The sequence below is a fragment of the Oryzias latipes genome, chromosome 10 (genome assembly GCF_053564925.1).
Source record: "Oryzias latipes strain Hd-rR chromosome 10, Olatipes_Hd-rR_3.1".
Taxonomy (NCBI): domain Eukaryota; kingdom Metazoa; phylum Chordata; class Actinopteri; order Beloniformes; family Adrianichthyidae; genus Oryzias; species Oryzias latipes.
Window position 1 is genome coordinate 30,672,934 of NC_136246.1, and position 122,520 is coordinate 30,795,453.

At 40.9% G+C, this 122,520-nt stretch overlaps 10 protein-coding genes and 1 non-coding gene across 16 annotated transcripts; 7 read left to right on the forward strand and 4 right to left on the reverse strand.

Annotated features, from left to right (window-relative positions):
• Positions 1–534: 534 nt before the first annotated feature.
• cab39l1 (calcium binding protein 39, like 1) lies at positions 535–10,237 on the reverse strand. The gene is made up of 9 exons (XM_004073572.5): positions 9,861–10,237; positions 8,089–8,225; positions 7,837–8,001; positions 7,639–7,757; positions 5,181–5,349; positions 5,039–5,098; positions 4,897–4,962; positions 4,663–4,806; positions 535–2,550 (listed from the first exon to the last, which is right to left on the reverse strand). The coding sequence occupies exons 2-9, from the start codon at positions 8,203–8,205 to the stop codon at positions 2,359–2,361; spliced, it is 1,032 nt and encodes a 343-aa protein (XP_004073620.1). The 5' UTR covers positions 8,206–8,225; positions 9,861–10,237; the 3' UTR covers positions 535–2,358.
• Positions 10,238–11,335: 1,098 nt separating this feature from the next.
• On the forward strand, positions 11,336–21,453 carry phf6 (PHD finger protein 6). 2 transcript variants are annotated; one of them, XM_023959367.2, is made up of 11 exons: positions 11,336–11,502; positions 12,960–13,122; positions 14,843–14,944; positions 16,029–16,162; positions 16,253–16,299; positions 17,461–17,624; positions 17,697–17,840; positions 17,915–18,019; positions 18,092–18,225; positions 20,417–20,546; positions 20,622–21,453. In XM_023959367.2, exons 2-10 carry the CDS (start codon positions 12,991–12,993, stop codon positions 20,544–20,546), a joined length of 1,092 nt encoding a protein of 363 aa, XP_023815135.1. In that variant the 5' UTR covers positions 11,336–11,502; positions 12,960–12,990; the 3' UTR covers positions 20,622–21,453. The 2 variants fall into 2 exon arrangements, 1 of the variants encoding a protein (XP_023815135.1); XR_013658659.1 differs by having other exon boundaries at positions 11,360–11,502; positions 18,092–18,242.
• A 2,310-nt stretch (positions 21,454–23,763) lies between these two features.
• hprt1 (hypoxanthine phosphoribosyltransferase 1) lies at positions 23,764–31,644 on the forward strand. Its single transcript, XM_004073573.5, has 9 exons — positions 23,764–24,047; positions 26,515–26,621; positions 27,055–27,238; positions 28,067–28,132; positions 30,208–30,225; positions 30,307–30,389; positions 30,470–30,516; positions 30,616–30,692; positions 30,787–31,644. The coding sequence occupies exons 1-9, from the start codon at positions 24,021–24,023 to the stop codon at positions 30,832–30,834; spliced, it is 657 nt and encodes a 218-aa protein (XP_004073621.1). The 5' UTR covers positions 23,764–24,020; the 3' UTR covers positions 30,835–31,644.
• A 1,365-nt stretch (positions 31,645–33,009) lies between these two features.
• Positions 33,010–43,848, forward strand: pabir2 (PABIR family member 2). Of its 2 annotated transcripts, none has more exons than XM_023959369.2 (10): positions 33,010–33,978; positions 34,068–34,146; positions 34,220–34,273; positions 34,501–34,544; positions 34,619–34,673; positions 34,930–35,031; positions 35,817–35,902; positions 39,655–39,719; positions 40,488–40,584; positions 42,054–43,848. In XM_023959369.2, exons 1-10 carry the CDS (start codon positions 33,854–33,856, stop codon positions 42,190–42,192), a joined length of 846 nt encoding a protein of 281 aa, XP_023815137.1. In that variant the 5' UTR covers positions 33,010–33,853; the 3' UTR covers positions 42,193–43,848. The 2 variants fall into 2 exon arrangements, with proteins under 2 accessions (XP_023815137.1, XP_023815138.1); XM_023959370.2 differs by having other exon boundaries at positions 33,016–33,978; positions 39,658–39,719.
• Positions 34,721–34,870, forward strand: LOC111948085 (small nucleolar RNA U109). Its single transcript, XR_002874069.1, has one exon. It is a non-coding gene; the product is annotated as a small nucleolar RNA U109 (small nucleolar RNA).
• A 4,497-nt stretch (positions 43,849–48,345) lies between the features above and the next one.
• On the reverse strand, positions 48,346–56,896 carry mospd1 (motile sperm domain containing 1). Of its 4 annotated transcripts, none has more exons than XM_004073575.5 (6): positions 56,722–56,896; positions 52,613–52,916; positions 52,463–52,538; positions 52,151–52,383; positions 49,871–50,032; positions 48,346–48,804 (listed from the first exon to the last, which is right to left on the reverse strand). In XM_004073575.5, exons 2-6 carry the CDS (start codon positions 52,764–52,766, stop codon positions 48,773–48,775), a joined length of 657 nt encoding a protein of 218 aa, XP_004073623.1. In that variant the 5' UTR covers positions 52,767–52,916; positions 56,722–56,896; the 3' UTR covers positions 48,346–48,772. The 4 variants fall into 4 exon arrangements, with proteins under 4 accessions (XP_004073623.1, XP_011478819.1, XP_078810507.1 ...); XM_011480517.4 differs by having other exon boundaries at positions 49,871–50,035; XM_078954381.1 differs by having other exon boundaries at positions 56,727–56,866.
• Positions 56,897–60,085: 3,189 nt separating this feature from the next.
• ints6l (integrator complex subunit 6 like) lies at positions 60,086–73,821 on the forward strand. Its single transcript, XM_011480519.4, has 18 exons — positions 60,086–60,409; positions 60,533–60,610; positions 63,554–63,703; positions 64,395–64,484; positions 65,162–65,345; positions 65,421–65,546; positions 66,072–66,235; positions 67,548–67,700; positions 67,771–67,903; positions 67,981–68,075; positions 68,151–68,261; positions 69,936–70,151; positions 70,220–70,346; positions 70,411–70,553; positions 70,635–70,863; positions 70,956–71,342; positions 71,423–71,516; positions 72,179–73,821. Exons 1-18 carry the CDS (start codon positions 60,299–60,301, stop codon positions 72,279–72,281), a joined length of 2,694 nt encoding a protein of 897 aa, XP_011478821.1. The 5' UTR covers positions 60,086–60,298; the 3' UTR covers positions 72,282–73,821.
• Positions 73,822–77,218: 3,397 nt separating this feature from the next.
• On the reverse strand, positions 77,219–80,133 carry mmgt1 (membrane magnesium transporter 1). The gene is made up of 4 exons (XM_004073576.4): positions 79,976–80,133; positions 79,649–79,701; positions 79,461–79,564; positions 77,219–77,956 (listed from the first exon to the last, which is right to left on the reverse strand). Exons 1-4 carry the CDS (start codon positions 80,052–80,054, stop codon positions 77,800–77,802), a joined length of 393 nt encoding a protein of 130 aa, XP_004073624.1. The 5' UTR covers positions 80,055–80,133; the 3' UTR covers positions 77,219–77,799.
• Positions 80,134–81,512: 1,379 nt separating this feature from the next.
• pfdn6 (prefoldin subunit 6) lies at positions 81,513–84,777 on the forward strand. The gene is made up of 4 exons (XM_004073577.4): positions 81,513–81,712; positions 81,869–81,939; positions 82,028–82,152; positions 84,552–84,777. The coding sequence occupies exons 1-4, from the start codon at positions 81,649–81,651 to the stop codon at positions 84,670–84,672; spliced, it is 381 nt and encodes a 126-aa protein (XP_004073625.1). The 5' UTR covers positions 81,513–81,648; the 3' UTR covers positions 84,673–84,777.
• A 5,062-nt stretch (positions 84,778–89,839) lies between these two features.
• Positions 89,840–90,585, reverse strand: her5 (hairy-related 5). The gene is made up of 3 exons (NM_001104798.1): positions 90,535–90,585; positions 90,362–90,457; positions 89,840–90,271 (listed from the first exon to the last, which is right to left on the reverse strand). The coding sequence occupies exons 1-3, from the start codon at positions 90,583–90,585 to the stop codon at positions 89,840–89,842; spliced, it is 579 nt and encodes a 192-aa protein (NP_001098268.1).
• Positions 90,586–93,574: 2,989 nt separating this feature from the next.
• On the forward strand, positions 93,575–95,593 carry her11 (hairy-related 11). The gene is given in 5 exon segments (NM_001104797.1): positions 93,575–93,622; positions 94,623–94,718; positions 94,811–94,904; positions 95,023–95,528; positions 95,531–95,593. Coding segments are annotated over 5 exon segments (807 nt in total).
• The last annotated feature ends 26,927 nt before the right edge of the window (positions 95,594–122,520 follow it).

Sequence of the window (122,520 nt, forward strand, 5' to 3'; positions counted from 1 at the left end):
ACCCTGCTGCTGCCTTTTTTTAACTAACAAAACGTTCTGTCATGCATGAACATTGTAGGCGCATCTTCTTCTTCTTCTTGTCTCATTTTGGGGGTGGGGGACAGACGCAAATCCTCTGGTTCCGTCCACAAAAAGTCCTCTGACTGCGCGCGCGCGCGCGGAACTTTTGGAGAAACATCTTTGCATTAAAAACGGGTTTTGGTTAATTCATCTGGACCCGACGTAAAGCTGCAGCCTCGAGCGGATCAGGGAAGGAAGAGCACGAGGGTTTGGGACCTGAAACCCCCCCACCACCAGCAGCGGAACTCTGCGACCCTGCCCCCACTGAGCAGTCTGCTGGGGTCCTGACCAGCTTAACGCACGCAGCGCGTGGAGACCGCCACGCAGATAATGGAGAAGACTCAAGTCACTCAAGTCATTGAAATCTGGTTCAATCAATATCAGCCTTCAATTTTAAATCAAATAAAAAGAAATATTTTTTTTTTCCTGGAAATGCATCAAACAAAACAAAAACAAAAATAACTTCACACAAAATAGTTGCAATAACATTTTATTTCCAAGAATTCTTTCACACTTTAATTATCCTTTTTTTTATTTAAAGCTATGTACACTTTAAATCGCTCCTATGGTCAATAAAACATCCAGTGTGAAAAGAATAAAGGCGGGGGAGGGGGCGGGGGGGGGGCAGCAAAGTAGAAAAATAAAGAAGTAAAACTAAAATACTGAAAACTTGAATAACTGTGAAGTATAATGACGTCAACCAATCCTTGTGTCTGTATAATAACGTGTGGGATTCATGTTCTCCTTAAGAGTTAAGGCTTCAAGAAAGCAGTTTCTTGTGCAACTAATTCAAGGTGCCATTTGCTGACAACAGCGCCCCCTGGTGGGTCGACTGTGAACAACGTGTCGTCACCAAAGTGCATGTCAGGACTGACCTCAAATTCCACATTAGTACAGATATTTACATCCCAAATGCAATTTAAAAAAAATAAAAATAAGATTTAAAACCAAAGTTTTTTTTTAATCTCACATCTGTCAAAGGCTTTTGACTAAACCCACTTACCATTCGCAGTTTGTTAGGAATGTTTATTATAACATTTAACGAAACATAAAATTGTGAAATCAGGTCACAAATTTGCTATTATTTTATCAAATACATTTAACTAACTGATGGCATGATGAAAGACTGATTCTGACCCATGTATTGAAAACATGTCACAGTCTAAAAGTCAGTCAATTAAAAAAATAAAACCGATAAACCACTTATTTTCATTTCGACTTTGGTTTAATAACAAATTATGATTATCCGTTAAATCGCTTTAAATAAATTACCATTATTACAACCTGCTACACTTGAATTCATAGCACATTTAACCTAAAAAAAAAGCATTGGCTTTATTTTGTTAAAAAAAAAAAAAAAAAAAAAGAGGCTGCACTTCCTGTTCAAGTCCAAACGTGTCACATTTGAGTCTGCACAGAAGCCGCCCGTGTCCTGCAGTTTTAAAAACAACTAATAAAATGTTCCGCACGAGAGAGCAGGTATGAAAAAGAGGACACGGCTTTTGCAAACTCCATGAGGTATACCCTTAAAGACTGTACATTTAAACGCCCACTTTTTTAGGCGTTTGTTTGGGTGACGAAAGCAGAGGGGAAGCGCTTCAGCCGAGGCACCCGAACGCATCACAACCAGCACAACGATCGAGCTCACTTCCGCTTTAAGGTCTGCTTTCCGAGTCAAAAGGTTAGTGGGCGTGTAACAAATGTTTTTGAGAGCGTCGCCGCTCTACTGTTCGTTATGTAACCCTGATGCTCAGTGATGCTCGTCCAGTCAGATCAATCGACCGGCTGCTCACGAATCGATTCTCTCCCTCGCCGTTTCAGTCATTTAAGCGGCACGAAGGAAGGCCGCTCAAGTCCCCGCCCACAAAAAACAAACAACAAAAGGCAAATAATAGAGCAAACTAAGCATTCAGGTAAGGTAAAGCAGTTTACCAGGAAAATATAATAGAAAAATAATATATTTAACTCTCAACAGCATTTCAATCTCTACAATATGGAGACGGCTTTCATGTCAGAGGCTGTTTTTAATGGAAGTGGGTTTCCACCAGCATCAAAACGGGTGGAAAAGTAACAGTTTAAGGTCCGAGAACGGAGGAAAGGAATCTCACTTGTATGAAATAAGAAGCTCGGAGGATTAAATAACAAGATCTTGGCCCATTGGGTTGATGGTTGAATCACCTCTGCATCAAACCAGAGAGTCAAGAGACTAACCTTAACATGTTTCCCTATATCTTATACTTTATTTCAAAACTTAATGCGTGTTCTTGGACTCACTTTGACCCATGGGGGAATGTTATTTTAAGGCTCCTCGGGGGCGGTGGGTCGCTTTAGATCCCGGATCTGCTTGATCAGGTAGTTTTTCTCGTCGCAGAACTGCTCGTCCTCGGATCTGTCCGTCTGGAAGTGGCTCAGGAAGTCCACCAGCTTGGTCTGGTTCTTGAGCAGGATGTCCAGCACGGGCTGAGTCTTGTTGGGGTTGGCGACAAAAACCTGCATGTGACAGAAGGGGGGGGGGGGGGGGGGGGGATTTCAGATGGGAGGGAATAATATGTGTAAAAGTTGAAAGATCCACTGATGAACATGGCGTTTTTAACATGTTCTTGTGGCGTTTTTCTCATGATGGAGGACATTTTTACAGACAATCAAGCTTAAAAATTGTATTTCTGAGTATTTCTTTATTCAAATTGATTCAAGTGAATCGGGAGCAGACGAAAAGATGAGCGCTTTAAAATAGAGTGTGGCGAGTCACAAGCTATCAGTTCTGCTCCATTCTGATGCATCCACTCATAGACGACTAGATCCACGTACGACTTCGTTTTTCCTCGTCTGAGCTGACGCCTTGATGGCTCAAATATTGCCCACCATTTTTGCCCCGTAAACAGAGAGTTTGTTTATGGGTGATGGGAAGGGGGGCCTGGATTGACATGAGAACTTGGACAGAGTGGGCGCGACTTCACCCATAGAGAATGTCTGACTTTCAGCTCAAAGGAAGTCTATTTTTTTTTTCCCCGCAATACAGACGCCGCCATGATGGATGCTGTCAATAAGCAGCGATTGGTCTGAGTCACCGTTTCTATGGCAACCTCTCAAATCTGTCAGGAGTGAGGTGAGGTTTTTCGGAAGGCCGTACCCCCCTTCACTTGAAAGCGGGCTCTGGAAATCTGTCAACCAAACGTTCAATACGAGACGACATTCTCGTGTTGAGGCATCTGATTGGCCGGTTGAGTAGTTGCACTACAGAACACATTTTTTTGGAATGGTTCAGAACTTGTTTAAAAAAATAAATGAATAAATAAAAAAAAGGTAGCAGAGCAAGATGGGTTGTTGTGACAAAAAGAATGACTGAGCCGCTCATTTTTCAATAGAAGTCTATGGGAGTTTGGCTTCTTGGAGCCAGCGTGTACTAGAGATGGCGCTTTGGCTCACGTGTCCAGCTCTTACAGTGAAACCCCGTTTCGGTGCGTGGATCACTCCCGGAGAAGTCACATGATCAATACAGCCACTGTGTCGGTGCGTCACAGAGGAGCCAAACAAGGAAGCGCGTCTACCAGCAGTGCTGCCAGAGTCTGCGGTTTCCCATCCAGTTGGGTGGGTTTGATTTTGAGGAGAAGTTTAGATTTGGGCGGTTTTCGCGGCAATTTGGCGGGTTTTAGTTTGTTTTATTATGAGTCTAAGCTAGCTTTTATTTTGAAAGATATTTTATTTTGAAAAAAAATTACCGGCTCTTCTCGGTTACATTACCGTCACTTGGGTGCTAAATCAGTCCAGCGGTGAGTTTAACAGAGCAGGGTGAAAAAAATACTTTTTTTGATGCCTCGGATGCGCACAGCTTCCAGCTGTTGAACGATTCTCGCGCTCCCCCCCCCCCCCCCCCGTTTTCCCCGCCCACCTGTGTTCAATGTTTTATTTTACTGAGTCTTTACTTAAGATGTTGAATGTGGCGTTTTAATGAGATTGGTGGAATTATTTCATAGTTTTAATAGTGTTTTTGGCCTTTTTGTTGCTCCTGTTCCTCTCCGCTTCCACTAGCAGAATATAATTCCATTTCAAACGGACTCTTATTTGAAATGAACCATTACATGTTTTGGAGGTTAAATGTGGCATTTGTTCAGCAGAACTGTCAAACTTAAAAGCACTTCCCCAATGCTGGGGAATTATAGAGCGAGACAAGGGAGTGAGGAAGTATGACGACAAATATTGTGTTTAGATTAAATGTAATCAGTATATCAGTGGAGTTTCTTAACTTGGTCGCCTGCAATGACGTGTTTGGTCCAGCAGGAGTCAGTATTGAGTCACGCAGTAACGACACAGGATCAGTACAGTTTGGGCAATGTGCCGAAACGCTTCACGAGGCCTCATCTACCCATCACTAACGTGTACTCCCTGTTTGGAATGGGAGGGGAGGGGCCACTCAGTCAAGTTCTCATATACAATCAATGGCACCAAGGTGCCTTTTTAATGAACCACTGCCGCTCTGCAGAGACTATGTCCTTGAAAATGTTTGGGTTTTTTTGGGCTGAAAACAGAATAACCGTAGTTAAGAGACCACTGGGAACACTTTGAAGACTGGATTTTTCTAGAGGTGTCGGGTTCCACGCTCACCTTGAAGACGTGAAAGGCTTCAAACTGGATGTTTCGGCTGTTGTCTCTCAGCATGTTCATCATCAGCTTCAGGTTCTCCGACCGGCTGATGTACTTGGTCATAACAGTGAAGTTGTGTCTGTCCAGGAGAAGTTCTCCGAGAAGCTTCCAGAAAAAGCAAATGTTGAATAAAAAAAAATGAACGGACAAAATGTAAAAACTGTGGCTTTGATGGAGCGGAGCAGGAGGGAGTACCTTCAGAGACTGCCGCTTGGTGACGTAGTTGTCAGAGTGCAGAAGCTTTTCGTAATCTGTAAACACCTGAGAGATTTGAGAGGAACAGTGAGCGCCAGCAGAATCATCTGTTTGGAAACCAACAGTAGGAAAAAAAACTCACTCGGTCGTAATTCTTCTCCAGGAAATCTGCACACATAATCTTGTGTCTTGTGAGAAGATCCTGATTAGAAATGGAGTCCGGTGAGCTGTGATGTCTTCGTTTTATGGGATGGGGGGTGGGGGGTTTGCAGTAAAAACTGTACCTTAAACGAGGCGAAGGCATCCGAGGCGATGTCAAAGGTCGAGAGCTCCACGTAACGGAAGAAGCAGAAGAAGTCCTCGGAGTAGAGCACCGTCCTGGCCAGAGGCTCGTGGCGCAGGCACTCTCTCAGCATCATGCCGCAGTTCAGAGCCACCTCCGCGTTCTCGTATCTGCACGGGTTCAGACACGTCAGGTCCAGGTGGAGAAACACGCATCATTAGGCATCAGCGCACACCCACTATGAAAGAGTTAGCAATAAACAGCCACTAAAAAGTCATTACAAGCACTTAATCTCAGGATTATCTGGAGGAGGAGGTATTTTGTGGTTTCTGAGGGAAAGGCGATTCTCCTCACGCAGCAAGGAAGTACATTAGTGACGGAGTAATCCGCCACACGAGCGTTAAATGTCAGGGTTTTGAAGTTCGCCTCAGACAATCGAGCCGAAAGGTCGTCTTTGTAGATGTGACATTTTCGGATTTCGGTTCAAAAACAGAAGCAGCAGAACCCCGTCAGCCCGCCGCGGCGACAGGCTGAGGCTGCGTTTCATCCACCGGCAGAACGGTCAACACGAACGCCGTGTCGCCAAGACACAGAGCGGCTGCACGTGGGCAATGAAGGCTGTGGATTTTTTTTTTTTTTTTAAAGCGGTGAAACCTGCTCCCTACTATCTCTGAGCTCATCGACAGAGGCAAGAGCAACAAGTTCCTGCGTGTTCCTCTCAGAGGGTTTGAGGCGTACACAGGTGGAGGAACAGACAGTTTTACAAACCCCATTAGGTCTTAATAAAACAGTTTCAGGATTTTCTGCAAATCCAGGAAAGGAGGAAGCAGACAAAATCTTTACAAGCGCTTTGTTGTTAGTGTTGGCTCATATTAAAACCCCCTAAAATGTTTTTGTTTTTCAGTTTTTAACCATTCAAGCCGCTCCACAGAGGTCACAGACGCCACGCACGCAGTGTCCCGGGATATGAAATAAATGGAGAAGGGCACCATTCAAACTCAGTGGAAGTAAAATCCTGAGTGGAGCTGAACTAATGAGAAGCTTTGTGTGGAGCTAGTCGACTGTTGCAGTCATTTGGTTTTGCTCACTCCAACATTTGGAGCGAAAGAAAATGTTTAAAACTGCAAAAAGCTGTTTATTAGCTGCCACCATTATTAAAATAAGCACTGAAAACAAAAACACAGCAATTTCCCCTTTTCATTACGGTGCACTGAAACTATGAGATGTTTTCTCATTTTTCTTTGATTTAAACTTCCTTTGGACCCTTACCAGCTGTTTTTTTTATTGTTTCTACTTGTCGTGTTTACATTCACCTCATTCAAAGTTTTTTTTGTTTTTGTTTTTTTGGACAGAGAGCTCTCTGTTTACACTCTCTCCCGCTAGCTTACAGCCCCAACACCCCCCCAACTGAACATTAAAGGTGCAACAAAGATTTGAGCTCTCCAGCCGCACAGTTTTGATTCAGATGCCAACGCAGACGAGGAAAACAAAGACGTGGATGCATGGGAATGGAGCGGAGCAGGGACGAGCTGTGGGCCCCCCAGCGTGTTCTCTACGTTACAAATACGATCCTTTTCAAACCGCTTTTTTTCCTCTGCTCCTGATGTACAACGGTTTGAATAAAGAAATACTCAGATATTCTATTTTAGGCCTAATTTGTTGATATCTAAGAATAGGACTAAGAAATTGTCTTTTCTGGGCGCCTTTCTCTGCACTCAAAGAGATAAAACACTTGTAACGAAAGCAGAACAGTTAAAAAAGGTCGTTTTAAAAGTTTAAATACATTTTTATCCATCTTCTCTAAGCTTAAATTAGATGTCGTCATCAGAAAAAGGTGCTAAAAGCAGTATTTGGGTCTTCATCACTTCTCCACTACAGTGTTCCCTCACCATAAAGCAGTTCACCTTTTGCAGGTTCGCTGATTGTTTTTGGTTTTTTATTATTTAGCGTTCTGCCTCCTGGTGGGCTGTAAACTATTGTTATTCAACCTCCACCGTGTCTCCTGTACTGTAAAATGTACATAAATCTCAGATTTTTGTGTCATTCTATGATATTTCTCTACAAAAGTTTTGAACTTTGAAAAGAGAGAAGTGGAAATGTTCATGTCTGAGAAAAGTGAATAAAGTGCAGCCGGTAGTTTTACAGCCTTAAAACGCCGATCATTAAAATAAATTTAAGCTGATTACGTCTGGATTTTCCAAATCGTGCTCAGCATGCAGCACCCATCCTTAACGAGCAGCCACTGTTTAAAGACGTTTTCATCCAATTCTTAAAAAAAACAAAAGTGTGACCCACGCCAACCATGAGACAAGTTACGGTTTCAAACTCTCTACTTTATTTGAACAAAGACTTTAAATCTTAGCCGACTGCTCGAGTCATTTAAATAGAGACCTGTGTGAACCGGCGGCTCAGTCAGGTCGGTTTATGACGACAGCGTATCAAATTCCTGCACTACTTACCCTTTCAGAAGCATGAAGAGGATCTCTGGGTGCGTGGAGATGTATTCAACTGTGGGTGTGCGAGTGCCGATCTGGCGCCTCACGATGTTGCTGAACAACTGAACCACATCCTTCTTTCCCTAGAGAAGAAAAAAGAGATGACGATCAGAGCAAAAAAACGGCAGTAAAGCCTTCCTGGAGCCAGTGGAGAAAGCTCACCTCAAAGTCGATCTTCTGGAGGTTTGCTATGAGAGCGATCAGCAGGTTGGTGTTGTACAGCTCCTGTGCCAGCTGAGCCACGGCTTCGGTTTGGGGTTCCTTGTCGCCGGTTCCACATAACACCTCCTTCAGGGAAGCCAGGTTCTTGGAAGCTTCCTCTGCAATCTTGAAAGCCCACAAGAACGGATTTATTCAGAAAAGGTGGCGCTGACATATTTTTTCACATGATGGAAGGAGAGAGGGATTCCTGACCTTTTCGCTCTTTTTGCCGTCCCCAGCATCCAGTTTTTCCAGGGCGGCGACATTCTCCTTCAACGTCCTCACTATTTCAGCGGGGCTCTTCTGAGACTTTCCGAAGGGAAAAGGCATGACTGGGATCGATCAAAGCACTGCAACACAAAAGATCACCTGTTCAACCGCGTCAGGAAAACACAGCAAATGCTCTCACATGAAGAGCAGCACACATCTACCAGTTAAATAAAGTTTTATTGAAAAACTCAATCAACCAACAATTTCACAAGTCACAAAACAACAGCAGCGCGGCTAAATTGTTCAACGCTAAGCAGTAATCCAGCTTAATGACCACAGGAGGCCTTGAAAAATGTGTAAAATGCATCTCAAAGGGTGGAACTGTTGCTCCCCTGGCAGCCCAAAAGCTGTTAGTCCAGCTGCCTCACCGAAATTCCTCTCTGATTCTCCAAACCGACCCCGATTCTTAACACCGAGACTACAGGCGAGACAACAGGCTCAGCAGTGCTTCTCATTGCCACATTTAAAGGAAGGAAACAAACGAAAACTAAGCTTTAATGAACTTAAATGCTATAAAAGTCAAGATTATGCTGGAACTAAGAATAAACATGCATCCAAAAAACAAAAGTTGATTAAAAAAAAACACTAATTTCACTGATAAAAGACAGTTGGTGATAAACTTCTAATGATAGAATATGGTTAAAATTCTGATTTGGTGAATAAAAATGATTAATGAAGTAAAAAAAAGACATTTACTATTGGATATAAAGGGCTGGTTGTCGCTGCCAAAATACTTCAAATATTCAGTTTTGATTGACAATTTCATCATTTCACACATTTATATCAAATGTTGATTGTTATTACTTCTATTTCACATATTAGTTTCTGTGTGCTCTAAAAACCAGTTTACACTACAAATTTAATAAATGAACACCAATAATACATGAATAGTTGTACAAAAAGAATTTGCATCTTATCAGAATTTTTTTTACTTAAAAAAAAGTTAAATATGCATTTGATAGATCAATTTGGCATTAAGTGAAGATTGATCCATTTTCTAAACCTATTTGATGCTAAATCTGACCAATTGTGCAAAAAAAACTGTTTTAGAAAAAAAATGGTAACAACCATTTTTTTAAAGGGGGGGGGGGGTGAAAAGAAAAGAACAACATAACCTTGAAATAGTGCTTAAAAAAACGACAAAAAAGCACGCCAACTACACAGAGGGAAATGAAACGACCAGAAGTTGTTTGTGTCACTTTCACTTTAGCTATAAAAACCACTGGGATGAGTGGAAAGGGGGCCCCTAAACACCCGTGTTCGTGGATGCACTCACATTGGATCCGTCCGTGGCAACATCGCTTCTGAAGCTTTATAAAAAATGAAAATAAAATAAAAAAAATTTGAAGGACTAACATCCCAAATGTCACGAATAAAAGTCGTCTACAGTCATTAGCGACATATGGTTAGCATTTAACCAGAAGCGTTAGCGCGAATGTAGCGATACTTTAATAAGTTCACGATGTTTTTTTTTTTATTCTTAATCGTTTTTTTATCTAAAAAAAAATAAAATATAAAACACTTAAAGTGTAGTTCAAACGTCAATTACTGCTCTTTAAATATCATTTCAAAGCTATCTGGAAAGTTAAGCTAGCTTATGACCTAGTTAGCAGCGGCGAGAAACGGGCAAACTAAATGACAGATCCCAGTTTGACGTTGAGGGCCACAGAAAGTACAGCCAACTAAAAAAGCTAGCTCACGCTCGTGACACTCACCGAATAGAGACCAGCTCGGAAGTGAACGAAGCCTTGGTAGTTGTTCGAGGTTAGTTAGCAGAGTAGCAAGTTTTTCTCCACTTTCTTGATTCAGCGTAACGTTACTGTAAAAAGTATGTAACGTTATCGGAGACCGGTCCGACATTAACTAACTAATGGTAACCATAGCGATTATATCCCGTTTTATTTGTAGTTGGGCTTTTTTTTTTTTTACACTTGACGCTTCAGTAAGCTGCCTGGTTTAGCAGAAAGAGTTACTATGCTAGCTCGTCGGACAACTTCATTTCCCTGTTCTTCTCTTTTTCTATCGATACACCCGTCCTCTCATCCAGGGGACGCTGGGCGGGCATGTTATGCCGGACTGATTGATTGACAGCGGATTCAGCCAATTGCGTCAAACAGAACATAAAAAACCGGGAACGCCCTCTGTGGATTTGGTGCGCATGTTTTTAGACTTTACCTTTTTTCGTGTGGGTGGAAACTCACAAAGCCGCCGTCATGGACCTAAAACGGACTGCCCCGCAGCACAAATCAAACAAATATTGAAAAGTGAAGAAATACACGAGCGACTGGATCATGAATTAGAAATTAAACATTAAAAGAAGAAGAATATTACATGTTGATTATGATTATTGTTGCTACTTTTGTTATGTCAGAATTCTAAGAATTATTATAAAAGTGAAATAAAGACCTAATTCTGCCCCAAATAGGGACATTTATTTTTTTTAAATGACATGAAACTAAGAAAATATAATGTTTCCTTCATGCAAATCAACTAAACATAATTGACTAATGTGCAAAGCATCAAATGGAACAAAACTACGGATGCATTTAGCAAAGAAACTTGTGTTGGTTTGCAGAAAACATTTTTCCATCACTTTCAAGACAGCCAGAGAGGAAGTGGATAAAATAAAGTTTAACCGGAACCTTAAAAGAACCCATGTGCTCTAGCATTGGCTACAACTATTTTCTATTTTGTTGTTGTTTTTTTGTTATACAAATAGATATGGTTGTTTAGGGCTAAAATGACCCATTTGTTTTCAACTAATGGACTTAAATCACAAAATAGACCTCAATATTTTAATTCTCTTTGCCTCTATTTTTGTGTTTAAGATTCGTCAATAAAATCTAAAAGAAATAGACTACTACGTTGTTTTGTTGGGTTTTTTTTAAAAAAAAATACTGAATCATTTTTTTTATTTTAACTTTTATTTTTTGCCCAGAATTTATGTTGGCAGACTAAAGTTTTATAATTGCTTCCCATCCATTCTTCTTTGCTCATTCAGAAGTGGGTTTGCAGAGGCAGCAGTCTAAGCAAAGATGCCAAGAATTTCCTTTCAATTTCAAATTTCAAATGCTCAAGACACCAATGATATTTGGCTTATCATTGCAGTGAAATGTGATGTCATTTAAGATTTTCTGAAGAAGGAAAAAAAAAAACATTGCATAACGCCTTTGTCAGGGCGGCTTTTATTGTGAAGGCCTTTGCCGGAAGTGATGCCATGTCTCCGAGCGGCTAGCTTACCGATCGTAGCTACAGAACACAATCACTTCTGAAGGACGGAAAGAGAAACGTAGTCGTTGTCCGGAACAGTTTTCTTCCTTTTGTGTCTTTTTTAGCGCCACAAGGTTGAGCTAGCAGGTAAGAAGCGAGGCACGCGCTCGTGTAGGGACACTAGCGGAGCGGGTTAGTGGCCTGTAGTCCGATCCAGGCCGTCTTTTTTCTTCTGTCGTAGAAGAAGCCAAGCGGCTCTGTTTCCCCACAGAGCTAACTCGCGTATGGCGCTCTTTGCTTCGAAACGGTTTGCAAGACCCGCGCCTGTCACGATAATTCCCCGCACTTAAAGGGAAATAATCGCAGCTCGGGGGCTTAAATTTGGCAGCCAGAAGCAACATCCTCCGTGGGGCTTTTTTTATTCTTCATTTTCCAACACCACGATGAGGCCTTAGGAGAAGATTCGGGGCTTAGAGATGCTCGTTTTGAGAGCAGTTTTCAGCCAAAGAGTAGTTTGGTGGAGAAAGTGACGCGCACACCCCCTTTAATTCAAAACTTTGACGGGGAAAGGCGTCAGTTCGTCCTTTTCACAAACCAAACTTGAGGCAGATATTTGTGGCGATGGGCTGTAAAAGAGAGCCCCCCCCCCCCCTTTAGTAGGTTTGAATGTGTAGTTTTTTTTATCATTATTATTATTGTAGTTGTATGGGGCAGCATCGCGTATTTTACGCACGCCGAGGCGCTGCAGTGAAATCCTGGCCCTGCTATCCGTGCTAAACGGCTCTCAGCGAAAATACGTCGCAGCACACAGCGATTGTGCTTCTATTTTATGTTATTTTTGAACAAAAGCATCCACTTTCACTGTCTGGACAAGCAAGGATCGAGCTAATCTGCAATAGATCCTCATGATCCAAAATAAACCTGGCTGGGAGGGTTATGGGGGAGGGATTGTCTGCGCATTTTTGCAGGTTTCTGCTGCTCATCATCTTCTATAAATGCTTATGTTTCGCTGATTTTAGAGCACAGATTTGATCTGATTTCCATTTGTGCGCATATTTAAGGAGCAAAAGCAGTTGTTTTTTTTTGGGAGGGGGGCTCACTTTTGTCCTGGTGAAGCTGTCCCTGCACCAGGAAAATGAGGCACATCATTCCAAATGAGCAGAGAGGCTTGTTTCCCCCCCCTCAAGTGTATTCATTAGCAGCTAAAGATTAGAACAAAAACAAGTAAATGTTGACATGGGACGGGAGCATTTGAAATGAATCCATAAACCCAACAAGAAGAGATTCAGCTGTGAACATTTGGAGTAAAAGCTGGACGTGTGGGACTCTTGTAAAGAGTTGTAGACAGAGCTGCTTTCTGAGAACTTTCCCAACTGGAGTTTGAAAATATTCAGAGTTGGCTGTCGTTCTTTGGATTTATAATAGCTTAAAAATTACTTCTTTGCTGTTCTCCCAGGAAAAGACTGACTTCAATTAGCTATTTTTCTGTAGATAAACTGTCGAGTCGATGAAACTTTTCGATTTGTGTGTAACCTGGATTAAAATTCACACCAGTGGGACTCGGTGATTCTTAACTAAATGTGTATTTTTCTGTTTTTACGCAGACTGAGAGCGCAGGCAGGAGAGCCTTTGGTCATGTCCGGGCAGAAGAAAGGCGTTGTGACGCGGCAACAGAAGTGTGCCTTCTGCAGAGCCAACCGGGACAAGGAGTGCGGCCAGCTCCTGGTGTCCGACAGCCAGAAGGTGGCAGCCCACCACAAGTGCATGGTGAGGAATACCGGCCCTTTCTCTCTGCACGCTTCCCTCGTGCACGATTGCATGCAGCCTTTGCTCCACAAGCACCAAAAACCTCTTTTTAGGTTTTATTTATGACTGAATTCTGTATTCCATGTGGAGGAAACATGATTTATAGCGATCCATCACAGCCCGGCAGGACTCAACTAAAGGTCAAGGTCATCACAACATTGAAAAAAAACGCTTTTAATGAAGTTGAAAATGTCAAATTTTGTTTGGAATGCCGCAATTCTTAGTTTTACACCATTGAACTGAATCGGGGGCAATCTTTGCATCCCTACTGCATATGTTTAGGTTGAAAGTGTGGCAGGGCTCGACGTAGCCATTTGTCCGCTGGCCCAGTCCAGCTCGCTCGAGCAGTACGGACCACAAGACTTTATTTTTCACTTGTCCGCTCGGGCCACTAAACTATCTAACGGTTGATATATTTTTCACCTTTTTCAATAAAGTATATTGTGCGAAAACGTGTAGATTTACCTCGTCTTCATGGCTTTGAAAGTTTGATGTCCGCCATGATTGTTTTGGTCACGTGGTGCGCACCGTGCGCAACAGCGAACAGTGTTCACTCTCCGCATCCGTCGGAGCAACTTAATGGCGCGAAAATAGAAATGGAAGGAGTGGATGGGGAGGCTACTGAAGATGCTGAAGAGAGACTGAAGCATGTCAGAGATGTGGAAGACATGGCAGGAATAGATAGGAATATGTTAGATGGAGTAATGGGTGGAATTAGTAGTATGGACAGCAAGATGTTTAATGAATGCATTGAAGATGAAACTGTGCACTAAGCTTTAAGCTGAACGTCACAGAATCAAAGGCAACTCCAAATACCTGAATCTCAGACTCAAATGCAGTATAATGTCAAAGTACACTGTAAGCAGTAAGTATTTCTAGTCAAAAGCCGAATGATCTCAGTCATTTAATTTTATTTAATCTTTCAATTATTTAATTATAATTAAGTAACTAAAAAGTAAATGTAACTTTGCAACTTTAAACAAGTAACTCTGCCAATATGAACAACATAACAGTTATTAAGGATCTAAAAAGTAACTGTAACTTTGCAACAGTAACAAAAAGCAGAACTTCAAGGCAGCCGGAGCAAAAAAGTCAATAAAACTTCTTAACTATTGATTAGGAACAAATGTGAAATAGCAGTGATTAGAAGCAGCATGAAAACTTCTTAACTAGTGTTAACTACTACACTGCAGTGCTCTCTTCAAAAAACCTGAAACAGACTAGAGCAGATTTAAGTTTGATATGCTCCATTTTCAATCATTGATAAGTGTATTGCACCATATTAAAATTTGCCGGGGGGACATGCCCCCGGACCCCCCTAAAGTTAGGGGTGCTTGCGGCGTCCGTCGCCTGGGTGCCGCCTGCGGGCGGCGGGTCGCCCTGTGCGCGGTGTCGGGCCGGTGTGGGCCCTACGGGCCAGTGCAAATTTCTGGGCTATGTCAACCCCTGGTGAGTTAAATTGAATATGTTCAATATTCTTTTATTACAGCAGACTTTCCATCATTGTTACTTGCTTAATAGCATATTAAATACAGGATTTTTCTGATTTGTTGTTGTTGTTTTGTTAGACACAAATCGTAAATCGAACCAAAACGGCACAAAATTCAGGTTTGAACGGAATCGCGGGGAAGATAAATACTTTCATCCCTAATCTTTGTGCGTTTGTTTGGTTTTTGTGCAGCTTTTTTCATCAGCTCTGGTCACGTCGCACGCAGACGGCGACACCATCGGAGGCTTTTCCATCGAGGACGTAAAAAAAGAGATCAAAAGGGGAAATAAATTGGTGAGTTTGCCGTTACCTGTTTCTTATCCACACCCGTGTTTGATGTCATTTTCTTTCAGTAAGTGATACCTGTTGATCGGATAGCATCTCTAGTGTTTTTCCTGTGAAGAGTTTGTATTGAAACGTCCATGAAATGCAGTGAAACATTCACTGAGGTCGAAACTGGTGTCTTGTTTTATGCTTTCAGTGTTGATTCATTTTGTTTTGCTTATCTGGATGCATCTGTAAGAAGTTAACCAAAAAAAAAAATCCCTAGATTTTAATTAGAAATAGACCAAAAAAAAGTCAAATGATGAACATAAATGTTATAGACCAAAAGATTAGTGAGCATTTCTTCATTTTTCACTTTTAGTACCTGGGAAAAAAACAAATTTGTGTGTTACTTTTCCCAATCTTTCATGTTTAAAGTTACTTTTTAAATTTCTTCTACCAGTGAAGCCTCAATTAAAAAAAAACTTTTTATTTACTTTTTCTAGATAAACATTAATCCAAATCTTTCATGTTATGCTTTATATCCTTACTATGTATTTAAGTTATAACTTCATTTAGTTACATTTAGACAAGAGTGAACTTAAAAGTTCAAGTTACAATAAAATACTTGTGTATTGTAGCATTAATATAATTACTGTTGGTGTGATCAGAGATATTTGCTTCACCTACAATGGTTATGTTTTATTTCTATCTTCTTGATTGATTGATTGGATTTTAGCAATAAAAATACAAAAACAAGGAAAAAAGCAATAAAAGAAAATACAGAAATATCAAATCTATTTAAGATCTTCACTCATAACTTGATTCAAAAACAAATAAAATAAAACGTTTCTATCTTCTCTGCATTATAATGACCCACATGCATTTATGCACACAACACATTAATTCAGTTTTTCTCTCTAGAGTAAGTAAAATGTAGAAATGGCATTTTTAGGGCTTTTTTTTTTCATAAAATGAACACTTTTTAAGGCTGCGCTCGATGATAATGACGTTTTTTTCTCTTTAAATCCATCATTAAATGAAATCACGAGTGGAAGCTTTTCTATAAAAGTGCTTCTGCTTTTATTTCCCCCGTGTCCTCTCCCTCCGTCAGATGTGTTCTTCGTGTCACCGACCGGGCGCGACCATCGGCTGCGACGTCAAAACGTGCAGAAGGACGTATCACTACTATTGCGCCGTGAAGGACAAAGCCCAGGTCAAGGAGAATCCCTCCCAGGGGATTTACCTGTAAGGAAAACATGTGATCTGCTGAAAAACCTGCAGGTTTTTCCTGAACCTGTTCATAAATGAAGCTTCTGGGTTCTTTCGTCTGTTTAGTGTTTACTGTCGCAAACATCGCGATGCTGCTCTGGACGACGTTGAAGGTGAGACGCCTTGTTTCTGTGCAGCTGCCTTCCACCTTTTACTAACTAAAATAACCGAGTTAACTAGTTTGATTTTTAAATATTGGACTAAATTTAGAATTTAAAGTCCCTCTTTGATCGTTTAATTATTGCGTTTTTCTGGGACATAGTTGCTGCAGAGCAGCAGGAGTTCATCAGAAATGTGCCTCTTGGGTTGTGGGGGCAGAGTAGTCCTTCCTCCACTTCCCATCATCCATCTATTTCTGCTAGCTTACAGCTGCTCACATTCCCAACCTAACAACAAAAATGGCGAGCAGTATTGGAGCCATCCAGCTTTACAGTTTTGAGGCAGATTCCAGCTGATCCAAATTCAAATGTTCTGCATCACAAATGTGCTTTTTTTTCCCAACATCATATTTTTTTTTCCGTCTGCTCCTGATTTCCAATTATTTGAACACAGAAATGCTCTGAAATGCACGTTTAAGCATCTTTATAAATGTCCCTCTCTATCAGAAAAATACGGTGGCTGAGAGGTGCAAGACACGTTTAAGATGCAACAACAAATCCCAGTACAAACACTGAAACACAACAGCAAATCACGGAGCACTTTACAGAGTCCTGAAACACGGTTGCAAATTACCAAATACCGAAAAACAGAAACAATCCCGCTACAAATCCAGAAACGCAACAAAGAAAGCGGCTTCTAACAGAAAGGGACGCAATATAAAACCAATCGTATATGATTTTTTTTTAAGTTACTTATTACTGTTTTTTTTTTTTATGTGGACATTATAAATATATGAAACAGTCCAAGAGCATTTTTTTAAGTGTATTAATACAGTAAAAAATGACCACAGTGGGTTTAGCGAGGTAAAGTTTTTGCATTGTGTCCGGTATGAAGGGTATTCTTCCCTTTCCTTTAGCAGCTGCTCGCTTTGCTTCATTTGTTTCTCCGTCTTCTGCTGTCGTGTTTTACCAGCCTGTTGTGTTTCGGCATTTGTTTATTGGTACTAGGTTTTGTTGTTGTTGTAACTTAAATGGAGACGTGTCTTGCACCACTCGGCCACCTTAGAAACAAGGACTTGTTAAAAACGTCAAAGATTTCCATCGAGTGGGTCTTTAAATATTGGGAAGATCCTGCAGCAACGGGTCCGACTCTCAAACTGTTGGTTTCCTCTTCAGACGAAGAAGAAGGAGACGTGGCCAACGACTCGGACTCCTCGCCTCCACAAAGCCGAGGCAGAGGGAGGTTGGAGAAGGCCCGGGCCAAGGTCGGATCTCGTGGCCAGTCGGAAGAAAGTCGCTCCGCCTCCTCGCAGGCTGCAGATGAGGACGGCTCCTCGCATGTAAGAGAACGCCGTTTGAGTTCCTTTCGCCGTGCCAGAGTCTCGTCTGTTGACGTCTGAATGGCGTTTCAGCGGGACAGGTCCCCTCTCCGAAGCAGCCCGGCGGACAGCGGCCAGCGCTGCGGGTTCTGCCACGCCGGCGAGGAGGAGAACGAAACCAGAGGCCTGCTGCACACCGACAACTCCAAGAAAGTGGCCGCGCACTACAAGTGCATGGTGGGACGTTTAGCCCGAACGTTTCTCCCAATGCCGCCGGCTGTTATTTTCCGGTAACCTGCCGTTTCTTCCAGCTCTTTTCTTCTGGGACGGTGCAGCTGACCACAACATCACGAGCCGAATTCGGTAACTTCGACGTGAAAACGGTCATCCAGGAAATCAAAAGGGGCAAAAGAATGGTGAGGAGGACGCCGCCGCGTCAGACGAGCGGGCGTTCGGCCTGCGTTGACCTTCCCGCTCTCTGTTTCCAGAAGTGCACGTTGTGCGGTCAGTTGGGCGCCACCATTGGCTGTGAAATCAAGGCGTGTGTGAAGACCTACCACTATCACTGCGGCCTACAGGACAAAGCCAAGTACATCGAGAACATGGCCCGCGGCATCTACAAGTGAGCACCTGTCCAGAGTAAAAACCCCATTTTTTACTTGAAGGAAGAGGTGTAGCGTTCCTTTGCTGAATCCCGCTTCGCTTTATCCCGTGCAAATTTGCATTTTTTTAAACATTTTTTAATAAGTAAATTGTGTTCTGCATCCTGATTGGCTGTTGACTTTGTCAATCAGTCATGTCTGCTGTGCAGAATGTGCTCAGTTTGCCGAAGTCGCATAAATCTTCCATCGGAGTCGGATCTTTGATTCAGTTTAATAAAACTTGACTTATTTTTCAACGAAGTTTTGTACTTTGAGAGTTTAAACAAGAGAGAAAAATGTGAAAAAGGTTCCCGTCTTTCTGAGAAAGGTGTATAAAGTGTGTAGTGAGGAGTTTTACCGCCTTAAAACATCTATTATTATCATTATTAACCTTTATTTAACCAGGTAAGCTCTCATTTGGTAAGGGTGACCTGGCCAAGACGTCATCAGCACACGCCACAAAACAGGATAAAATAGAACAAAACAATTGGAATAAATAAGATGCTATGAAATAGTCGTACAGTATGACGGTGTTAAAGTGCAGGAGATGCAAGCTGCACTAGTGGACAGTAACAAAAACACTGACGGATGGACTCTCTTTCTCTGTTACACAGGAGCAAAAAAAATCAAAGTGAAGCAAGTTTGGACAATTTTAGTTCTATCTATGATCTTATTTGAGGATTTTATTACGAGGTATTTTTAGTACGCAACTCCCATAGTAAATGAGGCAACACTATATTGTATTTTTTTGTCTATGCTGGATTTTCTTTTAGTTAAAAACATTCTTTTTAAGACTATTCCCTACCCCCTAATAGACTATATAGTGCAGGACTACCCAGTGTCCTGGATTTTAACGCAATTAAATATAATTTAATATAATTTTCTTTTTTAAACAGCAATATGAAGTAAAAACCTAATAAATGTGAACATTTCACAAAGACTATTTATGAATCCACTCTGCTCTCAACGTGAAAACTAAGGAAATTTAAAAGAAATGAACTTGCATGCATTTTTATTTCAAGCGGAAAGAATGGTTCAAACGCAATGCATTGTGGTCTATATTCACCCATCTAGTCTACACTGTATTTTTGCAAAGACTTCTGGGGAAATTTTCAGGGCATCCCCCCCTCCAAAAAAATGGGCCTATATAGTGCATTAACCTGGTGAGCAGTGAGGGAATTTGCAGAAGTTGGCGGTGTTGTTGCCATGGTAACATGACCTAACATAACCCATGAGCATACATTTTTTTCTCTCCCAAAAGGTCAGACAGAGAAACTCAGTTATAGCTTTCCTGATGGGGAGATGCTGGTTTAAAAATGTATTTAAAAAAAAACCTTATGTGCTCAGTTGATCTTTATTTTTACTAAAAGAAAAGTGTTTGTTTTAATAGAAACTTTTCGTTTCAGAGTTTCAGAATGATGCTCTGGTGGAACTATGGTGTCTGGCGTGTTTTGATTGAGCTTCGTCGCGGTGTGTGGGAACGACGCGTCTCTGAAACGAAGTTGCAAAACACACTTTGGACAGACCCTCGGCTTCGCCTTTCTGCTGCACATGAAAAGATGGCGGGGCTGTAGGGCTCGATAGGCGCGTGAGCTGAAGGTTTTCCCTCCAACCGCTGGAACATCTGCGTGGTGAACATGTTTGATAGAAAACCAAAGGAATTCAGGAGGGGCGTTGGATTGTATATAAGAACTGGACCGAGCGACCGTGACGCCATCCGTAGAAAACGGCGTACTTATGGATCCAACCAAATGAGGTCCATTCAGTCGCCATTTTGTGGCGTTACAGACGCCACCATGTTGGAGCCAGACGACGTCAGTAAGCAGTCCACCGTACATTTTGATAACGATTTACTGCATGAAACCCTTGCTCGTGCTGAACCCTCCGTTGCCAAGAAAATCCAAAAATTTACTGTAGTCAATTCTTATAAAAGTTACATTGGCTCGTTCGTCACTCTAAGGCGACCAAAAAATGAAATGGTTGCTATGGAGATAAAACCAACGGACAGGTGTTTTTGTTGCATTTGTTGCACAGCTCTGACCAGGCAGAGGCAGAAGGGGAGAGTGCGGACAAGTCAAAAGGGGGGCAGGAAACGCCTGCAGGCCGGCTCAAGAGCGGATTTGTTGACAATCTGGATATCTTACATATATCTTTTATTCCCTCCCCTTTAAGACTTTACTGTAAGAACCACAGCGGCAACGAGGAGCGGGACGAAGAGGACGAGGAACGGGAGAACCGCAGTCGAGAGAGGGCAGCGATCGATCACGGAGGAACGCCGTCCACACTCGCGAACGGCAACTAGGTGCGTCGGCGGAAACCAGACGGCTGAAGGTTTCCCTCTGCACCACCCTGGTAACGCCGTGATCCGTCTCTGCAGGTGCGGTCCAAGACGGCTGATGGGGAGGAAAACGGAAGACGACAGGAGAGATATTTTTTTATACCAAATCTTAGCCTTCTCACGTGGTTTAGGAGCTCCCTCGAAAAGACTTTTCTTCCAGTGGTTGGACGTCATGTTCCAATGTCCACCAGATGTTGTCTTTCTATGAAACCCCACTTTAAAGCTTTTCACAGACCAGTGCTTCTGTCGGGCCCCCGGAGGGCCTCAGCCTCATGGAAACCCACCTCTAACCCCTCCAGATCGGGTTAGGGGCGCGGATAAGCGATGGACCCATCTCTGTAACTCCTCACTGCCCCTCAGATTACAGGAACCGCAGCTGCTGAAGGCTGAAGCTCTCTGGAGGACGGCCATTTGTTCCTAGTCTCTATGAAGTCGTGCAGTTTGATTACCTTGTTTCTGTAATCGTGTCTTAACGCGCTTTCATGTTAGCCACTCTTTTTTTATTTGACATCTTTTTGCTGCGACGTTATCTTCATGAGAACTTCTGAAGATCCTGAGCAGGTCACGAGTTTTGGCCGGCGTGCGTCTGGATTTGTTCCCCCGGCCCGCGGAGGAGGCGGAGTTTTTCATTTGGCGCCCGACGGGGGAAACGCCGAAGCCTTTAGGGGGACGGCCGGCTCCACTCTGTTCCCTGCAAATGTATTCATGAATGATTTGAATAGAAAATATTTTTATTTTACACATCGATGAGTGAATTCTCTGTTTTTCTAAGTGCATTCAGAAGAGATTTGAGGCAGTGACTTTTTTTATATCTTTTTTTTTTTTTTACATTTCTGGTGACAAAAATTAAACTTCCGCATCAAAAACCACATTTATTGAAAATTTGCTCTACCTATTGTTTGTGTTTATCAATGATACAAACATAAGTGACTGGAGGAGGAAGAAGATGAAGAGGATTCGCTAAAGGGAGAAGCTGACAGACGAAGAAGAAAAACATTGACTTGACATTCGAAAGGGATGAGAAGTAACTTATTTTCTTTTTCATGGAAGATAATATCCAGGTTTTTGATAAAAGTAATCAGTATAAATGAGAAATTAGGTGACATTTGTTTCAAACATGTTAATAAAATGTCAGAATATGGTGGATAATAATAATAAAGCAGTTTGAAAGGAAGCAGGCAGAAGCTTAGCTCTTTAAAGCCTGCCCCTTAAAAATTATGGATACTTTAATCATAATTTAACAGGCAGTCATTTGGCTCTTCAATATGCACCAAAAATGACAAATGATAGCTGCTATAGATGAGGATGAGATGAATTCATCTCAAGTATGTAGAAAGATGTCAGGTTTGAGCCTTCTTTATGTTTCTTATCTGAGCTTATGGCGCCCAAAATTTGAATTATTTTAAGTGGTCTTAAATATTTATTGATTAATAATTTTTTGTAAGACGTATAAAGTTTTACAGTGGAATAATAGAGATCGACATAATTATAGATATTGAATAAATAAAGCCCATTTTATTGACATACACTGAATATATTCTTTATTGTTGGGTATTATTAAAGCCCTAAATCCGTTTCATGAGCATTTAACAATTAAAATGTATGTTGTTTCTACGGAGTTGATACCAAAATACAAAACTAAAATAATAAAGTGAAAGTTGTTGGCACGACAATAAGAAATGATGCAAGAACATTATTATTTTAAAGGGACTTAAAATGCTATTAACCACTGCAGACAAAGTTACAATAAATCCTCTTGTGTCAACAAATAATGTTTTTAAAGTGGTTTTGTCTAAAAAGTAAACAGTCTTAACCATTAGTGTGTGTTTACAGTTTTATTCGTTTGAATATTTACAGAGTAGCTTTCAACTAGCATTTGAGAAAGCTTAGCGCTGGACGCTGTCAATTCCGGTTGGGCGAGCACCAATCAGGAAAACGTCTGCAGAACGCGCAGATGTGGAGACGAGGGGAGGAACAGATGAAGAAGAAGAAGGGTAACTGCTTTTAGGGATTATGTGAATGTGGAAAAGATTTGTTCAAATGTGGAAAAGATGCAGAAAACACACAAGAAGATCCTTGAATGACCGACTTTCAAGAGTTTGGGGGAACCTGGAGTTTGCGTGTTGTCCTCGTGTGTGCGTAGGTTGTCTCCATACACTCTGGTTTCCTCCAAAACGTCCCAAATAACCAGGCAGAAAATAAGAATTTAACCAAAAGAAGACCTTGCAGATCTGCTACTTCTTTTATTTATTTATTTTTAATTTTGTCTCTGGTGTTCACCTCCACAGCAGTCACTCAGTTACAGGGCCGTCGCTGTGGATCTCCTGAAAGTCCGTGTTGTTTAGCAACATCCCAGCTCTTGAGAAGATCTGCAAGGAAGAATGGACCTAAATGGGTCCTAGAGTATGTGAAAACCTAGTGAAGACTGCGGGAAACCTTTGACCTGGGAAGTGAAGTTTTGTTTTTGACCACTTGTTTTCTGTTACAAATAAATTATTTAATAATTGTAATATTCTGGATTGTTTTTTACTTTCTCTCTCACAGATTAAGTCCATTTAAGATGAACTTTACAGACAAACGTTTTTTTTATCTGTAATAACGGATTATTAGAGAAACGCCACAGTAATTATCAAAAATAAAGGGTGTTTTCAGGACATAAACAAGCAGAAAATCCCCCTGACGCCGAAATCCACATATGGACGGACCAACTCATATGCAAATTGTATTATTTAGATAGTAAAAACCTCTTGTTATGATGAGCCTCTGGGTTTCTTAAACTTACACAGCTGTTCCCTTTGCATTGTCCCTGTGAAAATATTCTAAACTTCCTCTTGAAAATAAAAAGGTTTTAAAATGATTATGTTTTAAGTTTTAATGACAATGAGTTGGACAGTTCTAAATCTGGAGCATCTTTTTAAAAAACGAGAAGCTTTTCAAAGTTCCAGTTATTGCTTCCTCATAATTTGCCTGCTGAAGAAGTATCATAATAATCCCTGCGGTTTTGCTGCTACCAATCTGCTTTTTTTGTGTGTATTACCATGGCAACCCATCCAATAAATGTGAAAACACACCATATGGCTCCAATAATACGGTTTATTGGATTTAACGGAATACAAATCAGAGGGGATATTAATAAAGGTGACAATGAAGATTGCTGTGTCGGGCTCTATGAGACGACATCTCATCCACAAGAAGGGGGAGGGGCCAAAGAACCCGACACACAAACACTGCGCACGCGCAGAAGAGGCGGCAGTACCCACAGCAACACCGACTACATTTCCGTCAGCAGTGTGACCGCTAGCAAAGGCGGAGCCGTACATCCCTTCTGTGTGTTCTGTCACGAGCCCACTTTTATACCGCAGAACACTGACGGTGCACCCGCCGTCCACAAGCACAGGACTACCCGAGAACCCCCCTCGTTTGAAGTGGGAAACCAACATGGCGACGTCCAGCTCCTGTGTTGTGGTGAGTTCAGAGCGGAGTGGAAAGCTCATCGGTAGCGAGACTGTTTTGGCATCAACATGCCCTATCAGACCCTTTAAACGGACTTGGGTCGTCTCTGCGGCCGGCCGCGGAGGGACAGGGTGTTCAAGGGCGCGCGCGCGCGCGTTGCGTTTTCAACTGTTACATTCCACAGTTGCGGGGTCTGTTCCTCATCTCGGTGAAACGTTTGTTAGCGTGCTCTAAGCGTGGCCGGCGGAAGACGGGGGGGGGGGGGGGGGGGTGACGTCAGAGAGGACGGGGCCAACTGTAGTTTTTCGCGCCACTCCGAACGCTGCGGACGGGAGGCGCGGTTTCGCGCGGCCACCGTTCAAAGAGCTCATCAGAAGTGCAAAATAAAAGCAAGTTTCTGTAAAATCGAAGCACGAATTTCTCAATTTTGTCCTGTACGCGCACCGTATTTTATTTTGAAAAGAAACTAAACTTATGAACAAAATCGTACATTTTCCTAACAATCAAATTAACAAATAAAATAAAGTCCTGCTTCACACAATTGAGAAATACTGACATTTCATGGAATTTCAAAGTTAAAATCGTTATTTTCTCCTAAAAGTTTATCTGATATTGCTTTTTTTATTTTATTTTTTTTAACTTGATGTCAAACTCTGCCACCTGAAAAACTAATTATTTTTTTAATCATTACTTTGTAGAGATGCGTGTAAGGGACGTCACTTTCAAGCATATTTAAAAAATACATTTTAAGTTTAAGAGATAAAAACAAATACCCGTAGTAACATTTTTTTTTCTAAAGTATCCTTTATATTTATTTATTACTGTATCTAGAATCACCTTATGATATAAAGTGTGATCTTTTGACATTTAAATAATGACTAAAATATCAAATTCCCTGCAGGATCAGAGCGCATGATCTTGCCCTTTGGAACATGTGAGCATTTTGTAATATTTGATATACAGTAAAAAAAAAAAACAAAAGCTGGGCTGACACGGCCTCTTGCCCGGGATAAGTAAATAAATAACTAGTACTGTGTGTTCCCAGAAGTACAGGCGAAGTCTGATGCGTTAATGAAAGCTGCTTTGCACAGGTCTGCAGCAAACTTTTAGCTTCAAGTGTCATTTCTCTGTTAAAGAGTACTTGGTGTGTTTATGAACAGAACCAGGTCTTTATTTTGCTTTCCACCTGGGATCACTGAAAGTTCTTCACGTGTCACTGCTGGTTTTTTCCACTGCGCTCACAGCCTCCCCGCCGTCACATGCTGAGAGTCATGCTGGCTGTGTTTTTGCGGCTCCCTGTTTGACCTGCAGCAGGAAATTTGATTTAGTACAACATTGTAACCCGGGCTGGCAGAATTGCAAAGGACACCTTTCATCCCGGACATTGCCTTTACAGCCTTCTCCGGTCAGGGCGGCGCTTTAGGACTATGGACAGCTTCTTCCCCCGAGCTGCCACTAATGAACTCCTGACCTCTCAAGAACATGGAACAAAACCACAGAAACTGTCACACCAGAACTACTGTTACATTTTTACTGTTGCATTTTTTTATCTAGTTATGTTTAAATATTCCTATTTCTATCTCATAGTACTTTCTTTTTATCATTTATCCTCCCCTGTCTTACTCCTTTACACTTTTTGTTTTTATATCTTTCTTGTTTGCACGATAGCACAAGACACCAAAGCTAAATTCCTGTACATGCACTGTACTTTGCCAATAAAGCTGATTCTGATTCTGGTTTACAAGATTTACAAACCAGTCAAATAACGTGAAAACATCGGTTCCCTCACTAATGATTTGTGGCACAACATGCATTTATGCTTCAGATGGCTGGGTTTGCAGCTGGATGTCTATGAGTATTTCACTATTTGATTTTACACTAATTTTACTATTATTAAATTTGGTGATTGTCTTAAATATGATCATATTCATCTGTTTGAGGAAAATCTCAAATCTTTGCTCACAGACTTTGATCTTTGAGGTTCCTCACACAGTGGAGGTGTACCTTGTGGGATAAAGACACAAATGTGTGACAGGACTCTGAAGTGCTTTGGTGTCGGAAAATGGTGCAAAAAAAATCCAGTTTTCCACGTCAAAGAGATGAGAGGACTGTGTTCAGAGATGGATTATTGGTGATTGAAATGCATCCTGCAAATGAATTCTGTTCCTTAGCTGTCAGCGTGTACGAAACCCCAAAAAGATGCACCCAAGGAGGATTAAAATTGCCTGCAATTTGGAGTTGAATAAAACCCATGAATTGCAAATGTTTTGTTGTTCTTTCCAAGCTCCTAACATAGATTTCCTTCTGAGAATCCGACATGTTTACACTAATAGCAGCTGCTTTCAGCTCGTCTCAGGGCGGAGATCCCGTCGGCTTGTTAATCTGTACAGAACAGGCATTGTCGTCTGAAGTCTCCCAGATAAACGACTGTTCTAGAGGAAAAACAAGTCGCCTCCTGCGTCTAAATCTTCTCTTCCAGATCAGCGATGAGGAGCAGGGCTACGACCTGGATCTCTTCTGCATCCCCAGGCACTACGCCTCCGATCTGGAGAGGGTGTACATCCCCCACGGTCTCATCTTGGATAGGTGGGCCGTCAGATGTTTGTCAAAGTATTGGTGTTGTACTGGATGGAGGATGCTTTCACGCTGGGCTCACGGTCCACAACAGAGTTTATGTCTGTGTCCAGATTACGCATTCCTAGATTTTAGATTTTATTATTTTTCGCAACTAAATTACAAAAATAAAGACAATTTGTTAAAAGAAAATGAAATGCAGCAAAAACCCATAGAGTTTATTTAAAGTCTTTAAAGTAGAGAATATTTAGGGCAAGTGAGCTGTCGATGGATGCAAATCCCAGAAAATGTTTAAAACCTCCCGAGTGACTGACTGTCAGACGTTCGAGTTCTAAGAAGCCTCAGTCGGTTCTGCTTTGTTTGCCGACCCAAACGGAACGGTGAGCTTCTGCTGAGCGCGGCAGAAAAGCGGGCGGCTGACGGTCCTCTTTGTGTTTCACTTCAGGACGGAGAGGCTGGCCAGAGAGATCATGAAAGAAATGGGGGGACACCACATCGTGGCCCTTTGCGTGCTGAAAGGCGGATACAAATTTTTCGCCGACCTGTTGGACTACATCAAGGCTCTGAACAGGAACAGCGACCGCTCCATTCCCATGACCGTGGACTTCATTCGCCTTAAAAGCTACTATGTAATCCCCTTTTCAATATATGTGTTTTATTTTAATGCACATTTGTTTTGCAAAGTAGCAGCAACTTTGAATGTTTTTTTGCATTACGTATGAAAATACCTGGAAATGTACTGGAATGTAATGATCTTTACCCTCATTTAACGTCCTTTAAAGGTCATTTGTGTCAATCATGGGCTTCTTTTTCATGTTTCAATTACAAACTCGCTGGGCTTGGTCTAAATCCTGGGTGAGAATTTTTCACGCAGCCACTGCTGAGCATCCGTGACGCTGTTTAAAGGTTGTAGGTTTTTTTTTAAGGCATCAGAGCTCATGCAATAGTTTCTGTAAACACAAACCAGATCAAGAAAGTAAGCAAAACCCAAAATCTAGCTTTTTTAAATTTAATTTGTAGTATGTACTTCTGCTCATTTTAGTCCACCTGCTCAGAGGAGTCGCTGTGAACAGGATTTATATGGATCATAAAAATGCAAAACAAAATTGATGTGGTGGATAAACCAGTTTAGAAAAATGTTGACATGTTTGGTCTGAATTCCCTCAAACCAAAGATGAATGCTTCTGCATTTGCAGACATGAGCTCTAAACTGTCATGACCTCCAATGTGCTTCAATTCAACCCCAGGAAAACTCATATATGACTGATTTTATACTTTTACTTTTACTTTACGGCACATTCTGCTCTTTTTTTCTTTTTGCAATTATGTTTACAAAGCCCTTCAGCATTTTTCAGCCTATTAAATCTATTAACGTCTAAGACTTGGTGAGGCGTGCTCTGTTTTTGCAGTTGTTTTGAGAAAACCCAGCAGACCTACTTGTGCTTTTATTTTCCCAGAACGACCAGTCGACAGGGGAAATCAAAGTGATCGGTGGAGACGACCTGTCTACCCTAACCGGCAAGGTGAGGTTCAGAAAACCAAAAATGTTTACTTACTGGAAGAATTTTAATATTTTCTGAGAGTTTCACGATGTTCCAACAATTTAGTTTGCTGAATAGAACATGACTCTTTTATCAGAGTCCAATTTCTATTGTTGACCTTGAATAGTAAGTGAATAAACGTCAAGGCTGCCCTTTTAGGATGAGCGAATATTCTTCCATTTATAACTTCCACTTGCATGTTTTTATCCATAAAAAGTACTAAAATCAAAGTAACTTTTGCTATTAGTTTATTTTTGATTACGGCTATTATTTTTAAATTTGTGTTGTTTTTCTAAATAAAGTTTAGAATACAATCACTTAATGAATTGGGACCCCCCCCCCCAGCAGAGAGTAGAGAAGGAGCATTAAGCTGCTTTGCACTGGTGACTAAAGCTCCGACGTTTCCCATCTGCACCTCTATTGTTTCACGTCATACGTGTTTCTTCAGGAACACACTAGAAGAGTTTTATTGCAACGTTTGAACACAAGTCACTCAACGCAACTTTATTCCTGTCTCTGCTTGTGTTTAAATGTTGGATTGTTGTGGAAATTAAGAATAGATGGAGAAAAGTATTTAAAAAAAATCTAAATGATGTAAAAAAACAAAAGGGGGATATGATTTCCTAAAGTCTGACATCGCTTTCATAAATGGTATTGTGTTATTTATTTCTTTGTCTCAAAAAAACATGCAGTTAAAGATCTGCAGCTTCCAGCAGCTTGGACGGGGATATTCCTGCTGCTGTAACATGTTAATAGCAGTAGCAGTTAGCAGCTGTAACATCTAGTAAGGCCTCCTAATCCTGATAATACGTTTTTATGGTGTCATGTAAACAATGTCAACTTACCCGACTGAACTTTAAAAGCTGCAGGCACGTCATGAACCATTGACTGTAAATAAGAACTGGGATGAATGACTCCTCCCCTCTGGCATTCCAAACAGGAAGTGATACCAACAGCTGTTACTCAAGTAATTCTATTTCTCAAAATAACAATGTACCTTCTTTTAACATGTTCTTTATGAAAATAATCTTTTTTTTGTAGTACAAGTTATAAATTAGCCAACTAATAAAAATAGGTGGAGCCTACGTCCAATGTTTACGTTTGACAGATTGGATGTAGTCTTCTGTCAAATGGTAGAGGGCGTGGTCTTCAAACAATGCCACTCCTGATTGGCCAGAGTGGGCGGCATAGAAATGTTGGCACAGACCAACTTGGACCACTAGCTGTTTACTGGTGATGTCTGGCTCCAACGCGGCCACTGTATCGTGAAAAAATGGCTTCTGAATTGACTTCCTTCGGTTGGAGCCGGAAGTAAACGATTTTCTATGGATGACGCCGAGGCCTGCACAAAAAAATCACAAATTTATCGTTTTATTTATCGAGCTGTTCAAGGCCCGTATCGCAAAAGTCTGCGAAATGTGCAATAAATGGTTACCTTAAATGTGCTAAAACAATTTTGTGGCAGCTTGAAGTATTTAACGAATCAAATAAATCCCTTTATGCATTTGACCAATCGGATGGAGCCCTTTTATGTTGTATTTTTGCCTCCTATGTAGACTAGGGTCATTTGGAGTGTAATTTAACTTTTTTTTTATTAAACTGTTGCAGTGAAATGGAAATGATGTTTTTGGTTGTTTTGCCATTTGTTCGTGTATCGCAAGTTATATCGTCATCGCAATATTGATCACTTATATCACACATCGCGCGTTTTCCTCATATGGTGCAGCCCTAATGACCTCACACTCACTCGTCTAGTTCTTAGTTACCATCAATGTCTGGAACCCAAGCAGGGCAGCCATGCTTCATTCAATTCTCATAACGTTATTGTCCTTTACTGCCAATAAAAGGGGATTAAATGTGGTCATCAGGAATGTGTAATAGCTTGTATTTGAGGCTATCTACAGTACAAACCTTTACTGGCGCTGGCGCGGTTGAATGTGCCCATCATGGATCTTCCTCACATTTCTGACTTTATCTCCTGTCTTTGAGGCACTTCTGACTAAGCCTTGTTTATTTTTCTTTCTTGTGACTAATTTATTATGGTTCTCTTTCCACAGAACGTCTTGATTGTGGAGGTAGGAGCTCATTTCTGTGTTTCCTTCGCAGTTAAAGTCGGCAGCTCGTTATACTCAAACGCCTCTGATCAAATGTTTCAGGACATCATCGACACAGGAAAGACGATGCAGACGTTATTGGAGCTCCTCAAGCAGTACAACCCCAAAATGGTGAAAGTAGCCAGGTATAGCAGCGCCTTTCTCTTTGAAATGCCGTGCTGTTTGTTGTGAGCAGCGATCCACGTTTTGACCTCTGCCTCTGTAGTTTGTTGGTGAAGAGGACGCCACGGAGTGTCGGCTACCGGCCGGACTGTGAGACTTTTGCTTGTTTTGAAATTAATTTTTCTCTAACGAACACCATAATTATTTGATACAGTGTTGAAGTCATTTATTCCCCTTTTCTTGTTGAAGATGTAGGATTTGAAGTCCCAGATAAGTTTGTGGTGGGATACGCTCTGGACTACAACGAGTATTTTAGAGATCTTAATGTAGGTGGTTTTTCTTTACATCTCTTAGTGTGATTATTCCTGCTCCATCGTTCACTGCCTGACTCAAAGAGCCTTTCTTTTTCTTTTTCCTCAGCACATCTGCGTTATTAGCGAAACGGGAAAGGAGAAGTACAAAGCATGAGGGAGCACTTTGTGTTGGTTTGGCTGCAGCGCTTTCTTTTGCTGTTCATTTCCCGTTTGAGGGCTGCTTTGTGTGGATGAAATACTCGGCCTGATCAGGGTTTACGAAGACGCGCCGACGATCCTGCCTCATAACAGACACAGAAGATGCTAAAGTGGTTGCCCTGGAAACCATCCGGGTTAAAGTGCATGAAGCCCAGATTCAGGCTCAGCTGAAGTGAAGCTTTTATGCCCCCCCATGCTGAGCTTTTGTTCTGTAATTGTTTTTTTTTTTTAAATATTTTTCTAAGAATTAATTTATTCAAAGAAAATGCTGCTAGCGTAAAGTACAAAATGAAAACTATTGTAAATTTCCCGCCCTTTATTTAAAAAAAAAAAAATTTTGCTTTTAGTGTAATTCCTGGACTTACTGGCTGTGGATCTCTGAACGCTCTTAAAAAGAGGATGTTGCAATTTGTTGTCTGTGTGTATATTTTGGGACACTTTTACAGCCTGTTGTGAGAAGAGCTCCCTGCAGAGTCACTGTGGTGCAGAAAAACCTGAATGTGGTCCCCGATCGAGTGTGGGGTTTTGCCAAAGATGAAATGCCATAATGTTTGCTCAAAGATTTCATGAGCATTCAATCAAAGCTGAAGATTTGTACGATTGGTTTAAATTTGTTCATCAAACTTCTAATACCTTCTGTCCTCTGTTTTCTAAATCAGAAAAATGCTTTTTCAACCCACTGTTCCCCTTCAAGCTAAAAGGTTTTCAATTATTTTAAACTCCCGAACTTCTTCTAAATCTGTTATTAAAAATAGCTGAACCCTGATCAGTTTTGTGAGTGTATTATTTAAAAATTCTGTTCTTCAGGACTAGACGTAATACTAAAGTAAGCCAAATAATGTTTATCTGTGTAAATGTAAAGGCCATTTGTACAGAGCCCCTAAAGGGTCATTGAAGGAAAAAAATAAAAAACTATCGGCTGCGCACCAGTCAGTATCGGCTGCGCACCCGTCAGTAACGGCTGCACAACTGTTACTAGGTAATTTGCGCACAGAGAAATGTTCCCAAGTTACCTGGAAATGGCATTCTGTGAGCTAATTGAGTTTTACTTTGCTTTTTGACTTGTCTACAAAGAGATTGCAGCTTTGCCTGCGTACCGTCACAATTACATCATCTCTGAACGTCATCTTAAACGAGTTTTAAAGTAATGTGGTTGTTTCAAAAAAGGGTCTAAATTATATTTGGCATATGGATTCTTTCGACAGACTAAAGCCATTTATTTGTATTAATGGCTGTTAGTAACTGGTCAAACAAACAATTGAAGTTAAAAAAAAATTTCCTTCAATTACCCTTTAGGGGCTCCGTGATTTTGGCAAAAGAAAAAGGTAAACGATTTTGAAAATAAAGGTTTAGAAAATATAAAAACAATGTTTGTGTAGCAAAAGCTAAATTAGCTGAGCAAATTGATGTGAAATAACCTGACAGCAAACCATATGATTTGAACATATAGGAAAATTTAAACCTGTCTGATAACAGACACAAACATAAAGCAGAACAAATCACTGGAAAAATTATAAATGTTCAGCATTGCACAAGAATTGTTTTTTTTTTAATTTGCTAAAATAATTGTTTTAAAAGTTTAGCAATGCTAATGTAAAAATTTGATGCTGAATGAGTTAAACAAATCGACTTAAATGCTTTATACTTATGTTTGGCAAGAGAAATATAAAAAAAAACGTTATAATAACGAACAGTTCATTGGGAAGTTGCAGATGCATAAATTAGATGCTAAATTAGCTTTATAAATTGTTGTGAAAAGTTAGCAACTAAAGTTAAGCAAAAGAAGCGTAAAAAGCTAAATGCAAAATTAGCTTTAGAAATGTAACATGTTGAAACAGCTGAACAACTATATCAATAAAAGCTGGGTGTTTATCAAATAAAACAAATTATTACATTATTTTTATATATTTTTTTTGACGGGGACATCCTCACTTTATTTTAAAAAAAGATATATCTGTTTTATGGACACGACAGTTAATGAGTAAAGCTTAACTAATGTGGCGTAATCGATGATTTTCTGGGAAATATTTGTCCTCCAGGTACAGTGCTTGGTACATTCCATGGTTTGGTCCCAGAATGTCCTCGCGCCGGCAAATGGAGCGTTTTCATTGGACATTAACATTAAAAAAAGGGGCGTGGATTTTTTTTTTTTTTTTTTTTTTTGCCAGCTCCTGTGTGATCTGGGATTCTAGTTCATTCGTGGTTGGCGGCTCGCAGAAACGAAACATAAAATTTGGGGAATTTTTCACTACACTTATTAGCTCAGTTAATTCTATAAGAATTTTTTTTACGGATAAAAATGTTTAGTGAATCTGTGTCGCAGCTTCGATCCATCCATAGAATATGTATTGAAGCTATTGGGGTCAATGCTAGCTTAGCATGCTAGCTCGTTGGGCTAGGTTTCACTGCTGTTGGTTATGGCTGAACCATTCTTTCGGCTCTCAGTCTCACAGTAAGCAGTTAGCTATAGAAGCTATGCTCGTCATTTGAAAGCAATGTTTGCGCTTTAGAGTTGCTTAAATTTGGTTTAACTGAATGCTGCTGCCTGACTAGTTTGGCTAGCGCTAGCTCATTTTAAGGCGCTAACATGAAGTTGTAGCTCGCCAACCGCTTCTGCCTCGCAGACTAAGTAACGGGCATTGTGTGGTATGTAGCCTTGGCGTGCTAGCCATCACGCTGCAAAGTTGTGACTACTTGTAGCACTCCGTGTAATGATAACACAGGCTGTTTTAGACGTCGCCGTAAATTGCGCTAAAATTAGTATCCCACTGTATGGTCAAACTCTTTAGTTCGTGCGCCCATACGGACGAAGGGGGGCCTCTGTGAGTTGCTGTCGTTGGTTTTGTATCCCGGTTTGATAGCACATTTTAATCATGTAATAGCAGCTGGGGTAGGACGTCAGTAATGTGGCATTACTGAACCAGTCGGCCATTTGACGTTCACGGATCGGTGACGGACTGGCCCCTTCCAGGAACATGAACAACTCCGGAGTCATGCCCCAAGAAAAGATGGAGCTGGATCTGGAGATCCCATCCTCCTTAGTGCAGGTCGACGGACATCTGAGAAGATCCAACAGCGCTCCCATGATCAATGGCTTGAGGTTCCTCGTTGATTTCTTTCTAAGTGTGCCCACGTGCTTGCTTTTGGATCATGGGAGAATACAAACAGGTCTCCATCTGTCATTTGCAGCGATAACTCCCAGGTATTCCACAGAGAGGTTCTGCGCAGTCGCAGAAACAGCACCACAGTTGTCAACAGGCCCAACATGGTACAGTTCTGCACTTGGCATTTGTCTGCAGCGTTTTTGAAGCGACAGTAATAACTTTCGCGTCCACACACAGGTCCCATCGTCACCCATCCGTGTCCCCAGCACCAGACTCCACCAAATAAAACAAGTAAGCGCCTGAGGGCACTGCCCAGTGCATGAGTGAGCATGTCAGACCACCGGTTCCCTTTGATTATGAGGGTTAACGGTGTTTAAAAACATGCAAGAGCAACACTAGAGTTAAAAGGACCATTGATCTGATGATCAACTGGTAGTACCAAACTCCTACAAAAAAAGAAAAGTTTGACGATTGTATTGATATGAATGAGTTTTCTTATCTATTTTTCTGTATTGCAGGAAGAGGGAGTGGACGTTATGAACAGGGAGACTGCTCATGAACGGTGAGCTCTACAGCTTGTTTTTGAGTCAAAATCCAATGTTTCTAAGCTCATCTTTTAATATTTTTCTCTCACAGGGAAGTTCAAGCTGCCATGCAAATGAGCCACTCCTGGGAGGAAAGTCTTAGTCTGGTAAGAGATAGTTTCTAACCACACTTTCAGTGTAATGATGGACTTCGGTGCATGTTTTGGCCCTCTTTGCCGTCTGTCCGTGACAATAGGGGGGTCAAGCAAAAACATGCTAGATTAACGCTGAAATATTCGGGAGCTAACAGGGCCACCAGTCTTTCAAGGCCAGACTGAGTCGGTAGTATAAAACTCCCACAGTTGCCAAAGCATGTATGTTTCAAGCTGCCTTCATTCATGTCATGTGTTGCTGTTTTCTCAGAGTGACAATGATTTGGAGAAAGTGGCTTCTTCATCGCCAAAGCGAGTTGACTTTGTGCCTGTGTCGCCGGCCCCGTCCCCAACCAGAGGGATAGGAAAGAAGGTACCGTGCTCTTTTAGAAATCATCTTGGCAAAGTCACCCATCTCAACTCGAGGCTCCTTTTGGCCTAAATCTGAACTTAAAGAGGACATGAACCTGTCTTTTTAACCCTCAGTAGTCCCTGGACTCACATTTGCTGTTGACGCAGGAAGGAATCCATACCCCTCATTAGCGTAGCTTTCCTTCAAAATTCAATGTGAAGGTTTTAAAAAGTTTGTAGCTTTGAAATGTTTGGTTTAAAAAAAAAAAGTTATGCTACATACCTGTAAGACCTCCTGGAATAAATTCTTGTTTCTCCGGAGGAGCTTTGCCTGGTTTTTAGATATTTTTCTACATTGTTTTGACCTCGTCTTTGCTTTGATTGTGGATTTACCGGTATATATTTTTATTTTGCCTCCACTTGTTCGATCTTTTGTTCTAAAACATAAAATGTTTGATCTCAATATTTGTAACTTTTTTTCAGCAAAAAAGGGACAGATTTACCACTCGGAATTGTGTCTTTTTGGACAAGTTCATTGTGGAATTATTTTGCTATATAATGAAAGATATATATATATATAAATATCTGTAAAAAATACAAAAAAAATAGATATAAAGGATTGCCACGAAAGACTAAGATTAATTAATCAAACAAATAGTAAAGCAGAACAAAAGGCCCCATACTACTAAGTTTTAATGTGCTTGTTGTTTATTTGTGAACAGAACAAATCCTACTGATTTACAGACAGATTCTTAATGGCTCTCCTAATATTTGTTCTTTGACCTCTTGTTCTTGTCTTTCAAGCAGCAGTGTTTCTCTCCTTCGCTCCAAATCCTGGTGAGCTGCAATGGTTTGACGCCCAGCCCGATACCCAGCCCCACGCGCAGGTTCAGGTTAGTGTTCGCTGGACCTGAAAGTGTTGTTTTCCCCCTAGATTTGACTTTTTCTTGAGAACAAATTAGGGATGGGCCGATATATATTTTTTCCGGCCGATAACCGATATGTCCTCTGCAAATGTGGCAGATATTTGACGTTACCGATCCTTAAGCGTCTACAGCAGGGGTCTCAAACTTGCGTCCTGCGGGCCCCAAGATGATATTTTGCTGCCCCCGCCTTAATATGAAAGTTTAATGTTAATTCGTCCCGCCAGTTAGTATGAATGACACTTTTTCAGTGTTGTGCGCGGAGCTGACAAATCAACCAATCACAGTGGGGTATATGACTCTGGGGGCGTGAACATTTAATGCAGGAAACCTGACAGCCCCCTCCCTGGACCACATTAAGGAGTTCCTTACTTTCCTTCTTAGAACATATTTATTCGCTCGCAATTTTCTACATACATGCAGTCCGTGCTGAATTTTCCTCTGGGCCGCACAGACCCAGGAGGAGGGTTAAGGTTATGGTTACGGTTAGGCGCGCGGCGGCGTATCAACCCCGATCAAACGATTCTCATGCACGGCTGTTACGGCAGCACAACGCCCCCCCCCCCAGGAGATGGTCAGCTGAGGAGAATAAATGTCCCACACCTACATGCGTGACAGCTAATGGGGCTTGAACATTAAACATGTGCGAGCAACAACATGAAGTCTTAGACACACGTGTGGAAAATGCAACGATAGACGTGTTTGAGATGAACCAGCGCCGTGCCTGGATTGTTAGCGAGACCGGGGGGGGGGTGAAGGCAAAGCTGCAGCGGGACTTAAGGAGAGCAGGAAGTTGGAGTTCAATTTAGTTTTAATATGCCTCTCCCCCTTTAGTATGATCTTTGTTATTACATCTTTTATAATTATTTCAATGTTTTGTAATGTTTGTAGCCTTTTTTTAATCCATAGGTATTTTAAATTATTTTAATTGATCACTCAACTACAAAAACCGTCAGGACACATTTCCCATAATGCAATGTTTTGTAGTCATGGGCAGCTTGCAGTCAGTGCAGTACTAAATTTCCAGCTGCATTGGCAGCTGGTGATATTTTTTTGATGATTGACAGGTGATGTTGGAGCAAAAACATACGTCACACACCAGGTGATCTGTGCAGCGTTACGTCCACCTGGGTGATCTCAAACACGCCTAATGTGCATCTTGGCTGCACATATTTGGTGTCACCAACATGAATTTCCATACGATTTTGAGCCTTTCTCTGATCTCAGGTATTGGTAACGATTGCTCTGATCTCCAGTGAACATCATCGTTCTTTTAGGAACCACAGTTTGAATTCAGCTATGAAAACATAGGAGTGGCTGACCGGCTGCTCTAAAATAACTTGTGACCAGAGTTTAAACGTCCAAAATGTCATAAGAAAGAACATCTAAAAATGGTTACTGAATTTTGTTTCTCCTTTACTGATTTGTGGTTTAAAGCGTAAACTTTTTAAAAAAACATTCAACACAGACTCAAAATTGGGAACACAAACTCTGACTTCTCCACCTTAAATTTCAAAAAGTCCAAGTACAGTCCAGATTTACTGACAATCATCTTTAACCACACTGAGGGTCTCAGCAGCCAGGTGTCCAGCAGTAAGAAGACAAGAGAAGCCGTGTTCAGAAGAACCATTGATGGATTTACAGAACTGTAGTTATAATTCAATAGTGTTAACTGAACTGTGTTAATAGGGACGTTTAAATTAGAAAACTGCATATATAGAAGACTAAATAAACAGAAATCTATTACTGATTCATTTACTTATAGATTTTTTTATTTACATATTTTATTTAAAGGAGAGTTTTATAAGTACATTTTGTACAGAAAACAGTTAATGATAGAGTATAGTTAATAGTATAGTACATGTTCCATACAAACCTTATTGGCTTTCAGACACTCACAAGTTGCGTGTGTGTGTGTGTGTGCGCGTTGAAGTTGTGGCCCTCCCTGAGCTAGACCCTGCCTTCTGTGGCCCCTGGGAAAATTGAGTTTGAGGCCCCTGGTCTACAGTGACACAAAAGTTCAGATTTCCTTTTTGTTTCTTTATTAGAAATGCACAACTTTTCTTTTACTGGACAATCACATTGTACTTCACCTTTTTAACACACAGCATAGGGTCTTATAGGAACAAGTATCACTTTAAAACTTTCATATAGATATATATGTAAGCATTCAGACCATTTATGGAATATTAGACAGAACTGTAAACCATAAGCTCCCCATTGCCTGGATCTATTATGTATAAAAAAATAACATTTACCTAATAAACAGTCAATTAATGACTATAACTGTAAATCCATTCCATTAGAAAAATTGGTATACATTTTCCACAGGTGCTATCTCATCTTCACATGAATAGCTTGCGTGACAGAATGAAACGTTTCACGTGTGTTAGTCTGAAGGCATAAGGTTGGGTGTGTGAACGTTAGTTGTATTATGTAAGAAAATAACGCACAAAGAGCGTTAATTTCTGATAAGGCCATTAACCCGCTCATACCATGGTCACCTACAATAGAAATAAATATTCAACCAGTTTTCAGTACTTTATTCTTATTTTTTCGGATTGGACCACTTTTTTCCCCCACAAAAGCGGACTATTTGTTAGGTGGTGCTGAGGAGCGCGTTGTCGCGCTACCAAGACAACGCGCTCCGACCCTGGCAAGGGAAAGCCATATCTATGCTAGTGGTCACGATGGCTTAAATAAAGCGTCAGTTCAGAGAGAAAGTTCACCTTTTAACGCTTTTTTTTTTTCCAGAGGATGAAGCAAAAGGTTGTTTTAAAGAAGCCCGCGGAGTGAAATAGAACATTTAGGTTTGTGACCGGCGTGCGGTTATCACTGTGCACTATCACTTTTTAATGCACACCCAGCAACCAATCGGAATCAAGTATTCACCTGGACCATGGTATAGGTCCATGTTTACCTTTATGTATGTGAACATTATTGGAGCCAAAAGGTTTGTTTGTAACATTTGCGTTTGTGTAGACAGGCCCCGCCCCTTTTAGATTTGTCGTACTTCCAAACCTGACCGCAATGATAATAAACACCCAGCAACTTGTTGCTTTAAGATGCTTTATGGACCCCCCCCCCACACACACACACACATCCCTCTCTCTTCTTCCCTCCTTTTCTCTTCTGTCCGGTCCAACAAAAAACTGTTACAAATATAATTAATGGGAGTTAGCCTAAATTACAAAGGGGGTTTATTCAAATATACATCTCTTGTGTCAGAAGAATCACAACCTTGTAAAAGTAAAATATGTCCAACACAAGAGGCCTTCAGCTCTCATCTGTCTGCCCAGCTGTTGGACAGGACAAGTTGAGAAGATTTAACTTGATTTTTTTTAACTTGCAGATCTAAATTTAGCTTCTTTTTTTTATGTCGGACCGATGCAGATAAACTCAAGTTATGCAAACATTGGCCGATGCTGGCACCGATATATCGCCCATCCCTCAAACAAATACACGATCTGCAGTAAAACCTATTCTTTAAAAGGTTTAGGTTCATGCTGTGGTCTTTAGCTGTTGAATTACCGTAACTCTTCTTCCACTGTTTATGCAATTAACGTCATCACAGTGGATTCTCCTCTTCAGAATCCACTGTGATGATGTTAATTGAAGGAGCTCGTGTGATTTGGTGTCACCAACGACAGCTCTGGTGCTTTAAAAAAAAAAAAAAAAGGTTAAATAAAATGGCTTGATCTTGTTGGATCCGGTTTCTTCAGCAGGCGAAGTCAGAGTCCAATCAACTGCATCCGAGCCAGCATTCTGGGCCCAATGAAGCGTAAAGGTGAGACGGTTTTCCGTTCACAAAAAGTCGTGCCACGGCCTGATACCGTGCGAAATATCAAGCATTGCATTCTGGTCGTAATAATCTAAGGATAGAATCGCTATTTAAAGAATTACTTTACTTAAGTGGCTATCCTATTAGATCCACAATTCAATGTATTGTGTTTGAATGGTTGCTGGAGGTTTTTTTTTTTTATTGGACGTGTAAAAATTTGATTTAATTATCATCATTTATACCTTTTATTTGAAACAGGAGAATCAACTAAACAACCGATAAGAACACAGATCTTAAAATATATATATCTATATATATATATATATATATATATATATATATATAGATATATATATAGATAGATATATATATAGATATATATATATATATATATATATATATATATATATATATATATATATATATATATATATATATATATATATATATATATATATATATATATATATATATATATATATATATATGTATAGATATATTTATCCACTTTAAATAAGTGTAGCACATTTGGTATGTTTGTACTGAAAATGCGACATTATTTCGTAACTTTAAAGCCATAATGACATCACCTGAATGTATTTTTACTATACTTTTCCATATTCATAAGCATTGTGTATCGGCGATCTCGGATAACAAATGTGTGTGCTGTATTTCTCCGGAACGGATCGCAGATTTCGGAGTTTTCAGTTAGAGGGAATAAACTCGGTGCAGAAGTTTTCTTGTTTCCAAACATCAGCTCTCTTTGTTTGACAGGTGAGATGGAGACGGAGAGTCAACCGAAGAGACTCTTCCAGGGCACCACCACCATGCTGTCCTCAGACGCCTCCAATCTGTCTGACCTCAGCTCCTGGTAATCGACACCAACCCGCCCGGTTCATCTGGGCTGCGGCCAAACCCAATGCCCTGGAAAATTCCCAGAAGTCTCTGCAAAAAAACTAGGCTGTTTCCGAATTCCTGCCCTAACCCCTTACTACTAAAAAACAATATAGTGTGCCCTGAATTTTAAAAGCAATTCAGACACCACGCTCACTACTTTTGTTTTTAAACGGTGGATATGACATCATGGATTCAAGAAGTTAAAATATAATAAATATGAGCATTTTGCGACGATTATTTATCGTCCACTGTCTTCTGAAGATAAAAAACTGATGGTTTATTAAAAATAATACATTTAAATAAATTGTTTGGCAAAAATTGCTACGATGCAATGCATTGTGGTTTATATTCGCCGATCTAGTGAGCATTGATGCACACTGGTTTGTCGCAAAGACTTCTGGGAAATTTCTAGGGAACTCGATTTTGGAATGGACAGCACTAGAAAATGGCAAACGCTCTATTATATTGAGTAGGGAAGGAATTCGGACACAACCCTAGTGTGCATCGATGCTCAATATAGACCACAGTGCATTGTGTATGAACAATGTGTCATTTGACGAAATGTACGTCCATTGATGTGGTATTTATCATCCACTTTTTCATCTTCAGAGTTTTGGTCAAATGTTCATATTTATTAGGTTTTTACTTCGGCGAAAAGGCGATAAGAAAGCAAGCAGGAACCGTGGGTCTAAATGTAATCAAAATCCAGGCGGCTGGAACGTCCTGCACTATGTTTTCCACACTACAAGGCATTCCGGATCGTAAGCTGGATGGTTTTGTTCCCTCGGAAACTCTTCTATGATTGGTGCAGATTACATTTCCGTACCACTGATTTATTCATGTTACAGGGCCTATATTATATCTTTGGCACATTAAAGAACACAATCTTTGTTAAATTAGTCATTTTCGCAGCCCGTTTTCCAACCCGGCTTGATCTCTGAGGCTCCGCCTTTCGCTCCGTGTGGGTGACGTCAACCTAGAGTCGGCCTCGGCGGCGTGTCGCCGCTCGAAAAGCAAACAACATCCATACTTTAGCATAGATGGTGGATAGTGTGCATATAAATTGATATATGATAATGATATGGGCCCTTTAAATTCTCTGCTTGATTCCCATGTTCCGCTGTGTGATCGATGGCCTTGAGGTTGAAATCTGTGTAAGCGAGTCTCATGACAGGCGCCATTTTTCAGTGGTTCTACTTTGGTTAAACGTTTTGACAGAGCGCCGTGTACTTCTCCAAATTACATCATAAGTAAACAGAACCAGATAGAATCTGTGTTGTTGTTTTTAGAAATAAAACAGCCATGTTCATGTTGAGGCTGATGCAACAGTCACCCTGTGGGTCGATGGGCTTCAAAGACAAAGTTGTCTCCAAAGAAGACATCTTTGTGTATTTGTTGTTTCGGTGTAAGATGTGAGATTCTCTTCTTCTTTGTCTTCTCCAGTCATTCTCCAGACCTGCTGGACGGCAGTCTGAGCAGCATCGGCTCCTCCACCGACTCCCCGGGGAAGATGGAGGGCGTGTCCCCGTCCTCCTCCAGCAACTCCCCCTTCGCCTCGCTGCAGGATCTGTCCCCGAAGTGAGGGCACCAAGAAGACGTGAAGGACAAACGGGGCCCCTCCCTCCACGCCGAGAGGGATCTAGCCCCCGCCGTTAACCGCATCCGTTCATTTCTGTGAGTTCACCCCGTTTTCCCCTCACGGCTGCTTTTCATGAAGGCGGAGCTCGTCTGAGGTTCGGAGACGCCACCCGGTGTGGGGTGGGGTGGGGGGGTCTGTGGAATGACTGAAGACACTGTGAGCACCGGCTGCTAGTTGGGGGTGTTGGATGGTGCTTTGCTTCATGCTTCTGGCTTTCCTGCACACCAGTGAGCACACAGAGCACTGGAGAAGACATTTTGGATGTGTACATTTTCCTGTTATGTGCTGGAAAAGCTTCTTTCTGTCAGAAAAAAAAATTTAACTTATTTTGGTTGTTCTTTTTTTTTTTTTGCTTTCTTTGTAATGATGTACATATATTTAGTTTTGCATCGAAACTATTTGTGGGCTACATCTATTGAGCGTTCCTGTCGTACTTTAAAAAGTGTGGAGAAAGTTTCCAGAATGTTTTTTATCAGCTGTGAATGTGTGTTGTGCTTTTTTGTTTATTGTTGTTGTTTTTTTTTAAATTTCCCATGATGCCCGACTCCCGTAACGATCTGCTGCAGATGTACAGAATGATTCCACCTCTAGGTAACCCCCCACCCTCCAGATGAAATGTGGACATTCCAGCTTCGACACTATAGCTTTCCTGTTTTGTTTTTTTCCCAGAATTCCTCTGGTGTGGACGATGAATTAGTTCCTTCTGGCAAAGTGTTCTTATTTATAAAGAAAGTAAACTTGGGTGGTGATGGATTTCTATCTCCTGTGAACAGTTTATCCATGATGATCAAACTGCTGTGACGAAAAAATAAAATATAAATATATATATATATATAGAGAGAGAGAGAGAGAGAATGGGTTTGGGGGTGGGGGTGCCATTGCATTGTGGGTAAAATACTGCTGGTGTGGTTTTGATTTAAAAAAACAAAAACAACAAAAACCCCAACTTGCTGCACAGGACGCTGCGAGTGTTTCAGTTGGCGTCTTAAAGCCAAATCATCCAAACTGTTTGATGGTGGGGGGGTTCGAGCTTTCGAGCTCGCACTGTGACATTTGCACCGTCTTCAGTCGTCATGGCAACCTGGTCTCGTACCCCTGACCTGTGTTAACTTTACCAACCCTTTTTTAACGGCTCCGTAGCCGTCAATGTTTGTCTGTTGATATGAAAAGAGGAAGTGAATGTAAATCGTTGTATGAAAGTGGGAGCTTTTATTTAAAAAAAAAAAAAGTATGTTTGCTTGTTTGTTTTGTTCTTTTTTTAACTTGCTGTCTGCTTTATTTTGACACAGGAAGTGGCACATGGTCTGTTTTTTTTTGTCCCAGTCTTCCCCGTGTTCAGGGCAGCATTTTAGCGGTCCGTGTGGTTCTGTGCCGCATGTCCGACTTACGCTTTGCCTCCGCTTGGTTTCTGCGCCGTCTCCATGGCGAACATCAGGAGTTAATAAATTATTTCTTTGTTCTGACCCAGAGGCCACGTGTGGCTCCGATACCCCTTCATCACGGCTCTCTGCTCGAAGACATGAAAAACGTTACTTTTTCAAATGAGAGACAGTTTTATTTTTTGACTGAAAGGTGAATAAAGTGAAACATAACCGACAAGTCAGACTGTGTACAACTCATTTACAAACAGTTGAAGCTCCAATCTAGATTTTATACTATAATGCAGAACTGTGTCACAGTGTACATGTTATAATTCTAAGTGTGCCTTAAGGTCCAAAGAACACCGTATGGGTTGCTTTATCAGCTCTGACTTAAATTTAGTTTCCAGTTATGGCTGAATGCACTAAAAATGGTCAAATTAACAATAAAAAGAAAAATAACTTACACTACCTACTAGGTTTCCTGCATCGACATACTATTTGGTACAAGGCGTCTTATTTTGAAAGGAAGTCATGTGAACCTTTGTCAAAAGTTAAACTTAACAGGGATAATATTTATGTCAAAAGTACATATATATTGAAAATATTAGTAACCATGACACAAATGCAACGTAGTGTAATTTTCAGCTCCCACTGGGTTCTGCTCAGCCAGAAATCAACCTGATTGGCTGAAGTGTTGAAGGCTGCAGAGCTCTAATCCTGCAGAAAAGGCCAAACGTGTTTGGAAAGTTTGCCTAGCAACAAATGATCTTTAATTTTTATCGGCCATTTTTTTTTTTTTTAATTTAGAGAAACACATTTGGCTGTGTCAAATATCTATAGTTCAGATTAATCTAATCGTAGTTGGGATCTAAACATCTGCTCTCAGAAGGTTCAGGTTTTCCATCTTGCCTAAATTGAAGGATGGGTTTTAAACTGTTAGGTCTCACCTCAGCCTGACAAAGCTCTCTTGTCGAGTATGGAGGGATTTTTATGCACACAAAACTAAGTTGCGAATAAAAATATTTGCTTTCAGTTTTGTTTTTGCTTTTCAAACAAATGTTGCGTTGTGTGTCATCTCACTTTTTTTCCTATCTTTGATTTTGCTCACATTTTTATTTAACCTTTAAGCAGTAAAGTCCCATTGAGATTAAAAACCTCTTTTCCAATGGAGTCCTGGCCAAGAGGCAGCACATTTCACAGTACATAAAAACAAACATCATTAAAACCACATGCATCATAAAAAGTTGTTTGTTGCACATCATTGTTTCAGTCTCTGATGCTTTGAGCTTGTTCTTAAAAACATTTAAAGATGCCAGTTCAGTTAGTTTCCAGTCTTTCTGCAGCATATTCCAGGCAAAAGGAGCAGAGTGGACAAATACTTTTCCCAGCTCTGTGGGTCTTTAGATCTAAAGGAGGAAGATTCCACACTTCTCCTTGTGAATAAAGAACAAATGTAGGGAGGCAGTAATCCAAGCAAGGCCTTATAAATAAAGGTGGACCAATGTCCCTGCCTCCTGGTGACCAGAGAAGGTCATTGTACTCTTGCATACAAGTCACAATGATGTGTCATGGATCTACAGTTGCTAATGAACCTCAGGGAAGCATGATACATGGTGTCAACCTTTTTGAGACATGAAGATGAGGCATTCATGTACAGAATATCACCATAATCCAGCACAGATAAAAATGTTACAGCGACAAGACGCTTTTTTACTTCAAAAGAAAAACAATTAGTGAAAATAATGCCTCTTTTGAATCAGATGGAGGCCTGGAACATCCAACTACAGTAATAGAGATTTTACTGTTTCTACATTCAAAGCCAAAAACTATAATTGTTTGCAGATCGATTGTGACAAAATAACAGAAGCATTGAATCTTTCAAAGAGTACGCTCAGGTCTGTCAGGTCCAGGTGGATGTTGTAGGCTCAGGTCTGTCAGGTCCAGGTGGATGTTGTAGGCTCAGGTCTGTCAGCTCCAGGTGGATGTTGTAGGCTCAGGTCTGTCAGCTCCAGGTGGATGTTGTAGGCTCAGGTCTGTCAGGTCCAGGTGGATGTTGTAGGCTCAGGTCTGTCAACTCCAGGTGGATGTTGTAGGCTCAGGTCTGTCAGCTCCAGGTGGATGTTGTAGGCTCAGGTCTGTCAGCTCCAGGTGGATGTTGTAGGCTCAGGTCTGTCAGGTCCAAGTGGATGTTGTAGGCTCAGGTCTGTCAGCTCCAGGTGGATGTTGTAGGCTCAGGTCTGTCAGCTCCAGGTGGATGTTGTAGGCTCAGGTCTGTCAGCTCCAGGTGGATGTTGTAGGCTCAGGTCTGTCAGGTCCAGGTGGATGTTGTAGGCTCAGGTCTGTCAGCTCCAGGTGGATGTTGTAGGCTCAGGTCTGTCAGCTCCAGGTGGATGTTGTAGGCTCAGGTCTGTCAGGTCCAGGTGGATGTTGTAGGCTCGGGTCTGTCAGGTCCAGGTGGATGTTGTAGGCTCAGGTCTGTCAGGTCCAGGTGGATGTTGTAGGCTCAGGTCTGTCAGCTCCAGGTGGATGTTGTAAGCTCAGGTCTGTCAGCTCCAGGTGGATGTTGTAGGCTCAGGTCTGTCAGGTCCAAGTGGATGTTGTAGGCTCAAGTCTGTCAGCTCCAGGTGGATGTTGTAGGCTCGGGTCTGTCAGGTCCAGGTGGATGTTGTAGGCTCGGGTCTGTCAGGTCCAGGTGGATGTTGTAGGCTCAGGTCTGTCAGGTCCAGGTGGATGTTGTAGGCTCAGGTCTGTCAGCTCCAGGTGGATGTTGTAGGCTCAGGCCTGTCAGCTCCAGGTGGATGTTGTAGGCTCAGGCCTGTTAGCTCCAGGTGGATGTTGTAGGCTCAGGTCTGTCAGGTCCAGGTGGATGTTGTAGGCTCAGGTCTGTCAGGTCCAGGTGGATGTTGTAGGCTCAGGTCTGTCAGGTCCAGGTGGATGTTGTAGGCTCGGGTCTGTCAGGTCCAGGTGGATGTTGTAGGCTCGGGTCTGTCAGGTCCAGGTGGATGTTGTAGGCTCAGGTCTGTCAGGTCCAGGTGGATGTTGTAGGCTCAGGTCTGTCAGCTCCAGGTGGATGTTGTAAGCTCAGGTCTGTCAGCTCCAGGTGGATGTTGTAGGCTCAGGTCTGTCAGGTCCAAGTGGATGTTGTAGGCTCAAGTCTGTCAGCTCCAGGTGGATGTTGTAGGCTCGGGTCTGTCAGGTCCAAGTGGATGTTGTAGGCTCAAGTCTGTCAGCTCCAGGTGGATGTTGTAGGCTCGGGTCTGTCAGCTCCAGGTGGATGTTGTAGGCTCAGGCCTGTCAGCTCCAGGTGGATGTTGTAGGCTCAGGCCTGTTAGCTCCAGGTGGATGTTGTAGGCTCAGGTCTGTCAGGTCCAGGTGGATGTTGTAGGCTCAGGTCTGTCAGGTCCAGGTGGATGTTGTAGGCTCAGGTCTGTCAGGTCCAGGTGGATGTTGTAGGCTCGGGTCTGTCAGGTCCAGGTGGATGTTGTAGGCTCGGGTCTGTCAGGTCCAGGTGGATGTTGTAGGCTCAGGTCTGTCAGGTCCAGGTGGATGTTGTAGGCTCAGGTCTGTCAGCTCCAGGTGGATGTTGTAAGCTCAGGTCTGTCAGCTCCAGGTGGATGTTGTAGGCTCAGGTCTGTCAGGTCCAAGTGGATGTTGTAGGCTCAAGTCTGTCAGCTCCAGGTGGATGTTGTAGGCTCGGGTCTGTCAGGTCCAGGTGGATGTTGTAGGCTCGGGTCTGTCAGGTCCAGGTGGATGTTGTAGGCTCAGGTCTGTCAGGTCCAGGTGGATGTTGTAGGCTCAGGTCTGTCAGGTCCAGGTGGATGTTGTAGGCTCAGGTCTGTCAGGTCCAGGTGGATGTTGTAGGCTCAGGTCTGTCAGCTCCAGGTGGATGTTGTAGGCTCAGGTCTGTCAGCTCCAGGTGGATGTTGTAGGCTCAGGTCTGTCAGCTCCAGGTGGATGTTGTAGGCAGATGCAGTCATCAAATCTCAACAGCATTCATAGATCCACGTGTAAACAGTCCATAAAATATTGACTGCCAAGTTTAAAAAGATAAAATGATAAAAAAGATGCAATAAACATTTTAAAAAACTGCAAAAACACAGACAGACACTTAACAGACAAAAATCATGCTGCCATCTTGGATTCCTCGATGTAATTAACACATTTGAAGCAAAAAAAAGTTTTAATTCCTTGATTTTAGCAAGATGACTCAATGCATGCGAAAACATTTGTTTTGCCGACGCAAAAGTATTTTTTGAAAGCAAAAAAAAAAAAAAAAAAATTGAAAGCAAATATTTAATATTTTTGTGCAACATGGTGGCGTAAACATCACTCCATAGTCAAGTTCAGATGATCGGGATGGAGGCGAGGAGTCACTGCAGGAGGTCAGAGGAGTTCGTGAAGGAAGCCAAACTTCAGGACCTGAAGGATGGAGGTCCTCTGGCGTCCCCCCCTCAAGATAGTGGTGTCCAAATGGCTGGAGGAGAGTGAAAGATCCAACCTTCAGGGCCACCGTACTCCTTATTTTACATCCGTTCCTGCTCTGGATCAGGTGAGTTCTGTCAGTAGCTACAACAAAATGTTTGGAAAACGAGGGCAATGATGCTCAAGTATGGTAACCACGGCGACGGAGGAAGAGGACCTCTTCCAAACCATAACCTGCATTTCATTTTTTCCCCCCAAATTTTAACTTTTTAACCATCAGGGGGGAAAAAAACACTTAAAAAGTATACAACACTGCTGTACTGAAAGTTTATTAAACATATGATGTAGCATTGATATAGTAAGAATGGCGATCCACTCGTAAAGCTTTGTTTTTTTCTCTCTTAAAACGTTTCCACACGTGCAAATGACTGCACTCAGCTGTCAGTCTGCAGCGTGGAAGAGTCAAACATCCACATCATGAGGGTTACAGGTCAATACTATGACATCTTCATGGCTTTATGTACATTTTTTTTTTTTTTTTTTCCGGTCAACTTGGATCCTTCTGCTCTGGAAATCTGCTAAAAAAAAAAAAACGAACAAACAAACAAACACACAAAATCGTACGGACATTTGTAGTGACTCGTTGTGAAAACGATGGCGATCCTCCACGCTCCGCTCTGTAGCGGCTCCGGAGTAAAGAGTAAAAAAAATACATGGATCATCCTCCTCCTCGCTGCACTTCATGTTCGTAAGATAACCATCGTAAGAAGACCTGAAAAAAAAGTTTAAAAAAATCAAACTTCTCATAAAAATGTCCTGACTGAGGACGCGTCAATTTCTCTGGTTTAAGAAAACTGTCTTAGGCTCTTTGGCTGTGTTCAAACTGGAGGGCTGCTTACGTCACGCCAACGAACACGGCCTTCTTTTTCCAGATTTCAAGGATCGGTCTGCTGTATCCTTCTATGCTGTCATGACAACAATGGCGGACTGTGAAGTGCGACCTGGAGTTGGAGATAATTACACCTCCGAGTTTAAAAGTTAAATCAAATTAGCCAGGAAAATTTTGAGCTCCATGCTCCTCTGTGTTCCGGACTCACGGTCGCTAGGCGACAGGACATTCGCCGAAGTAACGGCTGGAACCATCTAGAGGCTAGACTCGTCCAAATTCACAGCCATCAACCTCCAGGCCAACCCGCTCCACGAAGGACGCGGCCCTCGAATTCGGACACAGCCGTTAGCTTCAGCTTGCGTGTTCTTTCAATTACCGTAACTCTTCAACTCTTTCAGCAGATTTCCGCAAATGCACAAAGGAAGTTTTGCGCCGATATGCCCAAAAGTGAAGTGATTAACGCTGATTCAGAAGTGGTGAAAAGCGGCTTGGCGCCGTTATGCGGCACGCAACCAACGCTCTTCTCCACTTCCAAATGACCTGATTGATGTTGATGGCGTTGAATAGTTGTGGTACATCTAAGAGCGACTCGGGTTTTACCCTTCAGCTCTTGTGTTGACAGTTCTTAGAATGGCCATGACGGCTGGCTCATACTTCCAAGACATTCGTAATCGCTCACGACGCAGTGGCCGCGCCGCCATCGGTCACGGAGGAAAACGTCTTTTTAACGTCTACTGAACAAGTTTACTGTGTAACAGTTGACTGCAACATGGAGAAACTTGTTTTTTTGCCGTTCTGCAGCATTTTGTTACTAACTTTCCATCTGCAAAGTGTTGTATCTTAACGTAAAGCCGTTTCACGTTAATTGTGTAAACGGTGGAAGAGTTACAGCAGTTTAAAGAGCGGGTGGTGTTTTTCTTTCAGCTGTGGTTAAAGGGTTAAAACTCACCCAGAACATAAGCAGCAACGAGTTTCTTGTTAACACTTAAGTGGAGGTAGACAGGCACTGTGGATTCTTGCTCCCCCAGCGTCGGGAGCATCAGAGCAGCGACGCACACCAGTCCCAGCAGCACCGACAGCAGACTGGGTCCTCCGGCGACGGCCTGGCTCTCTGCTGAACACAGAGGTGGGAGTGACTTCACCGCATTCGACTGTACATGGGACCTGGACCGAGTGTGTGTGACGTCACCCATGGAAAGGGTTTCCTTCCAGCTCCGACCAAATCAATGTTACGGTATTCAGTCGCCATATTTTCCCCCTCACAATATGAACTCCACAACGGTGGAGCCAGGCGTCGCCGGCATGCAGTGATTGGTACGAGTCAGCCTGAGTCTACGTTTCCACGGCAACCACTCTCGCCAATCAGGAGTGAGCTTGTTGGAATCCCACACCTCCATAAAACCTGTGAAGCGGGCACCGCCCACTTTTATTGAGGCGTCTGATTGGCCAGCTTATGACTTGAATTACTAGCATGCACAGCAGGAAAAATTAAATGATTAAAATCAAAATTCAATGGTCTTCATGTGTTACAACAAATCTAAAAAGATGCAAAAACTGTAGCTGCAGATCCCAACGAAGGTGTTTGGCTTCCGTTTCTTTCCATTCACAAACACTGAGAGCTCACAGGAAAAGAAATATGACGTCAAATGTTCTATATTTTCAGGTGTTACACAGATAAAAATGATAAAACAGCTCATTGTAACAGTAAATGTTCATACACAAAGCCTTCCTGCAAAATCTGATAAAAAATCTGCTGGGGGGGGGGGGGGGGCAATAAACAACTGCAACGCTGCACCAAACGGTTTTATGAAAATGAACCAACGGTAAAAAGCGTTCTGTGGTTGAGGCATTTTTAGTTCTGCCAACATATATCCATATATTTGATGTCAAAAATCAGTTTCTGAGAAAATGAGATGAAAACATTGACCTTTAAATCAATTGTGGGCGTTTGGCTCCATCTAGTGGTCACATTTATGTAGCATGCCGGGTTAAGTCAGATGAGATAAAGATACTTTATCGATCCCATCTTGGGAAATTTGGTTGTTACAGCGTCGGCGTTAGGCTCAAGATACAAACACACAACAATGGGTGGCAACACAGAAACAGAACAATCACTCAGAAAGAAACATCAGTGAAAAACAGTTGTGTTGCATGACAGCTCTGGAGAAAAACAGACAGATATTAAATGAGTTTATCTATTGCAAATGGATGACAAGTTATAGAGTCCAATGGAGTGAGGTAGGAATGATCTCCTGTAGCGATTGGTGTGACAGTGAAACTGCCTTAGCCTATTGGAGAAGGAGCTCCGCTGACCGTCAAGAACAGGATGGAGAGGATGCTCCGGATTATCCATGATGGATTTGAGCTTATTTAAAGTCCTCCTCTCCATCACAGCTTCAAACGTGTCCATACATCCGATTATGGAGCCAGCTCTTCTGATCAGACCACAGAAAAGAACAGAGTTCTGGCCACAACAGAATGGTAAAAAAAATCTAGAGCATCCTAAACCTAGGAAAAAATAAATTAAAATGAAACACTCATGCTTAACGGGAGTGGGGTCATCTGGACCCCACAAGACAGCACAGTAACTAACTAAATAACTGTTATTTAATAAATCAACTTAGACATTTCAAATGCTTTCTTTTTGAAAAATATTTTATATCGTTTTATCAGTTTGACAAGTTTGCTGTTGTTTTTTTTTTTTTTTTTATTATTTCTACCCATTTTTAAAGACATTTTATTTTTTTATTTTAGATGTTTCTTGAATCATCTTTGAAGTCCTGTTGTCATCGACTCCGGCGGTTAAGACTGAATCACTTCCTGATTGGGTTTCTCCTGGGATTTAACAGGGTTCAGGCTGAGCGAGAGTCGTCTGAGGAGCAGCACAGAGCATCACAGGGACCCGCACCTTTTCCGTTTCCCGCCTCTCTCTCTGGATAAGTCAGATGTCGAGAGTTTTGAAGCAACCCCTTTTCAAACGGATGGCGAGGAATGAGGAAGAAACCGAACGCTATTTTGATCCAGAGAGGAGGATCGGAGAGGGTGGAGGACTACAGACAGCCGGAGCTGAATAAGAAAAGATGAGGCGGTTTTCTGAGCAGAAGAAACGTTTAGGACTGTTTGGAGTGAAATGTTGGATAGCTTCCAGTGCGTGAGCGGTGCATTCATCTACCTGTTGGGCAGCATTCACGATGTGGTTGTTTTATAAACGGAAGCGGTGAGTTCCTACCTGTGGGAGGAGCAGCCTGCTCGTAGAATTCGCCGTCCGCTGTCGTCTCTTTTGTTCTGCGCTCCTCGTCGTGGCCCCGGAGGCTGGCGGGCTCCTGCGACGCCGAGGGACGCAGCGTGGCCGTCACCTCTTTGCGACCCAGCGCTTTGCGCTGGCTCTGCTCCGACACCTGGAGTCTGAACTTGTCGTAGACGCCGTAGTGGCACGCTCGCACATCCCTGTGCCGGATCACGCTGCGGAGAGTGCGACACAGGGACAACGTTTAAATCCACCAGATTATGATAGCGCCACCGCTTTGCAGAAAACACTCACATGTCAACGCAGCACTGTGGTTTGACGGCTCCTGTGGAATCTACCACACTGTATTTGTTTGGCGCCGTGCACAGCACTAAAAAACAAGGAAGAAGCTGGATTATTAGGAGTTCAAACATTCTACATTTGATTTCCCATCAGCTCACTGACCTTTAAACTTGAGGGCAAACTCATAGGGGTTGTAGAGGGTGAGGACCTGCTTGTGGGACGCCTGCTCGTCTGCGTAGAAGACGAGCTCGTTGGGAAACACGAACACGGGAAGGCTTCCTTCCACAAGCTCAGGCTGACGATGATGCTGCTGCATTGGCTCCAGCTGAGCTCTGGCCCCTCCCCGTCTTCTGGCTGCCTCAGGGGCCCCCGCTGCTCACCAGCTTCTGTCCGGCCGTTTAACGTCCCTTCAAATGGGTGGGGGGGGGAGGCGCTGCTCTCAGGTCCTCAGGGCCATGGCAGGAGGCTGAGGAGAAGCAGATATAAAGCAGGAGTAAACTTGTGGATTTAGTCTGTATATATGTTTAAACACCACAAAACACTTCAGTAAAGCTAAAATAAAACACACTTTTTTTTGTCTTTGTTTCCTTTAAAGTTGCACAGGTCTGTTCGTGTGACACACAGGGATTCACCGAAATGAAAATTTGAGGCCGACGCTGAGTAGAAATGAAGACGCCAGGCCAAATACAGAAAAGTAACCGAAGATCAAATGTGGAAGTTGAATTTTTCATTCTTTTTGGACTATTGCATAAATAGCCTGGAATATATTTGTGACATACTTTTCAAATAAAAAACACTTCATCGTTCCAGAATCCGTCTATAACCATTTTTGGTGTCTTTAACCTTTTCTTGGGGCATTAATTTCATGACATATTACCAGAATTAAGCTTCGAATTGCACTTCTGGGTATTTCTTTATTTTCATTTGTTTATTTGCCGTTGTGAATCAGAAGTAGACGAAAAAAACGCCCTTAGAGAAATCTTGTGGTTGTGACGTAGAAGTCGACGAGCTCCTGCACCGCTCCAATATTGCTCGCCAATTTAGGTCGTGCTGGGGGTGTGAGGGGGCTTTAAACTAGCGTGTGTAAGCAAGTTGATGACGGGAAGTAGGGGCAGGCTTACCCTTCAGCAACAGTCCTGACCACAACTCAGAGGGGAATTTCTAATGAACTACTTCCGCTCTGCAGAAACTATGTCCTAGAAAACCACACAGGTTTTTAGATTTTGGTTCAAAACGGCATCATCAAAATTAAAAGAAAAAAACTAATTTTACAATAGATCAATGGATATTTTGGAGTGGGACTGAAGAAAATGAGTCCTAATAAGGCAGATTTGTCAATAATAGTACTTTAGCTTCCAAATAAAAGGGAAAATAAGGACTTTTGAGACATCTTATACCGGTAATTGTTTTACACTTGAATCCGCTCTTGACAACTTGGCTCCACCTTTGCTGCAAACGCCGTCATTTTAAAGAAGATCATCGATGCACCTTTATTAACCGAACTTTGATTGTGTCATTTGATCGCCTGCCATCATTCTGTCTTACTTTAACCAACAGAATGTGCCTTTTTTTCTCCAATATTCCACCAAATATATTCCATGCATCCCTAGTAACGAATAGGTATTTACTTTGATGTGAAACTGGAAGACCAGAAGAAACGGAAGACACTTTGCTTTAAAAAAAATCCACCCTCCATCCCCCAGATAACAAAAGACTTAAAAATAATCATAAGATCTTCAAGATTTTATAAACACAATAATGGTGAACTAAAAGATCCTATCATTCAAAAAATTATGAGGTTCCATTTGTGCCAAAAATATCAAAATGTGTTTTTGCGTCTACTGTTATGTCTTTGGTCCATTGTCTATGTCCACTGATCGTGTTTTTGCGTCCACTGTCTATGCTTTGGGCTCATTGTCTATGTCTATTGAACGAGTTCATTTTACATTGGTTCATGTCTATGTATTACTAAGCAATATCTTCTGCATGCCCATGATTCTTTGATTATTACTTTGTATTAACTTTGTGATGTATATGCTTGCTTTATCCTTAAACTTTATCTTTGTCATTGTCCTTATCCCATGTCGTCTAACTACGGCGTCAGGAAGATCCTTAGCAACCGTTGCTAGTGTCGTTTGCTACGTCGTCTCGCCATGTCGTCAGGAAGATCCTTAGCAACCGTTGCTAGTGTCGTCTGCTACGTCGTTTCACGTGTCGTCAGGAAGATCCTTAGCAACCGTTGCTAGTGTCGTTTGCTACGTTCTTTCACCATGTCGTGTCCTTAGATCTTGCTGTATTTCAAATTTTGCAAAGGTCGTCAGAGAAGTCTTTTGTACGGTCGATAAATTGTTTCCCGTATTATCACGGAACAAAACACTTTAAAAAAAAAAAAACCTTTATTGACAATCCTGCAAACGCGCACTGCCAGAAAGGGGGGGGGGGGGGTACAGCGTACAACGGTTTCACGTTCCCGTTTAAAGTTATTTAGAGTATGGCTTTAATTTAATCTTGTGATGAAACTATTATTTCAAATTATTTTGAAAAATGACTGATCTTTATAAAATATGTTGTTACAAATCTGATGGATAAACGAGGATCAGACGGACTAATAAGAGCCTTATGTGGTCCCGAGTGCGCCATCTCATGGTCACATAAATAGATTAAAAAGAAAAGCTCAAAAACCAGTCAGTTTTCGACTGTTATATTCATAATTAGTGACTCGACCCACTAAAATTTGAGAAGGTAACTCATCAAAGATATTTTAAAGGCCTCCTTGCAAGGCCCCCGTAAATCGTTCAGCGGCAAAAAAAATAAATATTGCCATGGACTAATGACTTGAGGGTTTATTTCTGAACAAATACATTAAATCAACACCAATGTGTTTGTAATTTTATTATTAATAAATCAACCACGTTTTTCATGATCAGAACACAGCACATTCATAAATAGTCTTCGTAAAATGTTCATATTTATTATGTGTCATTCTCCGCGTTAAATAGAAGTAGTTCGCCTCCAGATCAGGTGGTGGCGGTAATGCGCCACTTTGTTTTCGTTTCAAGCGTTGTATGCATGCCCCCCCCCCCCCTTTCTGGCAATACGCGTTTGAGGGAATATCAAAATAAAGTTCATCTTAAAAACGTGTTGTCATGGTTAACCCTGACGTCTGCTTTGATAAACATTTCTTTTTCGTTCCGTGGTAGTACAGGAAAAAATTTACCGGCCTTACAAAGGACTTTTCTGACGACTTTGGCAAAATTTGAAAAACGAGAACATCTAACGACAAAACACGGGGAAACGTCGTAGCTAACGACAGTAGCAAACACCCTAGCTAACGACAGTAGCTAACGACAGTAGCTATCGACAGTAGCTATCGACAGTAGCTATCGACAGTAGCAACGGTTGCTAAGTCCTGACGACAAAGTGAGACGACCAAAGACATAGACAGTGGACACAAAAACAGATTTTTGGCACAAATGGAACCTCATAAAAAATGACATCAAAGGCGTTTTTTTTACATTAGATGCTAAATTGTCAACAATTTTAGTAAATATGTTATTTACCCTAATGATGACATTTAGATTTTTAAAATATCACATTCTGAAAGATGGATTTGGTTTAGAATAAAGATAAACATAAATTTACACCAAAAACAGAAAGCAAAACAAAAAAAAAGATGATTGTAGCTTTTATCCAACATTTATAATGTGTTTGTGATTTGCTTCCTATGATTTCACGCTCCTCTTCGGCAGTAAAATGAGGATTTTGCGTCAATGCAAATGCGCTCATTAGTACACAACAACAGGTCGGGGCGGCCGGTCACGTGTCACTTTGTTTACATGGTTACGCCGTTTGACTGTGACAAGTGTCGCAACACACTGATGTCTTCAAATACAGGTAAAAAGATAATCACAAATGGAATTTTATCAAAAATAAAGACATAGATTAGCTCTATTTTTTAAAAAAATTGATTTAATTCACCGTAAATACGTTTTATGTTAAAAACTACCATCATTGCAACTCTTGGAAATAAAAGAAAATTGTAATGCCAATAGGTTAAATAAATACTTTATATTAAAAAAATGAATACTGCATATTAAATATTTTGAATGTGTGTTGCAGAAATAACCCGTTTCCAATGTAAATCCACTTCTGTAGCTAGCGCTAGCCGGCTAGGAAAACCCCGGATAGCCAACGTTTCCCTCGCGCGCGGTCACCACGAACAATCCAACAATTTACGATTTTACCAGAAAGGCCGAAAAACAAAGATCTACCTTACTGTCAGCATACGAACTCCAGACAGATCTGAACTCTCGCAGAGGATCCCTGATCCCACCCGGTTGTTGTCTCTTTTCTTTGTGAATAATTAGTCTGCAGGCGCCGCGGTGCATGCTGGGACAGCTGACTACGTGCAGGCAGAAGATGCCCAGGCTTTCACGTGTTCTTGGTCTGAATGTGACAAAAACACAGGGAGAACGTGGTCAAAATAACACCATACGATATCTGTAGAGACGCACAATAAAGTTGCTTTTTAAAAAAAATGTATTGTAATTTTTAGCAGTGGCGTTTTCACAACATGAAAACCAAATGTGGGCCATAGAGGTCTAATGGTCTGGCCTTAGGTCCCAAAAGTACCTTAAAAGTGCCAGTGCAGAAAAAAAAAGCATACATAAATCCTGGGTCTGCTCAGTCTCTTGCGGGTTCATAGTGACCCACTTGGGTGCCCCTCTGTGCCCACTTGTTGGACAATGCCACTGATGGACGGGAAGGAAAATATGTAACACACACATCATGTGAAAGTCAAATATCCATATGACATTTTTGAGTCATAACTACAGTGTGTCAGTGGGACATCTGTCACATGCACGTAACACAAAAGTCATACGCGTGTTTTTGTTTCACGCTCACAAAGCAAACAGTCCAACAACTTGCGTTCAAAACACTTTTTTTTCAAGTGTGAGAAAAACTGTCATGAATGCAGCATATTTTGCTGTAAAAAAACAAACATCTCTGGATACAGATGCACAAGTCTGCCCCCTGCAGATGAAAATACTTCTCAACACCCCCAAAATGAGGTTTGGGAGTAAATTCGGCAGTTTCTGATGAAAACATTTTACCTGCAAAGCAAAATCAGAGAGGAGGTGAAGAAGATCACTACAAGCACACAGGGAGGATGTAACCAACAACCTTCTTTTGAGTAGCTTTTACAATTGGGACTAATACAGGTCATATTGTGACTTTCACAATATTTAGATGTGGCACAGATGCACATTTCAACGCAAATTCTTTATCTCAATGAGGGAGGGTAGTATTTGCTTAATACTACAAACACTGTGTTGCTTCTTCATCTCCTCAGTGATTATTTAACACTTTTAAAGCTTGCAGTCATTCTGGATTAGTTTAAGAGGAGGGTAAAGACGAATAAAGATGCAGGTGATTAGAACTGAGCTCAGAAACACAAACCTAAGCTGCTTTTTATACAAGAAACTGGACGCAAACTCTGAAACCTCACAGACTGACTTTGTGTCTGCTCTTCTAAAAATGTTCTATTACTATGATATTTTGCAGGTCTACTGGAAGTATTGTCATCAAACATAATGGACAAATTATTCATTTATTGATTAATTATCTTGTTTAGTGGCTTTATATTCATTTAAAATCATCATAATTGGCTAAATCAGTGATTTATGCACTTAGAATTTGTTAAAAATAATACATAATCAGTTCTTCAAGGCCCACTCTGATCATTAATTATGATTAAGCCATTTTTCGCCCAAATCAAAAAACACTTTTGTTTTTTCTGTGACATAGTTTCTGCAGAGCATCAGGAGTTCAGTAGAAACGTGCCTCTGAGTTGCGATCGGGACAGTCGTAAGCCCGCTCCTGCTTCCCATTGTAATGTGCAATAATGATTACTGAAAATGTTTAAATTACAATCAATAAGTTATTAATTTTCTTTACTTGATCTGCAATGTGTAGCAATAATTACTGGTTTATTGTGATCATGTGTTCTAATAATCAATGATTAATACATAATGGTTACTGTTACTGTTCACTGAAATCATGAATGAATGTTTTCTGAAGATAATCAATCATTTCTAGGCACTGGATTGTGTTAATTGAAAATAATCTATCGGATCAGAACCGGTTTACAAAAACTGTCAAACTATAAATGAAAAAACTCAGTAGGGGTGGGATTATATAAACTCCTTTTCAAGCAATAAATCAAGCTCTACTTGACTTTAGTTAATGATCCCTATATTTAATTAAGCAAATGTGATTAAAGTGACTCTTTGTTTTGTTTTATCTTTTGTCTTTTAAAACTATGCATATCAACATTTCTGTAATGAGTTTGATGAATATGTGTAATTTCTTTCTTGCTTTGACTACAATGCTTGAATCAAATCAAATCAAATCAAATCAAACCATTATCCATCTGTTTACATGCTCTCCCGCTTGCTTACAGACCCTCACAACTCCAGCCTAACATTACAGGTGCAACAAAATTGGAGAGCAAAACTGAAGCTATCTGTTTTGAGCCTGATGCTAGCTCAGACAGAGAAAACAAAGACGTACATGGATTTATTTGTCTGCAAGTAGATGCATCAGAATGGAACGGAGCAGGGAGCTTGTGCCCCACTGACTGTACCTGCACCTACGTCAATACTTTAAGCTTTTTCAAACATCATCTGATCTGGATTCACAACCGTTTAAATAAAGACATACAAAAGGTTAATTTTCTTAGTTTTATGTCCTCCATTTGGAGAAAAATGCCACAATAACATGTTATAAACACCAAAAAACACGATTTTTATCAGAGTAATTTGATTACTAAACAGGTTTATTATAGAGAAATGATTCTTACCAGATATTTTAGTTAATATATGTAATCCACAATTACAAACTGTTAAGTGTTTGATATCTGTTCTGTTTTGCTGAGGAAAAAAACATATTTACTCTGCAATCCCACTAAAATTGAACATATGTCATGTAAACCTCAATTCCAACCTGTCTCAGAAATCAAAACCACGTTTGTTTACCTCTAAGCATATGAGACGTTCCCCGGGGATTTTTTTGCTCTGTTCTTTTGCGCTTTCGATGCTTTGTAAAGCTTAAACATATTAAAATATTTTAAACACGTTTCTAATTGTGCACACGTTATAAACATGTAGTGAAACTGCGGTGATTAAAGATTCGTGTCTTTTTGTCGTGGGTCTTAACTTATTAAAGTCACGTAACTGCAGCGCACTGCACGTGTTCTTGATGACTTGGAAAAAAACGGACATCATGCGGACCCCTAAACGCAGCAGTTGGATGGGCGAGCGAGAGAGTTAGTAGTGTCTCCTTGTGTTTGTGGGAGCAGGAGAAGGCGGGATGAGAGGACACTTGATAGCAAATGTTTCCCCGCGGAAACAACTTTCACTTTTAAAACCAGGTTGTCCTGGAAAGATGACGTAAACGTGCAGCCTTTTGCGTTGTGGATTTAATCCAAAAATAAAAACCCCATATAAACCAGTCGATGAAGAGAGCCCGACTAACTGTTACAAGGTCTTTATAAATTTTTAATAGCGATGGGCGTGGTCAGCATTCAAGGCTTGACCAATGGGGTGGCAGCAGGGGGCGATGGGCGTGCCCTTCGGTTAGGAGCAGAAGTTGAACAGCGCGAGCTGAGACATAGCTCTAGAAAGGCAGATTCAGAGAGGGTAGAGGCAACGGCCCTCTTTTGAGGGGGGGGGGGCTTATCATTACATATATAAATACACATGTGTGTGAACTGTTTGGCCGCATGATAGGTCATATGTGGGCAACAATTATTTTAGAAAAACATACCACCGCGGCTTTACGTTTAAAATGCCTATTTTACTTTTCCTGTTAGATACGTCCGCCTCTATGAATCAGCGCACTTATTTGGGTACGACATATCTGGATGTTGCTAAAGGCGCGGTTGAGGTCTTTATGAAGGTAAAGAAGGATTTTACCCCGATTTGTATTAAGTAAGATGCACCTTTGGTGAGTCTGCGGTTCCTGGAAGGATCGGTCGAGTTTAATTTATGATGTTTTGTTATTATTTATTTTTTTTGACAGCTGCGTGCCCGAGACCCGGCTAGTAGAGGCGACAGGTACATGCTAGTTACATTCGATGAGCCACCATACGGAGTGAAGGTAATTTGCAAGTGATGCAGTTTTTATATTGAACACGTCGCACGTAAATCTCTGTGATACTTTATTATCCGTTCGGTTGGGCTGAGCGGCGAAAGCGGCCAATTACTGCTCGAATATCCGCAGCCCCGGAGCCGCACTGCCTCCGAACATCCAGCGGACATTTTGCTTTTGTGTCGAGAACCGTCTCGGGCGTTGAGAAGGAGGCGGGGTGATGTTTGATCAGCTGTGACGTAGCACGGATGTTTAGTCACTACAATGTTTTGATTGGTTAACCAGACTGCCAATCATTCACCGCCCCGCCCCTTCTGCCAACCACGCATTCCCATTGGCCAGCTGTAGGGAAAACTTGATGAGCCCTCTTTTTATCGCGACATTTTTAACTTATAAATATGTATTTTTGTTTTTGTTCATGTTTACTGGTACAGATCAATAAAAAAAAATTGACGAAGCAATATATTCTTATTAAATTACCCTTTTAAAAATGACCTTTGATTTCTACATTAACTTTACTTTAGTAAAGATCTTGTCATCCGCTCTGTTTATTGGTTTAGGTCTAGCTTAGATCTCTCCATGCCTCAAATTTTTGGGGGCATAGATACCCCATATATGCCCCCAAATGTTCCCCTCAGTCCCTTATTTGCCCCAGTAGCTGGTCCGCAACCATACTTTTCTTAACGACCTATTTTAGGATAAAACAACACTAACCTGTAGCAACAGCACCAAAAAACAACTGCAAACACTACTTTGATCATCCCAAATGTATATTTTGGAATAACAAAGCATAACATAAAATATTTTATAGTGTCAAATAAATATTTAAAAAAAAGTCTGCCAGCAATTAAAGACCCGCTCAAAAAAAATAATTTGTTTTTAACATGTTCTTGTGGCGTTGTTCTGAAAATGGAGACAGCTAAGATTAAGACTGCATTTTTGAGTTGTCCTTTATTTAAATCAAGTAGCAGATAAAAAACGCAGTTGGAAAAAGCTACGTCTTTGTTTCTTGTGGGGCTGTGGGGAGCTGTAATCTAGCAGGAGAGAGTGTTAACAAAGGGTTGATGGGAAGTGGGGGCAGGCTTGCTGTGCGCTAATGTTCGCCAACAACTCAGGCGAATTTCTAATGAACTCCTGCCACTCTGCAGAATATATTGTCCTAGGTAACTAGACCGTTTTTTGGCTGAATAAGCCGTAATCTTAATAAAAAGACCACTTTAAAAATAGACCAAGAGATGATTTGAGTGGGTCTTTAAACCTTTTTAAACGTTATAGTTTGTGCTCTTCCTGAACTCATCAGTTTTCTTATCTATTTTGTGTTTGTGTCTCAAAAAGAATGACAATATTGACAGTTTTGGTTTCATTTTGGTCACTTAAACCTTTTTTTGTTTAACTTCCTGACTTCCAGCTATGTAAATTTGTCGTCTTATTGTTTTTTTTACCTGAATATTTCCCAACTACTGCATTCAGGGATCTACAGAGGACGTTTGGGGCTTTTTAATGTGAAATGTGAAGGGGTGGGTCTTTTTAGTTTTTGGTGGATTAAAAAAACAAATTTGACGGGACAGATTTTTTTATTTTCCTCTGGTAGTCAGGAGATCAGGCATCCCAACCAGGAAAAAATTGGGTTTTTGAGTCAGAAAATGACTGCATTTATCGTTGTAGTTTAGCTAAAAGCAAAAAAAAAAAAACCAAAACAAGCTGGTTCAGCAATAAGTTTATCAACAGAGCGAGCAGAAAACCTGAGCGTGGACGTGTTTGTCGGAGCGGCGTCTGGTCAGAAGTGGGCAGTCGTGCCTCTGATAAAGTCGTCTTGGTGGTGGTGTTTGCTAGAATCTCCTTTTCTGTGAGGTTCTGTCCTCAACGTCTCCTTTTGTCTTATAACTGGGCCCCTTTGTTGTCTCTGACTGCTTGATGCGGTGAAGGGTTATGAGGAGATTCTACTAATCGAGGCTACTCTGTGCCGTCACAGATTGTTGATGGAGAGGGAGACGGGGGAAAAAAATAACAACAAGTGGGATTTCTGTCATTTCCCTCTCTCATTGCAGGAGTTTAGACAAAACACGAACCCACATTTTGAATCCTGTTCCTTTTGCCCGTTGATGTGTTTTGTGTCTATTTTTCCTTCGTCTTCCTCTAAAGAGGCCAGCTTGCAGGACATTAGCGTTTGACCACAGAGAGATGCGAGTGAGCACTTAAACCCTTGAGTGGGAGTCCATCTCTTGGTAATGTTCAGCGATGGGAAGCGGTTTCTGGACGGATGCATGTTGTGAATGGAAGTCTCGCTGTGGCTTCCAAGTCCAAGAGCGTTAAGGTCCACCTCCTTAGCTTCTAAATATTCAGCTCAAATTATGAAAACCAAAAAAAAAAGACTCTATCTTTAAGCGTTTTTTTGGGGGAAAAAACACAGTTTTATCTTTGTCTTGTCAAAGTTTTATGATCCTAAGCACCAATCTAAATCTGACTCCTATTTGCTATTGTAGGAACTTCTTTTTTTGACCAACTTCCATAAATCTGAATCCACATCTGTGCTGTATATGTGTTGACATGCACATGTGTGTGAGTGTAAATTGACCTGTCCTCTGTGTCATTCTGTTTTTTGAATAATGCAATTTTGAAATCCCTATTTTTTTTAAACCAGCCATTTTAGGAATGCAGTTTAAGCTTAAAATTGTAAAAATGTTTTGATTATTAAAAGGAAACTGCTGAGAAAAATTAAATGTCTAAAAAAAACATCCTCTGCTGTACATTCCGATTAAACAGATTTATCTCGTTTGGACCACATTTCCCACAATCTTATAGTTGCAAACAGTTGGATGAGCGGTGCTCATGTGTTCTGTAAAAGCATGGCATGTATTTGTGACTGGGCATGCATCTGTTTTTCCCGGTATTGGTTCGTTTTTTGCTGTGCGGTAGTGTCCTCACGCCATCCGCCGCCTGCGTGTGTTTCAGGCAGGCTGGAAGGAGAATCACGCCACGTTCATGTGCGAGCTTAAGAACCTGCAGGCATCTGGGCTGACGACATTAGGCCACGCTCTCCGCACGGCCTTCGACCTGCTTAACCTGAACCGTCTTGTCTCGGGAATCGACAACTATGGACAGGTAACCTGTAGTCTGTGGGAGAAAATGATAAATATACGGTTTGACAGCAATTGAAACATTCAGAAAACATGTCTAATGTGGTAAAGGAAACATATCACACTGGATTATTCAACTATAAATAATAGTGGGCTATGGTTTAGTCACATATATAGGGTTCCTATAATCATGAGAGCACCCTCTCTGGGATTCTCCTCACTCTTCCACCTGAAGATAACAAGAGTAATATTGACTTTCGACTGCAGCTTAATCCACTCAACCTTGCCTCAACAGTTATTTTCTCCTCGCATCTTTCCCATAAAGCCCTGCTCCAGTGCAGAGGTGGATTACCACAGCCTGCCGAGCGGTGTGCATGAGGAGAGTGTAAATCTGCTTAGGCATTCCCTGTATGTTTCTAATTAGAAAGGCCCGACCTCAACGGTGTAAGAGCAGCAGCGCGAGGACGTTCTGCAGCGCACACCTCCACTTCTGACCCAAAACAAAGACTCTTAGCTGCAGCTGCAGAGCTGCATGTGGGTTCTCCTCTCTGTTTAACATTTAAAATAAAAGCTTATCTGTTGCTGCAGATTACGAGAGCAGGTTTGCGTTTGACAGATCCCAGATCAGTGTTTAACATGCAAACAGACTCGACAAACCGGCCTCTACTGTTTCCCTGAGCTGAAGTTTAATTTCTGCGCATTATGTTCCCCCTCAGGGCCGTAACCCCTTCTTCCTCGAGCCGTCTGTGATCATCACTATCACCGACGGCAACAAGCTGACGCACAGCTCCGGGGTGCCGGATGAGGTGAGACCACCACCAAAATCCCCCAAATGAGTGTGTTGTAGAACACACAGCGCAGCATTAGTGTTTAGTTTGCACTCATTCCATGTTCTGTCACTGCAAACGTCATGTTGGGGGGACTATTTTTTTACAAAAAAAGAGCACATTTTAAAGTCATAGAGGCTGTTATAAGTTTTCAATGATTTTGCAAAATATTCTGAGTTTGAATTAAAAAAATATCAGTTTTAGTTGATCTACAAGTGCAGCAATAAAGCTATAAAGGAGTTAGGATCTAAGTGTAGGATTAAAAAGAAATTACAATTTTTTTTGGTAAACTTTGTCACTGATAGCAGATAGGTAGAAAATGATTACACTATATTAATTATTCCCATGCCTTTTGGGGGTTTAAAACCGCCTGAGAGGTTGCTGGCTCAAATTCTTGATGCTGAGTGTCGAGCAGAAGGGCATTTTCAATTTTTTGTGCAACTTGACTGTGTATTTGAACCCACGGCCTCCAGTCTCGAGGCAGACACTCTTCCACTGCGCCACCGATTGTCCTCTTCACAAAGAAAGAGCGATCTGAATCAAATTGGCAGTGCGCCCTTAAGCGCGTTTACACAACAAGGTTATATTTCAATAATAAACTTTATTGGTAGGAACAGTGGAGGTCAGGTGACGTTTTTTTTCCCTCCGTTCTGCAGCTGCATCTGCCTCTGAACTCCCCCCTGGCTGGCAGTGAGCTGACCAAAGAACCCTTTCGCTGGGACCAGCGTCTGTTTGCACTAGTTCTGAGGCTGCCTGGAGCGTCCGCGCCGGACAGCGAGCAGCTCGGCAGCGTTCCCACAGACGAGTCTGCCATCACTCAGATGTGTGAAGTCACTGGAGGTTCGTCCCGCTGCTCCGCTCCGCTCACTTCCTGCTCCAAACGGACAGGCGTCAGTGCTGCCTTTGATTTTCCAGGACGGTCGTACTGTGTTCGAACGCAGCGGATGTTAAACCAGTGTCTGGAGTCTCTGGTCCAAAAGGTTCAGAGTGGTGTTGTCCTGCATTTTGAAAAGACCGGGCCGGATCCGATTGTCGTTGAAGGTGAGGTTTGGTTCTTCATACACACAGAGGAACCGACCCCGTGTCCTTAAAAAGTCTTCTTAAAGACCCACTCCACTGTTTTTCAAGTGTTCTTGTAGCCTTTTTCTGATGACAATGTGCATATATGTAGAAAAGTGAGCTTTAAATTGCATTTCTGAGTGTTTGAGTTTGAAAAAGAGCTTATTTGTGACGTAGAAAATACGGTGGGCGGGCCACAAGCTCCCTGCTCCACTCCGCTTTGCAACAAGGAGGGGAAGGGGGAGCGGGGTTGCTCCACGCCAACGGTCCCGCCCACAACTCAGAGGTGAATTTCTAAAATGAACTCCTGCCGCTCTGCTGAAACTATGTCCTAGAAAACGACAGCATTTTTGGCTAAAAACGGCATCATCAGAATGAAAAGCCCACGTGGAACACTTTTTGAAGTTGATCAAAAGATGATCGAAATGGGTTTGGTTTGGTCAAGTCTCAGAGTAAGATCAGCCTCTCCTCGTCTGCCGGCGTCTCCCTCATGTCTGGTTTTTGCAGAAAACTCAGCAGAGTCCAGCCAACCGGCGCAGTCCTTTAGCCCGAACGCGTGGCACAGCTGCCACAAGCTGATCTATGTGAGACCCAACCCAAAGACGGGGGTTCCGGTGGGTCACTGGCCCATCCCAGAGTCCTTCTGGCCGGACCAGAACTCTCCAACTCTGGTAAGCAAAGGTGTCTCATGTCGTCCTCATGTCGTTAAGTCCCCTAATTCTGTGACGGTTTGTAAACACAAAACTGAAGTTTTCCGTTGTTCTGCACTTTCAGAGGAAGTGGTTCTTTTTTGTTTTGCTTTTTGGTCCCACCCCAACCCCTTAATGCTGAATGTCAAGCAGGGAGGCATTGGGTCCCATTTTAAAGTCTTTGGTATAACTCGGCCTTGATTTGAACTCACGACCTTCCAGTCACAGGTTGGACACTCTTCCACTAGGCCACTGAGCTGTTTTTTTAAAAATTTTTTGCACCTTTATGTTATGCTTCATGTGTAAGTTTTGGTCTTAAAGGGAAAGTATATCAGCCCCCCCCATACCTGTTTTATACAGAGCTATTTTCAGATCGTATGCTAAAAACAGGGCTCCACACGGAAGACCCCGGTTTAAATGCCGGGGTCTTCCGTGTGGAGTTTGCGTGTTCTTCTTGTGCATCCATGGGTTTTCTCCGGGGGGCTCAGATTTCCTCCCACAGTCCCCAAAAACATGCTTTATAGGTTAACTGGTGACTCCAGATTGCTCCTAGTTGTGAAGCATGGACTGTATGAGAACTGGACTGAGTGGTTGCCATAGAAACGGTGACTGGGACCAATCACCACTGACGACTTTGGCTCCAACCCATGTATTAAAAAAGGTCAACTGGATTGACTTTATTTAAGTGACCATTTTTTCATGGGTGACGTCACACTCACTTGGTCAAGAGTAAAGCTGGGATAGGCTCCAGCAACCTCGTGACCATAAAAGGGATGGCGTGGGTTTAGATAATGGATGGATGTGAACACAGAGGCCACACGTGCATACAAAAACACACTGTTGGGCATTTTGGCATGTCTCTGAAGTCACGGTGTTCCTCACTCGCAGCAGCACAGCAGATATACTTATGAAGTTCACCAGGTGAATGCGGAGACAGACGGCCCGCTTGACTTTTATTTCTGAACGGCACAGATTCTTAATGTCCTTCAGAACGGACGTGCAAAGGGGGAGTTCTGATATTTGCTTAGTCATGCTCAGAATTGCAAAAACGTGTATTTTGGCATTTAGACCTCCTACCTTTTAAATGTTTAGCAAGATTCTGGCTCCAAAACCCTTTTCCCGAACGCTTTTTTGTCTGTATCCTTTCCGTCTGCCCGGCTCTCCTTTTGTTCTGTTCACTCGGTGACCTCGACACTGACTCTGTGTGATGAGGCGTTAAAGTCTTCATGAGGCGCTGTTCTTCGCCGTCACTCCTGGTGAATGTCCCCTGACCCGTCTCTCCGTTCATCCCCAGCCGCCTCGCTCCGCCCACCCGCTGGTGCGCTTCTCCTGCGTGGACTGTGAGCCCATGGTGATCGAGAAGCTCCCCTTTGACAAGTACGAGCTGGAGCCCTCGCCCCTCACTCAGTACATTCTGGAAAGGAAGTCTCCTCACATGTGCTGGCAGGTAAGTCCTGTGGCAGAGTCCACATGGTGAGACGAGCAGACGTGGGCTTCATGAACTGGTTTCTTTGCAGGTGTTTGTCAGTAACAGCGGGAAGCAGACCGACTTGGGACAGCCATTCGGATACCTGAAAGCCAGCACCACCCTCACCTGCGTTAACCTGTTTGTCATGCCTTACAACTACCCGGTCCTGCTTCCGCTCCTCGGTGAGCTCCACCGCCCCGTCCGACCCCGTCAGGCTCAGAGCGGCCGGCCGGCTAACTCCGCCTTTCCCTCGTTTCAGACGACCTCTTCAAAGTCCACAAACTGAAACCGAACCTCAAGTGGCGACAGGCCTTCGAGCTGTATCTGAAGACGACGCCTCCGTACTACCTCCTGGTAACCAAACGGCCGTCGGTTTGTTCCTCCCTGAAATATCAAAGTGCTCACATTTTCCCTGGTGTCTCACAACAGCCCTTGAAGAAGGCGCTAAGGATGATGGGAGCCCCGAACCTTATCGCCGACACTCTGGACTGTGGGCTCAGTTACAGCGTTATTTCCTACCTGAAAAAGCTGAACCAGCAGGTGACTGAATCCTCCCCTGACCCAGCAATGTGACAGGTCGCGTTCTGGTGCTGTTTACGCACTAAAGGGTGGAAAAACGCTTCTGGTAGATGTCAGGCCAACAAATTCTGCTATTTTGAGCAGTTTCAGTTTAAACATTCACACTGTTGTCCTCCTAGAATGAAGAAGAAATCACTCAATTCTCCTTACGGATGAGAATTTTCGCTGATGGGTCTGAGGTGCGTCTCTGTTAGAACATGAATGGATCAGTCAGAATGTTAACGTCGCGTTATCTGTCTCTCCACAACGCCGTCTTTATCAGCAGGAGTTCTATTTCCAGTCTTTTTGTCGCCTCAACTTCGCTACAAAACACCAGAGAAACAGGAAACGAGCGCTAGTTTCTAAACAAAAACTTCCATTGTACTTTCAAAATGAAAATTTATAACATTTTGTTTTATATTTGAGGTGACGCGATAACGCACGGTAACACTGCAGATATTGTTGCTATGGACGACAAAAGTTCAATTTTGGAAATAAAAAAAACATCATTTATGACACAAAACCTTCGTTTTTTTTAATTTTCCTTTTTTTTAATTCAACTTTTATTTACCCAGGAAATGTCCCGTTGAGATGAAGAATCTCTTTTTCAAGGGAGTCTTGGTCAGGGAGAAAAACCATAAATTACATTTACAATAAAAATGTAAACATTCAAAACGTAAAATAAAATAAATAAAAAAACAAACATAAAAATTCTCAGTGAGAAAACGAGCCTGATTACCAAACTTTTGAAAAGTTTGAAGGTCATGGAACCCGTAGAGCCAAATTGATTATCATTTTTTTCTGCAGGCTTGCTGTGGGCAGTAGGTAGGAGTGTAGGGTGAAGTAGGTGAGGCGCAGGCGTGTCGTACGGATTTCTCATTTTTTATCAATCCCTCTCCAAACCCTCGGGACTGTTCGTGCTGTTCACCTGATAAGTATGGGGAATTTAGGAAATTGGACCAGTACTTTCACCATACCAACGACTTGAGTGTGGCGTACCACCACAGCACCACCCACACGTCATAAGTGCGTGGAACGTCCACCAGCCTTACAAATACTTCACTGCACATTTATCTCACAAGACGATGCTGCGTTCCATTTTCATGATCACGGGTCGACCCACGTTCGGGATCGTGTTTTATATATATATATATATATATATATATTTTTTTTTTTTGAAATTCTCTGACAGCTGATAGATGTGTTTTGTTGTAACTTCAACAATAATCCACTGATTTCTACATTCCGACTTAAATTAGATTACAGAGCGATGGGTATGGGGGGGGGCGTATAAATGTTTTTTTTGTGTAAAAGAAATCTGAAAAAAATATTTATTTATCCCCAAAATTTAAAAAAATGAGCTTGGATGTAAAGCCTGAAAATAAGCTGCACTTTTAGCCCTTGTGCTGTCTTGTGGGGTCCAGATGATTAACATTGGAAGTTGGGTCATATAGACCCACTAGACAGTGCTCTGAACCTTTTTTCTTCAATGATTTGTGATCTTCACTGGTGTCCATGGATTACATGAAATCTTTCCACCTTTATCCACCTTTGTCATGGTAAGGAGAACACGTCAATGTAAGGGTGGGGTCATCTTGACCCCATATGACAGCACAAGGGTAAGACCAGTCAAACACTGTTTTGTTTTGGTTGAAGGCAAAGGTGGAGTCGGACCGCCTGATTGTGTCGGTGGGTAAAAAGGCTCCCCAGGAAAGCGGCATCAAGGTGAAGAACCACTCCAGCTCGCTGTTGCTGGCCCACCGGGGGGACTTCAAGCAGCTCCTGCAGGGAATCACGGGGGAGGGGCCTCTGCGCCTGGCAGACATCAACTTTAAGGAGTTTGCCGGTTTCCAGATCGCTCTCCTCAATAAGGTGGGTCCGCTCGGCTGTGACGCAGTCTGGAAGGTTCTTCCTCTTACTGGGATTCTGGATTCTCGTAGGATGTGAAGCCTCAAGCGTACCGGAATGCCTACGACATTCCCAGAAGGAATCTTCTGGATCAGGTGACCCGGATGCGCTCCAATCTGCTGCGGACGTCTTTGAGGCTGATCCGAGGGCAGGACGAAGGTACGTTCCTCGATGATGACAACGAGGATTTCTGTTTTTAAACGGCGAATGTTTTTCCCGTTAGATTACCTGCACAGCATTCCGGTGGCTCAGATGGGAAACTATCAGGAATACCTCAAAATGATGCCGTCTCCTTTGAGAGAGATCGACCCCGACCAGCCAAAGCGCCTGCACACGTTTGGGAATCCCTTCAAGCAGGACAAGAAGGTAAGCCGGTTCCTACGCCGGGGCGCTCGCCAACGTGTGGAGGTCGCGCCTCTCACCCCTCCCGCCTTTGCCGCTCTCTAGGGGATGATGATCGACGAGGCAGATGAGTTTGTCGCAGGTCCTCAGAACAAGAAAAGGGGGATGTCTGGCGACCCCAACTCCAATGCAACCCTGAAGCGGAGGCGGAGCATGTCGCCATTGCTGCGACGACCGCAGACTCCACCGGGGAATAACCACGCGGCGGCGGGAAAGGCTTTGTCAGGGGTCCAGACCCCTCAAAGTCTCCTCAAACCCGCTCCTCAGCACAAAGGTAGCATAAATGTTCTGCTCTGGTCAGTGGAGAGGATTCGTACCGACAGTAGACTTGTGATGTCGCACCGGTCCATGTTATTCCATCTGTAGGTGGTGGCATCTGCACGCCGGCGACTGAGAGCAACGGAGACGGCGTTTCCGGGCCGGACTCCGCAGAGAGCTGGCAGAACGAGACGGACGCCGACCCAGAGCCTCCATCTTTGCTGGGTTTAGAGGAAAAAGCGGTGGCAGCTGATCAGGAAGATGACGTCAGGGCGGTGGAGGACCGACCTCCGCTGGATCCTCTGGAGGATCCGCCTCCAGAGACCAAACACAGCCTCGAGCGTCTGAGTCCACAGAGTGAGCCGGACGACGCCGATGCCGACGTCGATGCGGATGCTGACGTCGCCTTGGAAACCATATTCATAGCTCCGCTGGACGGCAGCCAAGCAGAGCTGCGCAGCCAAGTCATCAAGGAGGTCCGCAAACCGGGACGGAGTGAGTACCTGGTAAACCGCCGAGTCCGACTCTGTTCACCTTCATCCTGACGTGAGAGCTGGACTTTGTCTGTCGTGCAGACCACAAGGCCATCCTCGGCCTGCTGCAGCAGGTGAAAGGACCTGAGACCGTGAAGAGGTTCTTCATCCATCACGCCATCAAAGAAGCCGCCAGGTAGGAAACACTGAGGCTACTTGGAGAGTTTCTGCAGCCAACTGTTCATGTAAATGAGAGATGATGACCTTACTGTAAAAATAGTCATAGTTATAGTTTTTGCACCCCAATTTTTTTCCCAAATTAAAGATCCAATCGGCTGTTGTAAAAGCCTTTCCAGTCCTCTTTTAATCACGATGATGTCGTTTTTAGTCTAAATTTTAAAAAAGGGCACAAGTCTCCTTAGAGCAGCAGGAGTTCTTTGGTGCAGAACTTCCCATCATCTGTTTACACTCTAACTCTAGTGGTGCAACAACAATGGCGAACGATATCAGAGCGATCCAGCCGTACAGTTTAGATCCAGACTCCAGCTCAGACGAGGAAAATGAAGACGTTTGTGGATCTAGTCGTCTACAAGTGGATGCATCAGAATGGAGCAGAGCAGGGAGCTTTTCCATGTCTTTTTCCAGCAGCCTTTTTTTTTTTTGTCTGCTCCTGATTCACACTGATTTGAATACTGAAATGCAACTTTAAGAAATAATTTCTTTGTATACGTCCCCCACCATGAGAAAACTGTTTTGTTTCCTTAACGTTTAATCTAAGGGTTTCCAATAGTATCGTTATGATCGGGTACAATCGTGAAAATAGGAGTTCTGACGGGTTACCGCTCCATCTTCTGACAGGTTTAAAAAGCGGGTTCTGATCCAGCAGCTGGAGGCGACCCTTCAGGAGTTGGAGGAGCAGCAGCCGCCGTGTTTGCAGCTTCACAACGATCACGGCAGTTGATCCCCACACGGATGCCGGCTTTCAGCAGCACACGTCTGTCCCAGCTCTCTGCTCCGGCTGGAGGAGGCCAGGCCTCTTCGTGTTGACTGAGGCGTTCGGCGTTTGGTCTCTGTGGCGAGCATGTTGACGCACACAAACACTCCAACACATCCTTAAGTGAGCATGTGCAAAGGAGGAAGCAGCTCTCTGAGACCCCGTCTTTCTTCAGCTGGTCTGACAGGTTTGTTTGTTTTTCAAAGCAACGCTGGAGTTTTGATACTGAAATGTTTAATTTAAAAAGTCCAGATGACATTTTCTGCTTTTTATTTGTCCACATTGTCAAATCTCAAGCTGCTGTTAGGCATTAATGCCTGCATTTGTTGAGGTTTTCTGCTGCAACACGTTACACACATTTAATTTTAAAGACCCACTCTGATTTAAAAAAAAATCCTGTTTTCTGTGTTTTTAACATGTCCTTGTGGCATTTTCTGATGATGGATGACATGTATAAAGAAAATTAAGCTTAAAATAGCATTTCTGAATATTTCTTAATTCAAATTGTTGTGAATCAGGAGCAGATGAGAGATTATTTGTAGCGTAGAAAATACGCTGGACGGGCCACAAGCTCCCTGCTCTGAGCTCTCAGCAACGAGGAGGGGAAAGGGGGGCGGGGTTGCTTCTCATCAACAGTCCCACCCGCTACAAATTCCTAACAAACTGCTGTCGCTCTGCAGAAACTATGTCCTAGAAAATGACACGCTTTTCTCATTTTGGCCACAAACAAAAAAGCAAAAACAAGATTAAAATTCCACCAGAGTGGGTCTTTAAAAAAAAAAAAACTACTACTGAGGTACAAAATAACCATAACCATCAAGCTATCTGACAAAGGACGTTTTGAGCATTCAAAACTGTGTTGCCATGGTAACTGTGTTAGATTACATGGTGAAAATGGCCAAAACAAAAATATCTCATTGCACATGTGGTCTCTTGATGCAAAGAGCTCTTGATGACGTCAGTATTAATTTGACTATAGTGAGAGTCAGATTTGGAAATGGCAGCCAAGTGTTTTGAAGCTCTCTGCCGCCGTCCGGTGGGTCGACTCCTCCAGCAATATATGCGGAGAGAGCGCCGTATGCGGATGGCGAGCTGCTGGTTTATGGCGTTCCCGTCTCTCCGGACTCTTTGCACAGCTGCCCGTCTGTCCTCAGTCGTGTTTGACCCAAAGCCAGCTCCTCCTTTTGTTCCCGTTTTGACTCCACACCTACACTACTTTCTAATGTTCATAGGAAATTTAGACTATTTTTGTGAATTTATGTCAGAGTATCAGAAATATTTTGAAGGGAAAAAGTTTTTTTTTTGTAGACTTGTTAAATATGAAAAAGCAAAGTTTTATGAACTTACACTTTTATACTAAAACCGTGAAGCAAAGCTGCAGCAGCTGGATCTGTTGAGTCTTTTATATCCTGACATTTTTGGTTTTGCATGAATCTTTTTATATTAAATAATTTTAAAAAACACCAGGTGTGACTTTCCATTAAACATGATCTGATGTTAAAAACAATTTTTTACTTGTTGTATTTTTTTCCACTATAGTTGGCCTTAAATGTTTCATATCAAACACTAATTCTTACCTTTTAACTAGACAGGTTTTAAAAATGTTTTGTTTTTCTGAACCTCTACTGCCCCCTAGTGTTCACCTGTGCTAAGTGAAGCCTGGATGCTGGAGTCTCAAGGTCATCCAGCCCATTTCCTCCCAACAAATGACCCAAAACTGAAGAAACAAAAAATAAGTCCAACTAGAAAATACAAGACATTTGGTAAAATCAGTACGGCTTTTATTAAATGAAAAAAACTCATCTTCGAATAAGACGAAGGTGAAACAAAAAGATGAATGTACCGTTGAATTCTTCACGTTTTTGGAGGAGTTCCCGTTTGAGCAGACGTGTGGCATCAATGAATAACTGCAGCAGGAAATCAGGGGGCCTTCCCTTTTTAATCAGGTTTAACTCAATTCAGTCACAACTACTTTTTCTGTTGAAATAAACAGGTTTTGTTTCATTTGCCTCGTACAAAAGACATACAAAGGACACGGATAATCCAGCTTATGTCAGGAGGGACAAACAGGGAAGCCTTTTCTTTATCTTAAGACTCCAGAGTAATTCGATGCCGTTTGTACAAAGAACTCGCCTTAAAAAACAAACAGAGAGAGGATGGGTTGGCACAGTCAGTGGGTTCTGTACAGAGATGCATGTTTAGACAGAATATTAGTTTATGTACAAATAAAAATGAAAACGAGACGATGAGTTCTCAAGAGGTTTTTCCCCGTAAGTTCTAAAAAACAAAACCAGTTTCTATCTGAGCGATGACTTTCTTGCAGGCAGGAAAAGGCCAGTCTCAGTGCAAATGCTCCAGCTTGCGTAGCCTGATGGGATTGGGGAGGGCCTGCTGGTTGTGTACGGAGGACGGCTCCTCCTCCGGCGTGCGGAACAGCACTCGACCTCGATGGTTGAAAAGGTAAAATGACGGGTGGTTCCTCAGTGTGTCAAAAGTTCTAAGGGAGGGGACAAAAATAAGATTTGTTTCAATAACTTATAAGAATAAAAGTGCAAAAATAATAGAAAAATGTCAGTTTCAACAGGCTACAAATCTTAATGTGCCAAAACAAAGCAACACTTTCTGATGCATTTTTTTTATACAAAGTGGAGCAGTAATCTGTTAGATTTTTATATAATTAAAACATTTGGTGTAAATTTCCTGTTAAAATCCCTAAAACTTTCCTTAATTTTTTTTCTTCCCTGAGCCTGATTTGATTCACATGAATTCTGGGTTAAAGTTGTAATTTTCACAGATGTCCACCAGAGGGAGACATTTCCCTGCCTAATCAACACATGCGGCCAAATTTGGGACTATTTGACATTGGTTTGGTGCTGGAATAAATATAGAAATTTGTGTCACTGTTTTAATATTGCTTGTCATTTAGTTTGGCAGTTTACTTTCTAATAAAAACCTTAAAAATGTGAAAATTGTATACAGTCTCTTAGAAAATTAAAAAAAAAATGTGTAGCTTTGCAGTACATTTTATATCAAACTTAACATAAACCTAACTTGTAATTAGTTTTTTTAATTACATTTTAGCTCCAGAACTAGACGAGTTGAATTTCAGCTCTTGTTTTGAAAATCTGTAAATCTGTCAGGAAATGTTCTTTTTGAAAAGAATATTCTCTTTGAAAGGATAAAAAAAAAAGTTTTGAGCTACAATGCAAGGAAACATTCCGTTTGTGCTTTTATGGACCAACTGCCCATTCCAGCCTACATGTGTGTAAACAAATATCAACTGTGACCAAATATTTACAAGTACTTGGTAGAAGAGTTTGTAACGCAGAGAAAATTCCTCCCAGAATGTTTTAGAAAATACATTGAAATAGTCTTTAAGAAAGCACAAAACGTCCATTCTGAGTGTGATGGTGCTGCAACAACCTATTGAAATTCATTTCTGCTTGCAAAGGACGAACCAGAAATGCTGGAAACCCTTTGGAAATGGGTTTAAGCCCCTCCCATGTGCTAAACAGAACATCTACTTCTTTCCATTTAAAAAGGGGGAAAAAAATCTGATTTTGTTTTGGGATTTTCTTTTTAAATGATAATAAATGGTGTGGAGAAATGTTTTTCTCTTGATGCATTTCTGAATATTTCTTAATTCAAATTGTTGTGAATCAGGAGCAGATGAGAGATTATTTGTAGCGTAGAAAATACGCTGGACGGGCCACAAGCTCCCTGCTCTGAGCTCTCAGCAACGAGGAGGGGAAAGGGGGGCGGGGTTGCTTCTCATCAACAGTCCCACCCGCTACAAATTCCTAACAAACTGCTGTCGCTCTGCAGAAACTATGTCCTAGAAAATGACACGCTTTTCTCATTTTGGCCACAAACAAAAAAGCAAAAACAAGATTAAAATTCCACCAGAGTGGGTCTTTAAAAAAAAAAAAACTACTACTGAGGTACAAAATAACCATAACCATCAAGCTATCTGACAAAGGACGTTTTGAGCATTCAAAACTGTGTTGCCATGGTAACTGTGTTAGATTACATGGTGAAAATGGCCAAAACAAAAATATCTCATTGCACATGTGGTCTCTTGATGCAAAGAGCTCTTGATGACGTCAGTATTAATTTGACTATAGTGAGAGTCAGATTTGGAAATGGCAGCCAAGTGTTTTGAAGCTCTCTGCCGCCGTCCGGTGGGTCGACTCCTCCAGCAATATATGCGGAGAGAGCGCCGTATGCGGATGGCGAGCTGCTGGTTTATGGCGTTCCCGTCCCTCCGGACTCTTTGCACAGCTGCCCGTCTGTCCTCAGTCGTGTTTGACCCAAAGCCAGCTCCTCCTTTTGTTCCCGTTTTGACTCCACACCTACACTACTTTCTAATGTTCATAGGAAATTTAGACTATTTTTGTGAATTTATGTCAGAGTATCAGAAATATTTTGAAGGGAAAAAGTTTTTTTTTTGTAGACTTGTTAAATATGAAAAAGCAAAGTTTTATGAACTTACACTTTTATACTAAAACCGTGAAGCAAAGCTGCAGCAGCTGGATCTGTTGAGTCTTTTATATCCTGACATTTTTGGTTTTGCATGAATCTTTTTATATTAAATAATTTTAAAAAACACCAGGTGTGACTTTCCATTAAACATGATCTGATGTTAAAAACAATTTTTTACTTGTTGTATTTTTTTCCACTATAGTTGGCCTTAAATGTTTCATATCAAACACTAATTCTTACCTTTTAACTAGACAGGTTTTAAAAATGTTTTGTTTTTCTGAACCTCTACTGCCCCCTAGTGTTCACCTGTGCTAAGTGAAGCCTGGATGCTGGAGTCTCAAGGTCATCCAGCCCATTTCCTCCCAACAAATGACCCAAAACTGAAGAAACAAAAAATAAGTCCAACTAGAAAATACAAGACATTTGGTAAAATCAGTACGGCTTTTATTAAATGAAAAAAACTCATCTTCGAATAAGACGAAGGTGAAACAAAAAGATGAATGTACCGTTGAATTCTTCACGTTTTTGGAGGAGTTCCCGTTTGAGCAGACGTGTGGCATCAATGAATAACTGCAGCAGGAAATCAGGGGGCCTTCCCTTTTTAATCAGGTTTAACTCAATTCAGTCACAACTACTTTTTCTGTTGAAATAAACAGGTTTTGTTTCATTTGCCTCGTACAAAAGACATACAAAGGACACGGATAATCCAGCTTATGTCAGGAGGGACAAACAGGGAAGCCTTTTCTTTATCTTAAGACTCCAGAGTAATTCGATGCCGTTTGTACAAAGAACTCGCCTTAAAAAACAAACAGAGAGAGGATGGGTTGGCACAGTCAGTGGGTTCTGTACAGAGATGCATGTTTAGACAGAATATTAGTTTATGTACAAATAAAAATGAAAACGAGACGATGAGTTCTCAAGAGGTTTTTCCCCGTAAGTTCTAAAAAACAAAACCAGTTTCTATCTGAGCGATGACTTTCTTGCAGGCAGGAAAAGGCCAGTCTCAGTGCAAATGCTCCAGCTTGCGTAGCCTGATGGGATTGGGGAGGGCCTGCTGGTTGTGTACGGAGGACGGCTCCTCCTCCGGCGTGCGGAACAGCACTCGACCTCGATGGTTGAAAAGGTAAAATGACGGGTGGTTCCTCAGTGTGTCAAAAGTTCTAAGGGAGGGGACAAAAATAAGATTTGTTTCAATAACTTATAAGAATAAAAGTGCAAAAATAATAGAAAAATGTCAGTTTCAACAGGCTACAAATCTTAATGTGCCAAAAAAAAACAACACTTTCTGATGCATTTTTTTTATACAAAGTGGAGCAGTAATCTGTTAGATTTTTATATAATTAAAACATTTGGTGTAAATTTCCTGTTAAAATCCCTAAAACTTTCCTTAATTTTTTTTCTTCCCTGAGCCTGATTTGATTCACATGAATTCTGGGTTAAAGTTGTAATTTTCACAGATGTCCACCAGAGGGAGACATTTCCCTGCCTAATCAACACATGCGGCCAAATTTGGGACTATTTGACATTGGTTTGGTGCTGGAATAAATATAGAAATTTGTGTCACTGTTTTAATATTGCTTGTCATTTAGTTTGGCAGTTTACTTTCTAATAAAAACCTTAAAAATGTGAAAATTGTATACAGTCTCTTAGAAAATTAAAAAAAAAATGTGTAGCTTTGCAGTACATTTTATATCAAACTTAACATAAACCTAACTTGTAATTAGTTTTTTTAATTACATTTTAGCTCCAGAACTAGACGAGTTGAATTTCAGCTCTTGTTTTGAAAATCTGTAAATCTGTCAGGAAATGTTCTTTTTGAAAAGAATATTCTCTTTGAAAGGATAAAAAAAAAAGTTTTGAGCTACAATGCAAGGAAACATTCCGTTTGTGCTTTTATGGACCAACTGCCCATTCCAGCCTACATGTGTGTAAACAAATATCAACTGTGACCAAATATTTACAAGTACTTGGTAGAAGAGTTTGTAACGCAGAGAAAATTCCTCCCAGAATGTTTTAGAAAATACATTGAAATAGTCTTTAAGAAAGCACAAAACGTCCATTCTGAGTGTGATGGTGCTGCAACAACCTATTGAAATTCATTTCTGCTTGCAAAGGACGAACCAGAAATGCTGGAAACCCTTTGGAAATGGGTTTAAGCCCCTCCCATGTGCTAAACAGAACATCTACTTCTTTCCATTTAAAAAGGGGGAAAAAAATCTGATTTTGTTTTGGGATTTTCTTTTTAAATGATAATAAATGGTGTGGAGAAATGTTTTTCTCTTGATACAGAAAAGAATAAAAGGTTTACATTTTTTAATCGTTTTCTCTGCTAAACAGTCAGTTTGGTTAGGGTTCCAATGTCTCAATTTAGTTTTTAAAATTTTCAATTATTAAAACCGTCAAATACAAAAAAATATATATTAAATCAATGTATGAAAGGGGAATATTTCTGTCAATTTTTGCTCCTTTTTTTTCTCTCCTTCAAAATAAAATGCAAGATTCGGACATTCCTCAGATTATTCAATCCAATAAACGCCACTTAAGGCCGATATGTGTTAAACTTCTTGACCGTGGAAAAGACTATCAAACCAGGGATTCGAACCACAAACTCACCGATTAAACATTGTTGATCTTAAACCACATATTCTATAGAAATCCACTTACTTGTTTTTCAGCTCTGACGATGCGTCCATGTCTTTGAACTCCCCAGCGATGTGTACTATCCCATAGCAGGTGATCACGAACGATAATAAGGCCTGCAGTGCAATCTGTCACACAAAAAGGAGGAAAAAAATCATAATCGGATTACGCGGAGACACGAAACCAAATAATAAAATCGGATATTAACTCACGTCAATTGGTAACGTTTCGTTCTCCTTCTCTGTGAGCCGCATATAAGATCGATCTGAGGGGAAGAGTTGACATTAAGACACTTTAAAGTAAAACGATGCTGTATGAACGTCAACATTAATGTTTTAGTCGGAATAAAACCAGCTGCGAGGACGAATGTATGAGTTCAAAGCGGAGCTACGCTCGGTTAGCTTCTCGTTAGCTTAAATGCTAAACAAGAGGCCCGCGAGCTGAATTTTTTTTTTTACATGCCCCCACTGAAAGACGGGCAACCCGGGATAAAAGACAAACTAGACACAAATGTCCCCGTCATTCCACGCGAAACTCACGCTGTGCCGCTGAGAAAGCTGCGTGGGCTAAAGCGAATAGTCCAACGCCGACAACACCTTTCCAAAACGACGAAGCCATGTCGAAGCAGAGCAGCTACTGCGTGCAAAAGTGTCGTAAACACGTCGTAAATACGACTGCGTCAAAAAAAAAAACGCCCGCTGACGGAATAAAACACGACGGAAAATATTTGTATTAATTCCTAAATTTACACAGTTTTTCTGTACATTCGTGGCAGTTTTCTTAGTTGCATTTTCTGTAAAATAAATAAATAAGTAAAAGAAAGTCTTTAAAACGTTTTTGTTGATTTTCTGTGATGTGTGGTTGTCTAATTTTTTTTCATTGCATAATTAAAACCAAAATCTTCCCATCAGTAACAGCGTTCGTTGTGTATTTTAGAAATTCGTTCAAAACATGATGATACGACTACTAAGTATTTTAGATTTTGAATCATCAAAACGATACTACTTCCATGACCACTACTACTACTACTACTACTACTACTACTACTACTACTACTACTACTACTACCACAGGCTTACTGTTTATTTTAGGTTTTTGTTCAAATAATAATGATGCTAGTTCTGCAACTGCTATGTATTTTAGATTTTTAATAAAAAAAAAAACCCATACAAATGTACTACCATTACAGCAACTACTACTACTACTACTTACCACTTTTGCATTTTAGATTTTTCATTAAAACAATGATACTACAAATACTACAATTTATTTCCAATCAAAATACCACTGTGGTGACAAATGACGGGATCTGCCGAGAGGTGAACAAGTTGTTCAAACAAACACACACACACGCACACAAAGGGTCCATACAAACATTTATTCCTCAACTTACTTATCTGACTTACTAAACCTTCCAAGGTTCTATTGTTTATTGATGTAAAGCAAACCAAGGCAAAACTATTGTTGAAGAATCGCTTTTCTCAAATTTCCCTTCGTGGATTAATAAAGTTGATCTTGAAAGTGGATTAATAAAGTTGATCTTAAATCTTTCTCCCAGTTTTAGGGTCACAGTCCCTGAGTGTCCACCACTTTATTGGGCAACTGCCGTCTCACTTTTTTTTTAAAACCAATTTTCATTTCTCTTGTGATTTTTGAAGGTCAGTGGCTTGATGCCAGGTATTAGCCCCTTACATGATTTATTATGATTTAATACAGAGAGGACATCAACTCTTTCCATGTTGGAGATCCCCTTAGACTGATCAGAGCTGGTGGACCAAGATTTATCCATACCTTTTTGAATGAGATGTGGCAGCAATTAATTTTATTTTTAAATGTTATGTGTGCAATTCAAAGTTTAAAATATCTATTATCTTCTATTGTTCGACTATGAGAATAATGTAATAACTTGTGTGTATAACTACTAAGTCAAAAAAATCCTAATCAAATAAGATATTTTTCAAATTTCATGCAATTTCTTCATCTAATATGATATACATTGGACAGAAATAGAAAATATTTGATAAAACTCTTCTCTTGTACGACTGCGGAAACTCCGATTTTCTGGATGGCAGTGAATCTTTCACAACTTCCGCTAAATCCGTCGCTCCTTCCGGTTAGCTAGCGCAGTTCTCCCATTCTGTGTTGTTAGCTCTGAAACCTCTAGATACATTTATTTAACGTTTACACGGTTATTACAAACAAGTCATAAAACATGGCAGATGCAATTCAAAAGAAATTAAAAGCGGAATTAGAAAAATATTCGCAGGTGCAGAAAGGTAGGTACCTGTTAGCTGCTAGTGTGCCATGATGTTGTTACCATCGGGCAGCAGTTAGTTAGCCATGCCTGCACCCATGTTTCAAATATTTAAAGTAACTTTGAGATTTGACGTATTAAAAGAAATACAACTTACAAATGTCTGTTTTTTTTTCAGATGTGAGTAAAAGTATGTCCGTCAGGCAGAAACTGGAGACGCAGCTGACAGAAAACAACATAGTCAAAGAGGTACACGCCTAACCCTTAACAACATGTTTTTGTCCATTAGATATCTTTATGTTCAGTTTGACTGAAGATGTGACCTGTATATTTCCAGGAGCTCGATCTGCTGGACAGTTCTAACACCATTTACAAGCTTATCGGTCCAGTTTTAGTGAAGCAAGACTTGGATGAAGCCAAGGCCACGGTCACAAAAAGACTGGAGTACATCAATGGAGAAATGTAAGGAAAAGAAATACAAAAGAAAATGTATGGGATGCCCTAGTTAAAATGATATTTTCAAGCTTTAGTTTATAATATATAGCACTTACTATAAGCAGAGACGTTTATAGTCATTTATTTGTAATGAAATATCAGCCACAGAAGCTGGAAATCTAGTTTTTATGGGTAGTTCTGAAAATTCAGGATAGACTTGAACATATTTCGTCGCCATGGTAAAATTTTGACCACAAATTCTGAGTTCTACCTTGAATAAATAGAGAAACAAAATGCACGACGAGAACACCTGATTTAAGCTGTCTTTATAGAATATAGAATCACATAATTTGCCTTAAATTTACGCCATACCTTGAACCTTTTAATATTCAATTTCTACTGATACAATCTTATATCCTAAGACTGACAGTTGAAAGGTGAAGGCTTAATTTTTGACCTGAAACCCATAATTGTAGTATTTAAACATATAGACATTTTAGCAGACAGAAAACTATCTTATATCTTTACATTATAAATGGGGTCCAATGTGCCCCAGATGAGTAATTAGTCAAATTTTGGGGGAAATAAAATAATATATTAAAAAAATGAATACAGCTTTTGCTTTAAAATTAAATTAACAGTGTTGCTAAGTGATTATATCAGGTATTATGTTGCTTCATTCAATAGAAATATTTCTTTTTTTCATTACTGTGACACACTTTATGCTGGGGAAAACAGATGCATGTCACAGATATGCTTGTGTTTTTTTTTACATTAATATATAATAAAGACTGTACTCATAGTTTCTTTTAAATTAATGGAAGATGAAAAGTGGCTGATGAAAAAAGGGTTGTGCAGAAATAAAAGTTGACCTTGGCTGGTTGTACCTTCAAAAAAGAAATAAATGGGATCCCACAGCTGTCCGTTTGGGGCCTTAAATTAATTATGTCATATAATATTTACATGTTCTTAAAGTTAAAATAGTTTTATATTTGCTGTCCATGCATCTGAGATACTTTTGGACAGGTTTTTTCCCCATAATATTATATTTCATATCATTATGTTTGTAGTTGTTAAATTGTTTGTTCAATTAATACAAACTATCATTTATTTTAAACAAATGAATAGTAATTGTGAATAAATATTCTGACATTAACCTATTTATTAGCTTTTATCGTCTCATTATGTCATTTAGGCCTGCACAATATACCGCAAATTTATCGTTATCGCGACATCAAGCTGTGCAATATGCATACCGCAAAAGACGGCGAAAATCGCAATAAATGGTTACCTTAACCCTTGTGCTATCCTAGGCACTTTAACATTGGGAGTTGGGTCATCTAGACCCACTAGACAGTGCACTGAACAATTTTTCTTCAATAATTTGTGATCTTCACTGGTGTCCATGGATTACATGAAATCTTTCCACCTTTGTCCACCTTTGTCATGGTAGGGAGAACACGTCAATGTAAGGGGGGGGTCATCTAAGATAGCACAAGGGTTAAGTGTGCTAAAACAAACTCATGGCAGCTTGAAATATTGAACAAATGAAATAAATCCCTTTATGCATTTAACCAATCGGAAGGACCCGTTTACGCTGTTGATCAATCAAATGAGCCCTTTTATGTTTGATGTTTGCCTCCTACGTCGACAAGGGTCATTTGGAGTATGATTTTTATACTGTTGCATTGAAATGGAAATTATGTTTTTGGTTGGTTTGACATTTGTTTATATACCGCAAATTATATCGTTATCGCAATATTAATCACCAATATCGCATATCGCGAGTTTTCCTCATATCGTGCAGCCCTAGTGTCATTTGTATTTCATCTTTTAACGTCGGACACTGAAATCGTAAAGCAGTTTGTATCTTAAATCTGTCAAAAATGACTTTAGCATTAATCAAAAGGAGGATTGTGTCACACTATTTTAGGTTCTTGTTTATTTATTTACATATCTATGTTGTACAAGTATTTTGCCTGTTATTTTCTATAGGTAATTCTTTCTTCAGTTAAAACAAGAATTAGCTTTGATATTCTGTACTGTGTTGTAAAAACAAGTCTTTTGTTTTTACAGCAGCTCATTCATCCTGTTGGAGATTATTATTGAGCGTTTTTTCTGTCTTTAAAATTGTATTTTTTCTTAGACTTCTCTTTATAATACTGGTCACGTGCTTTGGTTACTTCAGGTGTTATTCTTGTCTGGGCCAGTAGGAGGCAGTGTAAGAATTGAAAGTAAAATCTCCGAAACAGTACCTGTTGCAACAAAATCACAAATATTATATTCCAAGTCTTTTTCGGGTTAACCACCATTTTCTTAAATATAAATGCGATTTGCACATTTGTTTGGCAATTCTAGATTTGTATTACTAGCATGTGTGCTTTACGTTTCAGGTGATGCATTCACTACTGTTCTTGTCTGTTCAGTCAAAGATACGAGACGCTCCTCAAAGACATGGAGAAGAGGGCTGACGACCATCGGGAGGTTCTGACAAGTCTGCAGCAGGAGCTCCACAAAGCTCAAGGCCGGACTGGTGGAAAGATCTGATTGACGGCGGCGTCTAAAGTCAACCGCCGCAGAAACACGAAACCCTGTCGGCTTACTCCACAGTCTGCTCATTTCCACTGTTGCTAATAATAAATGTTTTTTTTTTCCATGAACTGTCATTCTTTATTTCACAATCAGAACAATCCGGATGATTTTAACCAAAGTTCTGTACAAGAATAAAGTTTTAAAACCAGGAAATGTGATAAAAATACCAAAATTTAAATCTACAATAAATGGAATAAAACTCATTTATTTAAAAATAATAATAAAATCCCAAAAGGAAACAAAAAACAACCACATCAAATTCAAAACAAATGTCTTCAAAAAACAAGATGCAGATCCTGCAGAAAACTCCAGGGGTAACATTTGCTGTGGGGCAGACGCTCCACGCGTGGCCCGCCCTCCCACTCACAGAAGGTGCAGCATAGTTTTAATTACTTTTTATTGAACTTTAGAGGATGACACATTCACATAACTACAATAGAGAGACATAAAAAAGGAAAAAGAATAAGACACAAAGAAGAAAAATCAACATTGGAATTGTAGTACACAACATTGTCACATAACATGTGATCTTCAAATGTGTTGAATAGTGGTTTGATTTTTAAAAATCTGCTTTTATGGATGAAGAATTTCCCAGAAATTAATAAAGTAATAAATGCCAAATCAAATAATTTATCACCAGAAACTACTCCAAATAATACAATGTGTTTTTGTAACTGATTAGAAATAGGAAAAGGAAACGTTGAGGAGCAACAACAAAAGAAATCCTCCCAAAAACCTTTAGAATATAGACATTCAAAAAACAGATGATCAAGTGATTCTATATTTATATCGCAGAAAGAACAGTTATTTTCTTGAAACCAAAAACGTACATGGAGTAGGTCTTTGCATGGATAGACTGCATTCATTCTTTTAAAATGGGTTTCTTTGTATTTTGAAAAAATTGGGTATTTACTGAACTGAGATCTGAACTTGCTTATTTCCTCTTTTGTGTAATGCTGTGACATAGAAGGATTTTTGTAAGATGTTGGAAACGGTTCTCTAACAAACAAAGATCTCATAAATGAGTTTGGAAGTTTGGAAATAAGCGGTTGATCATCGCACATCAGAGATGGAAGCTGAACTTGAACATTTTGAACCAGACTGGAGGACATTTGGATCAAAGTCTGAGGCTTTGATGACATTGTTGTTTTGTTTTCTATCATTTCATTTAAAATTGCTGGAAAAAGTTTCAAATGAGATAAAGTTTCCATCATCATCCATAATATGTCATAATGACCAAATACCATTATTAATCCAATTTTTGTAAAATATTGATTTGTTCCAACATAAAATATACCGACAGTTCCATATGGGAGTGTTGTGTGGACTAAAGTCATGTTTGAATATGAGTTTCCAGTTCAGTAACCCCTGCTGATGATAAGGAAGGTGCAGCATTGTTCCACGCACCACAGAGAGGACCTGCTTCACTGCAGGCTCTCCAAGCTGCAGGGGAGCCTGCAAGTATCCGTTCTCGGTTTCACAATGAGAGTGCCACAAAACCGCATGTTATCTCATACTGGAATAGGTTTGGCTGTAGAATTCAGTGGGAAAAGGTTTCTCCCCGGCCCCAAAAGTATTTTATCACAAACAAAATTAAAGAAATTTCTTTCAAAATTCTTCATACATTTTATCCAGTGAAAAACTTCTTTATCAAAAGGAAAAAAGATCTGGACATGAAATGTTCATTTTGTCATTTCCCACCAGAAACGGTGCCTCGTCTTTTTTGGTTTTGCTCCTTCACTCAAGTATTTTGGAAAGATTTGATAAATTTAATAAGAACTCATCGATGTAAAGATTATAAATTATTTTATGAGTTTATTGTTTTGGGATATTTTACACAAGGGAGATTTAATGCAGAGAAAATATATGTAGTTAATTTACTTATAATTATGGCTACTTCATACAGGAGTGTAAATATGCTAACAAAAAAACAGTATTTTATGTTTTCCAGAAATAAATGGTTCTGTATTTAAACAATATAAGATCCTCCACTAACAAAAAAGCTGTTAGAACAGTGGAAACATGGTCTCTTTTAAAATTTTCAAAGATTCCTTTGCTTTTATATGTTTTGTTTTATTTCTGCTTAAACTGTTTTACATTATTATTACGTTTTTTTTTTTGTTCATTTCCCTGGCAAACGTGACAATTGTCTTTTGCACACAGTGTGGAGTTTTGTGTTTGTTATTTTGTATGTGCAATATTTGTTAATTAAAAAAAACCTGCAGGGACAGGTGGAGCAAGGCGGCTGCACCCAAAGGCAGCTTTTGTCTTGTTCTGCGGCTGCGCGCGGCCGGCCCATCATTTCCGGCGCACGCTTAGGGCAGAACCATTCACACCCGAGGTGTTTTCCTAAAGTCCAGACTGGGGCAGTAAAAGCTGGCGGACACGTGGCTGTTAGATACATTATATACAGTCAAAACCACCTTATTTCGTTCTAATCCAATCTTGCATTTGTGACGGAATTGCTACTTAAACCCAAAATCCGAACAGTTGAAACCTGAAAATGCGCGCAGTCTGCGGTGCTGAGGCGCGCGTGGACCGTGGGAACCGACGGGCCAAAACGTGTTTATTGTTCGCGCTAGTGCGACAGCGGCACCCTGCAGAAGCAGCTGCTGGTTTAACGCCAGCGTGTTAACGAGCAACTGATGACAGCAAAAGGTGGAGAGAAAAACAACAATTGGAAGACAGGAACCTGGATGCAACAGAACCCACTTATACCTCAGAAACAAAAGAAGAGACAGCAAAACCTCCATCATGCGCAGAACATTTGTGTACTTGCTTTTCATTCAACAAAATCTTGTTCCAAAATTGTGTGTTTTTTGGCTTTTTACTGAGTGACCACAACGATTTTTTCAGCTGCGTTTTAGGTTAAAGGTTTTATCTTAATTGCATTTCTTCAAAAACCAGATGGTTTACAAACACTTTCTGTTTAGTCTATTATAAAATTTATTTTAGTTGGATTTGTAACCCATTGATGTTTGGTTGAAATGAAACACAAAGTTCCAGGATTATTTTGCAAATTGACACATTTCTGCCGTCTGACAGTTTTTCCACATGATTTACTTTCAACGTTTTGCTTCCAACTCCCACTGTTGCATCCCACCTATTGTTTGATTTATTTTTTATTTTTATACATTCTGAGGTGTAAATGTTAATATAATAACTAACATAATAGGAATATTATAAGAGAAAGAAAACCAGATTCCTTATATTGCCTTTACAATCTAATCAATTAATTTTCTGATGAGATTTTAGGTCCTTTTGTGCGGTTTATCCTTTAGTAGTGATTTTTTTACTGCTTTACAGTTTGCTCTAATAGTTTATCTTTAAAACAGTTTTTTTGTAGTCACACTTTTTAGTACAACTCCAGTCTCTTTGTTTTTACAGATAAACCTGAAACTGTCCAAATTACAATTTACAAAAAATTATGGCAAAAGATTTTTAAGCAGTTTTTTAAAAATGTTTTATAACAAAGATCAAACATGTAGAGACTAAATAAAATGTATAAATTAAAAAAAACTCCTAAAAAATAAATAAATATATATTTTGGTGATATTATTTGAGGGTTGGTATCATAACATCATTGCAGACAGCTGATGTACTGTACGGTGAACAAACCCCAAAATATGTTAGACACACAAGTCCAACACTAATATTATTTTGTATTGGTATATTTAGGAGGTCCAATGGCTTCACATGCATCTATTCTTTTTGTTTTTATATCAGTGTTGTCCTTTGGAGATGAAAGGATCAATAAATTGTCTGGATGGACAAGTTAACTGGTTGGTTTTGTGGGGCAGGAGTTTGTCACTAATGTAAGAATCAAATACGCGTTTGGTAAATAAGTTGCTTTAGAACGAATCTATGTGATCAACAGCGGTTAGGAAAGTTTAAACATGTCGTCGTGGCTCCTTCTCACACTTGAGCAAACTCTGGAAGGACCAAAGTGAATCTATTTCCAGTTTTATTCGATTAACACAGTGGCGGCTTTTCTTCTGAGCCCTAAACTGCACAAAAGCGCATCCTGACCTGAGATCAGCCCATTTAATTTAAATCTAAATCTATTTTATGACATGCTATGAACATAAGAGCATAATATTTGCACTCTGCTTAGACAAGATTTTAATGTTATGTCAGAAATGGGAATTAATGGACTTACAATACAAAGCTATGCATTGTATTGTTTATTTTGTGTGTGTCCAACATTTGCAATTGATTTTTTTATTGCTCTTTGTATCAAATGCAGGATAGTGATTGTAAAGAAATTTTACTGAAGCCTTTTATTTAAGAAATTTCTGTAAAAAGAGGGCTGTGAGCAGATTTTTCAAAAGTTTACTTAAACTCCAACAATTGAATCTGTGAGTCAGAGGGGTGAAAAGGTGTAACCAGATACCAAAATTTTTACTTTAATCTATTTATACAAACCTGATTGTGATAGATCTACCTTTAGTTAATGGTTAAATACCATAGATCCACATAGCATGAAGGAAATCTGATGTAAATCGATTTTTATTTGAAATAGTTTAACAGTCTCAAAGCAAAACACTTTAGTCATGTCAAATGGTTGATCACATCTTCATTTTACGCATTACCTTTCTCTTTACTCGATGGAGGGACGCTCATAGGGCGCATGTAGATTCTGCGGATCCTTACAGTCTGACCCTGAACAACCACCATCTGTCGCTTGTCTACATTTGTATAAAAACTGCTCTGAATGTCGTGGCTTCTCTTTAACACTTCAATGGGGAGCCTAGCCTGTCCAACCTGCTTTGGAGTATGTGCGAACTGGGCTGTGGATGGCTCCCCTTTCTCTGCTGGCGCTGCTGATGGGCCACTCCTGGCGCAAGGATCGCCCAGGAAATCGTGTTTTAAAATTCATCGCAACACATTTCACGTCTTATAATGCAGACATCTCAGAGCATATGGAATAAAAACACATTTTTCGCGTGGAATTCATAACAAAATCTAAAGCAGTAGCAAAAAAATTCAACTTTAGCTCCATGCGTAAAATCAAGATGCTTTTTTTCTCATTGGGCTTCATAAAAAGCTTTTTGTCTGTGCAAAATTTAAGACTCTATAAGGGAAAACACACATTTACTTTAAAATCATCCTTATGTTAGAGTCACTGCGGCCAAGGCCTCCACACCGGATCCGTTATGTGTGCGGAAACCTCAGCGGAGAAAAGAAGCTTCCCGGTGTCACGTGGGAGTCCTGCGCCCTGCGTCAGCTCCTGCTGGGGGGCTGCAGAGGCCGTGTCACCAGGAAGTATGGGCATCACGCTTGTGTGGATGCGTCCAAAAGTGGCAGGATTCTGCTCCGGGCGCGTAAAGCCAGCCTGGACTGGACCTGCCACGCTCTCTCCCAATTCCTGACTCTTACTGGATATGAAGTGGCTGACCTTCAGCAGGCAGGACCTCATTCCATCACGGTAGTGGTGCTCCGGATCTCCGGACAGGGTCCTGCCGGCCTGCTTTCCCTTCTCCAAGTCCGCCCTCAGGAATTCTACCACACTCTCGAGAATCTCTGCTTTCTCCACCTTCGGATTTTTAAGCTTCTATTGCACAAAAAGAAATAAAAACAAACAAAGAATTAAAAATAAACGTATTTCTGGTTAGGGAACACATCCTCAGACTCAGATTTTTACCTCATTCTGGGTGTGTTTCACCATCAAAAGCCGCAAAGTCTCCAAACTGTGGTTGATGCGCTCCCGTCTGCGCCTCTCCATCAGCGGTTTGGACATCTTGAAAATAATTGCAAAAACTCAACAGTTATTTCCCGACACGAATAAAGAAAACAAATAAAGAAGATAAACCTTACCCGTCTCGCCAAAGTGAGTTTGTTCATCTCGTCGGAGGACAAAGATTTCATGCTTCAGCCGATTGTTGGTGATCCAAACTAAGCGAGTGTCGCGTATTTGTGACCTCTTGTGTCCTGGCTGCTGCCACGCCCCCCGTGAGCACCTTTTACCTAACTGCGCGCGACCTGTGGATGAGCCGGGGTAATTTTTACCCGACTATTAGACCCATCGTCAAAAAGTACTTGTCATAAACAATGGATCAAAACATGATAAATTAGAGTGGTTTTCTTTTATTTTCAGCTGTGGTTTGTGTAACAAAACGAAAAAGAAAAACATAAGAAGTTCCTAAAGACATGCTCAAATATTACTGAAAAGGGAGGAATTTTAGAACAAAAAGTTCCTAAAAAAGAATACAATAATTCAACTTGGCCTTTGGTCCATTGCTGAGACACGCCAGACTTCCCCGGTGAAGGCACAGACTCCTTGACACGCGACACACTGAAATTCATGTAAAATAGTTTTCTCGGGTGAAAATCACCGGGCGATGGGGCTCTAAGGTCAAAGTTAATTTTGTTAAATTTGTAGGGAACGTATTTAACACAAGTAGAAAAATGTAAAATACTCAATTTGGACCTTTAGCTTAGCAGCTTTTTAAAACATATTAAAACACATTAAACAAATCTCTCAATTTTAAGATGTGAAAGTTGACATTTTATTTTTCATTTGCCATATTTAAAGTCACCCTCGGACATTTAAAATACATAAAAGAAAGACTGGATGGAGGTAGAAGCGGGTACTCCACGCCCTCCCATCTCCAAAAAGACCTTTTCTCCCGATTTGCATCAAAGCCAAATCGTCTCCCTCCCAACAAAACAACCAGCTTTTGCCATGAATGTTCTTATCGTTAACGGGATTGTCGTAACCATCTCAATAAGTGCGACTCAGTGGACGCGGTGATGAACAAAAGGATTTGACCCTTTGGGTATCTGTGCGCACAGCGCTTTGTTCCCTGTAATAGGCTGAGGAGTGGGGATAACACTGGGAAGATCGGATCACGGGCACCCACCAGAGGATTAAATCGCCCTTTTGGAGCAAACGATACTTCCGCTTGAAATTAAGGAGAAGAGGGCGATTAGTAACAGGCCAGAGATCAACGCTGGTTGCCATGGCAGCGAGGAGAGACGCTTTGAAACGCTTGGTGGAAGCGCAATTATGTCATGAAGATAATCTGAGTTGGGGGAAAAAAAAGTGCGCATGTGTGCTCGTGCGTGCATATGTCTTAAAGGCACGTGGACCCGGTCCGGAAATGACTCCTAATCATTTTTGGGATTAAAACCCCAATTTTTCGGTCATCAGACCTAAAGTAAACTAAAATATTTAACTCATAGATACATTTAACAATATAACATGAATTTATTTGTGCAGATAATTACAGCATAACCCGGTTTACGCACAAAAAGAAGCTAAAAAAAGATTACTATTTTTATCTTTTTATTTTTATCAATTGAACAATGAAAACAAGTTACTGTCAACATAAAGGGTTAGAAAAAGAATGAATACACAGGTACCTCCTTGTATTTGGATTTTTAATATAATATGTTAAAAATACAATTAACATATACTAATTTTAAACAAATTCTACTTAAAAAAGAATTTAGTTTAACTAAATGTGCGCATGTACAAGGCTCTAATTAAAAGGATTTATCTTTACTTCCTATACACGGACAAATTGTGCGCAATAAATAAATAAATAAATAAATACATCTGTCCTCTTTAGCATTTCTTTGTGTTTGCTTTATTTTCCTAATCATTATTTTAAAACACCACCAAAAACGTTAATACCGTAGCTGCTGCTTCGAATTAAGTTCGGTAAAACAAAGCAAAAACAACAACAACAACAAAAGCTGGCACGGGTGGGAACGCGCTCCCAACATCTGGTTTGGTGCGTAAAAGGAGCTTTTGTGACGCCTGAACACGGGTTTCAGGCTGACCTGAAGGCAGCGCACACTTGACGGTGGGGTGTGATCACTTCTGCTGCTCCTGACAAGACCAATGTCAAAAAAACAAAGAAAGAAAATAAATAGATAAATACAAAATCGCAGTATTTTGTGCTTTAGGATCTTAACAGATGAAGTCTTAAATTTAAAATGTCCTCACTTGGATTAATCGTGTATGTTGTTTTAATCCCAGATTGGGGAATGCTGAAATGTCACACGCCATAAAAAGAAGTCACAGCCGCTCTCTTTCTCACTTCACGTCTGTTCCCACGAGCTGAACAAGCGTTTCCCATGGTCTCACTTCACCACAGCATCTTCAAAAAGGGCTGAAAGGGATCTGCACAAAAGTTCAACAATGAATAAATGGTGTGCTGTTTGTCATTTGACTTCTGTTTCCCCCCCCGAAATTTTTTTTAATTTGAAAGGCATCAGACAAAAAGATAAATTTCCTGCAAAAAATGGCCAAAATCCTGATAGCGGAAGACGCGAAAGTTACTTTAAGCACTAAAGGTAAAACAAATGTAACTTGCTTTTTGGTGCTTACATGTTTGCTTAACTTGTATAAAAGCGTTATTATCTGTTATTTTATATAATTTTATTTGTTAAAAATTGTGAGTACACGTGAAAAAACAAAATGTATCATCTTCATAGCTGACTTGTTAAAAAGTTATGAGTTTTTAGAAATGGTAAAAGCTTTTCTTATAAATATCATAAATTAGACTTATAAGAAAATCTAATAGTTTTTACACCATAAACACTGAAATAACCTTATAACCTTAAGAACTTACATGATTTTTTTCAAGTATTCTTTATTTATGATTATTTATTATTTATGTTTTATAAAATAATAAAAACACACATATGTATATATTATTTAAACTACTTCAAGAATATTCAAATCGTTGATGAAAAAAGGAAATCTCACTTTTGGATTCCGATAAAAGTTTCCCTGTGACGTCACCCAGCTGCCAGCCAATCAGAGAGGGGGAGCTGCGTCCTTATAGGCGCCTCACAGGAGCAGAAGTCGCTTCTTTGCAGAGACTTTTGGGTCACACCAGGAGAAATGACCAGGAGACAGCAAACCACAGAGGACAGCAAAAGCGGGAAACGGGTAGGAAATTCGTTTTTGTTTTCTTTTAAAGAAACAAAGGTACTTCCTAAATGTGATTCTGCACTTTGTTGTTCTCAGTTCTGTTGTCACTTTAATAGAAAATTGTGATGCTTTTCCAGCCAAGATCTCTCATAGGGTAAGCGTGCTCTTGGGTTGCCAGGTTGGAGTCATCTTGCAGACTTGTTCAAAGGACCGTCTGATCTCTTTTGAGTTAACAGATTTGGAACAAAAACATTTCCTTTAATATGTGTCTATCCCTTTATTTAAGTAATTAATGGTACAAGTAAAAAATAAATAAATAAAAGCGTTTTAATCTGAAACCTTTCTTTGGTGTTGAGAAAGGACCCATGTGTGAAAGACCCACTCCGATGAAAATGGTGTTTTTAACATGTTCTTGTGGCATTTTTGTTAGCATCAAGGACTTACGTACAGATTTGGAAGCTAACAATGACATTTTTTTTATTCAAATCAATGTGAATCAGGAGCAGGCAAAAAAATGCAGTTTCAAAAAGATTGGAGTTGTGATGTAGAAGCTATAATCGGCTTCCTGCTCCGCTCCGTTCTGATGCATCCACCTGTTGACAAATAGATCCGTATACGTCCTTTTTTTATTTTTTCTCGTTTGAGCTGGAATCTGGATCTAAACTGTCCGTCTGGATAACTCCAATACAGCTCACCATTTTTGTTTCACTGGTAATGTTAGGGTGGGGTGGTGTTTGGGGTTGTAAGCTAGTGGGAGAGCGCATAAACAGATGGTTAATGGGAAGTGGGGGCGGGGTTCCTCCATGCCAACAGTCCTTCCCACAATTCAGAGGCAAAATCTGTCCTAGAAAACGACACAAGTTTTTAAAATGTTGGCTATAAACTGCATAAGAATGATGAAAAGACCACTGTGAAGGTTTTTGAAATAAATGATATGATGATCGGAGTGGGTCCTCAAAAGATGAGCAACGTCCCATCACAACTGAAAGTGCAGTCACATCAATATACCTCCTTGTAGATTCTGAAGCCCGTTGTGGAGAAGAAGCGAAGAGATCGTATAAATCAAAGTCTCGGTGAACTGAGAAGTTTGCTGTTGAATGTCACGTCCGATCCTGTGAGTTCTGTCAAGACACACACGACAAAATCTACATGTACAAAAAAATGGAATAACACATGTCCACACTTCCTGACTGTTGCCATCGACAGCGACTGCACAATCCTAAGCTAGAGAAGGCAGAGATTCTGGACTTGGCTGTGGAGTACCTTAAGAAGTGGACAGATAGAAAGAACGCAAGAGATGGTTAGTCAAGCAAACAAGTTTGTAAGAATGTCGTCAAATCTAAACATGGAGAATGTGTTTTGTTGATGTTGTTTTGTACCTCATATATTTGTCTTTAAAACTCCTGTTAAAACTCCAGCAGAGTCCAGTGCTCCTCCTCTCCTCAGCACTGAAACTGCAGGTTTCCAGCACCAGGTGTCCCAGCTGACCAGCTTCATGCACAAGGTGACGCCCGCGCAGAGGACACGCCTCATGGAGACGCTGAGGCATCACGCCGAGAGCCTGCAGCCACGACCAGACCCCCACGAGGGGCCCGACGCCGCGCCCGCCGAAACCCTCTGCAAATGTGACCACAGAGAAGAGTCGCCCTGGCTGCTTTTTCCGCCCCATTCCTCCTTCCAGCCCCCGTCCTGCTCCACGCCGTGCCACGACTATCTGTCCCCCCCGTCCTCCCCCTGGTTCCCTCACTCCTTCCCCACGTACGCAGCGTCTCCACCTTTCCCGTCCTTTGCCTGCTGCTTCCCCTCTCCCCCTAACCCGTCACCTCCGTCCTCCAACACCTCCTACTTCAGCTTCTCACCCACGTTTCCTCACACCAGCCCTCTTGGTCTCCACGTCCCACTTCTCACATCGCTAAGACACCCCCCAACCTCCCACACAGGGAGGAGTCCACACCAGAATGTTCAAACATGTGGCGACCCTGGTTCTGAGACCATGACGGACGGCGGAGGCACCCAGTGGAAATAAGCTGCGACTGTGGAGATGAGGGACCGTACTGTACAGTGTACATAGATATGACTATTTTAAAATTCTCTTCCCATCTATTAAATCTTTTACCAAACACTTAGGAGGACTTTGTGCATTTGTTTGAATGCCTAAGCGGCTTTATCAGTTATTTCATAATTTTAAACTGAATGTTTGAAATAAGAATGTGTCTGATTTGTTTCTTATTAACCATTAAAATTCATTTAAAGATAAAATATTGGGGTTGGGATTGTTGGGGATCATATTTAAGGTATTCTGGGATTAGGCTTATCATTCAGAGACAGAAGAGGGACAGCTCTACTTTATAGAATCTCATAAAACTGTGACGTGATTCTCCATAATCGACATCCACATTTGAGTTTACACCAAAGGCATGCTCCAAAAAGTAGACCCGCATAGAACGTGACATTTTCTTCCCCCCTTCTGCAGTCTGTGCTCCAACCTGAAACACTAAAATCTCTGTCAAACTGAAACAAACTACGTTGCAGTTCATCTTTCCCGGTTTAGCTCATTCTTTCTGAGCGATTATGCTGCTTTGTTTAAACAGCGCACCCTGTTCTGTGTCCTGATTGGCTGGAGACCCTGTCAATCAATCTCCTCAGTCCGTGCCGTGTCTCCTGCACAGAAACGCGGAGCTCTTTATGTGGTATATTGTGATAGACAGCAGTGATAACCACCGCCACCAATAGATGGTGCTGTCGGCCTGTATATGCCATGAGGAGTTTTCAAAGTAAAGTACATGTAAATGCTCATGCACCGAAAGCTGTGTCCCTGTCGTCTGTCCTAAGTAAGAGACCCGCTGATAACACCCACGCTAAGGTAACTCGGAGCAACATCATATAAAGTCACAACATGGTGTCAGAAGTGCAAGCTGTCGTGTGAGAGGGAGACTGCAGCCGAGCACCACAAGTGAGCTAGCTTAAATTAGCATAGTTCACCGTTGCTGAAAACATGGAGCAGTTCAAACCGCCATCGCCGCTGCTGCTCACCGGCAATCTGTCAGAAACTTGGTGCAGATGGGAACAAAGATTCCAGTTGTACATGACTGCAACAGGTGCGTTGGAAAAAGATGAAAAGGTTAAAATAGCCATTCTTCTTCACACCATCGGCGAGGAAGCTTTAGAAGTGTACAACACACTTGCTATTACCCCAGCCGGAGACGCACTTACGATGGAGGACATTCTGAAAGCATTCAAAGACTACTGTAGCCCACAAAAGAATGTTGTATTTGAGCGCCATCAGTTCTGGTCACACCCAATGATGTCAGGAATATCAGTGGACAGATATGTCACAGAGCTCCGTCAAAAAAGCAAAAATTGTGAGTTTGGAGCTGATGAGGAAGGCATGATCAGGGATAAATTGGTGTTCAGCATAAATGACACAAGACTGAAAGAGAGACTGCTTCGGGAGAATGACCTCACTCTTCGTAAAGCATTAGAAATATGCAATCTTCACCATTCTGGATGAAAAAGATGGTTACTGGCAGATCAAACTGGACGAGCCATCTTCTAAGCTCTGCACATTTAACACACCTTGGGGCCGGTTTCGTTTCCTCCGGCTCCCATTTGGCATTAAGTCTGCCAGTGAGGTTTTTCAACAAAAGAACTGTGAGACTTTTGGTGACATCCCTGGTGTATTTATCATCGCAGATGACATGATCATAGCAGCAACTTCAGAGCGCGAGCATGATGAAATCCTGCAAAAGGTAATGGAGAGAGCGAAAACAGCAAATGTGAAGTTTAACAAGGACAAAATTCAATTCAAAGTAGACACAGTGAAATACATGGGTCACATCATAACTGCAGCAGGCCAGAAAGCAGACGACACAAAGATTAAAGCCATTATTGACATGCCAACTCCAGAGGATAAACAAAGTCTCCAGCGTCTTCTGGGAATGGTAAAATTCTTGGCACAGTACATCCCAAATGAAGCGTCGGTTACTGCACCTTTGAGGCAGTTACTAAAGAAGGACACTGTGTGGCAGTGGCAACCACACCACACAGCTGCGTTAAGCACACTGAAGACGGCGCTAACTCAAGCTCCAGTTCTGAGATTCTATGACCAAACTAAATCCTTGACTCTACAAGCAGACTCTTCAAAAGATGGACTGGGTGCTTGCCTGCTACAGGATGGACAACCTGTATGTTATGCGTCACGAGCACTCACGGACACAGAAAAGAGATACGCCCAAATTGAAAAAGAGCTGCTTGCCATTGTGTTTGCTACCAAAAGATTCCACCAGTATGTCTATGGAAGACCAGTGACTGTGCAGTCTGATCACAAGCCTCTTGAAGCGATCATGCGCAAACCGCTGTCCAAAGCACCAGCCAGATTGCAAGGAATGCTGTTACAGCTGCAAAGGTATGAACTCACTGTCACATACACGCCCGGCAAACACATGTTCATAGCCGATGCCCTCTCTCGTGCTACAACAACCAGTGACAATGACTCCACAAGTGAAAATGGCTGTGATGAGAGAGTTGTGTATGCATTAGAGGCTACAGAGGCACTGAGTGAAGACACACTCAATAGACTGAGAACAGCAGTTGCAACAGACAGTGAACTACAAGCTGTGTGTGAAAAACACATTCATGGGTGGCCAGCTAGACGTAAAAGTTTAGACCGAGCACTATATTGCTATTGGCCCATGCGACACAACATCAGCATTCACAAAGGCATAGTCATGGTAGGAGACAAGATCGTGATACCACAGAACTTCCGACAAATTATCCTGGAAAAACTGCACATGGCTCATCAAGGTATACAGCGCACGAAAGCTAAAGCAAGAAAAGTGCTATACTGGCCTGGTATGTCCAGTGATATAGAGACTATGATTCAAAAATGTGAACAGTGCCAGCAAATGCAACCACAGAACCAAGCGGAGCCACTTGTTCCACACATGATTCTGGAGCTGCCGTGGATGAAAATTGGAGCAGATATTTTCGAGCTGGAGGGTCAGCCGTATCTGTTGTTGATTGATTACCTGACCAAATACCCAGAGGTTGTCAACTTACCAGACAAAACAGCTTACTCTGTCATTCAAAAGATGAAGTCAGTGTTTGCAAGACACGGGATTCCCAAAGAAATAGTGAGCGACCATGTTCCATTTGCCAGCTATGAGATGAAATCATTCGCAGATGCTTGGGAGATTAAGCTCACACATTCCAGCCCTGGTTTTCCCTCTTCAAACGGAATGGCGGAGCGAGCCATCAAGACTGTCAAACATGCACTAAAGAAAGCAATCCAGACCGGCACTGATCCACATCTAGTGATGTTGTCACTGAGAAACACTCCAGTTACTGGATTAAACTTGTCACCCGCACAAATGTTGATGGGAAGAGTCCTGCGCAGCACACTGCCATGTTCTAGTAATGTGTTGAGACAGTCAACCCCACAAAACATCCCAGAAAAACTACGAGACATGCAATCAAAACAAAAGTTACACTTTGACAAGCGTGCAAGACTACTACCAGTTCTATTTCCTGGTGACACTGTGCATATGCAAACCCGCCGCGGTTGGGAGCCAGCAGTCATCGTTCATCAAAGAGAAGAACCACGCTCCTACACCGTGCGAACACCATCAGGTAATACTCTCAGGAGGAACAGAAGGCATCTGAGGAAAACACACTCAAGTTTGTTTAAGGACACAACTCTGAATTTGGACTCGGATGGACTATTCTCTCAAAACCCAGAGTCAGTTGATCCACCAGCATGTGATTCCCCACAGAAATCATCTTCAGAGAGTATGGAAAACACAGCACCGTACTTCACACGCAGTGGTCGAGCAGTCATACGTCCTGCCAGATACAGAGACTAGTTAATGTGACAGTTTTGTGTTCATACTGTTGCTTTGATTTGTTTAATGGTTACGTAAAAGAAAAGAGTATGTTCGTTTTAAAACATTTTAAGAAATAAGTTAAATGTTTGTATGTCGAAGTTTCAGACTACTGCACTAAGATGCACATTGTTAAATGTAAGGTTGTTTACAATCTGAATTTGCCTAGCCATTATGTTAAGAGCATAAGACCGTCTAATGTTCAAATTATTTAGAGGGTGCTTTTGTGTTTAAACAACTGTTGAAGATGTTATGACTAACATGTCTTGGGAAAAGAGGGATGTGGTATATTGTGATAGACAGCAGTAATAACCACCGCCACCAATAGATGGTGCTGTCGGCCTGTATATGCCATGAGGAGTTTTCAGAGTAAAGTACATGTAAATGCTCATGCACCGAAAGCTGTGTCCCTGTCGTCTGTCCTAAGTAAGAGACCCGCTGATAACACCCACGCTAAGGTAACTCGGAGCAACATCATATAAAGTCACAACACTTTACATCTACAGAAATCTGTGATTCTGGACCATTTCTATGAAGGTTTGAGAAATTTAAGCAAGAGAGAAAAGTGTGAAATGTTCATGTCTGTGTGAGAAAAGTATATTTAGGCAGTGAGGAGTTTTACTGCCATAAACGTCTGTAATCATTCTCCTTGGATTTCACCAATCACAGTTATTTTTAGAACGTAACTCCTGCAATAAACGAGGGAACTCTGTACTGGTGAAAAGGTAACGCAGATATATGCTGAGCTGCAGCAGAAGACGTAGAAATGTGCCTTTTTCTTTGTTACTGGATGAGAAACAGACATGCAGGACAAAGCGCAGCTGCACAAACTGTGAGACGTGAGGAGCTGCATCCCTCAAAGTCTTTATTAGGATTATAACGGGAGAGGATTGATTATTTATTGTATTTTTTATTTTTTTTTAGGGTATCAGTATATTTTTCCTAAATTTTGGTCTTTGAAAATCATAGTCTTATGTGGTCATTGCTTTATTTCATAAATAATGTTATTTATTTTATTAAAAATATCATGAAAGAATGAAACTTTGTTCATAGCACTTTACAACTCATTGAAGGTACCAAAGGGCTTCACAATAAAAAATGATCTAAAATGGGAACAAAAGTTTTAAACTAAAAACTCTAGAATATTCCGTTTAGAATATAATTTTCAATCCAAATGTTTTCATCTACATTGCATGTTATTTCTTTCTCACTCCACGCATCTGCTCCTGGTCCGGATGTTGCTGTATCTTAAATGTAAGCTTGTCTTGCACCTCTCAGCCACCGTACTAAAGGGATCAGTACAAATGAGCACACTTAATTCCAAATGAATGATGGAAATGTATATATAAAAGTTTGTATTTAATGTTTTTACCAAAGTAGAATGGTCTGTGAGTCATTTTGTGTACCTTTGTATAAAGATCAATGTTCATTCAAGGAGGGGCATGCTCATTGAATTCAGCTCCAAAACGCCATCAAAGAGTACTTGGGAGTATTTTAAAATGAAAATTAAAATGAAATTATACTTATAATTACATTTGATTTACGAAAAAAACAAACATTCAGTCCTGCATTTCTGAGGGTGGCTCTATATCTAAATGGTAAGTGGCATTCACCTTTCCTTCTCTAAAGCAAGGTAATCCCAGTCCTAGTCCCGCTCCCACACACATATTCACCTATCACCTTGCCAACAATTGCTTTTCAGATAATTGTGTTGTTAATTTCTAAATTATCCTCACAAATTTTTACATGTAAGAAGTTACTGTGACTGAAACGTATCGATGATGCTTTTTTCTTCTTCAAAAATCGAAATATCTTCCTGCGAAAACTCAAATTTTTTAATAAAACTTTAAATATGTCAGTCTAATATTGACAAACAATAATCATTTAAAAGATTAGAAAAAAATTGTCTTTGAAGGGAAATGAGAAGATCTATCCTAACGAACCCTTTTCATGGATAATAAGTGAACGCATGTGTGCATGAGACACCTGAAGACCCAGTCATGGAGAAAACATAAAAACATTAAAGTGGAAAATGTTGGAGCAAAAAAAACCAACAACAGTACTTTTAGTGGAACAAGTTGAAGGTTTGGAGTGTGGTCAGTAGAGGGCAGCACTGACACACAACACAGCTGCAGCTTTTCTGTCATTTTAGGCCCAAACAAAAATGTCACAGAGCTTTTCCAACATGCATGATCCTCAAAATTCCTCCAGCTTTTTGTCTCTCAGCTCATTTTTTATCTTCTGAAATCATCTCCATTGGAAAGTCTGCAGAGAGGCTTTGACCAGAGGATTTGGCTCAACAAAACACAATGTGCCACGACAAACATGTAATCATTGTCCTCTTTTTTTATTTTTTTAATAGGAGAAACGTTCTCTTTACGAGCTTCATTAGTTGTGAGGTGGCCATTGTTCTTTGTCAGTGAAATAAGGGGGCTGGCACATCACCAGGAGCCCAATTCTCCACACACCGTGTTTTGATCATTCTGCACGCACGCATGAAAGCAGAGCAGGTTGCCGCCGCCAAAGAGGACAATTTCTGTGGCCGGGCACATAATTAATGGGGAAAGAGATAACCTGACAGTGGTTGAAAACTCTCTGGCATTTTCTCAGGACGAGCTGATTAGAGCTGATCCTGTTACCCCCCACCCACCCCCCTATAATGACTGTTTTTTGTTTGCCAGCCTGCATTCCTGATTTAAAGATGTTCTGGGCTGTGAAGGGGTTTGTCAGGGAATCTGTGAATTCCTGGCTGTTGGTGCGTTTCATCGAGCTAAAGGCTGCACACCGTCCTGTGCAGGTTTCTCGCTCAGGAGCACAGGTGCTTATCACCAGCATCCTGGGACTTTGAAGGCTCAGGAAAAAGTTAATCAACAGCTAAACTTTCAGGGCCAAGTGTGACAAATAGCACAGATTTACTCAGGTTTGGTTGTTCCTACCATTTAATCTTGTGCAGCTTAAAATGCCGAAAATTAGCTCTTGATGAAAGACTTTAGAAGTGGTTTTTGTTGTTTTTAACACGGTTGGTAAAACTAGTCACCAACCAACCAACTTGTGCTTAAAGTTTTGGAAAAATTCTTTTGTTCAGGTTGCTTCTTTCTTATTAAAGTGTTAAATTGATTAGCAGCTGTTTACAATCTTTTTTGTAAATGCAGCTTAAAAAATGAACTACTCGCACGAAGATTATCATGTTTTTAACTAATAAAAAAGGAAATACTGAAGTATAGTTCTCTAATTTAATGTTCAGACGTGTTTAAACTTTTATCTTTTTCAAATGAAAACTATATTTTTTTAGCAGTGCATTATTTCTCTTCTGTTAATTTATCATAAAAGAAATGTGTTTGGTTAAAAGGAAAACTGCTCAGAAGAAAGAAAGTTTGGCTTGTTTCTTTTATTTAATTTTTGTAGGTTTAATGTACGTTTTCACATGAAAGATGTCACAAGTTGCAACAGTTTCAGTGACAAAAAGACACAAATGACATTTAGACATTGTGTGTTTTTCCATTAGAACCTAATCCCAGATTTTCCAGCAAGAATAAATGAAATCCATACAATTAAAAAGGTGCAAACTGTTGCCAATTTGCGCATTTCCATACTTTTCTGGATTTCTAACAACAGCTGGTTTCACTTATTTTGTGTTAAGGCGTATCTGAATGTTCAGCAAATACCAAGTAAAAAAAAGAGTTTCCACTTTGTGCTTTTATGTAGTTTAAAATCTTATCCTTTTATCTGATCAGTATGGAAGCGATTCTGTAGCACAATTAAAAATAAAAGTCAAAACCAGATATGCTTTTTCATTTTCAAAATGAAGCTGCATTTTTTAACTCAAAATTAAAACGAAAAAGCAATCCCCTCTTTGCATTTTCGTTTTAATTATGACACAGAATAAGCGGTTTTTAAGTATAAAATGAAAGAGCATTTCGAAGTATTGATTTTTCATTTTAATTTTGAGTCATTTGATGCAGTTACATTTTGAAAATGAAAAAGCATTTCTGTTAATTCATTTTAATTGTCAAATTAGACATTTCTAAATGAATTTTGCTACACATTTACCAGAGAACTTTTTGAAAATGAAATGTCAAATACCATTTTCTTTACCATTTTAATGAAGTGACAGAATAAGAGCTTTTGAAGAAGAAAATGAAAAAGCATTTTGGCGGATTGCTTTTTCATTTTCATTTTAAGTCAAAAAAATGCAGCATCATTTTGAAAATGAAAAAGCATTTCTGGTTTTGACTTTTATTTTTAATTATGCTACAGAATCGCTTCCATAGATCAGGACATGGAAACATTGTTTCCAAGTTTTCTGACGCTTATAATACTTTAAGATAATTGGAAACAAAAATCACAGAAATGTTAAAATTAAAGGAGGTGAACTAAAATAGAGAAAATACCTTAAAAAAACCAGAGAATTTGGAGTAAAAAATAACTTAAAGGGAAAAACAATCCTTTTGGGTGATTAAAAACATTTTCTTTAAGTAAGAAAACAAATGCTGTGATGTCATGTTTCATCTGTTTGTATAGAAAGTGGTTGCTCATGTATTTTGTGATATATTGTATTTGTGTGTTTACTTTTTTACATCACGGCCAGTGGACGACACACAAAAACTAGCCTTTGGTTAGCTATTAATCTTAATAACAAACAAAAATATTTTTCTAAACTTGATTATAATCATTGCATCATTTTTAAATAATCCTTTTCTTTGGTGCTAAATTAAATTTCAACAAATTGCACAACAAAGATGACAAAAAGGATTTTAAGATTTAATTAGATTTGCGTGCAACCTGTCAGAATGTGACTAAACCTCAACGTTTTTCACACTTAAGTAATCAAAAACCCCAAACACACGAAAAACAGCATTTTACAAACTTTAAGGAAAGGAGAAGATATGACTGTAAACCATTTCTCGTCAACTCTACCATGGAAATTGTGAGCAAACCTTTTTGCTGCTCTGCTGTGAGCGGCTCTCTAAACCTTGAACTGGAACTGTCTAGTGCTATCTATTCTGTTTGTGTAGGAGTGACTGAGCATTCTTTCGGAGTTGAGTCAATTTGTTTGACTAAGCTGGATTTTGGAAGACGGCCCGCAGACCCAACGCCTTTTTTTTTTAGATTTAAGGATCTCTCCAGACTCCGTCAGCATTTGAGGGGGGTCTCAAAAATGCAGCATCTCTCTGTAACACAGCTAAATATCATTTCTCCTCTTTTCCATATCTCTATAATTTTTCCTCTTTTTTGTGTGGTTCTTTGAAGTAAACAGAGAAAAGGTCCCAGGCTGTAGCAAATTACCCGAGGACTGAAGCATTTTTGACATAAGTCCTACGAGACGAGGGAGAGCCACTTTTCCTGGCGGCCCCCCTTTGGCGGTTTTAATCTGTGGCTGAGGGAGACAGCGGCGCTGACAGAGTGATGGGTCAGCTGGACGCGCTTCCAGGCTGAAGCAGAGGAAGAGCCAGGAAAAGGGCCACTGCGGACAGATCAGCACCGAGACAACATCCCAGGACGGCGGACACAGGCAGGTCAAAGCAGGATGAAGCTCTGAAAAACCCTGATTTTAAAAATCTGAATTCACTGGACTGAATGGCTGCACGGTGGTGCAGTGGTTAGCGCTCTTGCCTCACAGCAAGAAGGCCCCCGGTTCAAGTCCCGGCTGGGGGACATGAAAAACACAACATCAATGGGGGACCTTTCTGTGTGGAGTTTGCATGTTCTCCCTGTCCATGTGTGGGTTTTCTCCGGGATCTCCGTCTTCCTCCCACCGTCCAAAAATATGCTACATAGGCTGATTGGCAACTCTAAATTGTCCATAGCTGTGACTGTGAGAGTGAATGGATGTGAGATTGAGGATATTCTACCCTGCGACAGACTGGCGACCAGTCCAGGGTATCCCTTGCCCATGCCCAAGTGGCCGGGATAGGCTCCGGCAACCCCGTGACCCCGAAAGGGAATAAACGGTTAAGAAGATGAATGAATGGACTGAATCAGCAGGAGATTTTAAGGTCAGAGATCAAAGTTTCTTTCATCCAACACCATATGCACATTGAAAGACACAAACACAGTATCTCCTGCAAAGTCCAGAGCCTTAATAAAACATTTTTTTCTGAATGTGGATGCACATTTTTGCATTTTTACAAACTTCAATTAATTTTGAGATGTTATATTTAATAAAACAACAACAACAAAAGTTTCCACCTTAAATTAAAACCTGGAGTGGTGTAGGATGGCTCACGGGTGCTACCCGCCCGCGACCTCACCGCCTCTTTTGGCTGCACTCATTGGCTGCTACCCTCCCCTTAACATCTCCTTCTTTCCCTACCACCCTTGTCAGAGCTCCATGCGACAAATTAACAATAAAAACACCTTTTTTACTCCAAAATGGCGGCTTTTCTGTTGGTTTTATCTCCACATCAACTTTGTTTCCAACATTTTTTTGATTAACAGTTTCCCAAAGTTTCTCTCAAGGAGTTAGGAGCGAGTAAACCGAAATCCCTAGGCATGATCAATGTATGGCAGCCTGTTCCTGAGGTCAAATGTTAACAAAATGTTGGCCGTGGTTGTAAACTTAACCAAAAAAAAAAAAAAATTAAGAAGAAAAAAACATGTTATATTTTGCATGTCATATTATGCAAAAATGTGGAAATTTTGGGAAAATGATTTCCCAAAATTTGCTTTGGTTATCCCGGATACATACATGTATGTTGGTTTCCTTACTGGATTCTGAAAAAAAAAGAAAATTTGGCCCCATTTTCTTTATTTCTTGGGATGGTTTCTCACGCTGTGATGTCATCATATTCCCCAAAAAAAGTATGTGGTGGGGGTCAAATCTTTGCTAAAACGTGCAGTCTTAAAGTTTGACTCCACGTTATCTGAGCTTAAAAAAAACTAAAGTCATATCTCTGTGAAGAAAAACGGATGGTATAATACTTCAGTTTTTTGCAGAAAGTGAGCAAAAATGGTGCAACTTAAAGTTGTGGAGTCAGGTTTCCGGAGGCTTTAAAGGACAGCAGAGGTCTTCAGTTTCATTGGACTCTCTGGTGGGTAAAGCCCAAACATCCCATCATTGGGGGCTTCATTGTCATGGAAAACATGCTTAAAGCAGACAGGAAGTAACTTGAGCCAAATAGGAGGGAATCGAATCAGACATTGCTAGCTTGTTTTTCAGAGAAGGGGCAATTATATTTGACATAAGGCGCTTTTCCCTCATGCATCAGTGCTCCCCACTTTCAGCGGCTGCTATCACGTTGGTCCAACAGTCTGGGTTTCTTCCTCCCAATTTGACAAAGTCATTTTGCTGGAGCGGACGAACAATGGCTGCACTTTCAGAGATCCTATAACCTTCCTGATTCATTGTGCTCCATTCAAGTGCAGCTCGTTGTTTCCAGCTTTGTTCTACTGTTCGCCTTTGACACTTCGTTTAATGGAAGGACGTTTGTTAATTTGCTGTTTTGAATTTTTACAATCACCTTTTGTGCAGTCTGCAAGAGTTTTCCTGTGAATTTTTGCTTAGGGTTGCTGCAGGTCTGTCCGGCCTTCGTCACCCCATCTTCTATGCCCCATGGGTGGGCTGTCGCCCTACTTGCCTGCAGCTAATGCGAGCTGCAAACTCTCACCTTGTAATCCGTGGGATGTACTTCTAGACGGCCCCCTTTTTAAAAATTTGGTGAGAACCAAACAGGTCAGCGAACTGAAGAGAAGCTGCAGGCTAAAATAACCCCAGAGGCCATCAAAACATACGAGCTGCTGTCTATCATTATCTACAGGCAGAGCAACCTGGGACCTTTGACACGTACTGTTGATGTGGAGGAGAGAGATACAGTTTTCTTTAAGAAAAAAGCTAATTTGATGATAATTTTGACAGTTTTTCTGCTTCATACTGTTAAAACAAATTTGGTGGAAGTGAAAAAGTGTGCAGACATATGTTCAGGGATGCCTGTGTCGCCGTAAATAGGGTCTCTTTGGGTTTAAGTTGATGTGTCAACAACTAAGTCTTGTTCTAAATAGCCTAACAGTTTATAGCATCAATGCTATGAGCTTGGAGATGCCCTGGATTGGCTAATAGAGACTTGTAAACATCTCTGCGGAGCAGTTTACCTCAGCCTTCCTCATTTTATTATTTAAAAAAAAAACAAAAAAACAAATTTAGCTTCAAGAATAGTCTTGTTTTGGTTTGATTTGTCTCTGTACTTCTGGAGGAGAGACGATGAAGGTTCTCATTCGTGTTAAGGTTGAGTCGTGGACTGAAAATCTCTTGAAACGTTTCACCACTCAACCAAATGGCTCCATCAATCACTTCATCAGTCTGATTGATGGAGCCATTGGAGGAGTGGTGAAACATTTCAAGAGATTTTCAGCCCGGACGCAGGGACTGAAAATCCAGACGTCATTGCATCTGGACTGGCTGTTTGTGTGGACGGGTCCCCCAAAATGTTGTTACCCTACTTAAATATGAATGCAGTCTTTCATGGGCTCTAAATTAATTGGTTGGCCCCGCCCAGGAAGATGGCCACTTTGACCAAACAAGACAGACAATAAAATATACAGATTTCTTGCAAACTAAACATTTAAACTCCTGCAAACAAAACAAATTTTCATTAAGTAAGAAAAAAAAACCCTCCAATCCTTACAATCCAAAAGGTAATCAAACAAATCCGAACTCCCTTCCCTCTCTACTTCCTTTTGCCCAACCCTCATAAACAGGAAGTGAGAGCCTTGGCTGCCATTTTGTCATCTGGGAACCAGGAAGGAGAGGTAAGAAACTCAACAGAGAAATATCGGTTTACACAACGAAGGAAGTCAGACCCCTTAGGAATATAGTTTGCTCAGAATCAAGACCATCGTCAAAAGTGGCTATTCAAAATTTAGCCGGAAATGGAACAGACTGCCTTCAACCAGGAGGCTTTGAGGTAGCATTTGTGTGGGCGCCGTGCAAACGTTTGAGGGAAAAGATGTATTGTTCAAATAATGGATAGATGGCAAAGACTGTTGGAGGAAGAGCAGAAAGTTATTACAGGATACAAAGAGTAAATGGGATTCAAGGCTAAAATTAGACTCTAATGCAGGACATTGTCGGGATTCAGGTTTGGTGAATCAACTTAAATACAAGCTTTAAGCCCCTGGTAAACATACTGATAGAAAATGGGAAGTTTGTGATGAGTATGACATCATAAAACATGTTTTATTAAAATGTAGGAAGCACACTGATCAAAGACAAATACCTAAAAAAGAACCTGTAAGCCCCGATGACTGAAATGTTGTTTATATAAATGTATTCTTTTTTCTTTTTGAGGAAAACAAAGATGTTTAGAAAAGTTTGAGAAGAAGAAATGATGATGGGAAAGGGGGGAAGAAGGAAAAAAAAAAGACAGAAGAGAGGATGGACATTCACTACAGTTATAGATGTAGGACTTAAGCTATGTTTACACTCGGCTCAGCAATGCGCATTGAGGCTCCCGCGTAAACGCGTGGAAATGCAATTTTCAGATTTCCACTTTCAAAACTCTTGCGTTCACTCATTGTCACGCAAGTTTTTTCACCAGTTTTGGGGCTTTACATACAAAATGCACATCCGCTGAAGGCGCGGAGAAACTTTGAGTTGAACTTTGACCTGTCAGATACTTGGATTTGGTAGTGGCAAATTGAAGATGCTCCCTTTAATTTGTACCAACTGTTTGAAGGTTGATCACGGAGGAGGTACTAATAATTGCGGTTTTTGCCTGGCTGGAATTATACGACACAAAATCTTTTGCATATTGGAAGAGAGATGTGAAAGATTAAACCTGGAGCAAGATTTGCTCGATTTGCACCACTTCCACATTTTTGGGCCGAGACTTTTCCAACTCAGAGCATGCACTAGTACCGGCAGTATAGTTGGACAGCGCTCACATGCATCACATGACGGCTGTGTACGTTCCGTAAAGGACACAAGTAGGCAAAACTACTTTGTCACAAGTATCAAGCCAAAGTTCTACTTTGCATCTTATTCATTTATAATCTAATGTTCTTGTGTGCGTTGAGGTTGTGGGGAGGATTGTGGGCATTTTGTGTGTTTTTCTAATATTTTTTGCGTTTGTGTTTGTGTGAAGGTTTCTGGTTTTGACTTTTAAGTTGGAAAAGATTTTTATGATAAACACTTTTGTGTAACACCTAAAGTGCTTTATAAATAAAGATGGATTGGTTGAGTCAACCTCAATCAAGTCATCAAAACTCCATCTACAGTGAGTCCTGCCAGGCATTTCGGAAGCAGCACAAAATGCTGCAGGGGACTCGGTGGTAAAAACCTCATCTCCAAGGAACTGGTTGAGCGTGAAGCTCTCAGATTGTGCGTTCGGTGATGTGCGCCTTCCTGAGGCCACAGCATCCATGTCCACATCCAACGCACGGAGGACAACTCTTCCAGTGCGCTCTCCTAACAGTGTCGCGTGAGACCAGCACTTTTTATCATGGCTTTGCTTTCTCTCTTTTTTCTTTATACAGCTCCTTGTTTCAAGCTTCTTCAGAACACATAGATGCCCCCCCCCCCTACTGTCTATGACTTATCTGTTTTTTTTTTTTTTTTTTTTTAATGCGTGGACCACCAACCTCTCATCTCTCCTGATGACTAAAGCTGAGGAGATATGATGAAACAGACGAAATTCAGCTCACAGCTACGGGATCTGGTGGTACTTTGTCTGTCCCATCTTGATGGCTCTGATAGAATACCACGATAAGGAACATGAAAGTACACTCTGATCAGCTTTTTTTTCTTCTCTTTTCTTGCTCTACAACTTCACAGCAGGTAGGACAGACTCTATTTTGGAAGTGGGGTGGATGCTTGTTCGCCCAATTATTCTCCTCGTGGGTTTTATGCACATAGAAATGCATTATTCTTCAGCCCGGAAAGAAGAAGAAAAAACCTACAGATATTAGCAATCTTTGATTACTGAGCTGCCGCTTTTGTGACTGCAGTTGGGATCGGGAAGATACAAACAGGATCAGGTTGCCGTGCCAAGAGGCAAAGCTGCTCAGTCCTCCTTCAGCTTTATTTCTTTCAAGTTTTCTAATCTCAGTTTATCTTCTGAAAACAATGATGTATGTCTGTCAGGCTGAGAAATGTATTTGATGTTTCTCTGGTTGTCTTTGAAGCGTCCTGCTGCTTCGTCCAGTGTGTTACCTCCTTGCTGCAGATTCCAAATAAAAGAACTCAGAATATTCAACTCTTTTAGGCTCTCCTCTCTGAAGTCATTTGTTTCAATTGCAAAGGTCTGTTTAAAAAAATAAAAAAATAAAGGCTGTTAAAGTAATTCCTGTTAATACCTTTCTAATCCACTGGCTTAAGCTTCACTGAAACGATCTTTTTTCAGATTGGAGATTTTTGGCTGCAGTTTGAAGGAGGAGGGAGTTTCAAACAGCTGCCAGTAGTTGTTTTTTTTTCATTTCTAGGATTTACTTTTGTATCGCACAACCAGAACAAAAAGAAGGTTAGCTGAGTTTGAAGATTTACTCACTTTCGATTGCAAATTGTTGAAAGATTTCAAAGCAACAAGGAAGCAATTTACTAAAAATGAATAAACACTTGGCTTATACTAAAAAAAAAGATGTATAAAATTGTGCAGTAAAGAAAAAAATGTGAAGAATCAGCATTTTTTTAAAAGTGACCTAATATTTTATGGTCTTTTCTTGAGAATCAGTGCTTGATAGGATAGATCTGTTAATGTTTACTAGAGCTGACAGAAAAAAATCAGTCAGGGCTGTAAAATGGTAAATGGTGTATACTTTAAGTCTGACTGATTGTCTGAGCAATTTTAAATGCAGTGGTCTTATGCTGCTTTTAGGCAAAAACTACATTTTCGAGAACATAGTTTCTGCAGAGCAGCAGTAGTTCATTTGAAATTTCCCTCTGAGTTATGGGCGTGGCTGTTGACTTAGAATAAGCCTGCTCCCTCGCCATTTTCCATTTGTTTACATGCACTCCTGTTAGCTTGCAGCCCCTCACAGCTCCAACTTAACATTACTGGTGCAACAAAAACAACAAAGAATATCAGAGCTATCTATCCTGCAGTTCTGATCCAAATGCCAGGTGAGACGAGGAGAACAGAGAGGTGGATGGATCTTGTCTTCTACAAGTGGATGCATCAGAATGGAGCAGAGCAGGGAGCCTCTGACTTAACACTCACAAGCTAATTTGGAAAAGTTACTATTTGATATTAGTTTTGGCAAAACTTTGTTGTTTTGTATTGTTGTTTTTTTTTCCTTTGAGAATACATGAAAAGTATGCATCTGTGTTCATTGAATAGTCCAATTGCATTTAACCTTATTAAAATAGTTAAAAACTATTGGAGAGTCCGTCCAATAGTCGAACCTCAGATCCAGGAACAACAGTGCGGTTTCCGTCCTGGTCGTGGAACAGTGGACCTGCTCTACACTCTCTTTAGGGTGCTGGGGGGTTCATGGGAGTTCGCTCATCCAGTCCATATGTGTTTTGTGGATTTGGAGAAGGCGTTCGACCGCGTCTCCCGTGGTTTCCTGTGGAGGGTGTTCTGGAAGTATGGGGTCCAGTGAGCCTTACTAAGGGCTGTCTGGTCTATGTGTGACCGGAGCAAAAGCTTGGTTCGCATAACCGGCAGTAAGTCAGACCTGTTCCCGGTGCATGTGGGACTCCGGCAGGGCTGCCCTTTATCACCGGTTCTGTTGATAGTTTTTATGGAGAGAATTTCTAGGCGCAGCCAGGGGCCAGAGGGGGTCTGGTTTGGGGACCACAGGATTCCCTCTCTGCCCTTTGAAGATGATGTTGTCCTGTTGGCTTCATGTGTGCATTGGGGTGGTTTGTGGCCGAGTGTGAAGCAGCTGGGATGAGGGCCAGCACCGCTAAATTTGAGGCCATGGTTCTTAACCGGAGAAAGGTAGTTTGTTATCTCTCGGTGGGTGGAGTGTCCCTGCCCCAGGTGGACGAGTTTAAATATCTTGGGGTCTTACCATTTGAGTAAGAGGTTGACAGGCGGATCGGAGCAGCGCCCAGTTATGGGGTCGCTGTACCGGTCCGTTGTGGTGAAGAGAGAGCTGAGCCCGAAAGCAAAGCTCTCAATTTACCGGTCGATCTTCGTTCCAATTCTCACTAATGGTCACGAAGTCTGGGTGATGACCGAAAGAACGAGGTCCTGGATACAAGCAGCTGAAATGAGCTTCCTCTGTGGGGTGGCTGGGCGCTCCCTTAGAGATAGGGTGAGGAGCTTGGTCGCCCGTGGGGAGCTCAGAGTAGAACTGCTGCTCTTTCAAATCAAGAGGAGCCAGTTGAGGTGGCTTGGGCATCTAGTCTGGACGCCTCCCTGGGGAGGTGTTCCAGGCATGTCCCACTGGGCTGAGACCCCGGGGAAGTCTCATGACATGATGGAGAGGCTATGTCTGTCGGCTGGCCTGGGAACGTCTCGGGGGTCCCCCCAAAGGGGCTGGAGGAAATGGCCAGGGCAAGGGAAATCTGGGCATCTTTGCTTAGACTGCTGCCCCCCGTGACCCGGTCCTGGATAAGTGAAGGAAGATGGATGGATGAAAATGGTTAAAAGCATGTTGGCCTCAAACATTTTTATCTTACCAAATCTGACCCTTTTTGCAAAAAGTTTGGACACCTGTGAAATACACAGTCAAAGAGTTACAGCATTTCAAAGAGCATGTATTATTTAAGTGTCATCTCTGGTGTAAAGAAATGCAAGGATTTTTTTTTTACTGGCCAGGAGTCTTTGTCTGTAGAGTGAGCACAGAATGTACATTGTGTGTTGCGGGGTATTCAACCAATCAACAAGTTTAGACTGAAGATAAAAGACCTAACAGGAGGAAAGTATGACGGGAACTGCTGTGAAATGATCACTCCTGAACAACTTCAGCCTTTGTATCTTTTTGACTGAAGGGGGAATAAAAGGATAGCCAGCACAAACAAAAAGGTTTAGTATGAACCAGTTTTACCACATACATATGATGCGGCTAAAAAGCTGGAATGAAAAACCCAAAAATCCATGTCTCAAAAAGCACATATGTTGTAAAGGTTTGTGACAAAAAAACAACATAGAATCGAGAGGAATGACCCACAATAATGTGACAGACTGATAAATACTGGAAAAAGCCGACTCTAGTCTGTTTTTCATTTGTATTTTCATTTTAGGTGATGACCGGGTGGTGTGTTTTTATTCATCCATGTTTTTCACCGAGCGTAAAGCTGTATTACAGAGCAGATGACTGTTAAGTACTGACCACACTACTGAATATCATTTTTCACAAGACGGTGTTTGACCAAAGCATGACATCATGAAATGCTGTCAACTTGTAAAAATACATCTCCTTTAACTGTTCGTTTACATAGTAGCCACTGAAAAATGAAAGAATTTATGAATTTAAAACTGATTTACGGATGACGTTTCTGTAACACTTGAACTTTTTATGGACATTTTTGTTTCCTAGAGACTGAACCTCATTGGTCACTGACCCTGAAAATGCCAGTTTTGGTCTGCTAAAGTAAGCACGCACGCCTTGGCAACGGTTGGGGAGGTCAAGCCGTGCAGGCGGTGCTTGTGTCCAAAGGAGCTGCACTGATACTATCAGCAAACAGGGCAATCAAACACCCGGCGGTTGGACCTTTGCCGTCTAGTCGTGTTTAACATGCGCGGCTAAACTTAAAGTTAGCCGTTAACATTTCAACTTGACATCTTGCTTCTTGGCACGGCAGAAGCTGCAGCTGTAGAGGTTCAGACGGGCTTTTGTCAACGCTGTTATGATTACATGCTGCATCTTTCCGGGTCAGACCAAAGGAATGAGGTAGTCCCTGTGAAAATAAACACAACCTGCAAGACTTATCACACCTGATTGTAAAACATCCTCCAATGACAACATAAACCCCTTGCCTATATGTTCCTTCAGGGCCTGGGATTGTAGGTGCGGTCGTGATTGGTCACCACAGGTGAGGCATGTTAGGGAAACGGCGTGCCTTCCTCCTTACAGAAAACTGTCTTTGTTTGCCTCTGACAGGGGGAATGTGTGGCTTAGCATCTATGTGGCACTTTGAGCGCTTGAAATGAGTCCCCTGTATTTTCTTAATGTGCAGGGAGAAGCCTTTTGATCCTCCCGAGCAGGTGGGCGTCGACCATCTGACATAGAGGTTTTGTGGATCATTTAGCTTCAAGGTACATTCAGAAAATGTTTCACTTGTGAAATTGCAAATTTTCTTCCAAATTGGGATCTGCTAACCCGTCTTAATTCAGTGGAAGCACATTTTTAGGTCAACGAAGAAACAAATTTCGGTCAAAAAAGTTTGAGGTGTGACCAAACGTTATAGATAAATCCAAAATTCAGCAAAGTCCCCGTTTTTAGAGGAAACATTCTATCATATTACATGATCTGTTTGCGGTGAAAGCATGGGAAATCATTTTGTGAAGCTCCAGAAGGCCTGAATATGATATTTCCTGTGTTTTTCAGCTGCTCTTTTCAAGGCTAAGATCCGCATGATGATTAGTTACTGGGACGTGAAAAGGTATGCGTGCCGTACGAGCGAGGGGAAAAGGAGGAAGAGGCCAAAGCCCCATCAAAACCCCTCTGTGTCCAACAACTGCTAATCTGCGTGTTCTTGTTACACTGCTCACTGAGCTGTGAAGGCTCTCGGCAACGACCTTCCACATGCTATCATTACTCCTGCTGACTTTAGTGACTTTTTCTGCAGATTCTGTTGAGGTGGACATCTGAGATGCACTGGATGGGTGTCACACATTTGGGTCCCTGCACTAATTGTTACAGAGAACTTCGCTCTTAGGCGGAAAGCAGCAATGTATAAAATCATTTATTTCAGCGAATCAAAAATAATCGATGCGTTTTTTTTTTCTTGTTAAGCTATGTTCACAGCCCCCTCTGTAATGCACGTTAAAGCTGTCCCCTCTGACGAAAAGTCTACGTCTACTATGTAACTGTCAACAAGTGTTTTGGGCTTCTGCGTTCAGGCGTTGCTACACAAATTTCTATGTCTGTTTTTAGGCTCTACCTGTACACGTGTCGAAAGTTAAACCGGTTGAACTTTGACCAATCAGGGAATCATATTTGGTAGTGACATATGGATGGGGTCCCTTTTAGTTAATTTGAAAATTAACGAAATTTATAATTCTAGTTTGTGTTCCCCAATAGAATTGCAGGACACCAGTGTCTTTCATATATCTGAATAGAGCTAAGAAAGAAAAAGCCTTTCCTGAATTTCCACTTTTCAATATTATGCACCTAGCTTGTTTCAACTGATAAGAAGAAGAAGCCCCTCCCTGCTTGTCTAGTGTGAACACCATGGGCTATGACGGCGTTCAAAATGCATGTTAAACGCATTCTTGAATGCATGTCAAATGCCTGGTATATGTGTGTAGCTTTACATGAGTAAAAAAGGACTGGCGTGTCTTAGCAGGGCTTTAAAATCAATTAATGGATCTTCTAAAATGCATGCAAAGAAACCAGTCTTACAGAGTCCATTATTGAAGAGTGAAAAAGATGTGCAAATGGACTCAATCCAGTTATTCTGCAATCTTCCCTCAAACCGAAGCCCAAAATTAATACAAGTTAATTATTTAGATTGTTATTCATTACTAATTTTTATTTATTTGTCTTGCCCAGCAGGAGCAAACAGATAGGAGCCTACGGCCTCTTGCGTTGAAATGTTACTATCAGGGGGTTATTAATCTTTGGACACATGAGGTGTATATTTGAATAAATCCTTTTGGTATTTAAGGGTTAACTGTATTTATATTATTTGCAAAAATGTCTTTTTGGACTGTATGGAAAATGAAAAGATATAGAGAGTAGGATATTAGAGATACAGAAAACAAAGTTGGAGAATGATTAACGTAAAGGAGGGGGTCAGGGCAAATAGTTGCTGGAGGTTTATCATTATTATGGTCAAATGTAAGGGTTGAAAGGGCGGAGCCTGTCAACCAACACATGCTAATGTTACAAACATACCTGTTTACAGCTCACACGCACATACTTATGCATATGTACACATCAATTCCCTACATATATTTACTTTTTTTTTTTTATTGAGATAATAGTAAAGAAAAGCAAATTGTGAACATACTTCAAACCAAATGCTAGACACCGCAGGAGGAATAATTGTGTGAGCTCTTTCTCCTGTCCCCAGAGTTCATAATGTTTGATTAATTACAGACTTCCTTTTTTTAATTTTCTAGAGACAAATGTAGAATCATCCATGACAAAAATTACCAGTGCAGCAAATACAAAAATGAATCTCAATGTATTCCACGCGTTTCAGAAGTTAACAATTACTGTTGAAATAATCAATTGGAAAGGTTCATAAAAAAAATAAAAGTAGGCAACAAACCATCATTTGGAGAATGCATGTTTATTATTTAATGGTGTTTATTTTTAAAGTATTGATCACACACACTGACAGATTTTTGTAGACTAATTAAGCCTTCTGTATTCTCTCCCTCTCTTCCAATGATTATTTAAACTCTGGAAAGCTTTTAAACTTGTCCATCTTGTTCCATTTCTTGCAATAATATCTATGCATCCCTTTTATATATTTTCCTTTCTTTGAATTTGATAAACTAACTTTGCAACAACTGCAGCTCTGGTGAAAAGAAACTGATCTTTACTGGACTGTGTTTCAGTTTCAGTTTGCATCTGTCTGAGGACAGCTTGGTTTCATCTTTACAATTCTGTGTTTGACCTGAATTTTGTCCTTAAAAGTGAATTGTTAACAATTCTAACCTAAATGGAACTCTCTGTGTTTTTTTCATGCAATCAAACCAAATTTAAGTCAGAAGTGATGTTTGTATGTCTGTAGTTTGGAGGTGAAAACCTAAAAAAACAACAATTGATTTTATTCTTTAAAATTTTTCCAAAAGTTAAGCAACTTTAGAATCATAAAGCTGCATTGTACTTTCATTTTTATGACACTTAAAAGCAAATATGATTGTTTTTAGGTGCATATCTGAAGGGTTGTGATCAGAGCAATACTTTCAATAGCTGCTTTCATTCTCTCCATATATTGTTCTGCTTTTTTAAGTGAAATTTTTACTACAGTAGCTTCTGTTACAAATCCCTATGTAGTTTTTTGTATTTACCGTTAATGTAAAGTAAAGTAGAACATGATTGAATCTTAAACTAATAATTTTTAAGCCTTCATGGCCTGATAGAACTCTCGGAAACATCTTAAAAGCTTTTTTTTACTGACTTTGAAAAACACAGCAGTGCTTCTGTGCGAAAAGAATAAACTGCATCCACTGCTACTTGGTATACATTTCCTTTAAAGGGTCTATACCATGCAAAATCAAAATGTTGCCTGTCAAACCTGGAACACAATCCCAGACAGCATTGGACAGCTCTCCGAACTTCCATCTTTCTCAAAACAATTAAGATCATGGCTGCTGGAAAATCAAATTTGCACTCACAACTAACTCTGGGGAAAATGCCATAAAACTATGTCCTAAACAAAAGTCAAAATAAAACATTGGGGGGGGGGTTGTAGTTGTTCGTTGCATTGCTCTGATTTTGATTGATGTATACCGTGGGGAACTATGTAACTTAATCTATGATATGTTAATTTTTTGTAATTTTATTTCATGCAATTTCATGTTAATAATGTACTTTTTTTATTTTGTTTTATCTACAGTCTCTTGGTGGCTAGCCATGGTCAGCACGGGACAGATGAGGTAAATTAGCTAAGGCTATTAGTATGTACAATGTTTCTCTATTTTTAGAGCACTCCATATTGTTTTTTGTTTGCATTGTCCCTTTATTAAATAAATAAATGCAAATACAAAGTATGCAAGACATCATTGGTCAGGAGCCTGACTGCTAAGGCTTATGGATCTATCTCATGCCCATCTTTCTGGATCAAAAATACTGGCATTCCCAAGACTTCTCCATGTTGAAATGAAGCTAAATAGTAAATCACACTTTAAATTGTAAATCTGTAAAGCTTCACTTCCTGTATTTTTTTTTTTTATCATATTGTTTTCCAAAAAAACAAATTAGTTAAAGGTGTGGTGAACTTTAGATGAAGTGTCAATTTGAAATTTGGGTCCTCTTGACTTCAATTTGGCATGCAGCACTAGAAATGTGTATTTATTTTGATGAAAAATGGATCAAACCAGAGTCTTCCTCACATTAAAATGTGAGGAGGAGGGGGGGGGTGTCATTCGTTGTGTGCTTTTGCTTCTGCTCAGCAGTTCATTGCAGTTCATTTGCTGCGTGTTGCTGTTCAGGGCTGCAGGTTGGCTGTGTTCAACCAGCTGTCTTGCAGCCTCTGTAGTTGAGTGATCTGTCTTTCTTGGAAGGGGGATTTCCTTCCTGCAAAGGCTCTCAAAGTTATTACTGCGGAGGAGGATCTGGGCTCTGCTGCAACGTGTGTTTGAAGTTCCCCACTACATTTGCCCTGCTAACACTCCCAGAGATCACAGTGAGAGCAGCCAAAGCAGCACGGAGCTCAACCACCAAAACATCGGCGGATATTGTTTTCATTTATCATGCACTTCGTGTGACGCCTCTGCAAACTGTTTTAATCCACTTTCGCTCGCCTTTGATGCACCGCGTGGCACAATTAGTGACTAAAGGTAAAGGTGTGAAAGCAATAGGTTACAATTTTATTATTCCCACTGAATTAAAAAAAGGAAAAAAAAAGAAAAAGGAGGAAAAAAAGGTGGCTTTTGGGCTGCCCTCCTGGGGCCTCACGACTCGCCAGGGCTTGTTCATATTTAGCCCTGTGATTTGCACAATATTTCTTTAACAGCTCCACAGCTTTAATAAGTCCTGGTTCTGCGCTGGCGCAACCGTTTGACAATTAGTGAACATTTCCTAAACAATTAATTTAGTTTTTTAGAGAGGATTTCACTCTATAAATCCCTGCCTCTGATCATGTTTCACTCTAGCCGTTTTCTTCTGTGGCTCTTTAGTCTCTGAACTTTTGTTATCATTTAGGCGCTTTATTAAAATCACAGAGAACCACTGAGTTGAAAAAGTGAAGCTAACTTTGGAACCTGCAGTCCAATCTTCCACGACTGCAAGAGAACTTTGAGAAATATTGCTCCCTATTTCCAATGAAAAGAGGGAATGTGTCTTTAATTTGGTCGGTTTGCTGCAGACCTGGAGTTTTGTGGTGTGGACCATCAGCGTTGGACCTCCCTGAGCCGTAGAGGAGCCGGACGGAACTTGCAGCTGATGTCCTGGTAGATCTAAAGATCTCATGGACAATTGTCTGTGAAAATACCATGACAGTTAGGTCGCATTTAAGATTTCCAAAATAAAGTAATAATACAAGAAATAATAAAAGGCAGGAAAATTCTATCTAAGGAGCTGAATATTTAATCTGAGAAGGGAAACGGGGAAAAACTGTCTTTTAAAATGATCAATTTTGCATTTTGACATAGAAACAAATTAAAACAAACTTGCTAGACTAGGGGTCTGACTATTCATTTTAACACCAATTTAATTCATATCACAATTTTTGGTTGACGATACGATTCACATTTAATGTTCGTTCATTTTGAACCATCTGATTCACGGACCTAAGATCGATCCAGGCAATCGGGGTGCTTTTCAGTCACTTTGTTATTTTTGAAATATTCACAGATGTATACAAAAACATCACCCTAAGTTCAAACCAACACCCAAATACACCCAGTCTTTATATGATTTACACTCAGCGCTTTAAGATCGCTCTTAGGACAAAACAGTCTCAAAGATTTTGGGACCGTGACGCTCCGTCCGTGTTCAGATGGACAACGGCTTCTTACCAGTTCGTTTGAGTCAGATACCGTATGACTTTCCGGTCAAAGGGAAGACCTTATGGTGCGTGGCAGGAAGTTCCGGAATACACTCCAGCGATGAACCCAGAGAAACATCCGATGTTCATTAATCCATCCCAAAAGCGGCAGTGATGGCGTCTTTTTCAGAAAGTTTGTTTCTCTGGGACATCTGTTAGTTTAGTTTTCTTAAGTTCAGCCCGCTGTCATTTTTTTTTTTTTTTTTGCTGCTGTCACATGTGTGTTGTCTGCTGTGATGGGATTTCATCTTTTTTTTTTTAAATCTTTTAGTAAAATAAACCTGTAGTAAAATATGGTATTTTTCAATATTGATATAATTGACAGATTAATCTGGTTGGATTAAATATCGGTAAATCGTTACAACCCTATTATTTAGGCATCCACTGTGTTCTGATCATGAAAACTTGGATGATGCATAAAAAATGAATTGACAAACGTTTTTTTTCTTTCAATGAAAAATCGTTCAAACGCAATGCATTGTGGTCTACATTTGCCAATCCGGTGAGCATCAGAAATTTGTGGGGCGTTGGATTTTTGGAGTTGTAGATTCAGACACCCCGAAAAAACAACGAATGCCCTCGTGGGCTGAGCAGTGAGTGAACTCGGAACAGGTCCAGGTGTCGATGTTGCCAGATGTTCGACTTTTTGGGCCAACTGCTCGAGCACGTCTGGGTAGATTTTCATTACTGTTCGTATTTCTTGCTATCCTATCCTTGTAGTTAAAATGTTTAATAATATTATCAAAAAATAATTAGATTGATTAGCTTTCATCTGCTAAAAAGATCCAGCTTAAGGGTAAAATAAAACAGTTAATGTTAAATTTTTAGTGGAATTAAAGGAAGTCCCTTTGTGGGTCTGCGTGTTCTGCGGTCACATGCAGAAACTGTTACTCTCCTGTGCTGGATGTTGGCCAGAAACTGGCATTTCCTGCTCTCCGCTGAGCCAAGATGGCCAGTGGAAGAGCCGCTTTTCATGGCGGATTCTTCTCATGTGTCGTTTTTTTCTCTCCCCTGTCTTTAAGTCGTTTGCTCTAAGCCCCCTTTTCTCCTCTTCTCACCTTGTTTTGTTATTTTACCTGCAGTGCAGGTGTGAAAGGGTGAGGCCGTGAAAAAACATTTGATTTCGTAAGCCTGTCATGAACAAATTCCGTTGACTGACCTCCGCATCTCGGCACACGATGACAAATGGGTTTGCAATTTTCAGCCTGACTGAGGGGCAACAAAGCACATTTCCACTTTCACTGGTCGGCAGCGCCAGGGTAGAGTCTCCCCTTCGTGGACATGGAGCTTTTCTCAAAGCCGGACTCTGTTTTTTTTTGGGCTTTTTGTTGGCCCCATGGTTAAAATAGACAATTACACTTGGAGTAACAGAAAACAAACATACTTAAGAGAAAGCCTGACTTCACACAGTGAGTCATCTGTTGATGAAGAGAGAAAGGCTTGTTTTTCTTGCAGCAGACTTTGGTCTTTTCTTTTTTTTTACATCTGCTTTTGTTGTACAAAGATAGAGATCCTGTCCATTCTGTCTGCTGTAAACATCTTGCTGTCATTTGGCCGTCACCCCTTGCTTTTCCCTCGACAGTAAGAAGTAAACAGAAGATTTGAATTTGAAACATAGCTTCAGTAAATGTGAGAATATCTCAAATGACAAATCTTTCATATGACTGTTTTTGGGGCACAATATGGCCTTTTTTATTTTATTTTGGCAGTATGGGAAGAAAATTCCGCCCATATCTTCTCCCAGTCAAAGTTGCATTCATCTATATTGTTTACTGCCTCAAACAGACATTGACGGTATTGGAGAACATTAGAGAGACTTTACTAGAGATCATTTGCTGGACTTTAAATGTGTAGTTGTAGGGTTAGATGAGCTAATTCTTCTCTATGGGTTCTGGTAAATCGCCTGTCCGTCCTGGGGGAGGATCCCTCCTTCATGTGGACACCCCTGAGGTTTCTTCGTTTTTTCCGGATTGCGTTTTTTTCAGGAGTTTTTCCTTACCGCGAAAAGGGGTCTAAGGGCAGGGATGCCAGTTTAGTTTAGTCTATTTAGTAAAAGTTTAGTATTATCCTATTGAATGATCCTTTTTCATTGTATGTTTACCTTACAATTACTGGTACGAAGCCCACTGAGTCGACTGTTGTGAATTTGGGCTATACAACTGAAATTGAATTGAATAGAGAACTGTATAATGACTGGTGTAAAGCCTGTTGAGACGACTGTGTTGTGAATTTGGGCTATATAAATAAAAATTGAACTGAATTGGACT

What these genes read in the sequence shown, in the direction of transcription:
- cab39l1 (XM_004073572.5), bottom strand. Translation starts at nt 8,205, where the DNA reads ATGCCTTTTCCCTTCGGAAAGTCTCAGAAGAGCCCCGCTGAAATAGTG. An exon ending in ACGGCAAAAAGAGCGAAAAG is followed by an intron (nt 8,002 to 8,088) that starts GTCAGGAATCCC and finishes TGGGCTTTCAAG; the next exon opens with ATTGCAGAGGAAGCTTCCAA. An exon ending in CTCTTCATGCTTCTGAAAGG is followed by an intron (nt 5,350 to 7,638) that starts GTAAGTAGTGCA and finishes GAACCCGTGCAG; the next exon opens with ATACGAGAACGCGGAGGTGG.
- phf6 (XM_023959367.2), top strand. Translation starts at nt 12,991, where the DNA reads ATGTCCGGGCAGAAGAAAGGCGTTGTGACGCGGCAACAGAAGTGTGCC. An exon ending in TCAAAAGGGGAAATAAATTG is followed by an intron (nt 14,945 to 16,028) that starts GTGAGTTTGCCG and finishes TCCCTCCGTCAG; the next exon opens with ATGTGTTCTTCGTGTCACCG. An exon ending in ATGGCCCGCGGCATCTACAA is followed by an intron (nt 18,226 to 20,416) that starts GTGAGCACCTGT and finishes CTCCCCTTTAAG; the next exon opens with ACTTTACTGTAAGAACCACA.
- hprt1 (XM_004073573.5), top strand. Translation starts at nt 24,021, where the DNA reads ATGGCGACGTCCAGCTCCTGTGTTGTG. An exon ending in CACGGTCTCATCTTGGATAG is followed by an intron (nt 26,622 to 27,054) that starts GTGGGCCGTCAG and finishes GTTTCACTTCAG; the next exon opens with GACGGAGAGGCTGGCCAGAG. An exon ending in AAAATGGTGAAAGTAGCCAG is followed by an intron (nt 30,390 to 30,469) that starts GTATAGCAGCGC and finishes CTGCCTCTGTAG; the next exon opens with TTTGTTGGTGAAGAGGACGC.
- pabir2 (XM_023959369.2), top strand. Translation starts at nt 33,854, where the DNA reads ATGAACAACTCCGGAGTCATGCCCCAAGAAAAGATGGAGCTGGATCTG. An exon ending in GACTCCACCAAATAAAACAA is followed by an intron (nt 34,274 to 34,500) that starts GTAAGCGCCTGA and finishes TCTGTATTGCAG; the next exon opens with GAAGAGGGAGTGGACGTTAT. An exon ending in AGGGAGACTGCTCATGAACG is followed by an intron (nt 34,545 to 34,618) that starts GTGAGCTCTACA and finishes TTTCTCTCACAG; the next exon opens with GGAAGTTCAAGCTGCCATGC.
- mospd1 (XM_011480517.4), bottom strand. Translation starts at nt 52,766, where the DNA reads ATGCAGCAGCATCATCGTCAGCCTGAGCTTGTGGAAGGAAGCCTTCCC. An exon ending in GTTTGCCCTCAAGTTTAAAG is followed by an intron (nt 52,539 to 52,612) that starts GTCAGTGAGCTG and finishes CTTGTTTTTTAG; the next exon opens with TGCTGTGCACGGCGCCAAAC. An exon ending in CGTTGCTGCTTATGTTCTGG is followed by an intron (nt 48,805 to 49,870) that starts GTGAGTTTTAAC and finishes CTTTTTTTTCAG; the next exon opens with GTCTTCTTACGATGGTTATC.
- ints6l (XM_011480519.4), top strand. Translation starts at nt 60,299, where the DNA reads ATGCCTATTTTACTTTTCCTGTTAGATACGTCCGCCTCTATGAATCAG. An exon ending in GATGTGTGAAGTCACTGGAG is followed by an intron (nt 65,346 to 65,420) that starts GTTCGTCCCGCT and finishes TTGATTTTCCAG; the next exon opens with GACGGTCGTACTGTGTTCGA. An exon ending in AGATCGCTCTCCTCAATAAG is followed by an intron (nt 70,152 to 70,219) that starts GTGGGTCCGCTC and finishes GGATTCTCGTAG; the next exon opens with GATGTGAAGCCTCAAGCGTA.
- mmgt1 (XM_004073576.4), bottom strand. Translation starts at nt 80,054, where the DNA reads ATGGCTTCGTCGTTTTGGAAAGGTGTTGTCGGCGTTGGACTATTCGCT. An exon ending in ACGAAACGTTACCAATTGAC is followed by an intron (nt 79,565 to 79,648) that starts GTGAGTTAATAT and finishes TTTGTGTGACAG; the next exon opens with ATTGCACTGCAGGCCTTATT. An exon ending in TCGTCAGAGCTGAAAAACAA is followed by an intron (nt 77,957 to 79,460) that starts GTAAGTGGATTT and finishes CCCCTCCCTTAG; the next exon opens with AACTTTTGACACACTGAGGA.
- pfdn6 (XM_004073577.4), top strand. Translation starts at nt 81,649, where the DNA reads ATGGCAGATGCAATTCAAAAGAAATTAAAAGCGGAATTAGAAAAATAT. An exon ending in AAAACAACATAGTCAAAGAG is followed by an intron (nt 81,940 to 82,027) that starts GTACACGCCTAA and finishes GTATATTTCCAG; the next exon opens with GAGCTCGATCTGCTGGACAG. An exon ending in GAGTACATCAATGGAGAAAT is followed by an intron (nt 82,153 to 84,551) that starts GTAAGGAAAAGA and finishes TTGTCTGTTCAG; the next exon opens with TCAAAGATACGAGACGCTCC.
- her5 (NM_001104798.1), bottom strand. Translation starts at nt 90,585, where the DNA reads ATGAAATCTTTGTCCTCCGACGAGATGAACAAACTCACTTTGGCGAGA. An exon ending in AACTCACTTTGGCGAGACGG is followed by an intron (nt 90,458 to 90,534) that starts GTAAGGTTTATC and finishes ATTATTTTCAAG; the next exon opens with ATGTCCAAACCGCTGATGGA. An exon ending in TGAAACACACCCAGAATGAG is followed by an intron (nt 90,272 to 90,361) that starts GTAAAAATCTGA and finishes TTTGTGCAATAG; the next exon opens with AAGCTTAAAAATCCGAAGGT.